Source organism: Dendrobates tinctorius, unplaced genomic scaffold, assembly GCF_039654945.1.
Source record: "Dendrobates tinctorius isolate UK_male_01 unplaced genomic scaffold, ASM3965494v1 ptg000038l, whole genome shotgun sequence".
In the NCBI taxonomy this organism is placed as follows: Eukaryota; Metazoa; Chordata; class Amphibia; order Anura; family Dendrobatidae; genus Dendrobates; species Dendrobates tinctorius.
This window is the reverse complement of record NW_027361706.1, coordinates 133,103-277,281: the sequence shown is the minus strand read 5'-3', so window position 1 is coordinate 277,281 and position 144,179 is coordinate 133,103. Positions and strand designations below refer to the sequence as shown.

At 45.2% G+C, this 144,179-nt stretch overlaps 2 protein-coding genes and 1 pseudogene across 3 annotated transcripts; 2 read left to right on the top strand and 1 right to left on the bottom strand.

Annotated features, from left to right (window-relative positions):
- Positions 1–43,977: 43,977 nt before the first annotated feature.
- Positions 43,978–44,594, bottom strand: LOC141088154 (NADP-dependent alcohol dehydrogenase-like; annotated as a pseudogene).
- Positions 44,595–82,387: 37,793 nt separating this feature from the next.
- On the top strand, positions 82,388–103,243 carry LOC141088197 (peroxisomal acyl-coenzyme A oxidase 2-like). The gene is made up of 14 exons (XM_073574126.1): positions 82,388–82,761; positions 84,078–84,240; positions 85,225–85,376; positions 86,502–86,609; positions 86,708–86,827; positions 89,626–89,741; positions 91,995–92,167; positions 94,864–95,026; positions 96,511–96,701; positions 96,778–96,939; positions 97,725–97,830; positions 98,822–99,039; positions 99,127–99,259; positions 101,964–103,243. The coding sequence occupies exons 1-14, from the start codon at positions 82,617–82,619 to the stop codon at positions 102,024–102,026; spliced, it is 2,013 nt and encodes a 670-aa protein (XP_073430227.1). The 5' UTR covers positions 82,388–82,616; the 3' UTR covers positions 102,027–103,243.
- A 7,209-nt stretch (positions 103,244–110,452) lies between these two features.
- On the top strand, positions 110,453–143,610 carry LOC141088198 (peroxisomal acyl-coenzyme A oxidase 2-like). 2 transcript variants are annotated; one of them, XM_073574127.1, is made up of 14 exons: positions 110,453–110,726; positions 111,901–112,063; positions 114,512–114,663; positions 116,253–116,360; positions 116,459–116,578; positions 121,457–121,572; positions 129,072–129,244; positions 130,180–130,342; positions 138,416–138,606; positions 138,682–138,843; positions 139,486–139,591; positions 139,864–140,081; positions 140,170–140,302; positions 142,378–143,610. In XM_073574127.1, exons 1-14 carry the CDS (start codon positions 110,582–110,584, stop codon positions 142,438–142,440), a joined length of 2,013 nt encoding a protein of 670 aa, XP_073430228.1. In that variant the 5' UTR covers positions 110,453–110,581; the 3' UTR covers positions 142,441–143,610. The 2 variants fall into 2 exon arrangements, with proteins under 2 accessions (XP_073430228.1, XP_073430229.1); XM_073574128.1 differs by having other exon boundaries at positions 110,590–110,726; positions 111,873–112,063.
- The last annotated feature ends 569 nt before the right edge of the window (positions 143,611–144,179 follow it).

The following is a 144,179-nucleotide window of genomic DNA, read 5'->3' as shown; positions in this document are numbered from 1 at the left end:
TGGGGTGCAGCTGTGGGACCCTATTTTCAGAGATGATGTCCTCCACCCAAGTCTCAAAAGCTGAAAGGGTCTTCAGGAAAGGTGGGTAGTCGAGCTAGGCTATCAGACGGTCACCTCTGTAGCTGTAGTGTCATCCTTCCTATGGTTCCATTCAGGGGTGGACATGTTGTTTTTACAACTTGTGCAACTGCACACGGGCGATGAGGTACATATATTAATCCTTATCTATCTATCTAATAGGATGACGACAGCTGTCCAGACCTGCATCCCACCACAACAACCACTCCGGAGTAATCCCTGGCGAATGCTATCCTCCTCAGTAACACAGTGACTGGCTACGTGCCCCCTTCTGCTCTGAGGGTATGTACTCTTCTAAGAGTGATGCTCAAACTGTTGGGGTGCAGCTGTGGGACCCTATTTTCAGAGATGATGTCCTCCACCCAAGTCTCAAAAGTTGAAAGGGTCTTCAGGAGAGGTGGGTAGTCGAGCTAGGCTATCAGACGGTCACCTCTGTAGCTGTAGTGTCATCCTTCCTATGGTTCCATTCAGGGGTGGACAGGGGTGGACATGTTGTTTTTACAACTTGTGCAACTGCACACGGGCGATGAGGTACATATTTTAATCCTTATCTATCTAATAGGATGACGACAGCTGTCCAGACCTGCATCCCACCACAACAACCACTCCGGAGTAATCCCTGGCGAACGCTATCCTCCTCAGTAACACAGTGACTGGCTACGCGCCCCCTTCTGCTCTGAGGGTATGTACTCTTCTAAGAGTGATGCTCAAACTGTTGGGGTGCAGCTGTGGGACCCTATTTTCAGAGATGATGTCCTCCACCCAAGTCTCAAAAGCTGAAAGGGTCTTCAGGAGAGGTGGGTAGTCGAGCTAGGCTATCAGACGGTCACCTCTGTAGCTGTAGTGTCATCCTTCCTATGGTTCCATTCAGGGGTGGACAGGGGCGGACATGTTGTTGGTACAACTTGTGCAACTGCACACGGGCCAAGAGTTAAGGGTACCAATTTCCACTTCCAAAGCTGATGAAGCTGTGCGTTATGATGAGTCATTGGGCTGATCATTAGCATAAAGACAGAATCTAAAATTTATCCACAACAAGACCATTAATATGAGGCATACAGGTAGGACTAGCTTAACATTTCTATTACCTGTATGCTCATATTAATAGGCCATATACGTCTCGCGGGGGGGGGTGACAGATTCTATTTAAAGCATAAACAGACATATATAAATTCTTATCTATCTAATTGGATGACGACAGCTGTCCAGACCTGCATCCCACCACAACAACCACTCCGGAGTAATCCCTGGCGAATGCTATCCTCCTCAGTGAGACAGTAAATGGCTACGCGCCCCCTTCTGCTCTGAGGGTATGTACTCATCTAAGAGTGATGCTCAAACTGTTGGGGTGCAGCTGTGGGACCCTATTTTCAGAGATGATGTCCTCCACCCAAGTCTCAAAAGCTGAAAGGGTCTTCAAGAGAGGTGGGTAGTCGAGCTATGCTATCAGACGGTCACCTCTGTAGCTGTAGTGTCATCCTTTCTATGGTTCCATTCAGGGGTGGACAGGGGCGGACATGTTGTTGGTACAACTTGTGCAACTGCACACGGGCGATGAGGTACATATATTAATCCTTATCTATCTATCTAATAGGATGACGACAGCTGGCCAGACCTGCATCCCACCACAACCACCACTCCGGAGTAATCCCTGGCGAATGCTATCCTCCTCAGTGACACAGTGAGGGGCTACGCTCCCCCTTCTGCTCTGAGGGTATGTACTCATCTAAGAGTGATGCTCAAACTGTTGGGGTGCAGCTGTGGGATCCTATTTTCAGAGATGATGTCCTCCACCCAAGTCTTAAAAGCTGAAAGGGTCTTCAGGAGAGGTGGGTAGTCGAGAGAGGCTATCAGACGGTCACCTCTGTAGCTGTAGTGTCATCCTTCCTATGGTTCCATTCAGGGGTGGACATGTTGTTGGTACAACTTGTGCAACTGCACACTGGCGATGAGGTACATATATTAATCCTTATCTATCTATCTATCTAATAGGATGACGACAGCTGTCCAGACCTGCATCCCACCACAACAACCACTCCGGAGTAATCCCTGGCGATTGCTATCCTCCTCAGTAACACAGTGACTGGCTACGCGCCCCCTTCTGCTCTGAGGGTACGTACTCATCTAAGAGTGATGCTAAAACTGTTGGGGGTGCAGCTGTGGGACCCTATTTTCAGAGATGATGTCCTCCACCCAAGTCTCAAAAGCTGAAAGGGTCTTCAGGAGAGGTGGGTAGTCGAGCTAGGCTATCAGACGGTCACCTCTGTAGCTGTAGTGTCATCCTTCCTATGGTTCCATTCAGGGGTGGACAGGGGCGGACATGTTGTTGGTACAACTTGTGCAACTGCACACGGGCGATGAGGTACATATATTAATTTTTATCTATCTATCTAATAGGATGACGACAGCTGTCCAGACCTGCATCCCACCTCAACCACCACTCCGGAGTAATCCCTGGCGAATGCTATCCTCCTCAGTGACACAGTGACTGGCTACGCGCCCCCTTCTGCTCTGAGGGTATGTACTCATCTAAGAGTGATGCTCAAACTGTTGGGGTGCAGCTGTGGGACCCTATTTTCAGAGATGATGTCCTCCACCCAAGTCTCAAAAGCTGAAATGGTCTTCAGGAGAGGTGGGTAGTCGAGCTAGGCTATCAGACGGTCACCTCTGTAGCTGTAGTGTCATCCTTCCTATGGTTCCATTCAGGGGTGGACAGGGGCGGACATGTTTTGGTACAACTTGTGCAACTGCACACGGGCCAAGAGTTAAGGGTACCAATTTCCACTTCTAAAGCTGATGAAGCTGTGCGTTATGATGAGTCATTGGGCTGATCATTAGCATAAAGACAGAATCTAAAATTTATCCACAACAAGACCATTAATATGAGGCATACAGGTAGGACTAGCTTAACATTTCTATTACCTGTATGATCATATTAATAGGCCATATACGTCTCGCGGGGGGGGGTGACAGATTCTATTTAAAGCATAAACAGACATATATAAATTCTTATCTATCTAATTGGATGACGACAGCTGTCCAGACCTGCATCCCACCACAACAACCACTCCGGAGTAATCCCTGGCGAATGCTATCCTCCTCAGTAACACAGTGACTGACTACGCGCCCCCTTCTGCTCTGAGGGTATGTACTCATCTAAGAGTGATGCTAAAACTGTTGGGGTGCAGCTGTGGGACCCTATTTTCAGAGATGATGTCCTCCACCCAAGTCTCAAAAGCTGAAAGGGTCTTCAGGAGTGGTGGGTAGTCGAGCTAGGCTATCAGACGGTCACCTCTGTAGCTGTAGTGTCATCCTTCCTATGGTTCCATTCAGGGGTGGACAGGGGCGGACATGTTGTTGGTACAACTTGTGCAACTGCACACGGGCGATGAGGTACATATATTAATCCTTATCTATCTAATAGGATGACGACAGCTGTCCAGACCTGCATCCCACCACAACAACCACTCCGGAGTAATCCCTGGCGAATGCTATCCTCCTCAGTGAGACAGTAAATGGCTACGCGCCCCCTTCTGCTCTGAGGGTATGTACTCATCTAAGAGTGATGCTCAAACTGTTGGGGTGCAGCTGTGGGACCCTATTTTCAGAGATGATGTCCTCCACCCAAGTCTCAAAAGCTGAAAGGGTCTTCAGGAGAGGTGGGTAGTCGAGCTAGGCTATCAGACGGTCACCTCTGTAGCTGTAGTGTCATCCTTCCTATGGTTCCATTCAGGGGTGGACAGGGGCGGACATGTTGTTGGTACAACTTGTGCAACTGCACACGGGCGATGAGGTACATATATTAATTCTTATCTATCTAATAGGATGACGACAGCTGTCCAGACCTGCATCCCACCACAACCAACACTCCGGAGTAATCCCTGGCGAATGCTATCCTCCTCAGTGACACAGTGAGGGGCTACGCGCCCCCTTCTGCTCTGAGGGTATAGAATCATAGAATCGTAGAGTTGGAAGGGACCTCCTGGGCCATCTGGTCCAACCCCCTGCTCAAAGCAGGATTCGCTAAATCATCCCAGTATGTACTCATGTAAGAGTGATGCTCAAACTGTTGGTGTGCAGCTGTGGGACCCTATTTTCAGAGATGATGTCCTCCACCCAAGTCTCAAAAGCTGAAAGGGTCTTCAGGAGAGGTGGGTAGTCGAGCTACGCTATCAGACGGTCACCTCTGTAGCTGTAGTGTCATCCTTCCTATGGTTCCATTCAGGGGTGAACAAGGGCAGACATGTTGTTGATGCAACTGCACACGGGCCAAGAGGTAAGAGGACCAATTTCCACCTCCAAAGCAGATGATACTGTGCGTTATGATGAGTCATTGGGGTGATCATTAGCATAAAGACGGAATATAAAATTTATCCACAACAAGACCATTAATATGAGGTATACAGGTAGGACTAGCTTAACATTTCTATTACCTGTATGCCCATATTAATAAGTCACATACGTCTCGGGTGGGGAGGGAAAGATTCAATTTAAAGCATAAAACAGACATATATAAATTCTTATCTATCTAATAGGATGACAACAGCTGTCCAGACCTGCATCCCACCACAACCACCACTCCGGAGTAATCCCTGGCGAATGCTATCCTCCTCAGTGACACAGTGAGAGGCTACGCGCCCCCTTCTGCTCTGAGGGTATGTACTCATCTAAGAGTGATGCTCAAACTGTTGGGGTGCAGCTGTGGGACCCTATTTTCAGAGATGATGTCCTCCACCCAAGTCTCAAAAGTTGAAAGGGTCTTCAGGAGAGGTGGGTAGTCGAGCTAGGCTATCAGACGGTCAGCTCTGTAGCTGTAGTGTCATCCTTCCTATGGTTCCATTCAGGGGTGGACAGGGGTGGGCATGTTGTTTTTACAACTTGTGCAACTGCACACGGGCGATGAGGTACATATATTAATCCTTATCTATCTATCTAATAGGATGACGACAGCTGTCCAGACCTGCATCCCACCACAACAACCACTCCGGAGTAATCCCTGGCGAATGCTATCCTCCTCAGTGACACAGCAAATGGCTACGCGCCCCCTTCTGCTCTGAGGGTATGTACTCATCTAAGAGTGATGCTCAAACTGTTGGAGTGCAGTTGTGGGACCCCATTTTCAGAGATGATGTCCTCCACCCAAGTCTCAAAAGCTGAAAGGGTCTTCAGGAGAGGTGGGTAGTCGAGCTAGGCTATCAGACGGTCACCTCTGTAGCTGTAGTGTCATCCTTCCTATGGTTTCATTCAGGGGTTAACAAGGGCAGACATGTTGTTGATGCAACTGCACACGGGCCAAGAGGTAAGAGGACCAATTTCCACTTCCAAAGCTGATGAAGCTGTGCATTATGATGAGTCATTGGGCTGATCATTAGCATAAAGACAGAATCTAAAATTTATCCACAATAAGACCATTAATATGAGGCATTCAGGTAGGACTAGCTTAACATTTCTATTACCTGTATGCTCATATTAATAGGCCATATACGTCTCGCGGGGGGGGTGACAGATTCTATTTAAAGCATAAACAGACATATATAAATTGTTAGGCCTCTTTCACACATCAGGTTTTCGCCGTCAGGCGCGATCCGGCGCTTTTGACAGAGACCGGATCCGGCGAAATGCAATGCCGGATCCGGTTTCCCCCCAATTGACTTGCATTTGCGCCGGATCGCGCCGGCTGGCCATGCGTTTCATCCGGTTTTCGCCGGATCCGGCAATGTGTCGCGATCCGGCGTCTGGAAAAAACGGCTACTGTAACGTTTTTTGTCTCCGGCGAAAAAGCCGGACACGCCGGATCCGGCGCGTCCGGCTTTTTCACACAATGAAAGCCTATGAGCGCCGCAATGCGCCGGATCCGGCGAAAGCCGGATCCGGCGGCCGGATCCGGTTTTTTGGTCTGAGCATGCTCAGTAGCTCTGCCCACAGGAGATATATAAAAGCAAGACAATGGGACCCTCAGCCACACCCAACATGCCACCCAAGCCAAGAACCAGGAGCAGGAGAAGGCAGCAGACATCTGCAGCAGCAGCACCATCAGCACCACCACAAATGGAGCAGCAAATGGAACATGCTGAGGAGGGGAGTCCAGCAGCAGATGAGAGACGGTAATTATCAAATCCCCCATTCCTCCAAACTAGGGCCATGGAATATCAAGATATTCATTGGCCCTTTGTTTCTCTTTATTCAACAGCCGCCAAAGAGATGCAGCAGCAGCAGCAGCAGCAGAAATGGCATCACTGGCAGCAGCAACAGCAGCAGCAATACCCACAGCCATGGAGTCTGGCCATCAACAGGACATCTTCTTCTGGGAGCCCTCCCTCGCATCGTCAGCGTTTGACGGTAAGTTTTTATTTCCAAAATCCATCATCTCTGTAATATATGTCTATTCATTGCCTTTTATTTCAAAACAGGAATCACAAGATGAAGAGGAGCTCCCAGAAGAAGAAGGAAGGGGTGGACAGACACCTGGAGTGGGCTCACAATTGGTAAGTTTTTTGCATCAAACGCAGAAACACAACATCACACTACACAACACATAGAAAACAATGTTCTGCAGACCACACACAGCAAACAAATGCCTACATCCAAAGACATAACATTTTTTGTTTTTTTCTCTAGTCTTCCCAATCTGGTGCTCGGCCAAGAGGTCCTCGCAGTGCCTCCCAGGGTCGTCGGCGACAGCAACGCGGCGGTCACCAGCGTGTAAGTATAAATATTTTTGCTTTGTTTTTTTTGCACTTTTTATTTCATTTCTTTTGTGGAGGCTAATTATGTTATTTTTGTCTTTTTCTTTAACAGCCTTCACAGCGTGCTCCCGACTCTGACGGTGAGGATGGAGGACTCGATGTGGACCACCTCATCGATCTCGTCAGAGAAAGGGAGCCGCTCTGGAATATGGCTGACCGCCGCCACGCTGACCTGATCGTTACCCGACGACTCTGGGAGGAAATCTGTTCGCTCCTTGTGGGCCGCTGGGAGGACCCCGATGTTCGGGCCCAGATTAAAGAGCGTAAGTATATACAGTACCGGTTGCTTGATGTAAACCAGTGTTTCCCGAACTCCAGTCCTCGTGGTCCCCACGGATCATGTGTTCAGGATGTCTATTTACTATGGAAATCCTGAAAACATGACCCCTGGGGACCATGAGGACTGGAGTTTGTGAAACACTGATGTTGTATACTAACCACTCCTTTCTCGTTTCAGGGAACAGAATTGTGAATCGGTGGCGGTCTGTGAAGCATCGTTTCAAGAAGGAGTTCAATAAAGAGATGCGGGCCCCGAGTGGATCTGGAGGACGCAGGAGCAAGTACAAGTACGCACAAGCCCTGTCGTTCCTCCGGGAAACAATGCTCACCAGAAGGTAAATATTACACACCACATGTTAAAAAAAATGTTAGATGTAACTTTATTTTTTCAGCCAGGGCCATACCATGTCAGTATTTTAATTGTTTTTTTTTCTCTTTATTCCACAGCACGGTGAGCAGCACTCGGGAGCCTGCACGATTGGACCCTTCTGAGGCGATCCATGAGGAGACCGGCACCGAGGGACACTTCGACCGCCCCGGTACATCTGCACCTTCCCAGCCTTCCCACACATTCGACCCATCTGTCCCATCCACCAGCACAGGAGCATCGTGGCCGCCTACATTACATGAAGCTGCTGGTGAGGAGATCGCTTTCCCTTTACCCCACCCTTCTGCCCCTGCCACCTCTAGTACACCTGCGGGTACTGGGCGGCAGCGGCAGAGGGGTCAGGAAAAGAGTTATGCGCAAGAGTTCTTGCATCTGAATGCATCTTTCCAGAACTGTCTAAAAGTCTTGTCAGAGCAAATCTCCGCAGACTTTCAGCAGATCAACTCCAGCATTCTGGAGGTGAAGACACTTCTGCAAACCATGCATTCAGAGGCAAGATCTTCGCCAAACCACACCTTTTTCAGGTCTGTTGTGGAGCGCATGGCAACACTATCTCCTACCCAGCAGATGCATGTAATGCATTCGTGCCACGGTGCTCTACAGCAGGTTACCTCCCAACCTCCACCTCCCACCACTGTAGTTCCTCCACCTGCACCCCCTCCAGCCACTTTCCATCCTCCCCCTCCTATTACATCTGCACCCCCTCCAGCCACTTTCCATCCTCCCCCTCCTATTACATCTGCACCCCCTCCAGCCACTTTCCATCCTCCCCCTCCTATTACATCTGCACCCCCTCCAGCCACTTTCCATCCTCCCCCTCCTATTACATACCAGCAACCTCCCCAGTACCAGCAACCTCCCCAGTACCAGACATCTCTCCACTTCCAGCAACCTGCCCCGTACCAAACTCCTTCCCCGTACCAAACTCCTTCCCCGTACCAAACTCCTTCCCCGTACAACTTTCCATCAACATCATCTGCTCCTACAGTCCCTGCCCAACCCTCCACCGCCCACCACCTCTTCTGCCTCCAACATGTCCACCCATTCTGTAGCTTTTTCCACACCTTCACCTCTAACTGTTCCTTCCCCACCACGTGTCGAAGTGTCCCGCAGCCCCTCCAGCAGTATTTCCACCCCACACTACACAGATTTGTAATTTTTTTTTTTTTTTAATAAAAATGCCCATTGGGTTTAAAACCTTTATTAAAAAAGTTTTTTGCACTTTAAAAACATTTTACAAAAAAAAAAAATTTTAAATAAAAGTTAAATAATCGTTTCACAATGGTTGTCTGTCTTTTCTTTCTGCGGCGAACTATGTTTAAAAAAAAGGTTAAATACAGGGTATTTCAAAGGTAAAAAGGTATTCAAAACCAGGTATAACTGTGGGTAAATTTTAGCTTTTTGCCACAGTTGTGTTCCTGGTTGTGTTTGAAGCAAAGTATTTCACCTAAAAAGTTGTGTTTATTGTTGGTGATTTCCTAACAATGTACACAACTTTTGTTAAAAGGTGAAATACTTTGCATAAAACACAACCAGGTACACACCTGTGGCCTAAAGCTAAAAATAGTAGACCATGACAAGATAGCCAACTTTGGTTGGCAAAGGTATATACTGTTGGTCCAGAAGGTACACAAGTTTGGTTAGGGCACAAATCTTTCACACTCTGTCATCCTGCCAGTGTACTCTGCCTTGAGGGTCAATTTTAAAAACCGGATCCGGCGTAATCCGTCGAAAAACGGATAGAAAAACGGATGAACCGGATGAGACGGATCCGGTTTTGTCTGTCAAGAACAAGACGGATCCGGCAGAAAACCGGATACGGCACATCAGGTTTTACAAAACATTTGCCGGATCCGGCATTCCGGCACGACGCCGGATCGCGCCTGACGCCGAAAACCTGATGTGTGAAAGTAGCCTTATCTATCTAAATGGATGACGACAGCTGTCCAGACCTGCATCCCACCACAACAACCACTCCGGAGTAATCCCTGGCGAATGTTATCCTCCTCAGTGACACAGTGAGGGGCTACGCGCCCCCTTCTGCTCTGAGGGTATGTACTCATCTAAGAGTGATGCTCAAACTGTTGGGGTGCAGCTGTGGGACCCTATTTTCAGAGATGATGTCCTCCACCCAAGTCTCAAAAGCTGAAAGGGTCTTCAGGAGAGGTGGGTAGTCGAGCTAGGCTATCAGACGGTGACCAATGTAGCTGTAGTGTCATCCATCCTATGGTTCCATTCAGGGGTGGACAGGGGCGGACATGTTTTGGTACAACTTGTGCAACTGCACACGGGCCAAGAGTTAAGGGTACCAATTTCCACTTCCAAAGCTGATGAGGCTGTGCGTTATGATGAGTCATTGGGCTGATCATTAGCATAAAGACAGAATCTAAAATTTATCCACAACAAGACCATTAATATGAGGCATACAGGTAGGACTAGCTTAACATTTCTATTACCTGTATGCTCATATTAATAGGCCATATACGTCTCGCGGGGGGGGGGTGACAGATTCTATTTAAAGCATAAACAGACATATATAAATTCTTATCTATCTAATTGGATGACGACAGCTGTCCAGACCTGCATCCCACCACAACAACCACTCCGGAGTAATCCCTGGCGAATGCTATCCTCCTCAGTAACACAGTGACTGGCTACGCGCCCCCTTCTGCTCTGAGGGTATGTACTCATCTAAGAGTGATGCTCAAACTGTTGGGGTGCAGCTGTGGGACCCTATTTTCAGAGATGATGTCCTCCACCCAAGTCTCAAAAGCTGAAAGGGTCTTCAGGAGAGGTGGGTAGTCGAGCTAGGCTATCAGACGGTCACCTCTGTATTTGTAGTGTCATCCTTCCTATGGTTCCATTCAGGGGTGAACAAGGGCAGACATGTTGTTGATGCAACTGCACACGGGCCAAGAGGTAAGAGGACCAATTTCCACCTCCAAAGCAGATGAAGCTGTGCGTTATGATGAGTTATTGGGGTGATCATTAGCATAAAGACAGAATATAAAATTTATCCACAACAAGACCATTCATATGAGGTATGCAGGTAGGACTAGCTTAACATTTCTATTACCTGTATGCCCATATTAATAAGTCATATACGTCTCGGGTGGGGAGGGAAAGATTCAGTTTAAAGCATAAAGCATACATATATAATTTCTTATTTATCTAATAGGATGACAACAGCTGTCCAGACCTGCATCCCACCACAACCACCACTCCGGAGTAATCCCTGGCGAATGCTATCCTCCTCAGTGACAAAGTGAATGGCTACGCGCCCCCTTCTGCTCTGAGGGTATGTACTCTTCTAAGAGTAATGCTCAAACTGTTGGGGTGCAGCTATGGGACCCTATTTTCAGAGATGATGTCCTCCACCCAAGTCTCAAAAGCTGAAAGGGTCTTCAGGAGAGGTGGGTAGTCGAGCTAGGATATCAGACGGTCACCTCTGTAGCTGTAGTGTCATCCTTCCTATGGTTCCATTCAGGGGTGGACAGGGGTGGACATGTTGTTGGTACAACTTGTGCAACTGCACACGGGCCAAGAGGTAAGGGTACCAATTTCCACTTCCAAAGCTGATGAAGCTGTGCGTTATGATGAGTCATTGGGCTGATCATTAGCATAAAGACAGAATCTAAAATTTATCCTCAACAAGACCATTAATATGAGGCATACAGGTAGGAGTATCTTAACATTTATATTACCTGTATGCCCATATTAATAGGCCACAGACGTCTCACGGGGGGATGACAGATTCTATTAAAAGCATAAACAGACATATATAAATTTTTATCTATCTACTAGGATGACGACAGCTGTCCAGACCTGCATCCCACCACAACCACCACTCCGGAGTAATCCCTAGCGAATGCTATCCTCCTCAGTGGCACAGTGAGGGGCGATTCGCCGCCTTCTGCTCTGAGGGTATGTACTCTTCTAAGAGTGATGCTCAAACTGTTGGGGTGCAGCTGTGGGACCCTATTTTCAGAGATCATGTTCTCCACCCATGTCTGAAAAGCTGAAAGGGTCTTCGTGAGAAATGGATTGTCAAGCTAGGCTATCATACGGTCACCTCTGTAGCTGTAGTGTCATCCTTCCTATCTCTCCATTCAGGGGTGGACAGGGGCGGACATGTTGGTGCAACTTGTACAACTGCAGACAGGACAAGAGGTAAGGGGACCAATTTCCACCTAAAAAGCAGATGAAATTGTGCGTTATTATAAGTCTTTGGGGTGATCATTAGTATAAAGACAGAATGTAAAATTTATCCACAACAAGACCATTAATTTGAGGCATACAGGTAGGACTAGCTTAACATTTCTATTACTTTTATTCATTCAGTGACATCACTAGTAGAAGGTAATGGGGGTGAAACCAACAACCAAAACATTTAGTGACATCACAATTAGTGTCTTATGGGGGCAAAGCTAACAACCAAAACATTCCGTGAAATGAAAAATAAGAGCTAATGTGGATGAAGCCAACAACCATAATCTTCCGTGACATCATATGACGCAGCTATTTGGGGTGGATCAACTATCCCATCGCTCTAAGACAGTGTTCCCCAACTCCAGTCCTCAAGAGCCACCAACGGTTCATGTTTTCAGGATTTCATTCGTATTGCCCAGGTGATGGAATTTTTGCCTGTGCAGGTACTGCAATTATCACGTAGGCCATACTAAGGAAAGCCTGAAAACATGAATCCTTTGTGGCTCTTGAGGACTGGAGCTGGGGAACGCTGCTCTAAGACATAACAAGGAACAGCTAATGTGGGCAGAGCCAACAATTACCACATTCCGTGACATCGCAAGTAGCAGCTAGTGGGTGCGGATCCAACAACCTCACTTCCACTGAAGTGCATTGTCCAATATATTAGAGATCAAACTATATGAATCCTACCAATGTGGGGGAATATTTGAATAGTTTTACTACATATGGAGCTAATATGTATATACATCGGTGTTGTACAAGGATTTCCCAATATTGGTTGGATTTATATTTTTGACCTGGACTGTATTTTACTATGTGTCTCTATAACATCCGACAATTACATAATTATCTTCATGTTACATGTGTTCCATTTACAGGATGTAACTTTAATCTCCCAGATTTGGATGATTCTATAACAATACATGGCCTAAAAATCAAGAAGTCGTCATGTTCCAGTTATGGCTGAGGGGATTCTCTTAATTATAACTAATCTATGGACCTGATGAGCAAGAAAGTCAGAAACCAGTAAAATGTGATGGATAATCGGTAAATCATTGTCATTTCTGTACTTGAAGATAAATCCCGTCACATCCTATGTATCTCTTTACTGTTGGAAGAAAGGCTGTAAAATTTGGACATCTCCTAATATGAGGGGTTCACTATTTATTTTGGACCTGCTTGTATTATAGAGAATAAAGACTCCTTAATGAATAAAAAATAAATGAGAAATAGATGATAGAAGAAAATGAAGGACACAACAAGAGATGACATAGCGCCGACTTATCTCTCTCCACCGTCTGCAACTGTCAGATGGAATGTTGGCTCTGCAGCTCTTTACACAATGTTTGTGTGTGATGTCATAATGCAAGGGGGCAGAGCCAGAAACCTCACCATTCTGTGACATCATCAGCAGGAGCAGCAGCTGTTTAAAGAGACCAGAGCAGGCCATACAACCAATTCATTACCATATACATGAAATGGACTCTAATTATCCACCTTGGCTTCTTAAAACTTTTATAAAATGCCACAATGTTACCATACACTGTAATTCCGGAGTAGTTCCTACTGATTTGAACAGTGATAAATCAATAATAATAACTCATATATCCCAGTATTATAGAAGATTAGATTATATGGATGGTTGGATGGGGAGGTGGACATGCTACTGTAGGATAATGTTACTATATACCAGGGTTGGGCTATTACTTATCCCAAGGGGCTACATGATAGACTGTAACATATTAATTACAATTATTATTTTATAGTAATAATAACTTTATAACTTAATATTGAGCAGAATTAAATATGCTGACACCCCATACATACCATATGAGCCCATATACAGCTCTCCTCTATACCTCTTTATACTGTAAGAGCTCACACTTAGCTTCCTACATACAGTATGATTCCTCACATAGCCCCTCTATATACGTTGTCAGAACCCACGTAGCCTCTATATATAGTATGAGCCCCCACATAGCCTCTATATATAGTATGAGCCTCCACATAGCCACTCTGTATATAGTATGAGCCCCCAAATAGCCTCTCTATATTCAATATGAGCCCTCACATAGCCTCTCTATATATAGTATGAGCCCTCACATAGCCCTTTGTATATAGTATGAGACCACACATAGCCACTCTATATATAGTATGAGCCCCCACATAGCCTCTACATATAGTATGAGCCACCACATAGCCACTCTATATATAGTATGAGCCCCCACATAGCCTCTATATATAGTATGAGCCCCCACATAGCCACTCTTTATATAGTATGAGCACCCACATAGCCTCAATATATAGTATGAGCCACCACATAGCCTCTCTATATTCAATATGAGCCCTCACATAGCCTCTCTATATTCAATATGAGCCCTCACATAGCCTCTCTATATATAGTATGAGCCCTCACATAGCCCTTTGTATATAGTATGAGCCACCACATAGCCTCTCTATATATAGTATGAGCCACCACATAGCCACTCTATATATAGTATGAGCCCCCACATAGCCTCTATATAGTATGAGCCCCCACATAGCCACTCTATATATAGTATGAGCCCCCACATAGCCACTCTATATATAGTATGAGCCACCATATAGCCACTCTATATATAGTATGAGCCACCATATAGCCTCTCTATATTCAATATGAGCCCTCACATAGCACTTTGTATATAGTATGAGACCACACATAGCCCCCTATATACAGTATGAGCCAGAGGTGTATCTAGAAGTGATGAGCAAGCCTGCTTGCCACTGCTCAATACTTGATCAAGCATCGCGGTCAGTGGCGTAGCGTGGGGGGGGCAGGGGGGGTGGTCCGCCCCAGGCGGCACGTGTGTGGGGGCGGCGCGGTAGCAGCCGCAGCAATTCCTCTCCTCTGTGGATGAACTCATTTCCGCCCAGTCTCCCTGGCTGTGGATGGTGCAGCAGTGCTGGAGGTCTCCTCCTTCCTCCAGTTATGGGGGTGGCTGGGATTGCTGTAGGCCAGCCCAGTCTGATGTGTATACACTGGATCCAGGGCAGGGTTTGCTCCATGCTCTCACTCATGCTGAATGTGCCCGGGACAGGAGCTGTACAGCCTGGGAAACAAGTCCTCTGCCAGGCTGATGCCCACTCCTGCCCTGCAGGTAAGCTGCCCCCCTGCTGTGCTGGGGGCACTGTGTGGGTGAGGGGCTATAGAGTGCCAGGAAGCTCTGCTGCAGGGATCTGTGCCCCAGGCATGGGGGGAGAGCAGGGCAGCCCTGCTAATCCTATTAGTATGTGCAACTAGTAGAAAACTCATGAAGTTTTTTTTTTTTCTTTTTTTATTATTAATGGAAAAAACTGCTTCACCAGGCTGCATGCCCTCTGTATGTGTGATCCCTGCCAAGAGGTTCTGCAGCAGCTCAGAGCTGATAATAGTGATGTGGTTATGCACAGATATAGCAGAGTTGGGTGTGTCATATAACTGCATGCTGTACAAGCAGTGAAGCAATTGCATTGTAAGCACTTTCCCATTCCACATCTTGTAGCCCAGTTTAGGAGCCTGAATTTTACGTACCCTTACGACTTGACTTTTTTACACCCCTTGTGCATGTCGTACAGCAGGCGGTTGACACAACTGATGAGAACTGAGGGGGAAAAAAGAAAGATTGCCAGGGAATTGCTCACAATGCAATTGCTTGATATATAGTAGGACCCAATGCAAAAACAATTGCCTTATTATGTGACAACTAGCTGGAGAGCTCGGCGCTGCCCGGGCATAGTTACTAACTGTGGTTAGTTATAACAAATTATAATTATCCGCCATCCCATAGTCCCGTGCCCATATACCCATCACACATCCTCCATCCCATAGTTCCGTGCCCATATACCTGTCATACATATTCTCCATCCCATAGTCCAGTGCCCATATACCCATCACACATCCTTCATCTCATAGTCCCGTGCCCATATACCCGTCATACATATCCTCCATCCCATAGTCCAGTGCCCATATACCCATCACACATCCTCCATCCCATAGTTCCGTGCCCATATACTCGTCATACATATCCTCCATCCCATAGTCCAGTGCCCATATACACATCACACATCCTCCATCCCATAGTTCCGTGCCCATATACTCGTCATACATATCCTCCATCCCATAGTCCAGTGCCCATATACCCATCACACATCCTCCATCCCATAGTTCCGTGCCCCTATACCCATCACACATCCTCCATCCCATAGTCCCGTGCCCATTTACCCATCACACATCCTCCATCTCATAGTCCCGTGCCCATATACCCGTCATACATATCCTCCATCCCATAGTCCAGTGCCCATATACCCATCACACATCCTCCATCTCATAGTCCCGTGCCCATATACCCGTCATACATATCCTCCATCCCATAGTCCCGTGCCCATTTACCCATCACACATCCTCCATCTCCTAGTCCCGTGCCCATATACCCGTCATACATATCCTCCATCCCATAGTCCCGTGCCCATATACCCGTCATACATATCCTCCATCCCATAGTCCCGTGCCCATATACCCATTACACATCCTCCATCCCATAGTCCCGTGCCCATATACCCGTCATACATATCCTCCATCCCATAGTCCCGTGCCCCTATACCCATCACACATCCTCCATCTCATAGTCCCGTGCCCATATACCCGTCATACATATCCTCCATCCCATAGTCCCGTGCCCATTTACCCATCATACATATTCGCCATTTCATAGTCCAGTGCCCATATACCCGTCATACATATCCACCATCCCATAGTCCAGTGCCCATATACCCATCACACATCCTCCATCCCATAGTCCCGTGCCCATATACCCATCACTCATCCTCCATCCCATAGTCCCGTGCTCATATACCCGTCATACATATCCTCCATCCCATAGTCCCGTGCCCATATACCCGTCATACATATCCACCATCCCATAGTCCAGTGCCCATATACCCATCACACATCCTCCATCCCATAGTCAACCATTATGACATCATAATGAGTGGAGGCAGGGCTTGCAACCTATGATGACATCAGCGTCGCCATGGCAACCATTGTGACATCATAATGAGGGGCGGGGCTTGATACGCACACACTGCTTCCCCAGGATGCAAATAGGGTAATTATGACATCATAATGAGGGACGGGGCTTGACGCGCACACACTTTTTCCCCAGTATGTAGGCAGGGGCAAAATTGTTTGGTGAATTGGAACGCACAGGGTTAAAATTTCGCCTCACAACATAGCTTAAGACGCTCTCGGGGTCCAGACGTGTGACAGTGCCAAATTTTGTGGCTGTAGCTGCGACGGTGCGGATGCCAATCCCGGACATACACACATACATACATACAGTTGTGGCCAAAAGTATTGACACCCCTGCAATTCTGTCAGATAATACTCAGTTTCTTCCTGAAAATCTTTGCAAACACAAATTCTTTGGTATGATTATCTTCGTTTAATTTATCTTAAATGAAAAAACACAAAAAGAATTGTCCTAAAGCCAAATTGGATATAATTCCACACCAAACATAAAAAAGAGGGTGGACAAAAGTATTGGCACTGTTCGAAAAATCATGTGATGCTTCTCTAATTTGTGTAATTAACAGCACCTGTAACTTACCTGTGGCACCTAACAGGTGTTGGCAATAACTAAATCACACTTGCAGCCAGTTGACATGGATTAAAGTTGACTCAACCTCTGTCCTGTGTCCTTGTGTGTACCACATTGAGCATAGAGAAAAGAAAGAAGACCAAAGAACGGTCTGAGGACTTGAGAAACCAAATTGTGAGGAAGCATGAGCAATCTCAAGGCTACAAGTCCATCTCCAAAGACCTGAATGTTCCTGTGTCTACCGTGCGCAGTGTCATTGTGACGTCCGCCTGCGGGTCTGGGCTGCAGCCAGGCAACACCCCGAGAAACACTGATACCCTTTACCCCTATACAGGGATCTGGATTTATAGCAGAGCCCAGGAGGCGCTGTCTGAATAGGAGCAGTGACCAGAGCAGGACGGTCACCAGAAAGGTGTTCCAATACAGGACACAAACGTGGAGATATGCGAGTCTAAACCAGTCGGGCAGCAATGGTACAAAAACGGTAGACAAAAGCAGAGTCAGATTCAGGCCGAGAGTCATAAACCAGGAGAGTAGCAGAGGTACAGAATCGTTAGGCAGAAGCAGAGTCAGATTCAGGCCGAAAGTCATAAACCAGGATAGTCGCAGAGGTACAGAATCGTTAGGCAGAAGGAGAGTCAGAAGTCCAGGCCAAAGTCAGTCAGTCAGAAAGCAATTCACACAGTAACACACAGGGGAACCAAGAATATATCCGGCGGCTTGCAAGACCAGTCCCAAGGTATTTCAGGGATCAGGTCACCCCTCATAGGTTCCTGGACTGATGATGTCATCAGTACCGCCCCCAGGACCAGGCCAGATGGAGATGCAGTAACCTCTTTATGACTGACAGAGGGGTGGAGCCTGCGTCCACCAGATTCCTGCACAGGTGCCCTTACTCTGTCAGCACCATAACTCCCGGGCGAGCCATGGCGCCTCCTAGTGACCGCGACAGGAGCAGCAGACCCAGAATTTAACGGCGACGTGACAGACCGGCGCCTCCTAGAGGCTAAAGCCGGGACAGTAGGCTCTGAGCCTGACGTGACAGAACCACGGCCCTGTCCAGTGGCCGAGGCAGGAACAGCCATCCCTGAGTCTGACGATAAAGTGGCGGTCCGGCGCCTCCTAGAGGCCGCGACCGGAGCAGCAGGCCCTAAGTCTGGCGGAAACGTGACAGTACCCCCCCCTCCAAGAGGGGCCTCCGGACCCTCAAAACCTGGTTTATCAGGGTGAAGGAGGTGAAACCTTCTAATCAACCCCTTGGCATGAATGTCACTAGCGGGGACCCAGGACCTCTCCTCTGGGCCATAGCCTTTCCAATGAACTAAATATTGCACAGACTTTCTCACTAACCGGGAATCAAGGATGCCCTGGACTTCGTACTCCAAGGCACCCTTGACCAAAACTGGAGGAGGAGGGGACTGGACGGGATGAATTGGGGAGCGGTACACCTTGAGAAGGGATTTGTGGAAAACATTAGGAATTTTAAAAGACTGAGGGAGCCTTAAACAAAAGGCTACCGGGTTAATTACTTCTAATATCTCGTAGGGACCAATAAACCTGGGCCCCAGTTTGGCAGATGGCACCTTAAGCTTAATGTTTCTGGTAGACAGCCAAACTTTGTCCCCAACTCCTAGGTGCGGCCCCGTGGACCTCCGTTTATTTGCGGCCGAAGCCTGCCTGACCTGGGACCCTTTCAAGTTTGTGTTCACCTCCGACCAGATTGTCCTTAAGTGACGTATGGAATTCTCTACTCCCGGAAGCTCCGACATCTTGGCCGAAAATGAACCAAAACGTGGGTGCAAACCATGATTGCAGAAGAACGGGGTGGTTTTGATAGATTCCTGGTACTGGTTATTTAGAGCGAACTCAGCTAATGGGAGATGTTCCGCCCAATCAGACTGATGTTCCGAGACATAGCAGCGAAGATATTGCTCTAGAGCCTGGTTGGTACCCTCCGTTTGACCATTGGTCTCAGGGTGGTAAGCGGAGGAGAAGGATAATTCAATACCAATACGTTTGCAGAATGCTCTCCAGAATTTGGAAACAAACTGGGTACCTCGGTCGGACACGATATTCTCTGGAGCGCCATGCAGCCTTATTACATGAACAATAAACAACTTACTCAGAGTTTCTGAATTAGGTAATCCAGAGAGGGGAACAAAATGACATTGCTTACTGAACCTGTCCACCACCACCCAGATACATGTCTTCCCCTCTGAGGGTGGTAGGTCAGTAATGAAGTCCATGGAGATGTGGGTCCATGGACTCTCTGGAGCGGGCAAGGACTGGAGCCAGCCGGCAGGCCGATTGTGAGGGGACTTGGCGCGAGCACAGATTTCACAAGCTAGTACATAATCCTTGCAGTCCTTAACTACCGTTGGCCACCAAAAACTCCTAGTCACAAGTCTGGCGGTATTATTGACCCCAGGATGGCCTGCCAGGACGGAGTCGTGTGACTCCTTCAGAACTTGTAGGCGAAACGGCGCTGGAACAAACAATTTCTTGGGGGGCGTCGAGTCAGGGGCTGGTTCTGGGGACCTACGGATCTCCTCCAGAAGGTCCAGAGACACAGCCGACACAACAATACCATTGGCCAGTATTGGAACTGGCTCCGAGTCCTCAGCCTGTGAGGGGCAGAAACTTCGAGAGAGAGCATCAGCCCTCACATTTTTGGTACCAGGACGAAAGGTTATTAAGAAATCAAACCTAGAGAAGAACAAGGCCCACCTCGCTTGTCTAGGATTTAATCTTTTTGCTGACTCCAGGTAAGTCAGATTCTTGTGATCTGTAATCACAGTGATCTTATGTTTGGCGCCTTCGAGGAAGTGGCGCCATTCCTCGAAGGCCCATTTGATCGCCAATAACTCCCGATTACCTATATCGTAATTCTTCTCAGTGGCAGAGAATTTGCGGGAGAAAAAAGGCACATGGGCGAAGCTGAGTGAGTGATGCAGTGCCTTGCGACAGCACTGCTCCCACTCCGACCTCAGAGGCGTCCACCTCTACAATAAACGGGCGGTCCAGATCAGGCTGAACCAAAACTGGGTTGGCTACAAAGCACTCTTTTAACGTAGCAAAAGCCTGAATTGCCTCAGGGTTCCAATTGGTCACGTCTGCCCCTTTTCGGGTCAAATCCGTGAGTGGTTTAGCAATTTCGGAGAAACCCCTGATGAATTTTCGGTAATAATTTGCAAACCCTAAAAATCGCTGCAGCGCTTTTAGCGACTTGGGTTGCACCCAAGTTTTAATAGGTTGGATCTTGGCAGGATCCATACGGAAGCCTGTGCTTGAAACCACATATCCTAAAAATTGTACCTCCTCCGCAAAAAAAAACACATTTCTCCAGTTTAGCAAACAGGGAGTGTTCTCGCAGTCTCTGCAGTACAGAGCGAACGTGCTGAGCATGTGTCACAGGGTCAGCAGAATAAATCAAAATGTCATCTAAATACACGACGACATACACCCCACAAATGTCCCTGAAAATGTCATTTACAAAGTGCTGGAACACGGCAGGTGCGTTACTGAGTCCGAACGGCATTACCAGGTACTCAAAGTGGCCAAGAGGGGTATTAAAGGCTGTTTTCCACTCATCCCCGTCTCTTATGCGGACTAGATTGTATGCCCCCCGGAGGTCCAGTTTAGTAAACCAACGGGCTCCCATTAGCTGATTAAAAAGATCAGGGATGAGTGGAAGCGGGTACTGGTTCTTTATAGTGATTGCATTCAATTCCCGGTAGTCAATGCAGGGTCTGAGACCACCATCTTTCTTTTCTACAAAGAAGAAGCCAGCTCCAACTGGTGAGATGGACGGTCTAATAAACCCCTTTTTTAAGCTATCAGCTATGTACTCGTTCATAGCCTGACGCTCTGGACCTGAGAGATTAAATATTCTCCCTTTTGGGAGACGGGCATCTGGAATCAGATCTATAGGGCAATCATACTTTCTGTGAGGGGGTAGCTTTTCAGATTTTGCAATAGAAAAGACATCCTCAAAATCTCTGAAGGCAAACGGTATGTGGAGGGGTTTAACTTTAACTTGGTTTACTGTTAGCGACATGCAGTTTTCCTGACAGTGTGAACTCCAGCGTATAACATTGCCTAGGTGCCAGTCGATGACAGGATTATGCTGGCGTAGCCACGGCATCCCCAAAATGACTGCAGCAGACAAATTATCCATCACAAAAAATGACATAACCTCGGTATGCAATGCTCCCACCGACATAGTGATTTTGTCAGTAGCAAATTTAACCCCCTCCTGGACAATAGATGTGCCATTAATAGCCGTAGTTTTTATAGGGGCATTAAGTCTTAATAGGGGTACACCGAGACTTTTAGCAACCAAAGAATCCATAAAATTCCCTTCAGATCCACAATCCACATATGCGTTCACACACTGAGATTTCTGACCAAAAGAAAGGGCAATAGGCAATAAAACTTTAGCCGCATCTGCGGGCAATACCTGTGCCCCTGGGCAACCATAGCCAGAGTTGCCCAGAGGCCGATGTCTCAGTAGTATGGATCTCTGACGCTCAGCTCTCTCTCTGAAGGCTCCAGACTGCAGCATACTGGTGCAGGAAGATGAAAGTGCTCCTTCAGGCTGTGCACTGAACCAGGTGTTTAGGCCAGAAATCAGCTCAGTCAGAAGAAGGGAGAGAAAAAAAAAGTTCAGGGAGACTGCTTTTGTATATGCTGGATATATACACAACAAGCAGGTTTTTTTTATATGGCCGGATATAATGTGACGTCCGCCTGCGGGTCTGGGCTGCAGCCAGGCAACACCCCGAGAAACACTGATACCCTTTACCCCTATACAGGGATCTGGATTTATAGCAGAGCCCAGGAGGCGCTGTCTGAATAGGAGCAGTGACCAGAGCAGGACGGTCGCCAGAAAGGTGTTCCAATACAGGACACAAACGTGGAGATATGCGGGTCTAAACCAGTCGGGCAGCAATGGTACAAAAACGGTAGACAGAAGCAGAGTCAGATTCAGGCCGAGAGTCATAAACCAGGAGAGTAGCAGAGGTACAGAATCGTTAGACAGAAGCAGAGTCAGATTCAGGCCGAAAGTCATAAACCAGGAGAGTAGCAGAGGTACAGAATCGTTAGGCAGAAGCAGAGTCAGATTCAGGCCGAAAGTCATAAACCAGGAGAGTAGCAGAGGTACAGAATCGTTAGGCAGAAGCAGAGTCAGATTCAGGCCGAAAGTCATAAACCAGGAGAGTCGCAGAGGTACAGAATCGTTAGGCAGAAGGAGAGTCAGAAGTCCAGGCCAAAGTCAGTCAGTCAGAAAGCAATTCACACAGTAACACACAGGGGAACCAAGAATAAATCCAGCGGCTTGCAACACCAGTCCCAAGGTATTTCAGGGATCAGGTCACCCCTCATAGGTTCCTGGACTGATGATGTCATCAGTACCGCCCCCAGGACCAGGCCAGATGGAGATGCAGTAACCTCTTGATGACTGACAGAGGGGTGGAGCCTGCGTCCACCAGATGCCTGCGCAGGTGCCCTTACTCTGTCAGCACCATAACTCCCGGGCGAGCCATGGCGCCTCTTAGTGACCGCGACAGGAGCAGCAGACCCAGAATTTAACGGCGACGTGACAGACCGGCACCTCCTAGAGGCTAAAGCCGGGACAGTAGGCTCTGAGCCTGACGTGACAGAACCACGGCCCTGTCCAGTGGCCGAGGCAGGAACAGCCGTCCCTGAGACTGACGATAAAGTGGCGGTCCGGCGCCTCCTAGAGGCCGTGACCGGAACAGCAGGCCCTAAGTCTGGCGGAAACGTGACAGTCACATCCTATGTATCTCTTTACTGTTGGAAGAAAGGCTGTAAAATTTGGACATCTCCTAATATGAGGGGTTCACTATTTATTTTGGACCTGCTTGTATTATAGAGAATAAAGACTCCTTAATGAATAAAAAATAAATGAGAAATAGATGATAGAAGAGAATGAAGGACACAACAAGAGATGACATAGCGCCGACTTACCTCTCTCCACCGTCTGCAACTGTCAGATGGAATGTTGGCTCTGCAGCTCTTTACACAATGTTTGTGTGTGATGTCATAATGCAAGGGGGCGGGGCCAGAAACCTTAACATTCCGTGACATCATCAGCAGGAGCAGCAGCTGTTTAAAGAGACCAGAGCAGGCCATACAACCAATTCATTACCATATACATGAAATGGATCTAATTATCCACCTTGGCTTCTTAAAACTTTTATAAAATGCCACAATGTTACCATACAATGTAATTCCGGAGTAGTTTCTACTGATTTGAACAGTGATAAATCAATAATAATAACCCATATATCCCAGTATTATAGAAGATTAGATTTTATGGATGGTTGGATGGGGAGGTGGACATGCTACTGTAGGATAATGTTACTATATACCAGGGTTGGGCTATTACTTATCCCAAGGGGCTACATGAGAGACTGTAACATATTATTTACAATTATTATTTTATATTAATAATTTTATAACTTAATATTGAGCAGAATTAAATATGCTGACACCCCATCCATATCATATGAGCCCCTATACAGCTCTTCTCTATACCTCTTTATACCGTAAGAGCTCACACCTAGCTTCCTACATACAGTATGATTCCTCACATAGCCCCTCTATATACGTTGTCAGAACCCAAATAGCCTCTCTATATATAGTATGAGCCCTCACATAGCCTCTATATATAGTATGAGCCCCCACATAGCCACTCTATATATAGTATGAGCCCCCACATAGCCTCTCTATATATAGTATGAGCCCCCACATAGCCTCTACATATAGTATGAGCCCCCACATAGCCTCTCTATATTCAATATGAGCCCTCACATAGCCCTTTGTATATAGTATGAGACCACACATAGCCCCCTATATATAGTATGAGCCAGAGGTGTATCTAGACGTGATGAGCAAGCGTGTTTGCCACTGCTCAATACTCGATCAAGCATCGCGGTGCTTGGTTACACTCGTTACTCGATTGAATATCGCGGGTGCTCAAGTGCCATTCTCAAGTAGTTTTGGATTAGAGGCATACAGGCAGGATTTATTGCCTTACAGGCCTTCCATAGGTATACTGCTGCTGTAAGCTAAAAACAAAAGTCCTTTTCAAGGCAACATATTTTCTTTTCCCTATTAATACCAGAAAATTTGCATGCATATATTATATACGTAATTTAAAAAGCACAAGGCGTGGGGTAAGGGACAGAGAAGTTTATGTGCTGCTGATGGTGCACGGAGAGGCCAAGGCCGATGGCCAAGTGAAACTATGCATGCTTTGGGAACACAACAAACACGATCATCCATGAGACGTAGGTTCCTGTCCCATTTTGCAGGGGGTTGCAGGACACCACTCTAAAAGCAGGAACTGTTGTGAATTCATTTTCCCCTTCACCTTTGATGTCTGATGAACTCCCTCTGCTGGTGAAGGGAGGTAGTGAAATTGATTTGGATGGGAAGAACCTGTCATCTGAACAGGTCGAGTGTGATTGGACATCCGGAATCTCTGAGTGGATATAAGGCAGCCGACGCCCTGCTGGGTTGCTGGTGATCCTTTCTGCTCTGAGCTCTTGCATCCAGTTTAGTTCCTGACTACTGAAAGCTAAGTTTTTTCCCTGCTATTATTCCATGAGATTTTGTCTGGTTTACTTAGTGTTTGTGTTCAGCCAGCCCTTGCTGGGACTGGCTGAATTCCATTTTTGTCTCTGACCAGTTGATCTCTTTGCTCTGTTTTCAGAATATACCTGAGTGCTGATATAGTGATTTTGAAGTCTAGCGACTTCAGGGCCTTTTTTCCTATCAGACTGTTGGGACATTTTTGGTAGGGTTTTTGCGGATTACAGCCAGCATCTTTTCTGTCCTGTCCTATCTAGTTAGTTGGGCCCCATCGTTTGCTCAGCCTGTCTTTCTGTCTGTGTTTGTGTTTTTATCTGTTTTTCACTGACAATACATGTTGGGGGCTGTCTATTGCTTTGGGGTCTGCTCTGGGGCAGTTTAGATTTCCCCCTTTCTTTCTTTAGGCTTATTTAGTTCTCCGCCTGTGACGAGGGGTCTAGGACCACCGTAAGAACCCCCCACGGCTACTGTTATTTGTGGTGAATAGGATCAGGGGTCTGCAATCCGATAGCTACCAACCTCTCCGGTTTTCTGTACTTAGCTTGTATTTTTGTATTCTCCTCCTCCAGTGAATCATTCATAACAGAATCACCAGCCATACCGCAGATTCTAGGGTACTCAATAGCAGGAAGGAATTGTAGAAAAAATAAAAAAGTGTCAGAATTTTTTTTTTTGTGTATATTTTTTCCTCTATTTCTCTGAGGCCGTAGGGGGAATTTTTTCTTAATGGAGATTAAGCAATTGTCTGATCGTGTGGAGCAGCTCACTGCTGAAGTGCGGGGAATTTCCGCCTATCTTGCTCATTCACATGCTGCTGAACCAAAGATCCCTACTCCTGATTTGTTTTTGGGGATCGGTCTAAATTTTTGAATTTTAAGAATAATTGTAAATTATTTCTTGCCTTGAAGCCTAACTCATCGGGGAGCTCTGCGCAGCAGGTTAAAATTGTCATCTCTTTGCTGCGCGGCGATCCCCAGGATTGGGCGTTTTCTTTGAAACCTGATGATCCTATTCTAACTAATGTGAATGCATTTTTTCAAGCCTTGGTGTTGTTGTATGATGAACCTAATGCTATTGATCAGGCTGAAAAGGCCCTGTTGGCATTGAGCCAGGGTCAGGATTCTGCAGAGTTGTACTGTCAAAAATTCCAAAAGTGGGCGGTCCTTACTACCTGGAATGATGGTGCCTTGGCAGCTCTCTTTCGGAAGGGTTTGTCAGAAACCGTAAAAGAGACTATGGTGGGATTTCCTGTTCCCTCTGGTCTTGACGATTCTATGTCATTAGCCATTCAGGTTGATCGGCGTTTGCGTGAACGCAAAACTGCACTAGAGGTGTTGCCACCTGTTGAACAAATGTCTGAACCTATGCAATGTGATAGACTTTTGTCTAGGGCGCAACGTCAGGAGTTCAGAAGGCGTAATAAGCTGTGTTTTTTCTGTGGAGATGCCTTTCATATTATTTCTGTCTGCCCTAAACGAGAGAAACGTTTTGCACACACATTTGCTGTGGGTGGTGTTCAACCTAAGTTTCTTCTGGCAATTACTCTGATCTGCTCCCTGTCCACATTTTCCGCTAAGGCTTTTGTGGATTCGGGAGCGGTTCTGAACCTGATGGACTTGGATTTTGCTAAATGTTGTGGGTTTCCTATGACACCTCTGCGGACGCCTATCCCTTTGAGGGGTATTGATGCTACTCCTTTGGCGAAGAATAAACCTCAGTTTTGGACCCAGGTGGTAATGCGGGTCGCCCCAGACCATCAAGAAAATTGCAGATTTTTGGTGTTGCATAATTTGCATGATACCATTGTTCTGGAGTTTCCCTGGTTGCAAATCCATAATCCAGTTTTGGATTGGAAATCTGTGTCTCTGGTGAGTTGGGGTTGTCGGTGTGCCCTTAGTGACGCTCCTGTTTTCTCCACCTCTCCCCAGTCGCATGATGTTCCTGACTATTTGGCTGATTTTTATGATGTATTTAGTGAGAATGAGTCTGCGTCTTTGCCTCCTCATAGGAGTTATGACTGTGCAATTGAGCTGAGCCCTGGGTGTAAATTTCCCAAGGGTCGTCTTTTCAATTTATCTGTACCCGAGCATGAGGCTATGCGATCCTATATTAAGGAGTCGTTGAAGAAGGGTCATATTAGACCATCCTCTTCACCCTTAGGTGCTGGGTTTTTTTTTGTGGCCAAGAAAGATAGTTCATTAAGGCCTTGTATTGACTATCGTTCCCTCAACAAAATTACGTTAAATATCAGTATCCGTTACCCCTGATTTCTGATCTATTCTCCAGAGTTAAAGGTGCTTGCTGGTTTACCAAGCTTGACCTCAGGGGGGCGTATAATCTTATTCGCATTAAGCATGGGGATGAATGGAAGATGGCGTTTAATACTCCGGAGGGACATTTTGAGTACCTGGTGATGCCTTTTGGGCTCACTAATGCCCCTTCTGTCTTCCAGTGCTTCATGAATGATATTTTCCGGGACTTTGTGGATAAATTTTTGATCTATCTGGATGATATTTTGATCTTTTCCAAGGATTGGGACTCTCATGTGGAACATGTTCGGACTGTGTTCCGGATTTTGAGGGAGAATTCCCTGTATGTCAAGGGATTGAAATGCCTTTTTGGTGTACAGAGGATTTCATTTTTGGGATTTATTTTGTCTCCGTCAACTATTGAAATGGACCCGGCCAAGGTACAGGCCATTTATGATTGGGTTCAGCCCACTTCTTTGAAGGCCCTCCAGAAGTTTTTGGGTTTTGCTAATTTTTATTGTAAATTTATAGCTAATTTTTCTGGTATTGCCAAACCATTGACTGATTTGACTAAGAAGGGTGCTGATGTGCTGAATTGGTCTCCAGAGGCTGTTTCTTCCTTTCAGGAGCTGAAGCGGAGGTTCACTTCTGCTCCGGTTTTGCGGCAACCTGATGTCTCACTCCCGTTTCAGGTAGAGGTGGACGCTTCTGAGATTGGTGCAGGAGCTGTTTTGTCCCAAAAAGATCCTGTAACATCTAAAATGAATCCCTGTGCTTCCTTTTCCGGAAAGTTCTCCCCATCCGAACGTAACTATGATGTGGGGAATCGGGAACTGTTAGCCATGAAATGGGCATTTGAGGAGTGGAGACATTGGTTGGAGGGAGCTAAACATCAAGTCGTGGTCCTTACTGACCACAAGAATTTGATTTACCTTGAGTCGGCCAAACGCTTGAATCCTAGACAGGCTAGGTGGGCCTTGTTTTTCACACGTTTTGATTTTGTAGTCTCTTTTCTTCCGGGCACTAAGAATGTCAAGGCAGACTCCCTCTCTAGGAGTTTCTTTGCTGATTCTCCTGTTGTGACCAAGCCTGCTACCATCTTAGGTGAGGGGGTAGTTCTTTCTGCCATCTCGCCCGATTTGAGATGTGCTCTGGAAGCGTTTCAGGAGGACAAACCTGAGCATTGTCCCATTGGAAAATTGTATGTTCCTGACCAGTGGAGGAAGAGAGTAATGTCTGAAGTTCATTGCTCCGCATTGGCTGGTCATCCAGGTATTTTTGGTACTAGAGATTTGGTGAGTCGGTCTTTTTGGTGGCCCGCCTTGTCTCGTGATGTCAGGAATTTTGTGCAGTCCTGTGGGACTTGCTCCCGGTTTAAACCTTGTTCTCGCTCTAGTGGGTTGTTGATGCCTTTGCCGGTACCCAGGAGGCCATGGACCCATATTTCAATGGATTTTATCTCTGATATGCCTGTCTCTCAGAGAATCAAATATGAACCTAGCTCTCAACTTAAAGGTATTTGTAAGGCAGTTTTATTGTAGTACACGAAAAAAGACGTTTCGGTCAATGTGACCTTCTTCAGTTACGTGTGGTATATAGATTGTGTAGAGCTTATAGGCATCTATCAGAAAGGACGATGGTGCTTTAGGCATTGAGGAGAATGATCTCTCTAAGGTAATGAGCTTGTCAGTATATAGAAGAGGGGCAAACGTGCCTCCAGATGCGGTGTCCATCGTCCTTTCTGATAGATGCCTATAAGCTCTACACAATCTATATGCCACACGTAACTGAAGAAGGTCACATTGACCGAAACGTCTTTTTTCGGGTACTACAATAAAACCGCCTTAAAAATACCTTTAAGTTGAATGCTAGGTTCATATTTGTTGCTTTAACGGTTTGGGAACCTAACCTTAGCACCATCTTGAGTTGTGCTCACGGTGTTCTTTCTATATGTCTCTCAGAGAATGACTGTTATTTGGGTGATTTGTGATAGATTCTCTAAGATGGTCTGTTGAGGTAGGGCTAAATTAACCCTTCACGGTTGAGCCAGTGATTTCCAAATTAATTCACAGGGCGTTGCTAGCAACTGGGAATGACCACACGGAGACAGGGGTCTCTGTACGGGAGGATCGAGGCAGATCACTGAGCCCCTTTACTGAATCTCACATTACATAGCATTCTGCTTAATTATGCAAAGTATACAGCTACCAATAGAATCGTAATACATGTAAGCCAATAGTATTGCAAGAGAATCAGAATATGTCCCTAGCTGCGTGACGTAGAATATAGAACAATAGCACATTCTTTTAGGGTCTCATCTCATATCTTATATCTTGTACAAGCTGGAACAGTCTGGTTTCATAACAGCCGTGAACTTTCATCTAGTTAAGTTACAAAATTTAACTCGTAAACAGCAAAATGGCGTCGCAAGCACAAAAATGGAGTCTGGAGAACAAGATGTCCTGTACATCTGAATACTGTACTTCACAATTCCTCCCTAGATAAATTTTGATAACACATATGCAGCATCAGAGGTGCTATCCCAAGCTAACAGCTTGAGGGGTACTGGTCTTCACATGACTGATGCCGTGTTACCAGTCATGGCTGTCGCGGCGCACCCGTCCCCCCCCTGTATACTGCAGTTCACGAATAACAATTTTTGATGACGGTGGTGGGGATCTTTTGTAGGTAGCCATGCGCTTGGCTTCAACAACTTCATCAAGTAGCCTTTTAAGATCGGTGTAGAGAAGAGCAGGGGCAACGACACCTTTGGTATCATCATTATTTGGCTTAGTGCAGAATTTCCTAATACATACAGAAATACACCAAAGAACAAGTTTTAGTATCACATATACAACAAGGATACAGACAGCAATGTGTAACAAGCTCTGTAAGATCCCAGCTCTCCAGCCCCCAATTCCCTTAACTCAATTGGCTGGATTGAGAAAGGAGAAGGTGTCTGACCACCAACTGTCCTTAGTACGATCATTGTCTTTATCGTATTGATCTCTGAGTCTTTGAATATCTTCTAACTTTAACTTCATAGTACTGTTAGGATCTATATAATGACAGCAAGCGGGTCCAATGACCTGACACATACCACCTTGTGCTGCTGTTAAGTAGTCCAGCACTATAGTTTGTTGATTAGTGACTATAATAAGTTGATTTTGGACAGCAACAGTAGTGTTAAGTATGTCCAATATATCCCAAATTTGATCATCTAGATAGTCTGTGGCCCTAACCAATTTATCCCACATTTGTGTAATCATAGGGTAAATGAAAATAGAACTGACAATTTTATTGGCCACACTCATCTGTACTATATGTGGTCTCCCTGAAGGGCGGGGTGAATTGTCCGCAGCTCTTTTGTATAATGTATGTTTGGGTATAGCCTGTGTACCAACTGTTTGTTCGGAATAACAAAGGTGGCCGGGGTCAAGCGACCCAGAGTACAAGTACCTCTTACCCCTACTGGCAACCATTTATAAGCATTGTCTCCACATACCCAGAACATGTCATCAGGTAAATCCCATAGGGCTGAATGTTGCAGTACCAATCTATAAGTTAAGTCTATGAATGCAGATGCATTCTGAAGCATACACCAAGCTGGAGATTGCCCTAAAGGACTAGAATCACCTACATCGGGATTTCCACAAGTGGGGGTTCCTGGCACATATTCAGAGGACTCATTACAAGATATATTGCCAGGAATACTGGCACAGGTTTTGTTAGAACCCTGGGGAAACAAATTAGAAAATTCCCATGACGTGTTATGTAACCTTCTTTCTAGCAACATTGGTTTGAAGGCATCAGTAGAGTGTGAAGTTACATTGAAACTGACTTGTAGACCATACGTTGGAACTTGCCCTAGATTGGTTAGACTAGTTTTATTCTTAGGGACCCAAGCCCCCCCTTTGTAGGCCAAATATTGAAGTTGTGTATTACTTCCTGAAAGGTTACCTTGCCACCAGGGGTATCCCACCCATCCCACAATGGGTATACCAACAGTTAAATTCCATAATTTAGCATTATCTGTGGCATTATTAGCGAGTGTGTCAGAACAGTCAGTCCAAGCAAATAACTCCTCGGGTGGAACAGGGATAGCCAAAAAGGGGATGCTTTTGGCTGACACTGGTGAATACGTGCAGATCCAACAGTCTGCCAGAGACTGGGAATTGTCCAACAAATCTCTCAGTAATTTTTCATGATGTTGTATAAACTTATTATTCAAGGACGTTGGGGAACTTAGGCTGTCCCATGCGGTTACCAATAATAATATGGAAAATTCGAAAGACCTAAACATTATGCCCCGTTATTTGCTATTGGCTTGTTGGGTGATGAGGAGGACTTCATGGGGACCGTCATACAAAGGTTCTAGTCCGTGCTTCCTGACATGCCTTTTCACGACTACCAAATCACCAGGCTTCAGGTTATAGCAGGTGTCGGTTTCTGCTGAATCTGGAAAAGAAGAGGAAACTAGAACATAGGTGTTAGCAAGATTTTTACTAAGCAGAATAACACATTGAACAGCATGGTCAGGCTCTTCTGATAACTGCTGAAGCTGGAAATTTGCAACTGGGGGCCTAGCACCAAACAATATCTCATATGGGGACAGGCCAGGTTTTGCAATAGGGGTAGTACGGATATGGTAGAGTACAATGGGTAGGAGCTCTGGCCATGGAGCCGTAGTCTCCTGCATCATTTTGGTCAATTGTCCCTTCAGTGTGCCATTCAACCTCTCAACTTTCCCACTGGATGGTGGGTGGTACGGAGTATGGAGGGCTACAGTGGATCCAAGTATTGTCAGAACTTTTTGGTACACATGAGAAGAAAAGGCCGGACCTTGGTCACTTTCAACAACTTCTGGAACCCCATATCTGCATATAACTTCCATCACCAGTTTCTTCGCTGTGGTCTTTGCAGTCATGTTGGTAACAGGGAATGCTTCCGGCCAACTGGAGAACCGGGGCCCAGTAGAATTTTTGCACCAGTGCGAGGGCCTGATTCTTTCCTTGATGTGTAGGCCCATGTCCCCATATGGCAATAGCAGGGTACATCCGCTTAGGGAGACACACGAGTTGGTCCTTTTTCCAGAGACCATTATCCATACGTGCCTCATCAGTCTTCCATTGCTTCACCTCTTCCTTTGGAGACATTCTCTGCATCGTCATTAAGCGGTCTCGCGGGGTCCGACAGAAAACTTCAGTCTGTTGTAGATCCTCAGGTTCTTGTAGGGTCAGTGCTTCTTGTAACTGTTTACGCTAAGAGCGTGTGGTCACCACAGCTGGTATGGTTGGTTCAGCGGGTAAAAGAGCGGCGGCTTTTGCTTGCATATCCGCAAATGCGTTGCCAACAGTCTGTGGACTCTTCCTAGGACCGTACACCTTAACTTTGATAATAGCCACCTGAGTAGGTAATTTGATCGAGTCCATGAGGGTTTTAACAGCTTCAGCATTTTTCACTGGGGTTCCGGCAGTAGTAATAAACCCTCGATTGGCCCATAGAGCCCCAAAATCATGAGCAATACCAAATGCATACTGTGAGTCCATGTATAAATTAGCCCGTCTGTTCTTGGCCAAAGTACATGCAGTAGACGGAGCCTGGAGTTCTGCTTCTTGTGCTGACTGTGTGGGTGGGAGCGCAGCTACGTGCACTACAGTGTCCTTTGTAGTAACAGCATATCCCGTGTGAATCTACCAAGCTCATCAGCATATCTTGAACCATCCGTGTATAACACCAGATCAGGATTTGGGAGTGGATTCTCACTGACATTTGGTGGAGTAGCTGTTTCTTCAGTCAGAAGTTGGGAACAATCATATCGGAGATAATCCTCATCACTGCCATCTTTCCTTATAGTTCATTATACCGTCTTTCAAGGCGTTGTAAAGAGGTTGCATTATGCGGGATGTATCCGGTATCCACTGACGACAGTAAGTGCACAGGAAAACGCTGGAGTTCAGTTTCATCTTTTGGGAAAGGAAGGGAGCTGACAGCTATTTTTCTTTCTTCTGCGAGGTGTCTGACACCCTGAAGGAGACAGTGACCCAAGAAGATCACTTGACCAAGGCAGAACTGAGGTTTCGATCCCGAAACCGACAGTTCAGTACTGCCAGATACTTAAGGAGGCTAACAGTGGCAACAATGGCAAAAGACACCTGCTCATATTTTTTTTGCAAACTGGTTGGGACTGTTTTGGGCCCCTTGTGGCATAACTGTCCATATTAACTGTCGTTCCTGATAAGTGAATGCAAATAGAAACTGGCAGTCTGGGTGTAACGGAATGCTAAAGAAGGCATTGGTAAGATAAATAACTGTAAACCAAGCAGCATCCTGGGGTATTTGGGACAAAAGAGTATGAGGATTAGGCACCAGGTTTGAGAAACACTTTTTTTTGAATCAGATCTTTTTTATTAAACATTCAGGAATCAATACAGAAAGAATATGACATCTTATATAGCTAGTAAAAATTACATTGAGAGCAGATATTATTTAAAGGGTAAAACTCTTCCTGTGTAAGAATAAATAAAAAGAAGAAATCTCAAAACACAGATATTTGCATAAAATTGAGCCTATAAACAACATGGCTCCACAAATAAACAAAAATCAAAATTATACATCAGTGCCTCATTTCAGCGGGAAAACCATCCCCGCCAGCCGCGCCACTCCGCATCATATTTCGCCCCCCCCGCATATCAGGTCCAATCCACCCCAGCCCCCTCCCACCGCGCCACTCAAAATCTACTTCGCCACAAAGGGCACTAGACTTTATTTTCACCCCCCAAGCATCCCCTCATCGCAAGCACAACAGCAACTGGTCCAACATCGCATCCCGTACCAGTGCGCCCGAGGGGAGACCCGGTGACTCCATCCATGGCTGCCAAATTTTGTAAAACTTTCTTAATGCATTTCTTTTTAAATAAGCCCCCCTTTCCAATCTGATGACATTATTTAGTTTATTTTTAAGCTCTGACAATGTTGGTGGCATAGGATCCAACCAATGATATGCAAGTATCTTTCTTGCCTGATACAGGATGCGTGCTATTCCCAGGGCCACTGCAGAGTCCGGGTCAACCCCCTCCTCCCACAAATTCAACAAACATAGACGAGGTGACGGTCGTATTGTGATATGGTATACTTGGGCTATGAGTCCCAGGGTCTGCCTCCAGAAATCCCCAATGTGCCCGCACTCCCACATAACATGCATCAAGTGGGCATCATCCTGCCCACACCTAACACATTGTGTATTGGGCCTAAGTCCCATTTTAAATAATAATCTGGGTGTTTTATATACCCTGTGAATGAGATATATTTGCGAAAGCCGCTGGCACTCAGAAACCGCCATTTTAGGGACCTGTTCTAGAATATCGGACCACTGGTCCTCCGTCAGGGGGCCAACGTCCCGTTCCCACTTATTCTTAGCAGCAGTCAGTGGATATGTCTCCAGATGGGCAGGCAATAATCTTTTATATAATTCAGAGATAAGTCCCCTAGAAGACTCAGATGTAAGTAGCATATGTAGTGTTTGATTATGTGTCACTATCACCGGATTTGTCCTTCTCTGTTTTTCCAATGCATGTCTTAGCTGTAAGTACTGATAAAAGAAGACGTGCGGGAGGTGAAATTCTGTTCTCAATTGTTCAAAACTCTTAAGAGTATTATTTTGCAAAATTTGTGACACCAGATAAATCCCTTTATCTTCCCATCTTCCGAACCCCACCAGCTTTTTGATCTCTTGCAAATCCGGATTTCGCCACAATGGCCACAATTCCGTAGGCCCATTTATCTTCAAAAGAGACTTACCCCTATCCCACACCTTGAAAATCATAGCCAACGTGGGGTACCGTGCCCCATTTATCTGCCGTCTTCCCACCTCCAACCGGCACCCTGGATATTTCCATACCGATCCTTCCCTCACAATATCACCACCATTGTCACACGCCCCGTCTCTACCCCAACCCTTAAGATGTTGCATCTGGGAGGCTATAAAGTATATGAATGGGTTTGGCACCGCCAATCCTCCCTCCTCCTTCCCTCGCTGCAGTATCTCCAAGCGAATCCTAGCCTGTTTTTTCTTCCAAATTAATTCCCGGAATAATGTATTTATTTTTGCAAAAAAGTCCCTACAGATCCACACCGGAGAATTATGTATCAAATATAATAATTGTGGCATCATTACCATTTTGATTAAGTTAGATCTACCAATATTCGACAACGGCAGGCGACACCAAGTATGTACTTTTGCTCTAAATCGCTGCAACAGGGGCTCCAGATTCAGAGCCCGAAAATCCTTCGGGGCAGGACTAACAATTATACCCAGATACTTAAACCTCCGAACTACAGGGACCGGTATCTGCAAATCTGAGAAATCCGCCGGGAGAGGGTCTATCGGCATTAAAGCTGATTTGGACCAATTAATCCGAAGACCAGACCTCAGCCCAAATTTTCGAATGACCTCCATTGCCGGCAAAATCGAGGAATGTACCTTATCTAAATATAGAAGTAAATCATCCGCGTACAATGATATCCTCAACTCCACAGTTCCACATCTGAATCCCATTATTTCTCTGGACTTCCGAATTGCAACTGCCAATGGCTCCACCGTAGTAGCAAATAGCAAGGGCGAGAGCGGGCACCCCTGTCTAGTACCTCTCCCAAGAGGAAAAGACTCAGAGACCCTGCCATTAGCCCCAACCTTCGCCACCGGCGAGCCATATAACAGCCTCACCCAATTTATAAATCTGTGTCCAAAGCCCATTTTCCGAAGTACCGCCCACAAAAAACCCCACTCCAGACTATCGAACGCCTTAGTGGCGTCTAAGGACAAAATTGCTCTTCCCCCCAACTCCCCAGAACTATGTTGAATCCCCAAGTATAGTTTCCTAAGGTTCATAGATGTGGCTCTGCCTGGGATAAATCCCGTCTGATCCTTCTGTATAACAGATGAGATAACTCGGGACATCCTATTGGCGAGTACCTTGGCCAATAATTTAACATCTGTTGATAATAGGGAAATCGGGCGATATGAATCCGGAACCTCTGGATCCTTTCCGGGCTTTAATATTAAAACTATCAAAGCTTCCCTCACAGATGGCGGGAGGACCCTCTGCCTTTCAGCCTCTTCAAATACCTTAAGTAGCTTAGGTAGCAGTAAGGGTGCATAGGTTTTGTAAAACTCGCCAGGCAGGCCATCCATTCCTGGAGCCTTTTCATTTTGCATCTGACCAAGCGCCTCCTCCAACTCCTCCAACAGGATGTCCCGATCCAATGAATCCCTATCGCTATCAGCCAATGCAGGGAGAGAGAGAGCATCCAGGTACTGCTCAATCTCAGTCTCCGTGAGACTGCAATCTGATGTGTATAGTCGCATTTAATACCTCCTTATCTCACTCACTATGTCCGCACTGTCTGTCACAGGACCACCCGAGTCCGTTTTTAGCCTATTGATATATGAAGATCCGTCCTGTGCTCTAATGACCGTGGCCAATAAATGTCCTACTCCCTCCCCCTCTATAAAATATTTTTGTTTGAGGAAATAACGTTTATTTGCTGCCGCCAACATGAGGTTTTCCCTGAGCGACCCCTGTGCCTTCTCCAAAGCTTTTTTAGTTTCCTCTGTCAGGTTGAGTATCACCGCAGCCTCCGCAACAGACACCTCCTGGATCAGGCCCCGGGTGTAGCGTCTCTTTTGGCTTTTCCGTGTGCATATTTCTCTAATATATAAGCCCCTGACATAGGCTTTCATGGAATCCCAGACTATGTGTGATGATGCAGAGTACTCATTAAGTTGAAAATATTCTAGAATGGCATCATGCAAAGATCCCCCTATAAGCTGGATCCAGAAGGGATTAAGCTTCCAGATAGGTCTAGATAGGGTGAGGGAGTGTCCCCATGAAAGTGTGACATGTAGCGGCGAGTGATCAGATACACTTCTAGGCAGGTAGGCCACCCCTCGTACATATGGGGTCATGAGTGTATTCCCAATGGCCAGGTCTATCCGTGACATAGCGTGGTGGGAGCTAGAGTAGCAGGAAAACTGGCTGTGGGGTTTCGGACACGCCAAAGATCTACCATACCCAGCTCCACTAACGTTCTAGCAAATGAGGTTGAGGCTGCATCTTCTGATATGTTTCCCGAATGCAACTTATCCAAATAGGGATGCAAATATGTATTAAAATCTCCTATTAGAAGAGTCGGCGCAGGGGGAAAGGAACCCAAAATAGACAAGATTCTTTTTACTGGTTCGACTGAATAGGGCGGGGGGATGTACATGGCAACCAAAATAAATTGTATACCGTATAACGTGCAAAGCAAACATACAAATCTGCCCCCAGGGTCAACCACTGATTTAGTACATGAGAAGGGGATGGACCTGTGCACCAGCACACTGACACCCCGCGCATGGGTCGAGTACGTGGAATGATATTCATGTGAAACCCATCCCTTTCTTATCCAATGAATATTATCTTTCACCATGTGGGTCTCAGACATACACAGGATAGCCGGGAGAAATTTCTGCATATTAGTAAATATAGCACATCTCTTATTTGCATCCCCGAGCCCCCTAACATTCCACGCTACAATATTAAGTGATATCGCCATAAGAGCAGACTAAAAAATGAGAAATCGGAGCATACTCCACTCCCGAGGGAGAGAGGCAATCTCCACCATCCCTCAGTACAATGAATTGGGTGACACGGCTGACGCACATCACATCCCACAGAACAATTAGGGAATACAACAACAAACGAAAAAAACAAAGGAGGGAGAGGGAGCACTGCACACCAGTGCACAGCGCCCCTACCCCCAAACACAAGTGTAACTTGCACATTTCTCTCAAATAGAGAGAATCAGGGCTAGAAAACTCGCCCAGAGTCCATGCAGGGAGAAGGGTCCACAGCTTGTCACTGTAACGAGTGTCCACAGCAATCCGGTCAGCTCCCGCCCTGAATCCGAAATGGAATGAACAGTAGTAATTATACCAGCATAGCGTCCTAGACAAAAAGGAGTAACAACACCTGGTGGCGAAAAAAGGGAGAACTTCAAGTATTCTTCCTCCTCATGGACCTCTCATTAATATCCAGCCAGGACAGCGCCATTCCCGCCGTATCAAAAAAGTGCGTTTCTCCATTCACATCAATCCACAGTCTAGCAGGGTACATCATGGAATATGTCACCTGTAAGTCACGTAGGCGTTTTTTAATCTCAATAAATTGCGCCCTTTTACGCTGCACCTCCAGGGAAAAATCAGGGAAAATGGAGACTTTCCTCCCATTAATAGCAAGTTCCTTAATGTCTCTGGATCTGCGCAGGATAGCATCTCTATCTTTAAAGTGTAGGAGCTTGAGCAAGATGGGACGCGGGGGTGCTCCAGGCGGGGGGGCACGCGTAGGGACCCTGTGTGCTCTCTCAATAGTAAAGAATGGGGAAAAAACATCTTTACCAAAGGTGTCCATTAGCCATTTTTCAAAAAAGCCCAGTGAGTCAGTCCCCTCCGTCCTCTCCGGAACCCCCACCAGTCGCAGATTACTTCTACGGGAGAGGTTCTCTAAATCATCCACCTTGTTCAGCAGTATTGTAATATTTTGCGTGGCTTTTCCCAGCTCCCGTGTTATTGGTGGCAATTTATCCTCCGTCGCACCAACACGCTCCTCCAGTTCCCCCACCCTGGCAGTCACGCCCCGCAGCTCTTGTTTAATACAGGCCATGTCCTTGGTGACAATCTCCATTTGATTACTTAGAGTGGCCAGTGTGGTATTGCAGGAGTTAATTGCTGCGAGGATTTCTCCCAGCGTGGGCTCAGCAGTCACAGACTCCGGCTGCTCCCCATCCCCCACTCCTTCCTCCTCCAGCACAGGCCCCTGTGTCTGCACGTGTCGGGCTGAAGGGGGGCCCAGTTTACTCACTGTTCCCTCCCTGGAGAGATGATCCTCCAGCTCCATGCTGCAGCCAGCGTCTGCCTCAGTCTGTGCACTGGGCGATCGAGCAGCAGCAGGAGGCACCCTTGCATATCGTTCCAGCCTGCCAGCAGCTCCCATCGCTCCACTACCGGCCGACTTGTTGTTTGCTGGCGCCATCCTGGATGTAGCAGAGGCGCGCCCCGGCGTCTCCTTATCTTTTTTACTGCTGCGGTTCGACATGGCCCAAGGATCCTCCGCTGTCTAGACGCCCAGGGAGATATTGCAGCCCTCCAGGTCAGTGGGACTCGTCAGCAGTGCCGGTAATCAGGATTTATTGTCGGATCCGGGCAGGAGCTCTCTCACTCCACGTCCTCCCTACATGAGGTCCAGGCCACGCCCCCCTTGAGAAACACTTTTACTTGTTCTACAGGCATTTTCCCTATATCATTTGGCCCTTTAGACCAGAGTTTAGATGGTATCTCTGAGAGGTATGGGGTGAGTCATTGATCCTCAGGCAATATTGGGGGTGGATCTGAGCCTATCAGGGCCATCATAACTGTGGGAAGGGCATGCAAAATACAGATTTCCTCACTGTCTTCATCTACATAGGGATTTTATAACATAAGAACCATCTGACCATCATCTTGGAATTGTATTCCGGAGCGGAACTGTGATAATAAATCTGCCCCTAGTAAATTTACTGGACATATGGGAGAGATTACGAACTGAACAGTAACCTTGGGAAAAGGTCCCACAGAAATAGGGTTTATAAAAGTATATTAATTGGGTCTACCATCTACTCCGATTAAAATAGCAGGGGAATGACAATCTCTGAAAATGTTCGAGTCTGGCACAGCGCCATAATTAGCAGGGAGGGGCTGAGGAGCAGGTTTCCCAGTAGCTGAAGTCTGAGGGGGGGGCAGAGTTTGCTGTGTGGGCTGAAGGGCACACTGTGTGCTCGCAGCTGCAGTGGGGGCTGGAGGCTGCTGTTTGCTTTTGTTTTTGTTTTTTTTTCTGTACGCTGAACAGATGGGTTAAATTCTTCTGAAATCTTTTTTTTTTCTTTTTCCTCTGGATCGGGTCAACGGGGATTGAGGCTGGCAGCAAAGGTGGCTCATAAGAGATACTGTGAGCGTTTAACAAAGAAAAGGTGGGGGCTGCGACTCTCGGTCTCCTTGTACAATTGTCATCTAGCAGGGAGACCTCTTCTTTCAAATCATCACTTTTAACTATTCGTCTGCCTGACACATTGTCTGGATCTTAGTTCATTCTTTAATCAATCACATTCTCACACCACAGTCACTTGCTTGAACCACAAACAATCCCGTCTTTGCCATAATAATAGACAATTTTTCCTTCTTCAATATAGCAGTAACAGAAACAATCAGAATTCACTTCCTCTGTTCTTCCTAACACCTTCGTCACACAATTCAAGTGCCAAGCCACAAAATTCTTCTTTTCCTTCCACGGATTCTCTCATTTAGAGCTAAATATCCTTTAGTTGTGCACAATACTGGAGCGGCCGTCTCAGTCTGTTCCACAGGGTCAATAATCCCCCTCTGGGATTGCCCAAAATTCGCGGTACTCAGTGAAAGGAGGAGGGCGTCTCAGACTATCCCTCCGGACACCTCTGGTTATATATATCTTTCTATATATACCTGAGTTACGTATCCTACCCATCTTCGATCACTCACCACGCCTGATAACTAACAATGACCAGGAATTCAGGATATTTAGTCTAAAGAGAGTCACAATCACTGGTCAATCCGGGGTGTCCGTCCCTTATGAGGTACGGTTTGAGCACTGGGCCCCCAGCAGGACTACACCTCTATATGATTCCACCCATGAATCACCCCACCAGGGGACAAACCTCAGATCCTCTTTGCAGCAACAAGCACAGGAAAACCACACCAACGGTCAGTCTGAACAGTATAACTGCCAACTTACCGTGGTTGTCGTGGGGGGGTGATCAGTCCCAATTTTCCAGCACCTGTGTCCGCTCCGAGGGTCCTTTGTCTTGTTGTCCTCCGGGGGGGCAGAGGCGTCCCTACTCGGGGGCCCCACGTTGGGCGCCAAGCTGTTGAGGTAGGGCTAAAGTAACCCTTCACGGTTGAGCCAGTGATTTCCAAATTAATTCACAGGGCGTTGCTAGCAACTGGGAATGACCACACGGAGACAGGGGTCTCTGTACGGGAGGATCGAGGCAGATCACTGAGCCCCTTTACTGAATCTCGCATTACATAGCATTCTGCTTAATTATGCAAAGTATACAGCTACCAATAGAATCGTAATACATGTAAACCAATAGTATTGCAAGAAAATCAGAATATGTGCCTAGCTGCGTGACGTAGAATATAGAACAATAGCACATTCTTTTAGGGTCTCATCTCATATCTTGTACAAGCTGGAACAGTCTGGTTTCATAACAGCCGTGAACTTTCATCTAGTTAAGTTACAAAATTTAACTCGTAAACAGCAAAATGGCGTTGCAAGCACAAAAATGGAGTCTGGAGAACAAGATTTCCTGTACATCTGAATACTGTACTTCACAGGTCCATCTTGTACCACTCCCTAAGTTGCCATCTTCCTCAGAGTTGGTGCCCTTGTTTTTGCAACAGGTGGTTCGCTTGCATGGGATTCCTGAGAACATTGTATCTGACAGATGAGTTCAGTTTGTTTTGGAGGACTTTCTGTTCCAAGCTGGGAATTCAGTTGTCCTTCTCCTCTGCGTTTCACCCTCAGACCAATGGGCAGATGGAGAGAACAAACCAGACTTTGGAGTCTTATTTGAGATGTTTTATTTCTGCTGATCAGGATGATTGGGTTTCATTTTTGCCCTTGGCCGAATTTGCTTTAAATAATAGAGCTAGTTCTGCCACTTTGATGTCACCTTTTTTATGTAACTTTGGGTTTCATCCTCGATTTTCTTCAGGGCAGGTGGAGTCTTCTGCCTGCCCAGGTGTTGACACTATGGTGGAGAGAATGCACCAGATCTGGGACCAAGTGGTGGATAAGTTGTCTCTCTCCCAGGAAAAGGCCCAGCGGTTTTCCAACCGGCATAGGACCATTGGTCCCCGGTTTAAGGTGGGTGATATGGTTTGGTTGTCATCAAAGAATATCTCTATGAAGGTGGCTTCTCCAAAGTTTAAACTTAGATTTATTGGACCTTACAAGATTTTGGAGATTCTTAATCCGGTCTCTTTTCGATTGGCTCTTCCTGTTACATTCAAGATCCATAACGTGTTTCATAAGTCTCTGTTAAAGAAGTTTGTTGAGCCAGTAGTTTAGTTCCTGTGGTGGCACCTCCTGACCCGGTATTGGTTGAAGGTAATGTGGAATATGAGGTTGAGAAGATACTGGATTCTCGTCTGGCTAGACGGAAACTCCAGTATTTGGTTAAGTGGAAGGGTTATGGCCAGGAGGATAATTCTTGGGTCCCTGCATCCGATATTCATGCCGAAAGATTGGTTCGTGCTTTTCATCGGGCCCATCCTGATCGCCCGGGTGGAGGTGGATGAGGGTTCGGTGACCCCTCCTCAAGGGGGAGGTACTGTTGTGGGTTGATTTTCCCCCTCACCTTTGATGTCTGATGAACTCCCTCTGCTGGTGAAGTGAGGTAGTGAAATTGATTTGGATGGGAAGAACCTGTCATCTGAACAGGTGGAGTGTGATTGGACATCCGGAATCTCTGAGTGGATATAAGGCAGCCGACGCCCTGCTGGGTTGCTGGTGAACCTTTCTGCTCTGAGCTCTCTCATCCAGTTTAGTTCCTGTCTACTAAAAGCTAAGTTTTTTCCCTGCTATTATTCCATGAGATTTTGTCTGGTTTACTTACTGTTTGTGTTCAGCCAGCCCTTGCTGGGACTGGCTAAATTCCATTTTTGTCTCTGACCAGTTCATCTCTTTGCTCTGTTTTCAGAATATACCTGAGTGCTGATATAGTGATTTTGAAGTCTAGCGACTTCAGGACCTTTTTTCCTATCAGACTGTTGGGACATTTTTGGTAGGGTTTTTGCAGATTGCAGCCAGCAGCTTTTCTATCCTGTCCTATCTAGTTAGTTTGGCCCCATCGTTTGCTCAGCCTGTCTTTCTGTCTGTGTTTGTGTTTTCATCTGTTTTTCACCGACAATACATGTTGGGGGCTGTCTATTGCTTTGGGGTCTGCTCTGGGGCAGTTTAGATTTCCCCCTTTCTTTCTTTAGGCTTATTTAGTTCTCCGGCTGTGACGAGGGGTCTAGGACCACCGTAGGAACCCCCCACAGCTACTGTTAGTTGTGGTGAATAGGATCAGGGGTCTGCAACCCAATAGATACCAACCTCTCTGGTTTTCTGGACTTAGCTTGTATTTTTGTTTTCTCCTCCTCCGGTGACTCATTCGTAACACAGAACAGTGCAAACAGGTGGTCGGTTAAATGACAGATAATGCTTCCAGTATTTCCCAGCACTACCTGTCTTCCACACGGTCCAGTCTCACTAGCCAGGAGTCTGGACCACAGAATCCTCACCCTGATCCTCTTTCCTCCCACCAAGGCGAGTCCCAGGAGCAGGGCCGGCATTAGGGGCAGGCAGACCAGGCAGCTGCCTAGGTTCCCCGCTAACCCAGGGGCCCCCAGGTAGTGGCACATCACGCAGCCACTATGGGGCCCAGCTGCCGGCAGCGGCGACTCCCCCCACCGCCGCCGCATTGAACTATACCGGTGTCTGCATTAGTATAGAAGTTGAACCAAAGCAAATGCCAAAATTCTTAAGTGGATTCTATCACTGTGAACAAAAAAATCATACACCAATCAGATAGGAGAATGTATGCATATAAGATATGATTAATCAGAAGCTGTAAAGTGCATTTCTACAAGGACAGCTCCATGGTCTACTTCCATATTTTCACTTGCAGTACGATTAGAATATCACAATACTCCGAGCTCCTGCCCCACTGCTAAGCAGTTCAAATGCTTCATTGATTTTTTCCAGGGTTAACTTCTTGATAACCAAATGTTCCAGATTGTTCCTTTTGTTCATATAATCTGTAACCAGTTTTGGGATATCAGAACCCTTGTAGCCTCCAAATATAGAAAAGCAACACCATTTCCACAGTAAGTACACTGGAGAGCAGTCAGCATGGTTTCAGTGCGTCCTGCACATTCAACGGCAAAATCCACTCCTCCATTAATTAGCTCCGTAATGACCTCATGGATGGGTTTATCGTAAACCTTTGGGTTTAGGCACTCAGTGGCTCCCAGTTGTAAGGCTTTTGGATACTTATCCTTATGTGAACCTACTCCAATGATTCGTGTAGCGCTTGCATCCTTGCATCCTACAATTGCTGAACAACCAACTCCTCGCAAGCCAAAAACAGCACAACTAGAGCGCTTGGTCACCTTAGCAGTGTTGACAGCTGCACCATATCCAGTAGCAAATCCACAGCCTATAAGACAAACTTCAACAAGGGCACGGGCATCCACTTTGGCAACGCAAATGTCAGACACCACAGTGTATTCAGTAAATGTACTTGTGCATGCGTAATGTTAAATCTGTCATGATCTCAGTGCGGGTTTGACTCGCACACGTGGGGTTAATGTTTGGAACCATTGCTGATGACTGGCATTTCTGGGGTTAATGGTTGTGATCCCGGTGCAGGCTTACCTGCACAACTGGGGCTATGATTGTGGCCTCTCCCTGGTTCTGGGAGAGACTTCTTATAGCCTCAGGACGCTCCCATCCCCGTCAGTTATACTTTCGCCCTTGGTATTGTGTGGTGACCCCTGAGTGTGTTTGTGCTGTGCTCTGGTTGCTTGATTATTTGTGTATGACTCGATCTGTTCTCTGGATATTGCTTTGGATTCTCCTTGGTACCTTCTATGTCTGTTTGCTTTTTGACTTCTGCTTGGCTCTGACTATCTGCTCTGTCTCATCCTTGGTACGTTACGGCTATCTCTGTGTATGGACCCCATTTTGCCTGACTCTGAGTAATTCTGTATAGTGTCTTTCCATCTCACTAAGCAGAACGCTAAGCCCCGCCCCCTTGCAGTCACATGACCGTAGGTCCCGTGTCTGCTTGCTAAACTTCAGCATCCAACAGGTCCTGTGCATCGGTACATTCTGGCTGTACCTGACCCCGGTACCCCTACATTGCGGGTGAGTCCCTGCTCAGCGGAGGCTGACAGGATCCTGACACTCAGGACATGCGCACTGGCTCAGTGAGAAAGTACAGTGCGGTGCTCCTGACATTATAACTGACCGTTAAGTTTTGTTTTTTTGTTTTTTTTTCTCTCTGCTGAGAAATATGGATCCCATACAATCTCTTGCTGAGCAAATGAAATATCTGAGTCAGATGTTTCAGGGTTTATCTCTGGAGCAGCAAGCTCTGGCTCGTTCTCAGCAGCAGGTTTCTGAGACAGTGTGGGGGGCTTTAGCTGCTGGGTCTCCGGGGGCTGGGGCAAGTGATGTTGTTTTGGTGTCCCCAGAACCAGCTGTTAAACTGCCTGATTTATTTTCTGGGAACAAAAAGAAGTTCATGGTCTTCATGGAGGGGTGCAAACTCTTCTTTAGTTTGAGGCCACGTTCCTTTGGGGACGAAAGTCAGAAGGTTGGGGTCATTATGTCTCTGTTAAGAGGGTCCCCACAAGCTTGGGCTTTCTCCCTTCCTCCCACTGCCCCTGAGAGAGTGTCTGTGAATGCGTTTTTTGAGGCCCTCGGGCACATATATGATGAGCCTGACCGAGTGCGATTGGCAGAGGACATGGTGATGAGCGTCTGTCAGGGGAAACACTCGGCTGAGTGGTTTTGTACAGAATTCCGCCACTGGGCCGCAGAGGTCTCTTGGGACGACGACGCACTCTGAGGACTCTTTTGCGGAGGCTTGTCCGAGCGGTTACAGGATGCCTTGGCATTACATCCCCCACCTAACTCACTCGAGGATGCCATGACCCAGGCCGTCCGGATGGACTGCAGGCTGCGGGCCAGGGAGGTGATGCAGGCGGAGACTCCATTGTTCCCTAGTGGAAAAGAGACTGTTTCTGTACCCATGGACGTAGGGACTCTCTCCCTGAAGGAAAAAGAGAGGCAACGCCGGAGAGAAAAGCAGTTATGCTTCTACTGTGGTAAAACGGGACAATGGACAAGGGAGTGTCCTCATTGTCCATCCTCAACCCGGTCGACGGGAAACGACTAGGTCTGGGTAGTCAGCGGGGAGACAACTCAGACCCTGAGGTACCCTTTTCCTCGTTTTCTAAGGTGTTGCTTCATGTGGAACTGTTAGTGGACGATTGTTGTTTTCCCTCTACAGCTTTTGTGGACAGCGGATCATCCATCAATCTCATTGACTCCTATTTGGTCACACGCTGTAAGATAGGGACAGTTAGACTTAAGTTTCCGATCAAAGTGGTGGCCATTGACTCCTCCCCCTTCACTAAAGAGGGAATTCTCTTTACGTCTGACTTGTTTTCACTCAAAATGGGCGCTACCCATGTGGAAAAATTAAGTTGTTTTGTTCTGGACAATCTACCAGCAGGATTGGTGTTGGGCATGCCCTGGTTACAACGCCATAACCCAGTCATTAACTGGAAAACGGGGGAGATTGTTCAGTGGGGGTTTAATGATTCGATGTTATGTGATAAGTCTGCACTATTGGTTGAACCTGTTAAATCTGTATCTGTGTCATCTGTCGAGCTGGAAAGTATTCCGGAGTACCTGAAAGAATTCGAAGATGTGTTCTCTGAAAGCGAGGCCGAGACGTTGCTGCCACATAGACCCTTTGACTGCTCTATCGAGTTAGTCCCGGGAGCTAAATTGCCTAAAGCCTGTCTGTTTACTTTATCGGGCCTTGAGCGCTTGGCTATGAAAGATTACATTGCTGAGAGTCTTCACAAAGGACACATACGCCCCTCAGTCTCACCTGTGGCGGCAGGGTTTTTTTTTTGTTAAGGAAAAAGATGGTGGTTTACGTCCCTGCCTCGATTTTCGTGAGCTGAACAAGATCACTGTACGAAATACGTACCCCCTTCCGTTGATTCCCGATTTGTGTAACCAACTTTCAGGGGCAAAATGGTTCTCCAAACTGGATCTTCGGGGGGCATATAATTTGATAAGGGTCCGGGATGGGGATGAATGGAAAACCGCGTTCCTCACGACCGAGGGACTGTTTGAAAATTTAGTCATGCCGTTTGGTGTTACCAATGCCCCAGCCATATTTCAGAATTTCATCAACGTGGTATTCTCGGATCTCATTTGTCATTTTGTTGTCATTTACTTAGACGATATTCTGATATACTCACACAACAGTCAATCTCATCTGAATCATGTACGAACCGTTCTCCAAAGACTGAGGGAAAATCATCTGTATGCCAAATTGGAGAAATGTGTGTTTTTTGTTCAAGAATTGTCTTTTTTGGGATTAATTGTGTCCTGTGAGGGTTTTCGCATGGACCCCAAGAAGGTGCAGGCCATTGCGGATTGGGTGCAACCCCGAGACCTTAAGGGTCTTCAGCGCTTCTTGGGGTTCGCCAATTATTACCGCATATTTATTCGGGGGTTTTCACAGGTGGTCAAACCACTCACAGATCTTACTTGTAAAGGTGCGGATGTGAGAATCTGGTCCTCGCTCGCAAAAGAGGCCTTTGCGACCCTGAAAAGAAGCTTTGTCTGCTCCTGTGTTAGTACAGCCAGATCCGTCCAAACCATTCGTCGTGGGGGTGAGGGCGGTGTTGTCCCAAGGGCCTGCCACTCTAACCAACCTCAGGCCATGTGCTTTCTTTTCCAATAAGTTCTCTGCTGCGGAAAGAAATTGCGACGTAGGCAATAGAGAGCATCTTGCGGTCAAATTGGCGTTTGAAGAATGGAGGCACTTTTTGGAGGGGGCCAGTCACCTGGTCACGGAGATCACGGATCACAAAAATTTGTCGTACATTGAGTCTGCTAAAAGACTAACGCCCAGACAGGCCCGTTGGTCACTTTTTTTTTCCCGTTTTCAGTTTACGATTACATTTCGTCCAGGGTCTAAGAATGTCAAGGCTGACGCCTTATCACGCAGTTTTCAGCCGGTGTCGCCCCCTGAGCCACCGTCCTCCATTCTTCACCCTGGGGTTGTGATAGCAGAGGTCTCATCGCAGGCCCCAACGGCCAAGCCGGAGAGGAAGTTGTTTGTCCCAGAGCAACTTCGCCTGAAACTCTTGCAGGAGTTCCATGAATCCAAGCTGAGTGCTCACCCTGGTATTTCAGCCCACGTCTGGCGGTGACTAGGATGTTTTGGTGGCCTACCCTTGGTTCGGACATAAAAAAATCTCATAGCCGGCCGGCAGGGGAGCTGATACCCTTGGCAGTGCCCGAAAGACCATGGACTCACTTATCCATGGATTTTGTTACCAATCTTCCTCCATCTAAGGGTAATACAGTGGTATGGGTAGTGGTGGACAGGTTTTCTAAGCAGGCTCATTTCGTACCCCTGTCCGCACTACCGTCAGCTGAGACGTTGTCCAGGTTGTTTGTGCAGCATGTGATCCAGTTGCATGGGGTACCCCTGAATGTGGTGTCTGATCGTGGTGTGCAGTTTGTGGCTAAGTTTTGGCGTGCTTTCTGTCCTTTTCGTCTGCATACCATCCTGAGAGCAATGGTCAGACGGAGCGCACTAACCAGTCCCTGGAACAGATCCTCAGGTGTCTAACCTCTGCTAGACAGAATGACTGGTGCGATGCACTACCATTGGCTGAATTTGCCTTCAATAGTCGGGTGAGTCAATCCACGGGTATGACTCCTTTTTTGATCAATTATGGGTTCTGTCCTCATTTTGGTGAGTTTTCTCGTCTGGACTCGGGCTTTCCCGGGGCTGAGGGCTCTGTTCAGCGATTACAGAATACGTGGGCAGAAGTTCAGCGGAGTATAGCTAGGTCTCAGGGCAGGTATAAGTTTTTTGCGGACAGGAAACGAACACCAGGGTCTACGTTTCAAGTTGGAGACAAGGTTTGGCTCTCCACGTGAAACATTAAGTTGAAGGTTCCTTCAGCCAAGTTGGGGCCCAAATTCATTGACCCATACAAGATTGTGGAAAAAATCAATCCAGTGGCGTATAGGCTGTGCCTTCCACCCTCTTTCAAGATCCCTAACGTCTTCCACAAATCTCTACTGAAACCTTTTGAAGCAGTCCGGGGAGACTCCGAGTCTGCTGCTCCTCCTGTTTTGGTCGAGGGGCAGGTGGAGTACGAGGTTGGTCATATCGTAGATTCCAGGTTGGTACGGCGGTCGGTACAGTACCTGGTTCATTGGAAGGAGTATGGATCGGAAGACAGGTCCTGGGTACCGGCCCGGTTGATGCATGCTGATCGCCTGGTGCGGGCTTTCCATGCTAAGTACCCGGGCAAGCCTGGGGGTCCAAAGGCCCCCCGTTGAGAGGGGGGTACTGTCATGATCTCAGTGTTGGTTTGACTCACACACGTGGGGTTAATGTCTGGAATCAGTGCTGATGACTGGCATTTCTGGGGTTAAAGGTTGTGATCCCGGTGCAGGCTTACCTGCACGCCTGGGGCTATGATTGTGGCCTCTCCCTGGTTCTGGGAGAGGCTTCATATAGCCTCAGGACGCTCCCATCCCTGTCAGTTATACTCTTGCCCTTGGTATTGTGTGGTGACCCCTGAGTGTGTTTTTGCTGTGTTCTGGTTGCTTGATTATCTGTGTATGACTCGGTCTGTTCTCTGGATATTGCTTTGGATTCTCCTTGGTACCTTCTATGTCTGTTTGGTTTTGACTTCTGCTTGGCTCTGACTATCCGCTCGGTCTCATCCTTGGTACGTTACAGCTATCTCTGTGTATGGACCCCGTTTTGCCTGACTCTGAGTAATTCTGTATAGTGTCTTTCCATCTCACTAAGCAGGATGCTAAGCCCCGCCCCCTTGCAGTCACATGACCGTAGGTCCCGTGTCTGCTTGCTAAACTTCAGCATCCACAGGTCCTGTGCATCGGTACTTTCTGGCTGTACCTGACCCCGGTACCCCTACATTGCGGGTGAGTCCCTGCTCAGCGGAGGCTGAACGCCGGCGCTTACAGGATCCTGACACTCAGGACACGCGCACTTGCCTTTACAGGTAAATCTGCTTGTACCATCATCCATCAGTCCTGATTGAGCTCCAAATGCAAACTCTAATTTTTTGCAGATGTTACTGTGTGGGCCATCACAAGCTCTGCACGATTTATTCTGACTTCATGAGCCTTTGGAGGAGCTACTTCAATATCTTCAATGCTGAGGGGCTTGCATGGTTCCCAGGCAATAGCGGCCTTGCATTTAATGGCCTTTCCTGCGATGCTCATGGTGGTTCCGGTTCAACGCAATGATGGAGGAGAGAGCGTCAGCTGATGCCTCCTCTCCCATCATTTCCCTCTGCCTCTGACACTGCGGGCGTGTGATAACGTCATCGCGCACTCACTGTGTGCCAGGCAGTGCAGCCGTTGAGACAGGAGCCCCCTGAGGAAGCGACGAAATATCAAGCGAAACGTGCGTTGGGGAACGTGGTCACAGCACGGGCAGTCATTATGGGTAATTAACCTCTTCATTCTTTACTTAGTCATGTAGCGGTCTTTGCATGCGTATACATATATATTTATTGTTGATGAAAACAAACAAAAGCCAGCTCACCAAATGTAGACCGCAGACCTCGGAGCTCCGTCTGGACTGACGTGTGATCAATAGGAAAAAGCAATTAGTTCCAGCTGCGTGTAAAAAAATTTCTTCTTTATTTCAACATTAAAATTATGTCATCTTCATAGTATGCCATACACACGGACACGGCAACGCGTTTCGATCTGTAAGATCTTTGGCTCTGACAAAGATCTTACAGATCGAAACGCGTTGCCGTGTCCGTGTGTATGGCATACTATGAAGATGACATAATTTTAATGTTGAAATAAAGAAGAAATTTTTTTACACGCAGCTGGAACTAATTGCTTTTTCCTATTTATTGTTGATACCATGGTGATGTTTATGATTTAGGGGCACTTGTTCAGCATACCATTGCACTGCATGGTTGGCTATATGAGCCTCCTGATACTGAGTGAAACAGCTGCCTGATGTTTACATTAACTCTTTCTATCACCATTGGTTTGACATAGGTTATTTTTTGCTCTGTCCTGCTATTATGTTCTGCTCATAGTCTGTGGCCATCAGTCTTGTGGATCATGTGTATTCATACATACTAATTGACATATGATATATTTTATTGTACATTTTACTATTTATGTAATTGATGAACTTCTGTATTAATAAATACTTATTTTTCATTGTATATGGTAAACTCATTTTTTTCTCTGTATTTTCTGATATGTATCTGAGTTTATACACATGAAATTTTCTTGACTTTGTGCTGGTACTTTTTATGTTTATGTAGGAGCCAGACCGGAGCAGCGCATGGCACGAGGAGAGGTGAAAATTGTGGAGTTTTTTAATATATCAGTGAGTTCTGGACTGTGGGGCCATTCTCGGGGGGGGGGGGATGTGGACTGTGTTATATATTATGTGGGCTGTGTTATATTCTATGTGGCTTTGTTATATACTATGTGGGCTGTGTTATATATTATGTGGCTGTGTTACAGTATATACTATGTGGACTGTGTTATATACTATGTGGCTGTGTTATATACTATGTGGACTGTGTTATATACTATGTGGCTGTGGTACATACTTTATAGGCTATGTTATATATTATGTGGGGTGTGTTATATACTATGTGGGCTGTGTTATATACTATGTGGGCTGTGTCATATATTATGTGCCTGTTATATACTATGTGGACTGTGTTATATACTATGTGGCTGTGTTATATACTATGTGGACTGTGTTATATACTATGTGGCTGTGGTACATACTTTATAGGCTATGTTATATATTATGTGGGCTGTGTTATATACTATGTGGCTGTGTTATATACTATGTGAGCTGTGTTATAGACTATGTGGCTGTGTTATATACTATGTGGCTGTGGTACATACTTTATAGGCTACCTTATATATTATGTGGACTGTGTTATATACTATGTGGCTGTGTTATATTCTATGTGGACTGTGTTATATACTATGTGGCTGTGTTATATTCTATGTGGGCTGTGTTATATACTATGTGGCTGTGTTGTATTCTATGTGGGCTGTGTTATATACTATGTGGGCTTTGTTATATACTATGTGGGCTGTGTTATATACTATGTGGGCTGTGTTATATACTATGTGGGCTGAGTTATATACAGTACTATGTGGCTGTGTTATATACTATGTGGCTGTGTTATATACTATGTGGACTGTGTTATATACTATGTGGCTGTGTTACATACTTTATAGGCTATGTTATATATTATGTGGCCTATTGTTGTGAGTTCATTTTCCCCTTCACCATTGAGGTCTGATGAACTCCCTCTTCTGGTGAAGGAAGGTAGTGAGGCTGATTACCAAGCATCTGGGCAGGATGATGATGACTGGGTGACGGGAATTGCTGACTGGATATAAGGCAGCCGACGCCCTTCTGCCTTGCTGGTGAGCTCTCTGAGGGATTCTAGGACACCAGTCTGATTCCTGCTCCTCAAAAGCTAAGTTTTCTGCTCTGTTTTTTGCATTTGTGTTTTGGTTTTGTTTTTCCTTGTTTTTCTGGATTTCTGTCATTCCCTGCTGGGGTTTGCTGAATTCCTTTTTGCTGTCTTCAGAAAATACCTGAGTACTGATATAGTCTTTTTGAAGCCTAGCGTCTTCAGGGCTTTTTCCCGCTGTTGGCTCTTGTTTTGATAGGGTTTTGGCGGATTACAGATAGCAGCTTTTCTATCCTGTCCTATGTAGTTAGCTTGGGCCCCATCGTTTGCTCAGCCTATCTTTCTATCTGTGTGAGTGTTTTTTCATCTTGCTTCACCGTCATTATATGTTGGGGGCTGCCTATTGCTTTGGGGTCGGCTCTGGGGCAGTTTAGATTTCCCTTTCTGTCTTTAGGCTATGTAGTTCTCCGGCTGTGATCGAGGGGTCTAGGGCACCGTAGGAACCCCCCACGGCTACTGCTAGTTGTTGTTGATAGGTTCAGGGGTCTGTAATCCGATAGCTGCCAAGTTCTCTGGTTTTCTGGACTTAGCTAGTATTTCTGTTTTTGCCTCCTACGGTGACTAATTCATAACAGCCTATGTTATATACTATGTGGCTGTGTTATATACTATGTGGACTGTGCTATATACTATGTGGCTGTGTTATATACTATGTGGGCTGTGTTATATATTATATGGGCTGTATTATATTCTATGTGGCTGTGTTATATACTATCTGGCTGTGTTGTATACTATGTGGCTGCGTTATATACTATGTGGCTGTGTTATATACTATGTGGCTGTGTTATATTCTATGTGGGCTGTGTTATATACTATGTGGGCTGTGTTATATACTATGTGGCTGTGTTATATTCTATGTGGGCTGTGTTATATACTATGTGGCTGTGTTATATTCTATGTGGGCTGTGTTATATACTATGTGGCTGTGTTGTATTCTATGTGGGCTGTGTTATATACTATGTGGACTGTGTTATATACTATGTGGGCTGTTGTTATGATTGAGTCACCGCAGGAGGCAAAAACAGAAATGCTAGCTAAGTCCTGAAAACCAGAGAAGTTGGCAACTATCAGATTGCAGACCCCTGAACCTATCAACACAACTAGCAGTAGCCGTGGGGGGTTCCTACGATGACCTAGACCCCTCGATCACAGCCGGAGAGATACATAGGCCTAAAGAAGGAAAGGGGAAATCTAACTGCCCCAGAGCAGACCCCAAAGCAATAGACAGCCCCCCACACATAATGACGGAGAAGCAAGATGAAAACACTTACACAGACAGAAAGACAGGCTGAGCAAAGACGGGGCCCAAAAACTACCTAGATAGGAACGGATAGGAAGGCTGCTGTCTGCAATCTGCCAAAACCCTATCAGAGACAAAAAGCCAACAAGCTGATATAAAAATGGCCCTGAAGCAACTAAGCTTCAAAAACTAAATCAGCACTCAGGTACTTTCAGAAGACAGAGCTCAAGGAACACTGCACACTCCAGCAGGGAGTGGCAGAATCCAAAAAGCAAGAAAAACAAAAACAAATCTTAGATGCAAAAGGCAAAACAGAAAACTTAGCTTTAGGAGAGCAGGAATCAGACTGGAGTCCAAGAGTCCACAGAGAAATCACCCGCAGGGCAGAAAGGGCGTAGGCTGCCTTAAATCCAGTCAGTGACTCCACTCAGCCAATCGTCTTCATTAGTCCCAGGTGCCTGATAATCAGGCTCACTACCTTCCTTCACTAGAATAGGGAGTTCACCAGGCCTCAGTGACGGAGGGGAAAATGAACTCACAACAGTACCCCCCCTTGAGGAGGGGTCACCGAACCCTCAACAACGCTACCAGGGCGATCAGGGTGAGCCCGATGAAAGGCACGCACCAATCTTTTGGCATGAATATCAGAGGCAGAGACCCAGGAATTATCCTCCTGACCATAACCCTTCCACTTAACCAAATACTGGAGTCTCCGTCTAGCCAGACGGGAATCCAGAATTTTCTCTACCTCATATTCCAAGTTACCTTCAACCAATACAGGGTCCGGAGGTGCCACCTCAGGCACAACTGGCTCAACAAACCTCTTCAACAAGGACTTATGGAACACATTATGGATCTTAAATGTGACAGGAAGAGCCAAACGAAAAGAGACCGGATTAATAATCTCCAAAATCTTGTAAGGTCCAATAAATCTAGGCTTAAACTTAGGAGAAGCCACCTTCATAGCAATATTTTTTGATGATAACCACACCATATCACCAATCTTAAACTGGGGACCAATGGTCCTATGTCGATTGGAAAACCGCTGGGCCTTTTCCTGGGAGAGAGATAACTTATCCACCACTTGGTCCCAGAACTGGTGCATTCTCTCCACCACAGTGTCAACACCTGGGCAGGCAGAAGGCTCCACCTGCCCTGAAGAAAATCGAGGGTGAAAACCAAAGTTACAAAAAAAAGGTGACATCAAAGTGGCAGAACTAGCTCTATTATTTAAAGCAAATTCGGCCAAGGGCAAAAATGAAACCCAATCATCCTTATCAGCGAAAATAAAACATCTCAAATACGACTCCAAGGTCTGGTTTGTTCTCTCTGTCTGCCCATTGGTCTGAGGGTGAAAAGCAGAGGAGAAGGACAACTGAATTCCCAACTTGGAACAGAACGTCCTCCAAAATTTAGACACAAATTGAACTCCTCTGTCAGGTACAATGTTCTCAGGAATCCCGTGCAAGCGAACCACCTGTTGCAAAAACAGAGGCACCAACTCAGAGGAAGATGGCAACTTAGGGAGTGGTACAAGATGAACCATCTTAGAGAACCTATCACAAATCACCCAAATAACAGTCATTCTTTGAGAGACCGGCATATCAGAAATGAAATCCATTGAAATATGGGTCCATGGCCTCCTGGGGACTGGCAAAGGCATCAACAACCCACTAGAGCGAGAACAAGATTTAGACCGGGAGCAAGTCCCACAGGACTGCACAAAATTCCTGACATCATGAGACAAGGTGGGCCACCAAAAAGAGCGACTCACCAGATCTCTAGTACCAAAAATACCTGGATGACCAGCCAATGCCGAGCAATGAACTTCAGACATCACTCTCTTCTTCCACTGGTCAGGAACATACAACTTTCCACTGGGGCAACGCTCAGGTTTGTCCTCCTGGAACTCTTGCAGAGCAAGTCTCAAATCGGGCGAGATGGCAGAAAGAACTACCCCTTCGCCTAAGATGGTGGCAGGCTTGGTCACCACAGGAGAATCAGCAAAGAAACTCCTAGAGAGGGCATCTGCCTTGACATTCTTAGTTCCAGGAAGGAAAGAGACCACAAAATCAAAACGTGTAAAAAACAAGGCCCACCTAGCCTGTCTAGGGTTCAAGCGTTTAGCCGACTCTAGGTAAATCAAATTTTTGTGGTCAGTGAGGACCACAACTTGATGTTTGGCTCCCTCCAACCAATGTCTCCACTCCTCAAATGCCCATTTCATGGCCAACAGTTCCCGATTCCCCACATCATAGTTACGTTCAGATGAAGAGAACTTACGGGAAAAGAAAGCACAGGGATTCATTTTAGATGTTACCGGATCCTTTTGGGACAACACCGCTCCTGCACCAATCTCAGAAGCATCCACCTCTACCTGGAACGGGAGTGAGACATCAGGTTGCCGCAGAACCGGGGCGGAGGTAAATCTACGCTTCAGCTCCTGAAAGGAAGCAACCGCCTCCGGAGACCAATTCAACACATCAGCACCCTTCCTGGTCAGGTCAGTCAATGGTTTGGCAATACTAGAAAATTTTGCTATAAATTTCCAATAAAAATTAGCAAAACCCAAAAACTTCTGGAGGGCCTTCAAAGAAGTGGGCTGAACCCAATCATAAATGGCCTGTACCTTGGCCGGGTCCATTTCAATAGTTGACGGAGACAAAATAAATCCCAAAAAAGAAATTCTCTGTACTCCAAAAAGGCATTTTGATCCTTTGACATACAGAGAATTCTTTCTCAAGATCCGGAACACAGTCCGAATATGTTCCACATGAGAATCCCAATCCTTGGAGAAGATCAAAATATCATCCAGATAGATAATCAAAAATTTATCGACAAAGTCTCGGAAAATATCGTTCATGAAGCACTGGAAGACAGAAGGGGCATTAGTGAGCCCAAAAGGCATCACCAGGTACTCAAAATGTCCCTCCGGAGTATTAAACGCCGTCTTCCATTCATCCCCCTGCTTAATGCGGATAAGATTATACGCCCCCCCTGAGGTCAAGCTTGGTAAACCAGCAAGCACCTCTGACTCTAGAAAATAGATCCGAAATCAGGGGTAACGTATACTGATATTTAATAGTAATTTTATTGAGGGCACGATAATCAATACAAGGCCTTAAAGAACCATCCTTCTTGGCCACAAAAAAAAAAACGGCACCCAAGGGTGAAGAGGATGGTCTAATATGACCCCTCTCCAACGCCTCCTTAATATAGGACCGCATAGCCTCGTGCTCGGGTACAGATAAATTGAAGAGCCGACCCTTAGGAAATTTACACCCCGGGTTTAGTTCAATTGCACAGTCATAACTCCTATGAGGAGGCAAGGACGCAGACTCATTCTCACTAAATACATCATAGTAGTCCGCTAAATAGTCAGGAACCTCATGCGACTGAGGAGAGGTGGAAAAAACCGGAGCCTCACTAAAGGTACACCGGCAACCCCAACTCACCACAGACACAGACTTCCAATCCAAAACTGGATTATGAATCTGCAACCAGGGAAACCCCAGAAAAACGGCATCATGCAGACCATGCAACACCAAAAATGTTGGTCTGGGGTGACCCGCATGACCAACTGGGTCCAAAACTGAGGTTTATTTTTAGCCAGAGGGGTAGCATCAATCCCCCTCAAAGGGATAGGCGTCTGCAGAGGTGTCAACGGAAATCCACAACGTTTAGCAAAATCCAAGTCCATTAGGTTTAGCGCTGCTCCCGAATCCACAAAAGCCTTGGTGGAAAATGTGGACAGGGAACAGATCAGAGTAATCGCCAAAAGAAACTTAGGCTGAACCCCACCAACAGAAAACGTGTGTGCAAAGCGTTTCTCACGTTTAGGACAAACAGAAATAACATGTGAGGCATCTCCACAGAAAAAACACAGCTTATTACGCCTTCTGAATTCCTGACGTTGCGCCTTAGACAAAACTCTATCACATTGCATAGGTTCAGACGTCTGTTCAACCGGTGGCAACACCTCTCGTGTAATCCTGCGTTCACGTAAACGCCGATCAACCTGAATGGCTAAAGACATAGAATCGTCCAGACCAGAGGGAACAGGAAATCCCACCATAGTATCTTTTACGGCTTCTGACAAACCCTTCCGAAAGAGAGCAGCCAAAGCATTATCATTCCAAGTAGAAAGGACCGCCCACTTTCGGAACTTTTGACAGTACAACTCTGCAGATTCTCGACACTGGTTCAATGCTAACAGGGTCTTTTCAGCCTGATCAATAGCATTAGGTTCGTCGTACAGCAACCCCAAGGCTTGAAAAAATGCGTTCACATTAGTCAGAATAGGGTCATCTGGTTTCAAAGAAAACGCCCAATCCTGGGGATCGCCGCGCAGCAAAGAGATAGCAATTTTAACCTGCTGCGCGGGGCTCCCTGACGAGTTAGGCTTCAAAACAAAAAGTAATTTACAATTATTTTTGAAACTCAAAAATTTAGATCGATCCCCAAAAAATACATCAGGTGTGGGGATCTTTGGTTCAACAGCATGTGAACGAGCAAGATAGGCGGAAATTCCTCGCACTTCCGCAGCGAGCTGCTCCACACGATCAGACACTTGCTTTATCTCCATTGAGAGAAAAAAAAATTCCCCCTACGGCCTCAGAGATATAGAGGAAAGAATATACACACTTTTTTTTTTTAAACACAATTCTTTCCTGCTATTGAGTACCCCAGGATCTGCGGTTTGGCAGGTGATTCTGTTATGATTGAGTCACCGCAGGAGGCAAAAACAGAAATGCTAGCTAAGTCCTGAAAACCAGAGAAGTTGGCAACTATCAGATTGCAGACCCCTGAACCTATCAACACAACTAGCAGTAGCCGTGGGGGGTTCCTACGATGACCTAGACCCCTCGATCACAGCCGGAGAGATACATAGGCCTAAAGAAGGAAAGGGGAAATCTAACTGCCCCAGAGCAGACCCCAAAGCAATAGGCAGCCCCCCACATATAATGACGGTGAAGCAAGATGAAAACACTTACACAGACAGAAAGACAGGCTGAGCAAAGATTGGGCCCAAAAACTACCTAGATAGGAACGGATAGGAAGGCTGCTGTCTGCAATCTGCCAAAACCCTATCAGAGACAAAAAGCCAACAAGCTGATATAAAAATGGCCCTGAAGCAACTAAGCTTCAAAAACTAAATCAGCACTCAGGTACTTTCAGAAGACAGAGCTCAAGGAACACTGCACACTCCAGCAGGGAGTGGCAGAATCCAAAAAGCAAGAAAAACAAAAACAAATCTTAGATGCAAAAGGCAAAACAGAAAACTTAGCTTTAGGAGAGCAGGAATCAGACTGGAGTCCAAGAGTCCACAGAGAAATCACCCGCAGGGCAGAAAGGGCGTAGGCTGCCTTAAATCCAGTCAGTGACTCCACTCAGCCAATCGTCTTCATTAGTCCCAGGTGCCTGATAATCAGGCTCACTACCTTCCTTCACTAGAATAGGGAGTTCACCAGGCCTCAGTGACGGAGGGAAAAATGAACTCACAACAGGCTGTGTTATATACTATGTGGGCTGTGTTATATACTGTACTATGTGGCTGTGTTATATACTATGTGGCTGTGCTATATACTATGTGCCTGTGTTATATACTATGTGGACTGTGTTATATACTATGTGGACTGTGTTATATACTATGTGGGCTGTGTTATATACTATGTGGCCTGTGTTATATACTATGTGGGCTGTGTTATATACTGTACTATGTGGGCTGTGTTTTATACTATGTGGCTGTGTTATATACTATGTGGGCTGTGTTATATACTATGTGGCTGTGTTATATTCTATGTGGACTGTGTTATATACTATGTGGGCTGTGTTATATACTATGTGGGCTGTGCTATGTACAGTACTATGTGGCTGTGTTATATACTATGTGGCTGTGTTTTATTCTATGAGGGCTGTGTTATATACTATGTGGCTGTGTTATATACTATGTGGCTGTGTTATATACTATGTGGGCTGTGTTATATGAGATTTGGATGTTTCGCCCCCAGCAGTTCACCCCCCGCAGTTCACCCCCAGAAGTTCACCCCCGCACATTTCGCCCCCAGCATTTGGCCCCCAGGATGTTTCGACACCCGCACATTTCGCCCCATACCCAAGGAGCTGCAGCTGTGACAGTTTTTTGTGTTCTAGGGTGATAATACTCATTTAAGGCCAGCCAGAAGAGACACTGGGTGAGCTGCTGAAAAGGCAGCCACAGAAATCCCCAGTAATTGGGGTCCTGTATATTTTGCCCTCAGGTATGTTCAGCCCTAGATGTTTTGTTCCCTGCATGTTGACCCCAAAAGCTGAGGGTGAAACATCAGGGGTCAACATGCTAGGGGCGAAACACCAGATGGCGACACATCCAGGGACAAAATGCTGTAGGTGAAACATCCAGGGGCGAAACGCTGGGGGCGAAATGTACGGGGACGAAACATCCTGGGGGCCAAATGCTGGGGGCCAAATGTACCCAGGGCGAACTGCTGGGAGTGAACTGCTGGGGGCAAATTGCTGGGGGCGAACTGCTGGGGGCGAAACTTCCTATAACCGCTCTTAATAGGGTGCATTTCCTGGGATTGGACAATGTATTATTCTGCACATTGCTTCCTTCTATAATTCCTGCCCATGATAAGGAGATTAAAGATTTTCTCTGTTTCCTATTTTTAGTAACAAAAAAAAGGTTCAGGAAGAAGATGAGCTGATAGAAATAATAAGTGATGACCCAGGTAAGTACAATAATGTGGGTCTATAAAAAAAAAAAGCAAATGAACTGCATATTTTTTTTTCTGCTTAAAGGGTAGGAGAACTTATTTTTTGGATAGAGGAAAAAACGATGATGGATGTTTTTCACCAACAGAGCATCCCTTCAATATCAGAAAAGAGGAAATAGTGGACTGGGTAAAGTCAGTGGAAGGCTGAAAGAGACGAAGAAAGAATACAATCAAGATTTATAGACAACATTATTATTATTATTATTATTATTATTATTATTATTATACAATTTTATAGCGCCATTTATCCATGGCGCTTTACATGTGAAAAGGGGCAAATATAGACAAGTACAATAAACATGAGCAGTACAAGACGCATAAGTACAAAAGGAGAGAGGACCCTGCCCGCAAGGGCTCACAGTCTACAGGGTTGGGTGAGGATACACTAGGAGATGGTAGAGCTGGTTGTGCGGCGGATCAGTAGACTGTGGGTCACTGCAGGGTATAGGTTTGTCGGAAGAGGTGGGTCTTCAGGTTCTTTTTGAAGGTTTCCATGGTAGGCTAAAGGGTTGATTGTGACTTGTAGGATCGCTACTACCAATAGGTGGCGCTGTAGAGTAAAAGTCCTCTTTCTTTCTGAAGAGGCAATTTGCATGGTAGGCTAGAGTCTGATGTGTAGGGGGAGGGAATTCCAGAGTATGGGGGAAGTGCAGGAGAAGTCTTGTATGCAGATGTGGGAAGAAGAGATAAGAGGAGAGTAGAGAAGGAGATCTTGAGAGGATCGTAGGTTGCATGCTGGTAGGTTCCGGGAGACCATGTCACAGATGTATGGAGGAGACAGGCTGTGGATCGCTTTGTATATCATAGTTAGGGTTTTGAACTGGAGCCTCTGGACAATAGGAAGCCAATGAAGGGCTTGGCATAGGGGAGAGGCTGGGGAATAACGGGGAGACAGGTGGATTAGTCGTGCAGCAGAATGAAGGATGGATTGGAGTGGTGCCAGAGTGCTAGAGGGGAGGCCAGAGAGTAGGAGGTTGCAGTAGTCAAGGCAGGAGATGATAAGTGCATGCACTAGTGTTTTTGTGGTGTCATGGTCAAGGAATGCACGGATCCGGGAAATATTTTTGAGATTGAGATGGCAGTAGGCTAGGGTTTGGATAAGTGGCTTGAAAGTGAGGGCAGAGTCGAGGATCACCCCGAGGCACCGAGCATGCGGGATTGGGGAAAGAGAGCAACAATTGACATTGGCGGATAAGTCTAGTGGAGGGGTAGAGTGAGATGGGGGGAAAGATTAAGAATTCTGTTTTGTCCATGTTCAGTTTTATAAAGCGAGCAGAGAAGAAAGCTGAAATAGCGGACAGACATTGTGGGATTTTGGTCAGTAAGGAGGTGAGGTCAGGTCCAGATAGGTAGATCTGCGTGTCATCGGCATAGAGATGATACTGCAAACCGTGGGATTCTATGAGCTGTCCCAGGCCAAAGGTGTAGATGGAGAAGAGTAGGGGTCCTAGAACTGAGCCTTGAGGAACACTGACAGAAAAGGAGCAAGGTGAGGAGGTGGTGTGGGAGAGGGAGACACAGAATGATCAGTCTGTTAGATATGATGAGATCCAGGATAGGGCCAAGCCTGTGATGCCCAGAGATGAGAGAATCTGGAGCAGGAGGGGATGGTCCACAGTGTCGAAGGCAGAAGACAGGTCCAGGAGAAGAAGGACAGAGTATTGTCGCTTGCTCTTGGCAGTTAGTAGGTCGTTGGTGACTTTAGATAGGGCAGTTTCAGTTGAGTGATGCAGTCGGAAGCCTGATTGTAAGCGGTCAAAGAGGGAGCAGGAGGAGAGGTGGGAGGACAGTTCAAGATGGACAACATCAACAATATCATCATTACCACCAGTGAGCTCATCACTACCGTCATCATCATTACCACCAGTGAGATCATCACTACCATCATCATCATCACCACCAGTGAGATCATCACTACCATCATCATGAATACCACCAGTGAACGGTTTTGTCAGCAGATCGTCAGTATTCTCACAAATAAATCTAAAGAGAATAGAACATCAGAAAGTTTCCTGAATGCAAAAAACGTTCTTAAAAATAAAAGCAGAAAATGTGATAGTTTCACATTTATACCTGTACGTACTGTGACAAATATTGTCTGTGTAATCATATTATAATATTTATTGCCCCCAATGTTTTTTTTAACATATACCTTTCACTTTTATACTGTTGGGATATGGGTATTTTTTCCCTCAAAATTCATGTATTTGGGGCTAAAAATCATTTTTTCAACTAGGTTTTATTAATGAACTTTACACCAAATGAGATGTCCCTTTTCAGAGATTCCTTGACGAGGTGGGTTGGGTTGATCTTTGAGGGATGCATCCGCCATGCAGGGCCGGTTTTAGACAAAGTGGGGCCCTTGGAAAAAGCTTAAAGTGGGTCTGCAAATGCTCACATATCGCTCCATCACTCAGAAACATTTCTGTTGTATTTACTTGCGCTGAGTTCAGGTTGCTAAACGAGCCCGATCGACAATATTGAAGTCATTCAATGCTTGTTTCCTGGAATTTTTAGGGTATCTGCACACTTTCAGTAATTGGCAGCGATTTGTATGCAGCGCATGTCCGCTACGTCCAAAGTGTTGCCACCTATTGAACGCAGGTGATTCTGAATGTGTTCATTGAACTGTGCAGAATCACAGCGTCCAATACATTCTACGGGTGAGATTTATCTTGTGGAGGCTTGTGCCTCCGCAAGATAAATAGACATGCTGCGGTCTGGAGAGACACGCCACATGTCCATCTCTGGGTGATCCGCGGGCATCGGTGCACGCACAGTAGGCATGGGATTTCTTGAAATCCCTTCCACTATGCTGTAACATCTGGATGCTGCACAGGTATGCAGCGTCCAACCCGCATCATTTACTGACAGTGTGCACCTACCCTTACTCTGGCTGAGGGAGAATGATTGGTGCAGATAGTCCTTGATACTGTATAATGCAGGTCCCATATAGTACATATAGTAAAATGCGCTCCCATGGTCCTTGATAGAGTGTAATGCAGCCCCCTCAAGAGTATAATGCAGCCCCCCACAAAGTATAATTCAGCACCCCCACAAACACACACACACACAGTGCAACCCTCACACACAGTATAATGCAGAACCCCCACAAACAGTATTATGCAGCCCCTTCAGATTATAATACAGCCCCCCAACACACCCAGTATAATGTAGCCCCCTCAGAGTATAATGTAGCCCAAAACACACAGTATAATTCAGCCCCCCACAAACACACACAAAGTATAGTGCAGCGCCCCCCCAACACAGTATAATGCAGCCCCCACTCACAGTTTAGTGCAGCCCCCACACACAGTAAAATGCAACCCCCACACTTACACAGTATAGTGCAGTCCCCCCACACATACAGTATAGTGCAGACACACAAAAAATGTATAGTGCAGTCTCCCCACACACAGTATAGTACAGCAGACACACACCACAGTATAGTGCAGTCCCCCACACACAGTATAGTGCAGACAACACAGTATAGTGCAGTCTCCCCACACACAGTATAGTACAGCAGCAACTTTGTCCCTGACACTTCCATCTGCATATCAGCATCTAGTTCTCCTCATCAAAAGTCACACAGATAATTGCCTTGATAAAGGCCATATTGGCCGAAATGTCGGCGACATTGTGTGACTGATATATGTTTTGAATAAACACCTATCTGCAATACATATTTTTGCCTCAGGTTTTACATGATTGTTAGTACAGCAGACACACACATGGAGCGCCCTTACATGCCAGGGCTGTGGGGTACTCGGTACCGGGCTGGTTGATCTTCTCAACTGGAGTTGTCACGGCAGCAGTGACCCGGTCCGTGGCCCTGGGGCTCCATTGCAGAAGGGGTCGTTTCAGTGTGCTTATGGAGGTGAAAGTTTATAAGTGATTTGTTACGCCACCTGTGGTGTTCGGCAAGGAAGATGTTAAGCCGACGCTGCAAACAGCTCCTCTGGGACAGATGGTGTAGTGCAGCAATGATGTTATAGCCCTCCACAGGCAGGTCTGTAGTCCCAGGGCAGAGTAGGTGAAGTGACACTTAGATGGTGTAGTGTTGGGCGCAGGAGGGATGTAGCAGTGCCGGGCAGGTTGACGCAGGAATAAGTGGAGGACACCAGGGTATGTAGTTCCAAAGCTTTACTCACAGTCTGTTGTGGTACAGGTGCCCGCATCCGTGCCGTGTCCTCCGGGTCAGGAGCTCAGCCAACTTCCAGGCAAGATGAAGTACTCCTTTCCAACACTCCGCCAACATATGTGCCTTTTCTGAACGTCTCCCTCTTAGCGCCTTTTAGTGAAGTACTCACAGTACTGAGTTACACTGGAGTTCCTCCTGTCAGATGTTCCTAAGAATTCTACTTGTATGGCAGACCGCTGGTAGCCTGCTTCGGGGACTCCTTCTACCTAGTCCCGGCTCACACACGTTGCTGTTGTGCCCCCAAGTCTGGTGTGGGAATAAAGTGGTCACTACTTCTATTCCTCCGGTGTCTGCTGCAGAACCATTAGTATCCATACAACCTCGGGAACCGGACCCCGGCCTTGCGCTTAGAACTTGGGAAGGGTTCTCCTCTAATCCTGGTCCTTGGTTCTCTTCTTCTCCTCACGTTCCATACTAATTCTTCCCTTCTTATGGAGAGTCAGGCTTTCTATCAATGTTCCTCTCTTGTGCCAGCGGACCCAGATCATTGAGGTTGTCTGCAGCACTTCCTTCATCCATCCCACTCAGGGGATCTCCTTTCACAGACTGACCTCGTCAGACTCCTGTGACTAACTAACTAAATCCTATCTTCCCGCTCTTTTAGTGCAGACTAAACTCCACCCGCCTCCCAGCACGCTTCGTTTTCCAAGCAGGGAGCCACCAAAGGGTGCTTTGCTACACTACTATGTTGTGTGGGATGCAGGTGTTGGAGTGTGGTCAGGTGTCTCCACCTTACCTGGATAGTGGGGCACCACACCTCAGGAGGAGGTGCAGTACCTCTGTGGCGACTGAACCCTCAGGTGCGCCACATACCCCCCTGTTAAACACAGCACGTCTGCGAGCTGCAAGAAAACAAAGGTTGACAAATATAGTAACATGCAAAATTTTATAATGCTAATAAACAGTTCTTATCTAAACGTCCCAATGTGGGAGGCACTCATTATTGAACGTTACAAACAACTTAACTAATATCTATACTTTACTATAGTACCTAATTCAAAAGTGCTTTTGGCAATAACTCACTACCACTTCAAGTATCGTCATTAACACCTTCTTCTTCACTTTCTCTTTTCCTTCACATTTACTACTTTCTAAAAGCCTAAGTGACAACCGTGGCTACCTGGTTCGTCACCTAAAATCTTAAATCTTTATTCAGACTTCAATATATAATCTCTTTTTCTTAAACATTATAAAACATTCTCTGTAAAATCTGTAAACACTATCACTATTTACTTATTTATTACAAAAATACTAAGCATCATCATTTTTTTTTCTTTAAGTGCAATTCTATAAAGAGTAGACACTGGTCCAGCCAACACGTTTTGAAATGTCCCTATTCAACAAGGAAATAAGGTAGTACTTATTCCAGGAAAGTCCTATGTAAAACCAAGAGAGGGCACCTAAAGAGGTGCAAACTATTTACATGACAGTTCTGGATCACTCAGTGTCCATGATCTCCATAGTTCAAGTGTAAAGGCTGCCAACTAGACTGGGCAACAAAAACTGGAAACAGTTAAACAGGAAAAAACATGATGAACCAAAAAAGAAAAACAGAAAAATAGGCACATGGTGCTAATACCCTCCTGGGTAACAAAAGTTAGTTATTTGGGAAATGTTCTTTGGTAGTGGTCTCCTCCTGGGGTGGTGGAAGCTGGTCTCTTTTGCTGCTTCCAGGGGAGAACTTCAGGGCATCCGCTTCCTGCCGGCTGGTTCACATAGGACGAGGTGGTGGCAGCTGGTGCAATTGCTGCCTGGGGTACAGCGGAAATTGCAATTTGTACCAATGGATGTGGTTCCTCAATTTCAGGCGGCACTGCAGTTAACGGCACCACTGCCTTGATGTTTGGCCTGACATCTGGTGGTAACGGTGTCTGTGGGCGCTTGTAGGGGTTGAGGCGGGGGTCTTGAATTTGTGGCCAAGGAAACCCATGATGTATGGTGACACCCCTCAGCTGCTCAGCCGCTTCTGCTGAGATCAGAAGATGTCGAACGGGGCGCGCCTGCTCCAGTCTCACTCTTTCCAGCAGGGATTTCTTCCACTTCCCCATCGCAGTAAGCTTAGTGCTTCTGAATTGAGAGCATAGCTCATCTAACTGTCCCATGTGGAGTTTGAGCATGCCGGCCTCACTCTATGAAAACTCAAGGGGCAACCTGTTGGGAGGGGTGGCAGTCATACCTGGAGCCTCCCGGCGACGTACAATGTTCACCGGCACCGCCGGACTCAAGGTCGGAGACGATGGTAGGGCGGCTGGCGGCTCCGAGTCCGCGGGGGTTTCCGGCGGGATCTGTGCAGCCGCGTCAGGTCCAGGCGGGAGCTCTACTTCTTCCTCCACTTTGGCTCCTAGACCCTCGGATAAATCCTCCTGGCAGGCCTCTCCCAGCGACGGTGACAGCGGGGCGGTTGTGATAGATGCTACCGGTGGTATGGCAGCGGCCGCAAGCTTCACAGGGTTTGCCTGGAGGACGATCCGGTGCAGCAGTGGCGGGTACCGGTTACTGGGGTACTGCTGATGGTGGCCCCTCCAGGGCGTGCTGCGATTTCTAGATCCAGAGCACCTCCTGCTTCAGCCGCAGTTCGTGGGTTATCTCATCCTCCAGCTGTTGACGGTCCAGATGGGAAGCCAGATCGGAGCCTTCAGCCATTGCAGCGGGGAGGTTCAGCTTAACCTCCCTTCGCTCTTCAGGCCTCCTCTCTCCTTCCATCATGGCATTCTTTCCTTTCTCTTCCGGTCTCAACTCTTTTCCCGCCACCGGCTCCCGCACCTCCTTCTGGGGGCGGCATATTTTTCCTACACCTCCATACCATGCCAGTATATGAACCCCTCAGGGGGTGGGCCATGTTGCATAGAAGTTCAGACAGGGGAGGCCCAGGACAGTTCGCTGTCTTTTCTTAGGACCACCCATGTTGTCACGCCCTTCTTCTCCGCGCCGGCGGCCATTTTTAGCATTCATTTTACAGTTTATCAGATTGGTTATTCTGCACATTTTCACAAGCTGTTAAGTCCAATAAATCGTAGGCACACAGAACCCTGTGGCACCGGGTCTCGTCATCCTGTTCGTGACGCCAAGTTGGAGCGCCCTCACACGCCAGGTCTGTGGGGTACTCTGTACCGGACCGGTTGATCTTCTCAACGGGAGTTGTCACGGCAGTAGTGACCTGGTCCATGGCCCTGGGGCTCCATTGCAAAAGGGGTCGTTTCAGTGTGCTTATGGTGGTGAAAGTTTATAAGTGATTCGTGACGCCACCTGTGGTGTTCGGCAAGGAAGATGTTAAGCCGACGCTGCAAACAGCTCCTCTAGGACAGATGGTGTGGTGCAGCAATGATGTTATAGCCCTCCACAGGCAGGGCTGTAGTCCCAGGGCAGAGTAGGTGAAGTGACATTTAGATGGTGTAGTGTCGGGCGCAGGAGGGATGTAGCAGTGCCGGGCAGGTTGACGCAGAAATAAGTGGAGGACACCAGGGAATGTAGTTCCAAAGCTTTACTCACAGTCTATTGTGGTACAGGTGCCCGCATCCGTGCTGTCTCCTCCGGGTCAGGAGCTCAGCCAACTTCCAGGCAAGATGAAGTACTCCTTTCCAACACTCCGCCAACATATGTGCCTTTTCTGAACGTCTCCCTCTTAGCGCCTTTTAGTGAAGTACTCACAGTATTAAGTTACATTGGAGTTCCTCTTGTCAGATGTTCCCAAGAATTCTACTTCTACGGCAGACAGCTGTAGCCTGCTTCGGGGACTCCTACTCAGTCCCGGCTCACACACGTTGCTGTTGTGCCTCCAAGTCTGGTGTGGGAATAAAGTGGTCACTACTTCTATTCCTCCGGTGTCTGCTGCAAGACCATTAGTATCCATACAACCCCGGGGACTGGACCTCGGCCTTGCGCTTAGAACTTGGGAAGGGTTCTCCTCTAACCCTGATCCTTGGTTCTCTTCTCCTCACGTTCTGTACTAATTCTTCCCTTCTTATGGAGAGTCAGGCTTTCTATCAATGTTCCTTTCTTGTGCCAGCAGACCCAGATCACTGAGGTCGGCTGCAGCACTTCCTTCATCCATCCCACTCGGGATCTCCTTTCACAGACTGACCTCGTCAGACTCCTGTGACAAACTAACTAAATCCTATCCTCTTCCCGCTCTTTTAGTGCAAACTAAACTCCACCCGCCTCCCAGCACGCTTCGTGTTCCAAACAGGGAGCCACCAAAGGGTGCTTTGCTACACTACTATGTTGTGTGGGATGCAGGTGTTGGAGTGTGGTCAAGTGTCTCCACCTTACCTGGATAGTGGGGGACCACACCTCAGGAGGAGGTGCAGTACCCCTGTGGCGACTGAACCCTCAGGGGCGCCACACACACGCCAAAGTATAGTGCAGTCCACCGATACACAGTATAGGGCAGCAGACATACACAACACAGTATTGTGTGTTAGCGTGGGTAGTCTGGAGCCGGAAACTCTAGGAGTGGACCCTCTGGACCGTGGCACCGAGGGGCCCTGGGCAAGCTGCCAGGTGGAACCAACCCTTATATAGGGACCGTTAGGAGCAGGCCCAGGTGTTCGATTGAGTACCACGGTAGCCGGTACCTAGAGGGGCGGCTCAGGGTGGACCGGAGTAGGACTGTGGGACAGAAGTATAGATGACAGAACAGAAACACTGGAGGCAGGACTGGAGCAGGATGGAACAGGAACACTGGAGGCAGGACTGCGGAAGAGAGCAAGGAACCCGGGTAGCAGGACTGAGAGGCTGCTGCAGAGAGCAGGCAAGAACGGAACTGCAGGAGCCAAGAGCACACAATGCAGTGAGGCCAATGTGCTAGGAAACACAACAATCAGGCACCTCCCACAGGGGGAAGCGGCCTGATATGCTCCTGTCTGGTCTGCCATTGGTCAGGGAGGTGCTTCCGGGTCAGGGCATAGCCGGAGCACAAGAAGCAGGAGGGAGGCGCAGCCGCGGCCTATGGCGCATGCGCATTGCATGCAGGGACGCCACCGGCGGGAGGCTGCGGCGTGGGAGCGATGGCCCGGTGAGTACATAGGGACGGCGTAACAGTACCCCCTCCCCTAAGCCGCCCTCCCCGGAGATTAGCAAGAAATGTCTTGAGGATAAGGGGAGCATTGATATTCTCCCGAGGCTCCCAGGATCTCTTCTCAGGACCAAAGCCCTTCCAGTCAACAAGGAAAAATGTCCTACCTCTAACCCTCTTCATGGCGATAATGTCATTCACTTCAAAGACATCATCGGCACCCACCGGCTGAGGACCGGAATCAGGCAAGGAATGGAAGCGATTCAGCACCACAGGTTTCAGGAGAGAGACATGGAAGTTGTTCGGGACCAGGAGCGAAGCAGGCAACCTCAATTTGTAGGCGACTTCATTGATACGTCCAAGAATTTCAAACGGACCGATGTAGCGTGGCCCCGGCTTGTAAGAAGGCAGTTTCAACCGGATGAATTTGTGAATTTGGATGAGAGCCAGACCTTGTCCCCAACACGATAGGGTGGAGGATCCAATCCCTTCTTGTCGGCAAAATTCTTCATCCGATCAGCGGATTTCTTGAGTGACGTGTTGGTCTTGGCCCAGATCTTGGAAAACTCGGAGGACAAAGCGTTGGCCGCGGGTACCTCGGAGGCAGGAGTTATCAGAAGAGGAACACCAGGATGTCTGCCGAACACAATGAAAAACGGAGACTTGGCCGAGGACTCACCAGCATGGTTGTTGTAAGCAAACTCTGCCCAGGGAAGTAAGTCAACCCAATCGTTCTGGTGGGCGTTGGACAAATGACGTAGGTACCAAGTCAACGTCTGGTTGGTGTGCTCCACCTGCCCTTTGGACTGTGGATGGTAGGCTGAGGAGAAGTCAAGGGAAATGTTCATGAGCTTACAAAGCGATCGCCAGAACTTGGAGGTAAACTGAACCCCTCGGTCCGACACAATGCGTTGAGGTAGTCCATGGAGTCTGAAGATTTGGTGGATGAAGACTTTGGCCAGCTCCGGAGCTGAGGGGAGACCGGGCAGAGGGACGAAGTGGGCCATCTTGGAAAAATGATCCACCACCACCAAGATGACTGTGCAGCCAGAAGAACAGGGCAGGTCGGTGATGAAATCCATGGCAATGTTTTCCCAAGGGACCGCAGGAACGGGCAATGGCAGCAACAAGCCGGACGGAGGTCTTCGTGGCACTTTGTTTTTTGCACAGGATGACAAGAGGCCACAAAATCGAGTACATCTTGGCGAAGCGTGGGACACCAATAGTGATGCGAGACAAGATCCAGGGTCTTCTTGATCCCGGCATGGCCAGCCAGTTTGGAGGAGTGCCCCCATAGGAGGACTTTTTGCTTGAGGTTCTCAGGCACAAGTGTTTTGCCAGGAGGAGGAGCAAGCCAGTTCACTGGGGCCACTGTGATGATCCTAGTGGGGTCAATGATATGCGAGGGTTCCTCCGTGGTTTCGTGTGGCTGAAAGACCCTGGACAGAGCGTCGGCTTTGGTATTTTTGTTGCCAGGACGGAAACGGAGCTCGAAGTCAAATCGGGCGAAAAACAAGGACCATCTGGCCTGACGAGGGTTAAGTCTCTGGGCAGACTGGAGATAGGCCAGATTCTTGTGATCCGAGAAGATGACAAAGGGATGGACAGCTCCTTCCAGGAGGTGACGCCACTCCTCCAAGGCCAACTTGATGGCCAGGAGTTCCCAGTCGCCGATCGAGTAGTTACACTCGGATGGAGAACAGGCCTTCGAGAAAAAGCCACAAGGGTGCAGACGACCGGAGGTGGATCTCTGGGACAATACTGCCCTGCTACCTGTCGAGGAAGCGTCCACCTCAAGTACAAAAGGTTGGTTGCTCTCGGGGCGATGCAGAACCGGAGCTGTGGAGAAGGCCCGTTTTAGGGTCAGAAAGGCCTCTTCACAATAGACAATCAGTAGATGGCACAAGAAGGCTGATAAATCTAATAAAACTAATCAATTCAAGCAAAATTAAAACCACAATAATCTCATTAGATGCAGAAAAAGCTTTCGACCGCCTAAACTGGGACTACCTAACCGGCACCCTCAAAAAATTCGGCTTCCAACAAGAATTCATTACCAGTATTAAAGCTCTCTACGCCAATCCCTCAGCCAAAGTCTATGTAAATAATCACCTCTCAAATCCCTTCCAAATTACAAACGGCACAAGACAGGGATGTCCATTATCCCCTCTATTATTCGTCCTAGCCATGGAACCCCTAGCCCAGTTAATCAGAGAAGACCCTGACATACAGGGTATAAAAGCTGGACCTAAAGACTACAAAATAAGCTTATTTGCTGATGACATAATCCTTACCATGTCAAACCCGGCCAAATCCATTGAAAAAGTGCAAGACTTGTTGTTGAAGTTTGCCAAAGTGTCCTACTTTAAAATAAACGAGCTAAAATCAAAAATACTCCCTCTAAACCTAGAAGATACTCAGATTGAAACAATCAAACGCCTATGCCCCTGGAGCTGGGCATCTGAGCATATCACATATCTGGGACTAAAATTTTCAAACAATATTTCCTCCCTAATCCCACTTAATATGAAATCTCTAAATGAAACCATCTCGAAAGATATGCTCACTTACGGCGAAAAAAACCTTTCATGGTGGGGTAAAATCACCACTTTTAAAGCATACATTCTCCCCAAAATACTATATCTTTTCAGGTCGCTACCCTTGCCCATCTCTACCTCTTTCCTAACGAATTTACAAACCAAAATCAACAACTTCATATGGGGAGGTAGGAAGGCAAGGGTCGCCACAAACATTCTCTACAATAACAGGAGATTCGGTGGAGCTGGCTTGCCAAATATATCAGCATATTATTTCTCTTTTCTAATTAAGCAAAGCCTTCCTTGGTGGCAACTTCCCGACCCTCCAGCGTGGTATAATCTCGAATGCGTACTAAACAACAACAATTCGCCTTCTCGCCTTATACTAGAATCAATTCTCCTCAAAAAAGACCATTCACCTTCACATCCCATCTTTCGTGCTACACTAGACGCATGGAAAGTACTCGCCAAAACAAAAAGAGGCACCAATAACCCACTAAGATCCCTCTCACTTCACATCATCACCTCCCTTTTCGACCAAGAATTAGCTCCTATTTGGGCCGATCATGGCATCAAGAAACTCAAAGACCTCCATGGAGAACATTCTAACATCCCTTTCAGTGCCATAAAAGATAGATTCAAGGTCCCCTCTTCCTCGTTCTACGATTACATTATTTTAAAAAACCTCATAGCAAAATTCATGAAAAAAAATCCGAAACCCTCAGAACCCGTCATTAACCTTTTTAATAATAAAAACCACAAAATTTTCTGGAGTGTTTCATACATCTATACGTGGATTAACAAAAGCTACAAGTTTGTTAAAACAAGCAACATAATAAAATGGGAGCAGGAACTCAACCTGAACCTTGATATGTCGGATTGGGAACATGCCTGCTCAATCTCCTTGTCCGCTACCATGTCGATGTCCCTCCAGGAAACACACCACAAGATTCTCTCCCGCTGGTATCATACCCCAGCAAAACTATCAAAAATTAATCCAGAATACTCCTCACTATGTTGGAGAGGATGCGGACATCACGGAAACCTACTGCATATGCTCTGGTATTGTCCACTAATTAAACCTCTATGGAGAGACGTGTCCCTCCTCATTAATTCTCTTCTTCCCAAGCCTATTACCCTCTCCCCACAGCTAGCCTTATTGTCCCTCAACTCTCAAGACATAAACCACTCACTCATCCCCTTAATCATCCACATCCTTCTAATCACTAAATGTTCCATTGCCTTCCATTGGAAGAGACCTGATATCCCCAAAATCCAAGAAATAAAGGAAGGCATATCACTCCACAAGTCCTTTGAATTGAAAATAGCCACTGTCAACAATAACTTCGACAAATATACAAGTAAATGGTTCAGATGGATCACTTTATATCCTTTAAGTTAAAGACATATTGTATCTGTGTTTTTTTTTTGTTTTTTTTTTCAAGACAGCTGATTTAAGCTGTTGATTACTGCTCTGTGGAGATACTGGATTCACTTATATGACTGCATAACTTACTGTTTTGATTCACAAAATGTTATATGATCAGGAGTTTAACAGGATCACTTGCTCCTTCCCTTTACAACCCTCTCTCCATCCCCTCCCCTCCCCACCCCTTCCTTATTCTCCCTCCCTATTATTGTTGAAAATCCTTCAATAAAAATTATTTGGATAAGAAAGGCCTCTTCAGCCTCCGGAGGCCAATCCTTGGGAGTAGCCCCTTTACGGGTGAGAGCAGAAATAGGTCTTGTGATGGCGGAAAAGTGAGAGATGAATTGCCGGTAATAATTGGCGAATCCGAGAAATCGTTGAATCGCCCTTACTCCAACGGGGCGAGGCCACTTGAGAATGGCAGACAGCTTCTCGGGATCCATCCTTAGTCCAGCGTCGGAGATAATGTATCCCAGAAATGGCAGGGAGGTCTGTTCGAAGAGACATTTCTCAATCTTCGCATACAGGCGGTTCTCCCGAAGACGCTGTAACACCAAGAGGACACTCTTTCTGTGGGACGAGATATCCGGCGAGAAAACGAGGATGTCGTCCAAGTATACGACCACACAGGAGTACAAGAGGTCCCGAAAGATCTCGTTGATGAACTCTTGAAACACCGCAGGGGCATTGCAGAGGCCAAAGGGCATGACCAGGTACTCATAATGGCCGTCTCGAGTGTTGAAGGCCGTCTTCCACTCGTCTCCAGCCCGGATGCAGACCAGATTATAGGCTCCTCTAAGGTCCAGCTTGGAGAAGACCCGGGCTCCTCTAAGCCGATCAAACAGCTCCGGAATGAGTGGAAGAGGGTACCTGTTCTTAATGGTAATTTTATTCAGACCCCTATATTCAATGCACGGCCGTAGAGCTCCGTCCTTCTTTTTGACGAAGAAAAACCCGGCTCCCGCGGGTGACGAGGATTTCCGTATAAAACCTTTGGCGAGGTTCTCTCGAACGTATTCGGACATAGCTGCGGTCTCAGCGGGAGACCGGGGGTAGATTCTGCCCCTTGGGGGAGTTGAACCAGGAACAAGTTCAATTGGGCAGTCAAAAGGCCAGTGTGGAGGAAGGACCTCCGCTTCCTTCTTATCAAAGACATCGGCGTAGGAACTGTAGGCTGGAGGAAGACCCGGAAGGTCTGGGAGCGGCTGAGGAGTGACCACCAGGCGGACAGGAATCAGACAGCAAGCTTGGCATGGGTGCCCCCAGCGGAGTATCTCCCCAGAAGACCAATCGAGGACAGGCTGATGAGTCCTTAACCATGGGAGACCGAGTAGAATGGCGTGGGAGAGCTTAGGCAAAACGTAAAAGGCTATCTTCTCTCGATGTAAGGCACCAACTTGCAACTCCACTTCCTCAGTGACCAAGGTGACGGTCACCTGTAGCGGTTTGCCATCCACCGCGGCAATCTGGAGAGGGTTAGATAGGGCAGCCACGGAAATTTGGTATTTGTCCACCTCTTCTGGCCGAATGAAGTTACCTGCCGAACCCGAATCCACGTAGGCCACCTCGGACCCACGTCTCTCCCCTGAAACCAGAAGCACAGAAATAGTAAGAGGTTGAGAGGAATCATCGTCGCCTAGGGAGGCCTCTCTTACTTGACCTAGGCGAAGGAGTTTCCCTGTCTCTTAGGACAGGTGCGGATATAGTGCGATGAAGCTCCGCAATAGAGGCACAGACCTTGTGCCCGCCTCTCTTGCTGACGTAACTCAGTCAAATTGAGACGGTCAATCTGCATGGGCTCGTCTGACCGAGGACTGGCAGAACGGATGACAAAGGAGGCTGGCTTGGTGGATCTCCTCTCTCTCGCTGACTCCCAAGCGCGCTCCTGGAAGCGTAGGTCAATGCGGGTAGCCAGCGAAATAAGATCCTCTAAGGAATTCGGGGTCTCTCGACCTGCGAGTTCATCTTTTAATCTGCCTGAAAGATCGCGCCATAACGCCCCTACCAAAGCCGTGTTATTCCAGCCGAGCTCGGAGGAGATAGTGCGATAGTGAATAGCGTACTGACCGACCGTGAGAGAACCCTGATGTAGATTAAAGAGTGATTCAGTGAGGACAGCTAACCAAAATACTTACCTCTCCTCCTCATTACCCCTGCTGCTCTGGCTTCTGCAGACTGCAGAGCTTCTCAGCTTCTCATCAACTCACCTGCTGGCACGGCGGTGCATTCCCTCCTGGACCCGGGCATAGAGCGCCATCTAGAGATGAGCGACTTTGCCTTTTTTAGGGTAGAGTCGGGTTTCATGAAACCCGACTTTCTCAAAAGTCGAGTCGAACGAAATCGGCCGACTATAGGGAAAAGTCGTGAAAAGTTGTGAAACATGAAACCCAATGCAAGTGAATGGGGAGAAAAGTCGGCAGTGAGTGGAGGACTGTAAGCACACCTGGCATGAATTTTAACCCTAGAGGCGGCGAAATCTCTCTCTCTTCTCTCTCTCCCACTCCCTCTCCCTCTTTCTCTCTTTCCCACTCCCACTCCAGCTACGCTACGCTCCGCTTCTCTCATTGGCTGAAAAAAGTCACGTGCAAGCATTCTGTGGAACCCGACTTTGGCGCTTGGGTCGCCGACCGCATGGCCGACTTCACACTGTGGTCGGGTTTCGTTTCATGAAACCCAACTTTGGCGAAAGTCGGCGACTTTTGAATCTGACCGACCTGTTTCGCTCAACTCTAGCGCCATCCCTTTGCAATTATATTGTGTTCCACACAAGCGCTTATTCACTGATTGTTGCCCCATGAGGTCCAGCCGGCTCTATTCCACAATACTCTCAATTGTCAGTGCCTGACTACCGGTTTGGGCCACCTCCAGCCAGACACTTTGCTAGCCAGACACCAAATTCTCACACATCCAGTTATCATCTAAAGAAATGGTGCTCTGATGAAGGTCCAGTGTAGGACCGAAAACGTTCAAGCAATTTATTGTCTGGATGCATAAAATAAAAGGAACTGTTTAAATTCTTCATGAACTGAATGCTAAGTTGATTTAATTTACTTAATGATAGGTTGGATACCTGACTTGGGCACCTGCTTCTCGTTTTTCCTGAGTGCTGTGTTTTTCCTAACTACATGCAAATATTGCATTACTCTTTATCACAAACCTTTTTTGCATTAGGCTAGGTAGATGGTTAAATGATTGATAAGATGCTGCCCTTGTCTGTACATAGTGAATCATTTTTTGTGTGCCAACTATTGCTCATATAGAGTGCTGCGGAGCCCACTCTTGCACAGGGGCCTACCGGGGAATTCACCTGTTGTCCCGTGGGGCAGTTCGAGTCTGCTTGTACCTATGATACTCTGTTGGGCTGTGCACATGTCTGATTCTTTCCTTGGAAAAAATCCGAGATATGTCCGATTTTGATTTCGAGTGTTGGACCTAGATCTTCAATGCAAGTCTATTACATCAGGGCCCGATCCGATGTTCACGGACTGAAAGAATGGAGAAGGTGCAAAAAAATGTTTTTCTCTCCACATCTGAGAAAAACTGATGCTACTCAAAGTCTGATCAGAATAAGGCTGGAGTCACACTAAAAATATGAAAAATTGTTCAGATTCTCATTGCTGAGAGCGTAATGCAAGTGTCATGCATTTTTTTATGTCTGTATAATCCGATTTCTCGCACCTAGAATCCGATTTACATCCGATTGCAATGTGATTTTAACATGAGCTTTTACATAGAGCATATTTTTCCAAGGAAATATTCTCCAAAACACATATAGATATACAGTACAGTAGATAGATAGATAGATAGATAGATAGATAGATAGATAGATAGATAGATAGATAGATAGACAGACTCACGTATAAGCCGAGATTTTCAGCCCATTTTTGGGGGCTGAAAGTCCCCCTCTCGGCTTATACGCGAGTCATATACGCCAGGGGGGCGGCGGAGGAGGGGGAGCGGGGGTGTCAGATCATACTGACCCCCCTGGCACGGCCTCTGCAGCCCCCTGCTTGTCCCATGGTCTCCCTTCCTTCAGCGGTCACGAGGTACCGCTCATTAAAGTCATAAATATGTGCATATTCATGCCTTTAATGAGCGGTACCACGTGACCGCTGAAGGAAGGAAGGGAGACCTTGGGAGAAGCGGGGCTGCAGAGATACGCCGGTGGGGTAAGTATATGCAGTATTCACCTGTCCCCATTCCATCGCTGCTCGATGCTGTCTGCCGTTTCCTCAGTCAGTGACATTTAGCCAGCAGAGGGCGCGATGAAGTATTTAGTGCGCGCCGCACCCTCTGCCTGAACATCACTGACAGAGGACGCGGCAGTCATTGGCGAGCAGCGATGGACCGGGGACAGGTGAATATCTCAGGTGTCGGGTCCTGAGCCAGCGGTGACACCTGCATCTTTCCCCCATAGCGCGCCGGTGTCCCCGCCTGCTCAGGACCCGACATCTAGCCCCCAGCGACAGAGAAGGGAGTATGTCATTTTTTTTATTTGCAGCAACAGCATATGGGGGGTATAATCTATGGAGCATCTTATGGGGGCAGCATATGGGGGCATAATCTATGGAGCATCTTATGGGGCAGCATATGGGGGCATAATATATGGAGCAACTTATGGGGGCAGCATATGGGGGCATAATCTATGAAGCATCTTATGGGGCAGCATATGGGGGCATAATCTATGGAGCATCTTATGGGGGCATAATCTATGGAGCATCTTATAGGGGCAGCATATGGGGGCATAATCTATGGAGCATCTTATGGCGGCAGCATATGGGTGCATAATCTATGGAGCATCTTATGGGGGCATAATCTATGGAGCATCTTATGGTGGCAGCATATGGGGGCATAATATATGGAGCATTTCTGGGGGGGCAGCATATGGGGGCATAATCTATGGAGCATCTTGTGGGGCAGCATATGGGGCATAATCTATGGAGCATCTTATGGGGGCATAATTTATGGAGCATTTTATGGGGCCTATTCTATGGAGCATCTTATGGGGCAGCAAATGGGGCATAATCTATGGAGCATCTTATGGAGCCATAACCTTTATGGAGCAGCATATGGGGAATATTCTATGGAGCATCTTATGGGACCATAACATTTATGGCGCAGCATATGGGGCATATTATTCTATGGAGCATTTTATGGTGACATTATTAACCTTTGTGCAGCATTATATGGGGATTATTTTGTATGGAGCATCTTATGGGGCCCATCATGAACTGTATGGAGCATTATGTGGGGCTCCTGTTTCAATATGGATAGCCAAAAACATTTAACCTACATATGTCTCAATTAATTTTACTTTTATTGGTATCTATTTTTATTTTTGAAATTTACCAGTAGCTGCTGCATTTTCCACCCTAGGCTTATACGCGAGTCAATACGTTTTTCCTGTTTTTTTGTGGCAAAATTAGAGGGGTCGACTTATACTCGGGTCGGCTTATACACGGTAGATGAAAAGTCGGCAATTCAGCAGCCGCGTACAGTAAAATTTAGCAGGACCCGACAGGATAGAATAGATGAATTACATACAGTATATACACATAGAATACATAGATATATAAATGTCAGTGACACATACAATTAGTGCAGTGTGTGTTCAGCTAACTGTACATGTATTTAATTAATAAAAGATTATTTATCTGAAAAAAAGGCGTGAGCTCCTGTGTAATTTTCTTAACCAGCAGAGGGAAAGCTGATGGCTGGGGGCTGATGTTTATAGCTTGGGAAGGGGGTAATACCCATGGAGCTTCCCAGGCTTTTAATATCAGTGTCATGATCCATGTCGGCGTTTGCTTTCTGCTTCCCGGCCTGCTCAGGCAGGGGTTAACCTTCTCTCTCTGACACTGCGTTCCGGCTGTTGCTGACTTGGCTTGTACGATCTCTCTACTGCCCCCTAGTGGTGTTTGCTCAGCTCTACAGGTCTTCGTTTGAGGTGAGCTCCTGTTGCCTCCCTTCCTCACCCTCTGGTGGTTGTCCCTGTATTGCACGACATTATCATTGACCCATATTTAACCTAGTGGAGGTCTGGTTTTTTTTTCTGTGGTATGGATCCGCTCCGCACTTTGACGGATCAAGTAGCCAGTCTTACACAAATGGTGCAGAATTTGTCTGTAAAGCGTAGGTCCTTGGCTACGTCCCACCAGCAAGTACAGAGAGAGCTGGCTGAGACAGTTAAGATGCTGCCTCAGCATCTGTCAGTAAAGATGGTGATATTACTGACATTTCTTTGCTTTCCCCTGAACCTTCTGTTAAACTCCCTGACACCTTCTCCGGTGAGAAGGGAAAGTTTTGTGTGTTCAGGAAAAGTAGTAAGTTGTTGTTTTCCCTTAGACCCCAATCTTTGAGGGATGAGAGTCAGCGGGTGGGAATTATCATATCTTTACTCAGGGAAGGTCCGCAGTCTTGGGCCTTTTCTTTACCCCCGACCACCCCAGAGAGAGTGTCTGTGGATAGGTTTTTTTATGCCCTAGGACTAATTTATGATGAACCTGACCGGGTCAGATTGGCAGAGGACACCATCATGGGTCTCTCTAAGGGAAAGCTCTCTGCTGAGTGGTACTGCTCAGAATTTAGGCAATGGTCCCCCCGAGGTGTCCTGGAACGACTCAGCGCTCTCGTGCCAATTTTGAAGGGGACTATCTGATCATCTAAAGGATGCTCTGGCCCTTCTTCCACCGTCCAGTTCCCTGGAGGAGGCAATGACGCAGTCTGTCCGTATGGATCGGAGACTACGAGAGAGAAGAGTCATGCGACGGGAGGCCCCGTTGCATCTGGTCAAGCCAGAGTTGGTGCCTCAAGCTGAACCCATGGAGGTGGGTGCCAACACCTTCATGGAGAGGGAGAGGAGACGGCGACGGGAAGGCAAGCTCTGCTTTTTACCGTGGTGCTCTGGGAAATTGGAAGAAGGATTGTCCCTCCTGTCCTTCGATCTCCAAGGTGTCAGGAAACACCTAAGTCTGGGTAACTATCGAGGAGGTTACCCAGACTTTCAGGCACATTTTTCCTCATTTCTTAAAGTACTGCTTAAAGTGGAACTTGATATTAGGAACTGTTTTACGCCCAATGGTGGCCAATTGCAAGTTAGGGACAGTTAGGTTGGAAACCCCCAGTGAGGGGTGTAGAATCAATGGCCTTATTTATAAGGGGATCATATTTCTTTTTTTTGGTGGTTCCCCCATTTTAATAGCTAATAAAGGCTAAGTATACATCTGTGAGCTGATATTAATAGCCTGGGAAGCTGTACTCATTGTATATGTCACTAACATCTATATATCTATCTGTTCTATGTGTATATACTGTATGTAATCCATCTCTTCTACCCCGTCGGGTCAGGCTGTGATTTTACTGTAGGTGGCTGTTGAATTGCCAGCTTTTCAAAGGATATCTGTGTGTAAAATTGCATGGTCCGAGTGCTGTGCGATATTTTTATCGCACCCATAGGCTTGAATTGGCAGGTCTTGGACGATATACGCATACAATCGCAGCCTGCTGCAATTTTATACCTACGGCGAATACGCCTGAGAAAAAAAACCGCTGATCTGAGCTGCCCCATAGAGTAACACTGGGTCGAGTGTTATGCGATGTTGTCTGGCATAGTACTCGGCCATATTCTACGGTAGTGTGACTCCGGCCTTAGTGTGAAAGCCATTATAAGCCTGATAAGATCACATAAGTCATCAAGCGAAGAATTGTGTATAGACTTATGGTAAATCAATTATGCAGGTCTAGATCACCGTTTGTCATTTATCGACGTCAGAAGACGCTATGAGGGTATGTGCACACGTTGAGTCAAATTTCTGCATCTCTTGGCAGGAAAAACGCAGCTGCAAAAACGCGCATTTCTGGTGCTTTTTTTTCCCTTGCGTTTTTGACTGATTTGAGTGAAGTCAACGGTGAAAAACGCACAGAGAATTAACATGCTGCGGATGATCTTCTGCGCCAAATCAAAAGTCAAAAAATACTCAACACTTCAGGTTTCTCATTCACTTTGCTGGCATCAGGTTTTGCCACAAATCTGCGCAGAAAAAAACGAGACAGAAACACACACAATCTGCAACCTGTGCATGCACCCCTACTCCACCCAATATGAAGCAGCTGTGAGCCTAAACAAATATGATCAAAATTACGTAGATCGTTGGGGGGGACTCGAAGGCAAAGGTTTTCCGCCAAGTGTGGAGAAGTCAAAAAGCAGATGCGATGAGTGAGCCATGTATAAAAGTTACTTTATATGCTTTTAAAAAAAACTTTCTGTATGTGGTTTTAAATGTTTTTATATTTTTTGTCTTGATTGTATCTTATGTTTACAATAAAGGGCATTTTTACTTAATAATTCCCAGGGTGTGCACGATCTACATGTATGTTCCTGCCTCTTTTTCTCTTGTATACTCTTGTATTTCCATACATGACGTAGCACCCTTGGATATTAGATTTACATACTGCCAAGATTTGTTCGACGCACCCTTTTTTGTTTATGAAACTTTGAACTTGAACTTGAATCTGAACGTCTGGTTAGAAAAGAGTTAAGAAGATCTTCCGCTCAACATTCTGGAGAATGTTTTCTGCCTGTATGCCAACGCCTCCTGCCCTCCCACTGACACACAGGACAATCCCTTTTAGCAATTTGTGATCCCTTTTAGCTGTGTGTGGTCTCTGTCCTTCTTCCCCAGCTGATCTGCTCCTGCTCCTCCTCACTCCTGCCCTGTGCTAAAAGTCCTACCTCTACAAAGTCAGGACAGTCCCAGAGCAACCAGTGCAAAGGCGCAACTCCCAGTACACAATGGCCTGGTGGAAAGTGAGTTCTGCAGCAAGAGACGTCAACCCCGACCTTGCCAGCGAGAGGGAATGCCCTTCCTTCAATGTGGAGACCCTCACTAACATTTTGGATGAAGGAGCTGAAGAAACCCGCCTCAGAAGAGCTGTAGGTAAGAGCTTTTTCAGGACGTCGGTCTCTGTGTAGGACTTCACACTTATTCGGCTCGGTTCACACGTTGCTGATTTTGCGCACATTAAAGCCGCAGCATTTTACAGTATTGGCAAAGCAAATGAGATTTAACTTACTCTTATCCACAAGCTGAGGGTTCTTAGTTTTTTTATTTTCTTCTTTTGTGCAAAATTGACTCGGAAATGCAAATTTTACACCTACATTTCAATGGAGACCCGAAATCTAAAGGTTACGCTGCTTTTCTGGCATTGTTTTATTGCCCTTTTTAATAACGAAAGCAGCAACCGCAACAACAACAACAGCAGCAGCAACAACAGCAGCAGCGCCAACAACACACAAACCTGGCTGCAATTTGTTTGAAGGGGGAAAAAAGCAAACAGTGTTTTACTCACCGTGCCCAGGTCCAGCACCGAGTCTTTGCTGCTACCCTTAGTGTCTGTCTATCACTGAGCTCAGCAGCTTTGCCCATGTTGACAGAACATGCTGCTCGGAACCGCTGACTCGTACTAAATGCTGGACCTGGGGAGGGTGACTAAAGCGGTTTATGCTGCAAATTTTAAGTGGCGTAATTTTTTTTTCTCCGACTGTATGTAAATGTAATATAGCTGATTGTCATTAGATAAAATGCATGAGGGTGCATCTTCTATGCTTTTATATACAGTGGGCTGACGGTTTAACCTGCAGCGATGCCTCCAGACGTGTAATATTGTACAAGCAATCAGTCACCTGAAAGCAAAATTATCAGGTGTTTCTAAACTACAGGCCATAAATGTGTTGTGAAGCCGAAGCTCGAGAGTCACAACAGGCCCGACTCCGTGCTGAAGTCCATCGGTCTGAAGTAACCTGCACCGATAATGACCACATGCATCACTGCTCCAAAGACAAAGTATCCTGAGCTCCACCGCTTTTAGCCTAAGAGTCGAATATTCCTTAAATTGAGTCAAACACCTTCTCAATCATTTTGTTCAGCTTAGAAAGTTCTAAAACTTTTCAAATAACTTTATTAGGGGGCTTTGTCTTCATTCTTGTAAAAAATAAATAAATAAAAGAATAAAACATGCAAGTGGCTTCTAACCCATGCTTTTTTATTATTTCCCTGCCTTTAGCTATACAGATATCAGAACATACTCATTTGGAGTACAGATGATGGCAGTGATGAGTCAGCTGACCCATCACTGCCATCATCTGTGCTCCAAATGAGTATGTTTTGATATCTGTGTAAGCGAATAGACTGGGGAGGAAACTCCTACATTATTTTGCATTCTAACATGCACTTATCTACTCTAATTTCCTTAGTGAGCGCCATTAACAAGGACCCTGTCTTCAGCCGAGAATTCCTGTACTTCAAGACCCGCGCGGAGAGATATGAAGGAGCCATCAGGAACAGTATCCACATAAAGCGAAAGATGAAGGAAATGGGATGGGACGAAGGTGGACGAGAGATTGCCCATATAGTCAGGTTATTTATCTAGATCCTTATATATGACTGATAAAGTTGAGGCATAATGGGCTTCCACCAATGTACCCCGGAGCGGAGCTCTCCAGGCACTGCCCTAATGCGTTCAGGCCAATGTCGTTTTGGTGCTACACTAGGGAAAGGTCGGGTCTTTGGATGGCTGACGTGGCCCCTAAGGAACAAACAAAGGCAATTATTCATCAAATCTGTCCAGGCTACATTGTGCTCAATGAGCTCTTTGTATTGTGCTCTTTGATCAAATGATCTCTGCCACCCCACGTTGGCGCTGCCAGTGATAACAGGTTATTTAGTGGAAACCACATAAACAAGAAAGAAAAAAAAATTGCAAAATTTGCTGCAATACCTGAGGTCAAACAAAATAATGCATTTCCACTGTACAGGGGCTTATATTCCAGCCCAAGTTACAGGGGAAATTAGATAAATATTTTTTTTTAAGTGTTGAAATGCATCCCAAAGGTCTTTTAGGAACTTATGGGTGCACAATGTGTAAAATTAAAAATAATGAAATAAAAAGCCAGTCTAAATTGCGGTTACTAACCTCAGTTCCATTGAGGGGGTAAAAAAAGTGATATTATGTAAAAAATAATTATTATAGAAAGGGGAACACATTTTAACATATTTTTGTGGTCATAAAAAAAAAGTGAAAAGGAGACTTTTTTTCGTTTATTTTCCCCCGATAACATATTAAAGAGACAGTATGATAGTAACCTAAAAATGTAGCCCTGTGTATGGCTAAAGAAAAACATTTACGGTATTTTAAAATCTGAACGAGAAAGAATTGTCACCTTTTAAACTGCATGTACTGTTCAGGAAGAGGGATAAAAGGCTTTATTAACCAGTTCAGGACCGAGTCAATCTATACAAGAAAGTGCAACTTTCCAATAGTGACACCACTGTGGGTCACTGTTAGTGCGAGTTGACTCTTGATATTCCAGCCTTGTTAATTTTTTTTTTCTACTATTATAGTGCGCTGGGAGGAGAAATTGGTTTTAATATACACCATGTTTTCATGAAAACTATCAGTGCCCTGGGCACAGATGAGCAAATTTCCAAGTGGTTGCCCCTTGCAAATAGTTATAAAATCTTTGGAACCTATGCACAGACTGAACTGGGACATGGTAAGTTCGTCCATGTCTGTATCTTTAAAATGTATCTGTTCATACATTTATTATATTGACTACTTGCACCTGAGGAGGCTGGTGACCTTATTATGAAAATACATGTCAGAATGGCTGTATAATCCTCATTTTAAGACTCATGAATTCTGCTGAAGATTGAGGGCGTTCAGGAGTCCAAATGTATCAAGTCTCTTCCCAGCTGCAGTTTGTACTGAGCAGGGTGAGATCTCAGCGGCCGCAGGGAGATTGAGTTTAAGCTTTGAATAAGCCTTTCTGACTTGGATTTACAATGTAAATTTATTTTATTTATTTCTGTTTGTAATGTAAAACCTGGTGACAGAGCTGTTTTTAAAGTGACGCATAATGCACACATTAAAAATAGAAATCACTGGGCACTAATCCTATTCACTGCTTAAATTTATGTAAATTTAGACGAAAAAGTTTTAAAATGTGACAAATTTATCACGGCTTATGCTGGACAATGAATTTGGGATATCTTTGGAAACTCTACACCACCTCTTGATGGGTTGTACTTTTTTTCTCCATAAATCAGTAGTAAACGTGAAAATAACGAACTTTTGTAATATATCATATCAGAGAAATCTGCTTCTTTCTCCTCCTGATCACTCATTTTCAAAATACTCAATTCACAGACAAAATTTGTCTTCAGTGAATACAGACTATCCCTTAACAGAGGGAGATGACAGTTAGTGCTTATAAGGTTCTATGGAACTTTCAGTAGAATGTCCTTGGCTCCTCCCCCTCTCTGTAGAATTTTACAAGCACCAACTGTCATCTCCTTTCTCAGCAATCTGTGAAAATGTTGTCTTTCCTAAATACAGATTTTACCTATGAATTTCAATCCAGGAGGAGAAAGAAGCCGATTTCTCTGATAATCTTATCAAAAGTTAATAATTGATCCAGGGAATAACAGAAAAGTTAATAACAGATACAGGATTCTTGCCAGTGAAGGCAATCGCTGGAGGCAAGAGGCCAGGATCCGGTGCAATGTCATGGGTTACCAACTGTGTCGCCCTATTTGTTTTATGTCTCTAGAATTAATTTTTACCATGCTGACATATCGGCTCAAAGCAAATTTTAACCACTTCTGTTCCGTATTTGCAGGGACATATCTGCGGGGATTAGAAACCACAGCCACTTTTGACCCTAGCACCCAGGAATTTATAATAGACACCCCACAGATAACAGCGACTAAATGGTGGCCCGGGGATTGTACGTAATATCTTTAATTAGTAACTTCTCAAATTTTGGTCTTTTAATTTTTCAGAAAAAAAAAATTCTGTACATTTTTTATTTTTTCATATGTACAGTAGGAAAAACCTGCACTCATGCTGTGGTCCTCGCCCAGCTTTACAGCAACGGGAAGAAGTACGGCATGCATCCGTTCATAGTCCAAGTTAGAAGCCTTAAGGACCACTCTCCACTCCCAGGTAATATCCCGAGTTTAATAGACCATTTCAGCGCGTAATCTGAGAGAAGCATAATGTAGGGGCTGAGACCCTGATTCCAGTGATGTGACACTTAGTGGACTGATTGGTGCTGTTCTGCTAGAATCCTTTCTGTAGATGTAGCCATACTGAGATTACAAAATGGTGTATAACTCCGCCCACACTCCTGATTGACAGCTTGCTGCCAATCAGAAGTGGGGGCGTGGTTAGACAGGTTGGCTGGTTTGCCCTGTAACATCTTGTTTTGCAGATAAAGCACGGATTGTATTAAAACTACAGTCAGCACACAGCCTAATAAGTGACACATCCCTGTAATCAGGTTCTCTTGCCTTACATTATGCAACCCCCAGCTTACATGGCAAAAACCTGCTGACAGATTCCCTTTTATTATGTGGACTCCTAGTGTCACCTTCTAGGACATTGTGGGGAAGAACAGAGCCGCCACCAGATATTTCAGGAGACCCATATTGGCAAAATTTTGGGGCACCCTTGAAACTCCATCCTTATAATCCACCCCCCCTTTCCACATCTGAACCTTCCACAGTCACACCGCCCACTCTTAGAAAGACTCCACTTCTGCACCACATCCTCACCAGTCAAACATTAACAGTTCCCGTCTAACACCAAATCACATATATAGTCATCAGATTTTTTTTTTAAAGCCACCACCATGATAAGGTGGACTCTATTGGCAGGACCCTACTGTATTGTAACCTATTACACATTTCTTAAAAAAATAATTTGTCTTTTTAGGTTTATCTTTATTTATTGTTCTTTAAGGGAATTTGTCACATACATTTTTTAAATGACTAGTAATATCACATACAAGGGAAAATGTCACACCATGACCAGACCACACATTACCACCACATAGTGACCAAATAATACCGCATACAAGGCACAAATACCATGACCAGACCACATTCTACCACCACATAGTGACCGAATAATACCATATATAAGGCACAAATACCATCACACCATGACCAGACTAGATAGTACCACCACATAGTAACTGAATAATACCGCATACAAGGCACAAATACATCACACCATGACCAGACCAGATATTACCACCACATAGTGACCAAATAATGCCGCATACAATGCACAACTACCATCACACCATGACCAGACCACATACTACCACCACATAGTGACGGAATAATACCACATACAAGGCACAAATGCCACCACACCATGACCAAACCGCATATTACCACCACATAGTGATCGAATAATACCACATACAAGGCACAAATACCACAACACCATTGTCAGACCACATATTACAACCACACAGTGACTGAATACTACAATACTGATCATTAATAAACAAAAAAAACACAATACTAAAATTACCATAAGTGACATTAAACACAGGAACTCTGTACATACTACATAGTGTAAGTGTACAGGTAATTCAGTGACATCTTTTGCTGAAGTCAAAGATGAAGATCTTTGCTTGTCTTTATCCAGAACAGCCGCCATCACTTCTTGCATCCAGGACTCGTCTCTGCAGAAAATAACAGTTATCTATAGCACCGATTCCAGAGTACATTCCCCAAATTTATGCACTGAAGAAAATGAGACATTGTCGCCCTGCACAGTAATCGCCCGCTGAAAAAAGTATCCTCAAAATTAAAATACATCACAGCAGCCCACACAGTGATAATGATCCACGACTTGGCCTCTTCCTGAAATAACATGTCTCATTCCTGGCCCCCATGTGTCTCTATCCTGCCCCCACATGTTCTTCCATCCTGGCTCCATACCAAAAAAAATTCTCCTTACCAGGCCACGGTCCAGTGGCTTCTTCTTCCTCATCCATTTGAGACAGCTGCGCATGGCAGTGACGTCATCCGACATGCACACCGACGTTAGTTGCTGGCCTCTGACTGACTGGCGTCTGTTAACTAATGCAGTGCAGGAAGGTGATGGTTGAAGCAGATGACGCACATTCAGTTACTGAATTGGCTGAATCTTGCCCCTGTGGCCCCATGAGCAGAAGCAAAGAGAGGGGCGGGGTTTGACCGAGACCCCACCCTCATTACTTCTGCTCTCCGGGCCCCATATGCCAATATGTCCTGATGGCGGCCCTGGGGAAGGAATCCTAGCAGGAAGTTTTCATTTTCCCTACTGCACCACCACGAGTGAAATTAGGTATTACACAGTGTCTATTCAAATCAATGGGTTGTGTGTGGCCTTGGCCAAGAGCAAAAATTGGCCACTTTTGAGCTTTCAAACCATCTTTAAAATAAAATACAAACCCTTTCAGGGTTAATTAATTTTTTTAATTCTTACTCACAAATGCTTGTTATTTTTATATATCAGTTAGCCTTTTATCGTCTCTGGCTGCAGAGTGAGGTAACTTAGTCTCAATCAGGGAGTTCTTTCTGACCTCTCTCTTTCTGAACTCCCTTCATCTGATTTATGACTTGCCCCCCAAGGTTCAGCTTGACCTTCATATGGTGGAAAATCAGCTGAGAGGAGCTAAGACAGAAGAGTTCTAACTTTCCTGTCAGAACTAGCTCTCTAGCAGATTCTCGGTTAACTCATTTTGCAGCCAATAATAGACCTAATTCAAATTTTTTTTAGCTAAAAATACACGCATTTAAGTAAAAAAAAACATATATGTGTTTGTGTGCGTGTGTCAGAAATCCTTTAAATGTTTTTGTTGAAGGGAATAATACCGTATTTGTAGACGAACAATTGATCCAGAGCTATACAGGTTCTTGTGCATTAATCACCAGGACAGATCATGTTTCCTTTTGTTCCAGGAATATCTGTTGGGGATATTGGGCCTAAGATGTCTTTTGAGAATATTGACAATGGTTATCTCATAATGAGGAATATTCGAGTCCCAAGGGAAAACATGCTGAGCAGATACTCGCAGGTAAAGAGGCTATTCCATCCTGGGTCCCTTTCTGGTATGTAGGCCCCTTCATCCTGGGCCTCTTCCTTGTACATAAGTCTCTACATCCTGGGTCCCTTCCTGGTATGTAGGCCCCTCCATCCTGGGCCTCATTCTGGTACGTATTCTCCTCCATCCTGGGGCCCTTCAAGGTACGTAGGCCCCTTCATCCTGGGCCCCTTTCTGTTATGTAGGCCTCTCGGTTCTGGGCCCCTTCCTGGTATGTATGCCCCACCGTCCTGGGCCTCTTCCTGGTATGAATTCTCCTCAATCCTGGGCCCCTTCCTCGTACGTAGGCCCCTTCATCCTGGGCCCCTTCCTTGTACGTAAGCCTCTATATCCTGGGCCCCTTTCTGTTATGTAGGCCCCTCCATCCTGGGCCTCTTCCTGGTACATAAGCCTCTAAATCCTGAACCCTTTCCTGGTACGTATGCCCCTCTGCCCTGGGTCCCTTCATGCTACGTATGCCCCTCCATCCTGTGCCCCTTCCTGGTATGTATGCCCCTCCGTGTTGGGCCCCTCCCTGGTATGTAGGCCCCTCCGTCCTGGGCCCCTTCCTGGTACGTATGCCCCTCTGCCCTGGGCCCCTCCCTGGTATGTAGGCCCCTCCGTCCTGGGCCCCTTCCTGGTATGTAGGCCCCTCCGTGTTGGGCCCCTTCCTGGTATATAGGCCCCTCTGTCCTGGGCCCCTTCCTACTTTGAATTAATATTGTTTAAAATAAAATGTTTGCACATCGTTTAGATTCACAGAACCGTCTGCATGAATCATTGTTCTGTTGTTGGTTTCCTTGTGACACCAGAGGAGACAGCCAGTAAGGTTCCTCTCCTTGCTGATGGTTTCTACTAATTTAGCACATTTGTTTTAGGCTGCGTGTCACATTTTGAGAACTGCTAGAGATCACATGTACAGGTGCTTCTCACAAAATTGGAATATCATCAAAAAGTTAATTTGTTTATTCAATACAAAAAGTAAAACTCATTATCTAGAGTCATTACAAACAGAGTGATCTATTTAAAGTATTAATTTCTGTTAATGTTGATGATTATGGCTTAAAGCCAATGAAAATCAGAGTCATTATCTCAGTAAATTAGAATAATTAACAAAAGACACCTGCAAAGGCTTCCCAAGCATTTAAAAAGGTCCCTTAGTCTTTTTCAGTTGCTCCACAATCATGGGGAAGACTGCTGACTTGACAAATGTCCCGAAGGCTGTCACTGACACACTCCACAAGGAAAGTAAATTTTGCATTTCATTTGGAAATCACAGTCCCAGAGTCTGGAGGAAGAGTGGAGAGGCCACAATCCAAGCTGCTGGAGGTCTAGTGTGAAGTAAGTCTCCACAATCAGTGATGGTTTGGGGAGCCATGTCATCTGCTGGTGTAGGTCCACTGTGTTTTATCAAAACCAAAGTCAGCACAGCCGTCTACCAGGAAATTTTAGAGCACTTCATGCTTCCCTCTGCTGACAAGCTTTTTGGACATGGAAATTTCATTCTCTAGCAGGACTTGGCCCCTGTCCACACTGCCAAAAGTACCAATACCTGGTTTACACACAACAGTATCACTGTGCTTGATTGGCAGCAAACTCGCCTGACCTTAACCCCATAGAGAACCTATGGAGTATTGTCAAGAGGAAGATGAGAGACACCAGACCCAACAATGCAGACGAGCTGAAGGCTGCTATAAAAGCAACCTGGGCTTCCATAACCCCTCAGCTGTGCCACAGGCTGATCGCCTCCTGCCACGCCGCATTGATGCAGTAATTGATGCAAAAGGAGCCCCGACCAAGTACTGAGTACATTTACTGAACATACATTTCAGTAGGACAACATTTCCGATTTTAAAATCATTTTTCAAGCTGGTGTTATAAAGTATTCTAATTTACTGAGATAATGACTTTTGGGTTTTCATTGGCTGTAAGCCATAATCATCAACATTAACAGAAATAAACACTTGGAATAGATCACTCTGTGTGTAATGACTCTATAGAATATAGGAGTTTCACTTTTTGTATTGAAGAACTGAAATAAATTAACTTTTTGATGATATTCTAATTTTGTGAAAAGCACCTGTATGTCTTGTGCTTACAGAAAAGATACCGCACTCCTCTACGTATGTGGGGACAGAAAATCCCTCCTCTCTAAAAGACCTCAGGGCACATGTCGTCAGGGCGGCTGCCGGTATATTCACATTGTATCGTATAGACATCTCATTTGGTTTTCCTCCTTGGCACCAGGTTCTGCCCGATGGCTCCTATGTCAAACGTGGATCTGACAAGATAAATTATTTCACTATGATTGCGGTGAGGGTCGGCATGCTGCGGGAGGAGGTGCTGGAGGCTCTGACGAAGGCCTGTACCATCTCCGTCCGATACTCGGCTGTCAGACGCCAATCGGAGTTAAAGCCAGGGTATGTCTGCCATGTATATGTCTCCAGGACTCTATGTATACTTTTTGAGTCAACTTTTTTAAACTTCTATTCAGACAATTAAAAGAGATATTTCATCTCTAAGATCCTATCCCAGTATGTAGTAGGTGTAATGATAATATTAGCAAATACCACCATTTAGAAATGTAGTATAGTTCTTCTGATTCGCTATGTTGCTTACCCCATGTGTAGGGCATTGGAGTAGCTTCGGGATCCATGGTTATGACCACTGTCACTATATGAGAGGTATCCATGGTTACGACTAAAGTTACTTCAATGCCCTGCACATGGGGTAAGCGACATAGTGAATCAGAAGAACTATACTACGTTTCTATTGGAGGTATTTGGCAAATATTATTACAACTACTACATATTGGGATAGGATATTGGAGATAACAATACCCCATTAAATAGGCAATCACATTTTTTTGGAGGGATAACAAATAGCCACCATAACTGTCACCCAACTTTTTTAATATTGGAATTAAAAACTTCATCTAGTTAATAAACTACATATTCCTGTGTAATGTAGACAGTCGTATCAGTGACTTTGCATCAACTTCTAGTGACATCACAGGTTCACTTGGTGACATCACTCGTTCTTATTTTATGCTCTATAGTAACAGCCTTTGCTTAAAGGGGTTGTCCACTTTCTGTTGTTGACCTGCTGTAATGTAAGTGTGAAGTGTACAATCTCCCTGCGGCGCCTCCGCAGGAGAAGTAATTACATGGTTCTAATGGAAATGAATGGGATATCTGTCTAATTCATAGGACCTGAGAGGAAGAGTTTTATTAAATAACTAGCTGAAGAGCCCGGCGCTGCCCGGGCATAGTAACTAACTACGGTTAGTTCTAACAAATTATAATGATATATAGATAGATAGATAGATATAAAGCTGAGTGTAGAGCCCCGCCCACTCCGCATAGCCACATTCACTATAATATCCCACATCATCCCGTCAGCCAGAGCCACCGGACTACTACCACGAATATCCCACATCATCCCGTCAGCCAGAGCCACCAGACTACTATCACTAATATCCCACATCATCCCATCAGCCAGAGCTACCGGACTACTACCACGAATATCCCACATCATCCCATCAGAGCCACCGGCCTGCTACCCTTAATATCCCACATCATCCCATCAGCCAAAGCCACCGGACTACTACCCCTAATACCCCACATCATCCTGTCAGCCTGGGGTCAGAACCAGAGCGCTGAGTGGAACGGTCCTAACTTCCATACCGGTGATCTCTTTAAGAGAGGCCTGGGGTCAGAACCAGAGCGCTGAGTGGATTTGTCCTGACTTCCATACCAATGTTCCCTTTAATAGAAGCCTGGGGTGAGAATCAGAGCGCTGAGGGATTTACCTCACTTCCATACCGGGGATCCCTTTAAGAGAGACTGGGATCAGAACCAGAGCACTGAGTGGATTTGCCCTGACTTCCATACCAATGATCCCTTTAATAGAACCCTGGGGTCAGAATCAGAGCACTGAGGGATTTCCCCTAACTTCCATACAGGAGATCTGGGGTCAGAATCAAAGCGCTCGATGGATTTGCCCTGACTTCCATACCGGAGTTCCCTTTAAGAATGGCCTGGGGTCAGTTCCAAAGCGCAGAGTGGATTTGCCCTAACTTCCATACCAATGATCCCTTTAAGAGACCCTGGGGTCAGAACCACAGAGCTGAGTGGAACGGTCCTAACTTCCATACCAGGGATCCCTTTAAGAGAGGCCTGGGGTCAAAACCAAAGCCCTGGATGGATTTGCTCTGACTTCCATACCAATAATCCCTTTAAGAGGGAAGATGTGCCTACGCCGGGATGGAGGATGTGTGATGGGAATATGGGCAGGGAGGGGGGGGATTCATTTCTGTCATGTGTTCTCTGCTCCTTTCAGGGGGCAGACAATGGTTGGGAGCTTATGTTCCCGGGGATGCTATATTTCTCCCACCATGTCAGTGTCTGCTGAGGTGTTGTCAAGGGTAAAACTTGCTCATAGCAACCAATCACAGCTCAGCTACTTTTAACCAGCTCTGGTGAAATGAGAGATGCTTAGTGATTGGTTGCAAGGAAAACTGTTGCTCATAGCAACCAATCACAGCTCAACTTCTTTTGAACAGCTCTGGTAAAATGAAAGATGCTTTGTGATTGGTTGGTGATACACACACACACACACACACACACATTCACTTTTATATATAGAGATTACTCTCTGAAATGGTAGATGAAAACTGGTTTTGTAAACTCGACAACCCATTGTAGTTTAAGGGGAATGTGTGAGCAGAAAATTATCTATTGTTTAAGTGTACCTAATTTAAATTTAAATTTTTCATATCACAATTTGTATTACAATTTGAAATGTTAAAACTTTCACACTGACCACTATGGCTTTTTTTTAAGACTATAACTTCCTCTCTGGGGAAATTCACAGGTACGTTAGCAACACAAAAACCTGTTGTGTGCGGGGTGTTTATTATTTATTTATTTATTTTTATTTTTTTTACAATGGGTCTTTTGGTGCTGACACATGCCCTTTAAATGGAAACGAAAGTTTTTCCTGTTATAGAATAGTATAAAAACATCAGACACTTCAATTTTGGTCACATTTTTGTGTTCATTATTTTTTTCATTTTTTTTCCTAATTTTTCTAATCTTTGCTACTTTTCCCCTAGGGACCCAGAACCAAAAATCCTTGACTACCAAACTCAGCAGCAAAAACTTTTACCCCTGGTGGCAACTTGTTATTCCGTCCATTTCACAGCCAAATATGTGGCAAAATTTTACGAAGACGTGTACGGCGAGATCCGGAAGGAGAACTTCAACTTGCTTCCCGAGGTACCATGATGGTTTTTGTTAAAATCTTTATTACGGTAATAAAGATCTAATATATACATATGCACCACAAACCAAAAATTGCATGACTTTAGATAAAAATTTTAAAAAACTGCATGAAAAACAGGGTCCACCGTGAATGACACCTTTAGATTATTTTTGGTCCCTTGTGGGCTGCAGAAGGGGATGATTTCTCTTCCAATGCAGAAATAAAGAACACAACTAATCTATTCATATAAGATGAGCTTAATGAACAATCTGTGATAAGTGAGGATTCAAGTACTGGTGGCACCCGCACTTATCCCCAGAACAGGGGTCTTAAATTGCAATGGGAATATAAATGCACCATAAATATAAATAATAAAGCATTACCTATGTGTATATTCATTATATGAATACTAGAAATCCTATCAATAAGATGAATAACCACAAATAAAAAAAAAACATATTTTATTGATATATAGTGTTTTTTTAAGAATTAGTGAAAGGGGGCCATGCAGAATGAAAATTCACAATAGAACACATAGAGTGGGTGTAATATAAATCGAAACGTTATGTTCAAAGAGTTAAATTTATAGGTAAATGTGGTACAGGTTAATTAAAAATACAAGTTAATGTTAAATTTGAGGGTCTCTTATACTTACAATTTACTGTCACCACATATCAAAAAGGCAAACATGCCAAGTGAATAACATAAGAAAAAGAAAACCCCAGGATTCCAAACATATGGAAAATGATAGATATATTCCCAGAATTAATTTTTATAGGTCTAGAACTCCTTGAGAAAGCCATCTGGTGAAACGTACGTCGGAGGCCTGAGGTTTCTCTTCTCGTATTATTCCCCATTACATACTATGTCTGTCTTGATATGTACTGAGGATATTCTATACTTGCCATTCTGGCCATTTGGCAAGTATTTATAAGTAAAGAAAATACTCAGTACATTTCAAGACAGACATGCCATGTAATAGGGAATAACACAGGAAAGAAAAACCTCAGGACTCCGACGTATGTTTCGCCAGATGGCTTTCTCAAGGAGTACTAGAACTATAAAATTTAATTATAGGAATATAACTATCTTTTTCCATACATTTGGAGTCCTGGGGTTTTCTTTTTCTGTATTATTCCTATGTGTGTTTGCCTTTTTGGTATGTATTGAGGGTCACTTATACTTGCTGTTTAGTTGTATTTTTAATGGCACTGTTACCATATTTAAACACAGACCTATGAATTTAACACTCTAAATTGGTCCGCTCTAGATTTGAATGAAGCGACATGTGATGGGGGTCTGTGAACTAGGACTTGAGGAATAAAATAAGAACAGCGCCTCTGTTTTAAACTTTGGGCGTTGCATCTGAGCTCCTTTTGCTGGTGCCACCATATGATTGTGCATTATTAGTCACCTGTCAGGTCCTGGTCCCCCTGACATGAGTATGAATCGGTCTTCTAGACTCTATAACACACTTTTGTCCTTTCCATACTTTTAGCTCCATGCTCTCACAGCCGGAATGAAGGCTTTTGCAACAGAAATGTGTTCCAATGGCGTAGAAATTTGCCGCAAAGCATGTGGTGGCCACGGCTACTCCCTCTACAGCGGTATACCCAGCCTCTACACCAGAGTTTGCGCCTCATGTACTTACGAAGGGGAGAATACCGTCCTGCACATGCAGGTGGCGAGGTAACACCGCGGAACCTGATTTCAGGGAGTTATTTTTATGTTTTTCATTTTTCACTTTTTTACTTTTTCTTTCTAGATTTTTGCTTAAATGTTTTGCTGGCGCCCAGTCAGGGACACCAATACCAACCAGCACCGCCTATCTCTCCTCTCCACCTGCCGGCGGCTGCCATGCGAGGACGCCTGCTGACTTCCTGAATCCAGAGGTGTACTTGAAGGTGTACGAGTACAGGGCGTACAGGTAAATGAAAGATGTCACAGGAGTTTACTAACTTTTAAGAATGTTTTTACTCCCAGGATTTTTTTATATATTTTTTTCCCCTCCAAAAAAAAAAAAACATTACAAGACTGTCTCAATGTGACTATACAAACTACCCTTGCACAGGAATTTTGCTTACCAGTTATGATTTTGGAGGTTAAAAGATGGGGAGGAACCCGAAATATTCAGAATAATCAGGAGGTAATGGTGGTGAGTGGGGACTGGCAGACAGAACAAACACTCTCTCCAAACATAGGGAATTGGAGTAATGCCTACTTATAGGAGTTACCCCCCAAAAATACATAAGATACGGGTGATCAGTGTATGATCAGTGGGGGTCTGACTGCTGGTATTCCCACCAATCCCAAAAATGGGGTCCCAATAGTCGCCCGTCTGAATGGAGCACATGCTACTAGTGCTCCATTTACTGTCCATACAAGGGTTGCACATGCTCCGTTTTTTTTCTTATTGTATACACATAGTGAACTTTGCCCCTTCCCCTTTCATTTTTGAGGCTCAGCAAGGGGCTCCGCAGCCAGAACTATAAACTTATCATTCATCCCGTAAATAGGTGATTAATGTTCTTTATGGGACAACTATTTTGAAAGCGACCCAATCATCCAAAACGGAACTTGTACTCGCCGGGACAGGATGCAAAATCATTATCTGGTCCCGACTACCATCACTGCCCACTAACATTTTTGTGCCGCGCTCTTATTTGGCGGAGGGGCTGTTGGGAAACCGTATTTATAATTTATATTTTTCAGTCTCGTTGCATCTGCAGCAAACAAAATGCAGAACCTGGTGCAGTCGGGGTCTGAGCAATATGTGGCATGGAACAGCACCTCCGTGGAGCTTGTGAAAACCTCAATAGTAAGTATGTGATCACATTTACTAATCGACGTCGGTAGGCAGGAAAAGAATCCCTAAAAAACTGGAGTCTGAACTGAGAAAGTAAGTTAATGTGTATGCACAATGACCATTAACCAGAGAAAACAAAAAGCAAAAAACACAAATATCCTAAAATAAAAAAGTAAAAAATAAATAATAAACTGCAAATAATGCATAAAGGTAATAATAATAATAAGGGTATTTAGTAAACATAATTTTGATCAAAATAGTGTACAAGCTTTTACTAGTGGTTCAGTCCCTCGATCCTTGTTCACATTCACGTCACTTGGCAAGTGAAAAGGTTTCAAATACTAGAGTTAGGACTGTCCCACAAGGGTTGCCTTGACGTGGCGGGATGGCTTGTACACTATTTTGATCAAAATTATGTTTACCAAATACCCTTATTATTATTATTACCTTTATGCATTGTTTGCAGTTTATTTTTTACTTTTTTATTTTATGATATTTGTGTTTTTTGCTTTTTGTTTTCTCAGGAAAAGAATCCCTGCAGGGGCGCTGTTGTGCATTCACGTAAAAAAAATTTTTTTTGTTAATATCCCTTTGAGGATGAAGTGGCCTTACGTATGGGTAGACTACTGCTCCATTCATTGTCTGACTGCTGAGCACTTTTTCTCAGAAGTGGTGGTTGAGCATCTGACCTGGTGGTGGAGCGTCTGACCTGGTGGTGGAGCGTCTGACCTGGGGGGTGGAGCGTCTGACCCGGTGGTTGAGTGTCTGACCCGGTGGTCGAGCTTTTGACCCGGTAGTCGAGCTTCTGTCTCGGTGGTCGAGCGTCTGACCCAGTGGTCAAGCGTCTGACCCGGTGATCTAGCTTCTGACCTGCTGCTCCACCCTGGGCTAAAATTTCCCCCTTATGTCAACCCGTGAAAGTCCCAGCGGTTGGACCTACACCAGTCAAAAAAGTAATCCCCTAGGGAATGCAAGAACTCTGACCCTTTTGTCTGTCTTTTAGGCTCATTCACATCTATTGACCGTGAAGATTTTCATCTCGGCTCTGAATTTGGCCTCCGATCATCCTGAGATTAAGGTCGTCCTGAAGCGGCTGTGTGACCTGTATGCATTACATGGGATATTCACAAGTGCTGGGGACTTCCTCCATCATGGCTACCTATCAGGGAAACAGCTGGACATGGCCACAACAGCTTACCTGGGGCTACTGGCTGAGCTGCGGTGAGCGCAATATTTGGTGCATAGAGTTGTACTGGGATTTTGAATCAAAATTTCAATGTAAATTTTTTTTCCCCTTTTTATCTGCAGGAAAGATGCCGTTCTACTTGTCGATGCGTTTGATTACACAGATGACCAGTTGTTATCGGCTATCGGGACCTATGACGGGAACGTATACCATAACCTGCTGGAGTGGGCGCAGAAAAACCCTGAGAACAAAAAGGTGAGGTCTAAGTGTGATGTCTACTGACGTTCCTTGCCTGTGTCTGGAATGGTGACCGACGCTACCTTCTTCAAGATCTGTAGTCATCCTGCCAAAGGTCAGATTAAATGTTTGTAGCACACCCCTTTAAAGAGGACTTGTCAGGTGCTATAAATATGTAATTTTATTATTGATGTAAATGCCGCTGTTCTCCTGAATCCAGTGATATTTTTCTTTTGTTCCTGCACCTCTCCGTTCCTGAGATATGAGGAAAAAATAATAACTTGGTTGATTCCCTTTGCCAACTGGGAGTGGTCATAAGGAACATGCCCACAAAGGATCTAAAAGCCACGTGGACTTGGCTAAGAAAAATAGATTTACAGTTGTGGCCAAAAGTATTGACACCCCTGCAATTCTGTCAGATAATACTCAGTTTCTTCCTGAAAATGATTGCAAACACAAATTCTTTGGTATTATTATCTTCATTTAATTTGTCTTAAATGAAAAAACACAAAAAGAATTGTCCTAAAGCCAAATTGGATATAATTCCACACCAAACATAAAAAAGAGGGTGGACAAAAGTATTGGCACTGTTGGAAAAATCATGTGATGCTTCTCTAATTTGTGTAATTAACAGCACCTGTAACTTACCTGTGGCACCTAACAGGTGTTGGCAATAACTAAATCACACTTGCAGCCAGTTGACATGGATTAAAGTTGACTCAACCTCTGTCCTGTGTCCTTGTGTGTACCACATTGAGCATAGAGAAAAGAAAGAAGACCAAAGAACTGTCTGAGGACTTGAGAAACCAAATTGTGAGGAAGCATGATCAATGATCAATCTCAAGGCTACAAGTCCATCTCCAAAGACCTGAATGTTCCTGTGTCTACCGTGCGCAGTGTCATCAAGAAGTTTAAATCCCATGGCACTGTGGCTAATCTCCCTAGATGTGGACGGAAAAGAAAAATTGACAAGAGATTTCAATGCAAGATTGTGAGAATGTTGGATAAAGAACCTCGACTAACATCCAATAAGTTCAAGCTGCCCTGCAGTCCAAGGGTTCAACAGTGTCAACCCGTACTATCCGTCGGCGTCTGAATGAAAAGGGACTGTATTGTAGAAGACCCAGGAAGACCCCACTTCTTACCCCGAGACATAAAAAAGCCAGGCTGGAGTTTGCCAAAACTTACCTGAAAAAGCCTAAAACGTTTTGGAAGAGTGTTCTCTGGTCAGATGAGACAAAAGTAGAGCTTTTTGGGCAAAGGCATCAACATAGAGTTTATAGGAGAAAAAAAGAGGCATTCAAAGAAAAGAACACGGTCCCTACAGTCAAACATGGCGGAGGTTCCCTGATGTTTTGGGGTTGCTTTGCTGCCTCTGGCACTGGACTGCTTGACCGTGTGCATGGCATTATGAAGTCAGAAGACTACCAACAAATTTTGCATCATAATGTAGGGCCCAGTGTGAGAAAGCTGGGTCTCCCTCAGAGGTCATGGGTCTTCCAGCAGGACAATGACCCAAAACACACTTCAAAAAGCACTAGAAAATGGTTTGAGAGAAAGCACTGGAGACTTCTAAGGTGGCCAGCAATGAGTCCAGACCTGAATCCCATAGAACACCTGTGGAGAGATCTAAAAATGGCAGTTTGGAGAAGGCACCCTTCAAATATCAGGGACCTGGAGCAGTTTGCCAAAGAAGAATGGTCTAAAATTCCAGCAGAGCATTGTAAGAAACTTATTGATGGTTACCGGAAGCGGTTGGTCGCAGTTATTTTGGCTAAAGGTTGTGCAACCAAGTATTAGGCTGAGGGTGCCAATACTTTTGTCTGGCCCATTTTTGGAGTTTTGTGTGAAATGATCAATGTTTTGCTTTTTGCTTCATTCTCTTTCGTGTTTTTTCATTTAAGACAAAATAAATGAAGATAATAATACCAAAGAATTTGTGCTTGCAATCATTTTCAGGAAGAAACCGAGTATTATCTGACAGAATTGCAGGGGTGTCAATACTTTTGGCCACAACTGTATATGCAGAAAAGAAAGGGCCATATCTTGGGAATAGAGAATCACAGAAACAGAAGAAAAACAGCGCCGGAATCAGGAGAACAGCGGCATTTACACGACGTAATAAAATTATATATTTAACAAGTGACCGGTCCACTAAAAGCCTCCATCCTGCCCCCACTGCAAGGATCGGTAGTGGTGAGCACTGGCCTGCAACACTAACTGTAATACAAGTCATAACAAAATAGGATCCCTTTAAGGATGTTGAGGTCACAGTGTGCCTTTTTTTCTTCTTTGTGGCACAATTTGCTACAGTGTTTGAAACAAAAAAAGACAGTGTGAGCATAGTCTTACAGACCAGACAATGCTTCCTGATGGGGAAAGTATGTGATTCGGTAAGAAGAAAGTAGTCTGTTTGTGCCACAAGCATCTAGAACTCAGTGTCTGACCCTTTTAATGAGTCTCTACACATGACTTATGCCACAAGATATTTAAAAAAATTAAAAAAACAGCTGCAGATTTATCAGATGGAGACGCTCTTTAGTGAGCAGAACTGCAGAGGTTGCATGTTCTCTCTGCAGGAGACACCAGCAGCCCGAATACAACATGGGCAGACTTTGCTGTGACATTGCAGCTGATTCTAGTGCAGATTTGCAGCTACATCCACTGATTCTTTTCTGCTATGTGTGAACCTGGCCTCTAATGTTTTTTTTTTTCCTCGCAGGTGAATCCAGTGTTTGAGACCTACCTGAAGCCATACATGCAAGGCAACCCATCCAAATTATGAAGAGGACACTCCCACAAGACCCCTAGATGCTGCAGGAAGTTTTTTTCGTTTTGCCTGCAGTTCTTACCATCCGCTGGTAATGGCAGCTTAGATACATCTCAGGGATACCTTTTTTCTATATAGTAATACATGAGGGTGGCGGGAAAGGATGCAAGACCTCGTTTCTGCTGGCGTTGGCCAACGTCAGGGAGCAGAAAATGAATTCATCTGAACTTGGATCTTGTGAACCCCCAAAACTGCCCTCTTTGTGCCAAATGTCACAATTCTCTTGCAGCGTCGTGTGCAGAAGGAAAATATAATGTGAAAACTAAACTAAATCTATAATGTCGACTGCAATCACATGTACAACTGTATAAAAGAAAAAAAATATTGTATATTGCCAATAATAAGATTACAGGTTTATTCCTGTCTTCAGAGATGGATATGGTCGGCTAGTGCCGCTCTTGCTAGACTTTGTTGACTTGTCCTGCAGTGATGACCACTGCAGCCAATCACTGTTCTCAGCGGTCTTGTGCCTTGCACATTTAACATCACTGCTAAAGTCAGTTATTGGCTGCAGAAGTCACGGCACATCACAGCAGCTACAGGACAAGTCAACAAAGACTGGGGGGACCAAAGAAAGGTACTGAAGTAGTGGGGGATTTACTAGGTTATTTCTTTACCGTCCCCACTTTTTAAAGTGGTTCTAATAAATCCTGGACCGCTCTTAAAGGGATGTGGACTGTCATGAGATCACCAGCGCAGGCATCCTCTTCTGTTCTGTCCATGGATCTAGTACAGGTCGTTCTGACAGTTAGCGCTGGCTTCCGAAAAAAATTATTGAACCATCTGGATGTCACGGGACTTCTGAAACCTACAATTGGCTGCAGTGGTCAAGTGAGTGAAACAGCGTATCATCAGACATGCTGTGCCAGTCACCCCAGCACTGCAGCCAATCACCAGTTTCAGCGGTCCTGTGACACTTGCAAGGTTCATTGTTTCTAAATCTAGTGCCAACCACCGGAGCGGCCTGTGCAGGGTCTACGGTCCCCCCAGAATAGGCATCTATTAATCAGACGATCTGAACAGGCGTCTTTTAATAGAATATCTTACGCAGGCAATACATTATTTCATAATTAACCAGATTTGCAAATTATTAATTTCACTATTTCTGTCTGAAGTCTATCTAGAAAAACAAAATGGTCTAATCTGAGAATAAAGTGGGGTTTGGACACTTGTATCTGCATAGATTCTGCTATGAGACCTGTACAATAATACTGACGTATGTGCGGACAGCACCCGATAGAAAACCTTCCCCGACCTTCAGGTTAAGTATTGGTGATTACCGCCGGGGAGGTGAACGTGACCATTTTGTTCCATGTCTCTTCCCAATTTAATGTACTAAATATTGAAATAACAGCGATCAACTGATGGGTAAAAGGGGCACCACGTGATATCTGCTGGCGGAGTTTAAATGGAGCGGAGGTCGGACATGCACCCAACAGATCCACTATGGCACTAGACAACACGGACGAGCGCTGCACTTGCATTTTCCATCAGCACCAAAGCCTATGAGATTTCAGCATTTTGTGCTTTGCATGGTTTTTTGGACATAGAGCATGTCACTTCTTTCAGCATTTTTCACCCATTGACTTGAATGGGTGGTGAAAAAAATGCACCAAAAACGCAGGTATCAAGTACTGGATGTACCTCAAGTAAGCGCTAGAGAGGAGACTACACAACCTATCTGCATAGAGAGATTCCTAAGTTGCTTCCAGACTAATCATCTCCTGTGCCATCTGTAATCTGGACCCTGGACTGCACTTACAAAAGGTAAAGAAGCTACGTTCCGCTGTGTCCTTGCCTTCTTTCTGCAACTTCTCCAGCACTGCTACATCTGTGTGCCAGACGGAAAATACTAAAACCCTATGTTTCATTTTTGTCTATACCTATGCCTCACCCAGACACTGCACCCTCTTCCCCAATACCGATCTGCACTGCCCTGGGACTACAGCCCTGCCTGTGGAGGGCTACACCATCATTGCTGCACCACACCATCTGTCCCAGAGGATCCGTCTGCAGCGTCGGCTTAACACCTTCATTGCCGAATACCACAGGTGGCGTCACGAATCACTCAAACTTTATTCCACCACTCTACCCATTTTACATGGGCGCCCACGGCCACGGACCGGGTCACCGCTGCTGTGACACCTCCCTCTGAGAGACCGGCCCGGTACCGAGTACCCCCCAGTCCTGGGAGGGCGACCCATTTTGGCGTAACGAACAGGATTTATGGAGCCCAGTGTCCCCGGGTCCTGTGTGCCAGAGACTGTGTTGTGTGCATTAGACTGTTTGCATCATTGCCGCCATTATCCCGCTTCTTGGCGCGCGTGGGAACCCAAAGAGGCGGACCGTCATTGGCGGAGCCAGCCAAAGAGCGCGAAGAAGTGAAGTGCCGCGCGGGAAGAGGCCAGCGCTCGAGAGGTGAGAGGAGCAGAGGCCTGGAGCTCCGATCATCCAGCCTGCAACGCTGCAGCCGTTAAGCCTGCTCAACCCCGGGTCCTGGCTAACGTTAACTAGGGGGGGAAGAGAATGTCGGAGGCACGCGCCGATGCAGCGGCAGACGCCCCCGCCAACTCCTCAGCGCCGCAAGATGTAGGGCCCAAAGCGGCTGCGGCTCCAATAGCACCCACCGCAGCGGTCCCCATAATGCTGCTGTCTATGCCTTACATACCGGGAGCAGCATGGCTTCCGCAGTATTCAGCGGAGTCACATACCCTGAGTGACTTCAAAGAGAGACTGTGCAGTTTGTTTGAGGTGTATCCTTTGTCTGAAAGCCAGAAAGTGAACATCCTTACTGGGCAGCTAACAGGTGCAGCACAGAGAGAAGTAAAAGCCTGGCAGGACACTGACAAAGAGACTGTTAAAAAGATCCTGGCTAAGCTAAGAAGCACCTTTGACACCCGCCCCGCAGCTGAAATCAAGATGAGATTCTTTGGGTGTAAGCAGAAAGAGCTGGACAGTATATGGGACTATGCTCTTAACCTGCAGGAGGCGCTGCGAGCCATCAAGCAGATTGACCCAGACAGTGTGAAAGATGGAGACGGACTGCTAAAGGAGCAATTCCTTGAGGGACTCTTATCCAGCACCCACAGAGCACAGCTGCGCATCATAGCCCTACAGAACCCTGATCTGGACTTCGCAGACTTCAAAGACAGGGCTATCCGGGTGCTGCATGAACCAAATGTCAGCCGTCCAGCGCCCCCTAGGTGCCCAGCGATTACATACCACCAGGAAGCAACATCTTTCCCTTCTATCCCTGTGGAGGCTGATGCACAGACTCTGGACAAAGATCCATCTGCAGAACTGCATCTTCAGATCCAGGAGTTGACCAAGGGCATGGCTGCACTTGCTAAAACCGTGCAGTCCCTGCAGGTATCCTTCAAGGAGAAGATCCAGCTCGCCTCCAGCCCAGAGCATGTCCCGTGGCTAAAGAAGAAGAGGATCCCGCCCCTCCGAGGGAGGAACAACGATCACTATGACCAGGATGGACGCCCCATCTGTCGTCACTGCCACAAGGCAGGCCACATCGCAAGGTTCTGTTATTTAAACGAGCAACCCCTGGGGCAGAGGGCCAACCCCCAGGAGTAGGACCACAAGGCCCAAAGAATTGGCGAGCCAAGTATGTTGGAGGGAGACCAGTCCTCCCAGTGGTGATTGATGGAATCCCCATGAACGCTTTGCTGGACACTAGCTCTCAAGTGACAACTATGCCCTATATCCTTTACAAGCGGTGTTGGGCTGATTCTGAACTTACTCGTGGCCCAAGTGATGAACTGACAGTAGTTGCCAGTAATGGTCAGTCTTTACCGCAAGTGGGATGTAAAGAAATTACTGTTGAAATGGGTCGAGTAGAGTTAAAATCTCAAGGTCTGATAGTTGTGGATATTGATCGACGAGAATGTAACCCAATGATGACTCTAGGTACAAATGTGATTGAAAATTGTCTTTCCGAGGTTATTGTCTTGTTGCAACAGGTGGCTGAGACTGCTGGTTCCAGTGAACAGCGAGTCCTGCAGAAGGAGATCAGAGCCCTGATGCAAAGACAGCAGGTAGAACTCTCTGGCGGAGAAATTGGCAGCATCAGAGTGAGTGATTCTTTCCCAATTGCAATACCCCCCAGATGTGAAATGTTGATTTGGTGTCAGGCAGCTATAGGTCTCAGAGGAAAGGATTACCAGGGATTGGTAGAACCAGTATACTCCGATAGCAGGCCCACTGTCCTGACAGCCAGAGGGGCGGTTGATGTCCGCAAAGGGAGAGTACCTGTACGCCTCTTGAATTGTGGGGAGGAGGAGGCCACAAAACCTCGGTATGCCACAGTTGCTAAGCTGCTTACTGTTAATAACAATTCATTGCAGGCAGCAGAGCCCTTGGTCTCATCCGATCAGGTGGAGGACAATGGCTCTGTAAAGCAGCTGGAGGAGTGGTGTCAGCAACTGTAGGTGGGAACTGACTCTACCCCTTCATACCAAAAGAATGGGGTTTACAGAGTGACTCAGGAATATGAGCGGGTATTCAGTAAACACCCCCTAGACTTTGGGAAGGCAAAAGGGGTTCAACACCATATCCCCACTGGAGATGATCCACCCATTAAAGAAAGGTACCGGCCTATACCCCCAGCACAATATCAATGTGCCAAAAGTATGTTGCGGGAAATGAAGGAGGCTGGGGTGATCAGAGACAGTTGTAGCCCCTGGGCAGCTCATAGTCCAGGAGTATTGAATTGCACTAGGGGGGAATGTGGACCCCCAGGAGTATGGTCGCCACAGTGGCATTGCCTTCCTTCAGGGAGGGTGATGTCAGGCTTGGAAGCAATGAGGGGTCTCTCTAGCAGTTAACCATAACATGCAACACAGTTCCCACTCCGGGCCAGCAGAGGGAGCTCTGAACCACAATTGGGGGAGGAGTGCTCTCTGAGGGCCAGGAAGGGAAATTAGTCAGTGTGAGGAGGTCGAAGTGTGTAGACGTGGAGAGAGAAGCTGGGGGGCTGAGCAGAGTTGAGAGCTCGTTCCCAGCTGGAGCGCATGATCTGGAGCCTGGTCTCCACAGTTGTATGGATACTAATGGTCCTGCAACAGAAACCAGAGGAATAGGAAGCTGTAAATGCTCTATTCCCTTCTAAGACTCGGAGGCACAACAGCGACGTGTGAGCCAAAGGAGATAGAAGGCTACAGCTGTCTGCCATACGAGGTAGATTCAAGAGGAATCAAGAAGGAGGAACTTCAGTGTAACACAGTACTGCATGTAACTCAAGTAAGCGATAGAGAGGAGACTACACAACCTATCTGCATTGAGAGATTCCTGAGTTGCTTCCAGGCTATTCAGCTCCTGTGCCATCTGTAATCTGGACCCTGGACTGCACTTACAAAATAAAGGTAAAGAAACTACATTCCGCTGTGTCCTTGCCTTCTTTCTGCAACTTCTCCAGCACTGCTACATCTCCGTGCCAGACACTGCACCCTCTTCCCCAACACCGATCTACACTGCCCTGGGACTACAGCCCTGCCTGTGGAGGGCTACACCATCATTGCTGCACCACACCATCTGTCCCAAAGGATCTGCCTGCAGCGTCGGCTTAACATCTTCATTGCTGAATACCACAGGTGGCGTCACGAATCACTCATAAACTTAATTCCACCACTCTACCCTTTTATATGGGCGCCCAGGGCCACGGACCAGGTCACCGCTGCTGTGACACCTCCCTCTGAGAGACCGGCCCGGTACCGAGTACCCCACAGCCCTGGGAGGGCGACCCACATGCAAAAGAGACAAATCTAGCAAGCCAAAACCGCCGCAAAAAACGCACAGAAATCGACTGAAAAACTGCAAGAAAAACCAAGGAAAACAGGAAAACATGTTTTTTTTTCTGCAGCTTATTTTTGTCAAGAGATCAGGTGTTGCTGCAAAAAAAAAAAGCTAAAAAACTGCCTAGTGTGAACTTACCCTTAGTGCTAAAACTATTATAAGTTAAGATCACATAAGTCATCAAGTGAAGAATTGTGTATAGGCTTATAGTAAATCAATTCATTTATTGATGTTAGATGTTAGAAGAGGCTATAAGGGTATGTGCACACGTTGAGTCAAATTTCGGCATCTCTTGTCTGGAAAAACGCAGCTGCAAAAACACGCAACTTTGGTGCTTTTTTTCCCTGCGTATTTCAGTGAAGTCAATGTTGAAAAAAGCTGAGTAAAAACACACAGAGAATTGACAGGCTGCAGATGATCTTCTGTGCCAAATCAAAAGTAAAAAAAAAAATACTCAACGTGTGCGCGACGCTTCGGGTTTCTCATTCACTTTCCTGGCATCAGGATTGCTTCAGGTTTTGTCACAAATCCGCACAGAAAAAAACGCACCCTATCTGCAACGTGTGCACACAGCCTTATTCTACCCAATATGAACCAGTCAAAACAAATACAATCAAAACTAGATAGGTGGGGGGGCTCGAAGGCGAAGGGGTTCCACCAAGTGTGAAGAAGTCAAAGGGCAGATGCAACAAAAGAGCCGTGTTATTACGGGTGCATCTCACATAATTAGAATATCAGTCATCAAAAAGTTAATTTATTCAGTTCTTCAATACAAAAAGTGAATCTCATATATTATATAGAGTCATTACACACAGAGTGATTTATTTCACGTGTTTATTTCTGTTAATGTTGAGGATTATGGCTTACAGTCAATGAAAACCCAAAAGTCATTATCTCAGTAAATTATAATAATTAACAAAAACACCTGCAAAGGCTTCCTAAGGGTTTAACAAAGTCACTTAGTTTCAGTAGCTCCACAATCATGGGGAAGACTGCTGACTTGACAGATGTCCAGAAGGCAGTCACTGATACACTCCACAAGGAAAGTAAATTTTGCATTTCATTTGGAAATCAAGGTCCCAGAGTCTGGAGGAAGAGCGGAGAGGCCACAATCCAAGCTGCTGGAGGTCTAGTGTGAAGTTTCCACAGTCAGTGATGGTTTGGAGAGCCATGACATATGCTGGTGTCGGTCCACTGTGTTTTATCAAGACCAAAGTCAGCGCAGCCGTCTACCAGGAAATTTTAGAGCACTTCATGCTTCCCTCTGCTGACAAGCTTTTTGGAGATGGAAATTTCATTCTCCAGCAGGACTTGGCACTAGAGTAGAGCGACTTTGGTCGGATGGGGTTTCATGAAACAAAATTTATTTCAGATGAAACTGGTTCAACTATGGCAAAAAAAGTCAGAATTTCGTCCGAAACCCGACCCCAATGCAAGTCAATGGGGATTAAAAGTCGGCATTGAGTGGATGAATGTCATCCGCTCAATGCCAACTTTTATTTCCCATTGACTTGCATTGGGGTCGGGTTTCGGACGAAACTCCGACTTTTTTTGCCCTAGTCGGACCAGTTTCATCCATCTGAAACAAATTTTGTTTCATGAAACCCGATCCGACCAAAGTCGCTCAACTCTACTTGGCCCCTGTCCACACTGAGCAAAGTACAAATACATGGTTTACATACAACAGTATCACTGTGCTTTATTGGCAGCAAACTCGCCTGACCTTAACCCCATAGAGAATCTATGGAGTATTGTCAAGAGGAAGATGAGAGACACCAGACCCAACAATGCAGACGAGCTGAAGGCTGCTATCAAAGCAACCTGGGCTTCCATAACCCCTCAGCAGTGCCACAGGCTGATCGCCTCCTGCCACGCCGCATTGATGCAGTAATTGATGCAAAAGAGACCCGACCAAGTATTGAGTGCATTTACTGATCATACATTTCAGATTTTAAAATCATTTTTCAAGCTGGTGTTATAAAGTATTCTAATTTAGTGAGATAATGACTTTTGGGTTTTCATTGGCTGTAAGCCATAATCATCAACATTAACAGAAATAACCATGTGAAATAGATCACTCTGTGTGTAATGACTCTATAGAATATACGAGTTTCACTTTTTGTATTGAAGAACTGAAATAAATTAACTTTTTGATGATATTATAATTTTGTGAGAAGCACCGGTACTTCTAAAACCTACTTTCTGTATGTGGTTTGAAATGTTTTTATATTTTATGTCTTGATGATATTTTATGTTTACAATAAAGCACATTTAAATTTAATAATTCCCAGGGTGTGCACGATCTGTATTTATGTTCCTATCTTTTTTTCTCTCGTATACGCTTGTGTTTCCATACATACCGTAGCACCCTTTGATCTTAGATTTTGCATACTGCTCAGATTATGGTTCGCCGCATCTTTTCTTGTTTATGAAACTTTGAACTTGAAAGTCTGGTTAGAAAAGAGTTAAGAAGATTTTCTGCTCAACATTCTGGAGAATTTTGCTGCCTGTATGGGAACACCTCCTTTTAGTCCCTTTTATCTATTTGTGATCCCTTTTAGCTGTGTGTGGTCTCTGCCCTTCTTCCCCAGCTGATCTGCTCCTGCTCCTCCTCACTCCTGCCCTGTGCTAAGAGTCCTGCCTCTACAAAGTCACGATCCAGGACAGTCCCAGAGCAACCAGTGCAAAGGCGCAGCTCCCAATACACAATGGCCTGGTGGAAAGTGAGTTCTGCAGGAAGAGACGTCAACCCCGACCTCGGCAGCGAGAGGGAATGCCCTTCCTTCAATGTGGAGACCCTCACTAACATTTTGGATGAAGGAGCTGAGGAAACCCGCCTCAGAAGAGCAATAGGTAAGAGCTTCTTCAGGACGCCGGTCTCTGTGTAGGACTTCTCACCTATTCGGCTCAGTTCACACATGGCTGATTTTGCGCACATAAAATCCGCAGCATTTTACGGTATTGGCAAAACTAATTAGCTTTAACTTGAAAAACAGCAGCAGCAGCAACAACAGCACCGCAACAACAACAGCAGCAGCAACAACAACACACAAACCTGGCTGCAATTTGTTTGAAGGAGGAAAAAGACAAACACATTTTTACTCACTGTGCCCAGCACTGAGTCTTTGCAGCTGCGCCTGTTGTCTGTCGCTCACTGAGCTCAGCAGCTTCGCCCACGTTGACAGCACTTGCTGCTTAGAATCGCAGACTCGTACTAAATGCTAGACCTGGGGAGGGTGACTAAAGTATTTTTTTTGTTTATTAATGGGTTTATGTAGCAAATTTTAAGTGGCATAAAAATAAAATTCTGTATGTAAATGTAGTATAGCTGATTGCCGTTAGATAAAATGCATGGGGATGCGTCGTCTATGATTTTACATACAGCAGGCTAACTGTTTATCCTGCAGCGATGCCTCCAGACGTGTAATAATGTACAAGCAATCAGTCACCTGAAAGCAAAATGGTTTTCAGCTGTTTCTAAACTACAGGCCATAAATATGTTGTCAAGCTGAAGCTCGAGAGTCACAACAGGCTCAACTCCGTGCTGAAGTGCATTGATCTGAAGTAACCTGCACCGACAGTGACGACATGCATCACTGCTCCAAACACAATGCTTTGTCTTCATTCTTGTAAAAAAATTAATAAATAAAACATGAAAGTGGCTTCTAACCACTGCTTTTTTTATTATTTCCCTGCCTTTAGCTGTACAGATATCACAGATATCAAAACATGCTCATTTGGAGTACAGATGATGGCAGTGATGGGTCAGCTGATCCATCACTGCTATCATCTGTTCTCCAAATAAGTATGTTTTGATATTTGTGCATGTGAATAGACTGAGGGGAAAAAGCAGAGGTTAGAAGCCAACTTTATGTAATTTTTTTTTTCAGGAATGAAGACAAATCTCCCTAATAAAATTGTTTGCAAAAGTTTCATTACTCTCCATGCTGGACAAAAGAGGTGGTGGAATAACTCCTACATTATTTTGCATTCTAACAGATGCACATATCAACTCTAATTTCCTTAGTGAGCGCCATTATCAAGGACCCTGTCTTCAGCCGAGAATTCTTGTACTTCAAGACCCGCGCGGAGAGATATGAAGGAGCCGTCAGGAACAGTATCCACATAAAGAAAAAGTTGAAGGAAATGGGATGGGAAGAAAACGGACGAGAGTTTGCCTATATAGTCAGGTTAGTTATCAAGATCCTTATATATGACTGATAAAGGTGAGGCATAATGGGCATCCACCAATGTACCCCGGACCGGAGCTCTCCAGGCACTGCCCTAATGCTTTCAGGCCAATGTCTTTTTGGTGTTACTCTAGGGAAAGGTCGGGTCTTTGGCTGCCTGCCGTGGCCCCTAAGGAACAGAAAAAAGCAATTATTCATCAATTCTGTCCTCTCCTTTCCAGGCTACATTCTGCTCAATAAGCTCTTTGTATTGTGCTCAAGGATCAAATGATCTCTGTCACCCCACGTTAGTGCTGCCAGTGATAACAGGTTATTTAGTGGAAAACACGTAAACGGGAAAGAAAAAAAAAAGAAAAATTGCAAAATTTGCTGCAATACCCGAGAGTAAACAAAATAATGCATTTCTACTGTACACGGGCCAATATCCCAGCCCAAGTTACAGGGGAAATTAGATAAAAAAAAATTTTCAACTGTTGAAATGCAACCAAAGGGTCTTTTATGAATTTATGGGGGGCACAATGTGTGAAATTAAAAATAGTTAAATAAAAAGCCAGTCTAAATTGCTGTTACTAACCTCAGTTGTTCCATTGAGGGGGGGTGAAAAAAAAAGTCTATTATATAAAATAACACTGGTCATGGTCAACACAAAAAAATCATCAGCGAAGTAACAATGGTAATATGTTTGTTTTATGGAGTTTGATGTGCTGTTTCCAAAAATATGCTTAGCTTTGCTGAGATAGAAGTATTTTTTTTATTACTTAATTGTGAACTTTCTTACAGGGACAACATCAGTAAAGGTTTTAGTGAGTTTTATGGGAAGGAGTATTGACCGTGCAGTCAGTCAATGACTGATTCTCGGAAAGTCACATGTTATGGGGAGGAGCTAACTGTTATGAGGCGGTAAGATTTGAATCAGTCAGAAAAGGATGGTGATGGCAGCAAGGACTGGTATGTGGGACTGTGACAGGAGACAGGAGTCTACAGGGATCTGAGCCCTGCCACAGGGAGATAGAAGGGAAGGCAGAGGACAGCCGCTATTGTGAGAGGATTTTGCATTTCTGGGAGGGTAAGTCACCTCAGAGGGAAGAAAACAGCTCAGCCACTGAGGTGTAACTGAGTGAGGGTCTCCACAGAGAGAGAACCTGAATACAGCCAATATCACACTGAGAAACTGCCTGTCTGCAAATGTTCATCTGTAAGGAATAGGCTGACCCGTTTACCCCACAACTGTATACAATATAGTTACAGTGCCATGAGAAAGTTTTCAGCCCCCTGGGGCTGAAATTTACATTTGGTATCTTTATGTTTGAAGCATGATATGTGGGAAAAGGTTGAAAAGTTCTTTCAACCTTTTCCCACATATCATGTTTCAAACATAAAGATACCAAATGTAAATTTTTGGTGAAGAATCAACAACAAGTGGGACACAATTGTGAAGTTGATCAAAATTTATTGGTTATTTTAATTTTTTTGGGAAATTCAAAAACTGAAAAGTGGGGCGTGCAATATTATTCGGCCCCTTTACTTTCAGTGCAGCAAACTCACTCCAGAAGTTCATTGTGGATCTCTGAATGATCCAGTGTTGTCCTAAATGACTAATGATGATAAATATAATCCACCTGTGTGTAATCAAGTCTCCGTATAAATGCACCTGCTCTGTGATAGTCTCAGGGTTCTGTTTGAAGCACAGAGAGCATCATGAAGACCAAGGAACACAACAGGCAGGTCCGTGATACTGTTGTGGAGAAGTTTAAAGCCGGATTTGGATACAAAATAACTTCCAAAACTTTAAACATCTCAAGGAGCACTGTGCAAGCGATCATATTGAAATGGAAGGGAAAGAAAAAATAGGATGGCACTCACCGTTCATGTGAATCAAATCACTTTATTTCACATACGCAAGGCATCAGCATAGGCACTGGAGCAATGTGCTGAAAGACGGACAACAGCCGTTTTGCGCTCAATACGCTTCAACAGGTCCTGTGGAGATTTGAAATTGATTGGTCTGCTAATGGGAATGCAAGGAGGTTTCACAAAATAATGTTGCTTCTTTTGTTTATGGGACAGTAGAAATACAGTAGAGCATTATGTTGGTCGTGATTGGGGACAGAGAAACATCTGCGCTCCATGTAGAGACAATGTTCAGCATGATCCTTTAGCTGCTCCAACAAAAATCTTTCTTCCTCCACTACATATAAAGTTGGGATTGATTAAAAACTTTGTGAAAGCCATTTTAAAGACAAACTCACAGGGGTTCCAGTACATTTCACAGAAATTCTCCAGCATTTCACCAGCAAAACTGAAGGAAGGTCCTCAGATCAGAGCGCTTATGAGAGATGATGTGTTTGAAGGAACTCTACATGATAAGGAATTGAGATCTTGGAAAATTGTTAGTGCGAGTTGACTCTTGACATTACAGCCTTATGATTTTTTTTTTTATTATTATAGAGCGGTGGGAGGAGAAATTGGTTTTAATATACACAAACTATTCTTGACAACTATCAGTGCCCTGGGCACAGATGAGCAAATTTCCAAGTGGCTGCCACTTGGAAATAGTTATAAAATCTTTGGAACCTATGCACAAACTGAACTGGGACATGGTAAGTTCATGCTTGGCTAGATCTTTAAAATGTATTTGTTCAAACATTATTATATTGATTACTTGGACCTGAGGAGGCTGGTGATCTTATTATGAAAATCCTTGTCTGAATGGCTGAATAATCCTCATTTTAAGATTTATGAATTCTGCTGAAGACTTAGGGCGTATGTATGATCAAAAGGGCTGACAAAGTTTGTTTTGATATTTTTTCAGAAATAAGTAGTACATGTGATAATAAGAAACTTTTGTAATATATTTTATCAGAGAAATCCGCTTCTTTCTCCTTCTGACCATTCATTTTCAATTCATGGGTAAAACTGTCTTCAGTGACTACAGACTATACCATAACTGAGATGATAGTTGGTGCTTATAAAGTTCTATGGAACGTTCAGTATCATGTCCTTAGCTCCTCCCCCTTCTCTGTAGAATTTTACAACCTCCAACTGTCATCTCCTTTCAGTAGACCGTTCTTAGCTCCTCCCCCTCTCTATAGCATTTTACAACAACCAACTGTCATCTCCTTTCAGTAGAATTTCCTTAGCTCCTCCTCCTCTCCATAGAATTTTACAAGCACCAACTGTCATCTCCTTTTTCAGTCATGTGTGAAAATTTATCTTCCCTGAATAAAGATTTTCAGTCCAGCAGGAGATAGAAACCGACTTCTCTGATAATCTTATCACAAGTTTCGTATTTTCATGAGGACTATTGATCTCTGAAATAAAAAACAAAGCAGCGATTACTTTTTAAAAGTTAATAATTGATCCAGGGAATAACAGAAAAGTTAATGACAGATTGAATACAAAAGCATGGGCCATGCACACACAGTGAAGACGTCGGTAGGACAGTGCTTTACACCACTAAGAGACTGAAACAGAGAAACACAGCACAACAAACGTGAAAAAATACTCTGCTGTAAAAAAAATATCTAACAAGAAACAGCAAGTGCTAGTAAAAAGATGATAACAAAGCAGGGTATTTAGTTGATACGTTTTTTACAAAAAATGTATACTAAGCCGCTCTACCAAACGCCAAGGTAACCCCATCAGAGCAGTCCTAACCAATTAATTTAAAGCCTGACCATGTGAACAGTACCTATATGAGCAGGATTCAGAAAGGGAATGTCCAATGTGGACACACTGTGTAAGACGGCTTTATATGTGCATGGCCCACAAGAGAGGGGTGGAGGCCTCCCAAAAACTTGCAAAAGCAAGAAACCAATTGAATACAAACGCATGGGCCATGCACACACAGTGAACAAAAAAAGTATCAACTAAATACCCTGTTTTGTTATCATCTTTTTACTAGCACTTGCTGTTTATTGAGCACTTGCTGTTTATTGTTAGATATTTTTTTACAGCAGGGTATTTTTTCACTTTTGTTGTACTGTGTTTCTCTGTGTTTAAGTTAACAACTGATACAGGATTCTTGCCAGTGAAGGCAATCGCTGTAGGCAAGAGGCCAGGATCCGCTGCCATGTCACGGGTTACCAGCTGTGTCGCCATGTTTGTTTTATGTCTCTAGAATTCATTTCTGCGTCGCTGACACATCGGCTCAAAGCAAATTTTAACCATTTCTGTTCTGTATTTGCAGGGACAAACCTGCGGGGATTAGAAACCACAGCCACTTTTGACCCTAGCACCCAGGAATTTATAATAGACACCCCACAGATAACAGCGACTAAATGGTGGCCCGGGGATTGTACGTAATATCTTTCATTAGTAACTTCTCGAATTTTAGTCTTTTAATTTTTCAGAAAAAAAAAATTCTGTACATTTTTTATTTTTTCATATGTACAGTAGGAAAAACCTGCACTCATGCTGTGGTCCTCGCCCAGCTTTACAGCAACGGGAAGAAGTACGGCATGCATCCGTTCATAGTCCAGGTTAGAAGTCTTAAGGACCACTCTCCACTCCCAGGTAATATCCCGAGTTTAATACACCATTTCAGCTCGTAATCTGAGAGAAGCATAATGTCGGGGCTGAGACCCTGATTCCAGTGATGTGACACTTAGTGGACTGCTTGGTGCTGTTTTGCTAGAATCCTTTCTGTAGATGTAGCCTCATATTGCAAAATGGTGTATAACTCCGCCCACACTCCCGATTGACAGCTTGCTGTTAATCAGAAGTGAGGGCGTGGTTAGACAAGTTGGCTGGTTTGGCCTGTGACATCTTGTTTTGCAGATAAAGCATGGATTGCATTAAAACTACAGTCAGCACACAGCCTAATAAGTGACACATCCCTGTAATCAGGTTCTCTTACACTACTTTATGCTGCTACCAGCTTACATGGCAAAAACCTGCTGACAGATTCCCTTTTATTATGTGCACTACTAGTGTCACCTTCTAGGACATTGTGGGGAAGGACAGGGCTGCACAAGAAATTTCAGGGGCCCGATACTGGCAAAATTATGGGGCACCCTTGACACTCTAATCAGGCTCCACCCCAACTCATAGCCCACCCCCCTCCTCATCTGAACCTTTCACAGTCCCACTGACGACTCTTAGAAAAACTCCACTTCGGCACCTCGTCCTCACCAATTACACATTAGTTGCCATCAAACACCAGATCACGTACTTAGCCATCAGCTATTTTTTTTTAGCCACCACCACAACAAGGTGGACTCTTGTGGCAAAGCCCTACTGTACTGTAACCTATTAAACATTTCTTAAATATCCAATACTCTTTTTAGGTCTATTTTTATTTATTGTTCATTAGGGAATGTGTCACATACAATTTTTTAAATGACCAATAATATCACATACAAGGGACAGATACATCACACCATAACCAGACCACATATTACCACCACAGTGACCTAATAATACCGCATATAAGGCACAAGTCCCATGACCAGACTACATACTACCACCACATAGTGACTAAATAACACAGCATGCAAGACACAAATACCACCACACCATGACCAGACCACATACTACCCCCACATAGTGACTAATACAGCATGCAAGGCACAAATACCATCACACCGTGACCAGACCACATACTACCACCAAATAGTGACCGAATAATACCGCATACAAGACAAATACCATCATACCATGACCAGACCACATATTACCAGCACACAGTGACTGAATACTACAATACTGATCATTAATAAACATAAAAAACCCACAATAGTAAAATTACCATAAATGACATTATACACAGGAGCTCTGTACATAGTATACAGTGTATAGTATAAGTGTACAGGTAATTCAGTGATGTCTCTAGCTGAAGTCCTTTATCTTTGCTTTTCTTCATCCAGCACAGATCGCCATTACTTCTTCCAGCCAGGACTCGTCTCTGCAGAAAATAACAAAGTTATCTGGAGCACTGTTTCCAGAGCACATTTCCCAACTTATGCACTGAAGAAAATAAGAGACATCGTGTCGCCCTGCACAGTAATCACCCCCATGAAAACAGTATCCTCAAAAATAAAATACATCACAGCAGTGCTATTATCGTTTAAATAGTCCCTACAGTGATAATGTCCCATGACTTGGCCCCTTCCTGTAATAACGTGTCTCATTCCTGGCCTCAATGTGTCTCCATCCTATCTCCATATGATTTTCCATCCGTCCGTGCTCACCGACCGTCTGTGGCACTGACGTTAGCTACTGGCCTCTGATTGGCTGGCGTCTCTTAACTAATGCAGTGCAGGAAGATGATGGTCAAAGCAGAGGACGCACATTCAGTTATTGAATTGGTTGAATCTTGCCCCTGTGGCCCGATGAGCAGAAGCAAAAGAGGGGGAGTTTGGGCCGGGACCCCATCCCCCTTGCTTCTGCTCACCGGGCCCCATACGCCAATATGTCCTGATCGCGGCCCTGGGGAAGGAAACCTAGCAGGAAGTTTTAATTTTCCTTACTGCGCCACCATAGGTGAAATGAGGTATTACACAGTGTCTATTCAAATCAATAGGTTGTGTGTGGCCTTGATCAAGAGAAAAAATTGGTAACTTTTAAGCTGGCGAACCTTCTTTAAAATAAAATACAGACCCCTTTAGGGGCAATTAATTTTTTCAATTTTTCCTCTCAGATGCATATAATTTTTATATATCAGTTCACCTTTTATCCTCTCTGGCTGCAGAGTGAGATAAGTGAGTCTCAATCAGGGAGTTCTTTCTGACCTCTCTCTTTCTGAGCTCCTTCAGCTGATTTATGACTTGCCCCCCAAGGTTCAGCTCGACTTTCTTATGGTGTTAAATCAGCTGAGAGGAGCTAAGACAGAAGAGTTCTTACTTCCCTGTTAGAACTAGCTCTCTAGCAAATTCTCAGTTAACTCATTCTGCAGCCAATAATAGACCTAATTGACAAAAAGGGTTTAGCTAATATTTATACACATACATATATATATATACACATATATATATATATATATATACACACACACATATATATATATATATATATATATATATATGTATATATATATATATGTACTAGCTGAAGAGCCTGGCGCTGCCCTGGCATAGTAACTAACTACGGTTAGTTGTAGCAAATTATAATAATTATATCTATATATATATAAAGCTGAGTGTAGAGCCCTGCCCACTCCGCATTGTCACATTTACTATAATATCCCACATCATTCCGTCAGCCAGAGCTACCGGACTACTACCCCTAATATCCCACATCATCCCGTCAGCCAGAGCCACCAGACTACTATCACTAATATCCCACATCATCCCGTCAGCCTGGGGTCAGCACCAGAGTGCTGAGTGGAACGGTCCTAACTTCCATACCGGGGATCCCTTTAAGAGAGGCCTGGCGTCAGAACCAGAGCACTTAGTAGATTTGCCCTGACTTCCATACCAATGATCCCTTTTATAGAAGCCTGGGGTGAGAATCAGAGCGCTGAGGGATTTACCCTAACTTCCATACCGGAGATCCCTTTAAAAAGCCTGGGATCAGAACCAGAGCACTGAGTGGATTTGCCCTGACTTGCATACCAATAATCCCTTTAATAGAACGCTGGGGTCAGAATCAGAGCACTGAGGGATTTGCCCTAACGTCCATACAGGAGATCCCTTTAAGAGAGCCTGGGGTCAGTACCAGAGCATTTGAAGGCAATTACCCTGACTTCCATACCGGGGATCCCTTTAAGAGAGGCATGGGGTCAGAACCAAAGCACTGGATGGATTTGCCCTGCCTTCCATACAGGAGATCCCTTTAAGAAAGGCCTGGGGTCAGTACCAAAACGCTGAGTGGGTTTGCCCTAACTTGCATACCATTGATCCCTTTAAGAGACCCTGGGGTCAGAACCACAGAGCTGAGTGGAACGGTCCTAACTTTCATACCGGTGATCCCTTTAAGAGAGGCCTGCGGTCAAAACCAAAGCGCTGGATGGATTTGCCCTGACTTCCATACCGGAGATCCCTTTAAGAGGGAAAATGTGCCTATGGGATGGAGGATGTGTGATGTGTATATGGGCACGGGAGGGGGGATTCATTTCTGTCATGTGCTCTGTGCTCCTTTCGGGGGGGGGCAGACAATGGCTGGGAGCTCATGTTCCCAGGGATGCTAGATTTCTGCCACCATGTCAGTGTCTGCTGAGGTGTTGTCAAGTGGGAAAACTTGCTCATAGCAACCAATCACAGCTCAGCTTCTTTTAACCAGCTTTGGTGGAATGAGAGATGTTTCTCATCCCACATCATGCCGTCAGAGCCACCGGACTACTACCCCTAATATCCCACATCATCCCGTCAGAGCCACCGGACTACTACCCCTAATATCCAACATCATCCCGTCAAAGCCACCGGACTACTACCCCTAATATCCCACATCATCCCATCAGCCAGAGCCACCGGACTACTCCCCCTAATATTCCACATCATCCCGTCAGCCAGAGCCACCGGACTACTACCCCTAATATCCCACATCATCCCGTCAAAGCCACCGGACTACTACCCCTAATATCCCACATCATCCCTTCAGCCAGAGCCACCGGACAACTACCACTAATATCCCACATCATTCCGTCACAGCCACCGGACTACTACCCCTAATGTCCCACATCATCCCGTCAGAGCCACCGGACTACTACCCCTAATATTCCACATCATCCCGTCAGAGCCACTGGACTACTACCCCTAATATCCCACAGCATCCCGTCAGCCAGAGCCATCAGACTACTACCCCTAATATCCCGCATCATCCTCTCAGCCAGAGCCACTGGACTACTACCCCTAATATCCTAACTTCCATACCGGAGATCCCTTTAAGAGGGAGGATGTGCCTACGGGATGGAGGATGTGTGATGGGGATACGGGCAGGGAGGGGGTGATTCATTTCTGTCATGTGCTCTGCTCCTATCTGGGGGGAAGACAATGGCTGGGAGCTTATGTTCCTGGGGATGCTAGATTTCTCCCACCTGGTCAGTGTCTGCTGAGGTGTTGTTGTGGAGTGAGAAAACTATTGCTCATAGCAACCAATCACAGCTCAGCTTCTTTGCTTAGTGATTGGTTGCAAGGAAAACTGTTGCTCATAGCAACCAATCACAGCTCAGCTTCTTTCAAACAGCTCTGGTGAAATGAAAGATGCTTTGTGATTGGTTGGTAATACACACACACACACACACACACACACACACACACACACACACACACACACACATACATTCACTTTTATATATAGAGATAATATTATATATATATTATATATTACATGCCACAAAACCTTTAAATGTCTTTGTTGAAGGGAATAATATTAGTAGATGAACAATTGATCCAGAGCTATACCAGGTTCTTGTGCATTAATCACCAGGACAGATCATGTTTCCTTTTGTTCCAGGAATATCTGTTGGGGACATCGGGCCTAAGATGTCTTTTGAGAATATTGACAATGGTTATCTCATAATGAGGAATATTCGAGTCCCAAGGGAAAACATGCTGAGCAGATACTCGCAGGTACAGAGACTATTCTGTGTATTCAGCCACCACAGAGGCCACATAATATTAAATAGCAGCTACAGTCAAGTACTAGCTTTGGGTGGGGATGAACTGGGTAATTGCCCAGGGCTTACATCACCAAAAAGGACCCTAGCCATAACGACTCAGAAACCGTACTAATAAAGCCAGTTCTGCATTATAGGGTTTTTTCAAGGTTAAAAGAATTTTTGACGATTATTGTGGTCATGTGACCAAAGGTCCTTCACCGGTGGCGTAATTAGAGTCCAATGAAAACATGATAACTTCCCGTGTCCCCTTCCCTCAACCCCCATATGTTGGTCAGATGTGTGGGTCTTTTGTAGCTTTTTGAAACCTACGAGTTGCCCCTCCCATTTATGTCATAATGTCTCCCTACTGGGCCCTTTCTAGGTAAATATGTGCCTCATCCGTGGCCCCTTCCTGGTATATATGCCCAGGAGGAGCCCAGGATGAAGCACATATATATCAGGAAGGGGGGACATAAACCCCACCCACTTCCTAAAATCCTTCCTGATATATATATGTGCTACATCCGAGCCCCTTCCTGGTATACAGTATATACATTGGGGGGAAATAATTATTTGCTTCCCTTGCTGATTTTGTAAGTTTGCCCACTGACAAAGACATGAACAATCTATAATTTTAAGGACAAAGTGGAAAAAAGGTCTCGTTTCACAAAAAGTCCAATTTATTGTATAAAATATAGTCCAGAAACAGTAAAATTTACATGAATAACAAATAGGCTACACGTTTCGAACAAAAACCTTGCCTATTTGTTACTCATGTAAATTTTACTGTTTCTGGACTATATTTTATACAATAAATTGGACTTTTTGTGAAGCGGAACCGTTTTTCCACTTTGTTCTGACTACTACATGATGACTGCACGTGGTCCGTGCTTCCCACAACACATGCCGACAGGTGAGCTGGCTATCTTTTTCCTTTTATATAATTTTAAGGGTAGGTTAATTTTAACATTGAGATAGAATATCAAAAATAAAATCCAGAAAATCACATTGTATAAATTATATAAATTTATTTGCATTTTGCAGTGAGAAATACGTATTTGATCCCCTACCAACCATTAAGAGTTCTGGCTCCTACAGGCCAGTTAGACGCTCCTAATCAACTCGTTACCAGCATTAAAGACAGCTGTCTTACCTAGTCACCTTTATAAAAGACTCCTGTCCACAGACTCAATCAGTCAGACTCTAACCTCTACAAAAGGGGCAAGACCAAAGAGCTTTCTAAGGATGTCAGGGGCAAGATCATAGACCTACACAAAGCTGGAATGGGCTACAAAACCGTACGTAAGGCGCAGGGTGAGAAGGAGACAACTGTTGGTGCAATAGTAAGAAAATGGAGGAAATACAAAATGACTGTCAATCGACATCGATCTGGGGCACCATGCAAAATCTCCCCTCGTGGGGTATCCTTAATCATGAGAAAGGTGAGAAATGAGCCTAAAACTACATGGGGGAACTTGTTAATTATCTCAATGCAGTTGGGACCACAGATGCCAAGATTGGTAACACATTACGCTGTAAAGGTTTAAAATCCTGCAGTGTCCACAAGGTCCCCCTGCTCAAGAAGACACATGTGCAGGCCCGTCTGACGTTTGCCAATGAACACCTGGATGATTCAGTGAGTGATTGTGAAAGGTGCTGTGGTCAGATGAGACAAAAATTGAGCTCTTTGGCATTAACTCAACTTGCCGTGTTTGGAGGAAGAGAAATGCTGCCTATGACCCAAAGAACACGTCCCCACTGTCAAGCATGGAGGAGGAAACATTATGTTTTGGGGGTGTTTCTCTGCTAAGGGCACCGGACTACTTCACCGCATCAGTGGGAGAATGGATGGAGCCATATACCGTAAAATCCTGAGTGACAACTTCCTTCCCTCTGCCAGGACATTAAAAATGGGTCGTGGCTGGGTCTTCCAGCAAGACAATGGCCAAAAACATACAGCCAAGGCATCAAAGGAGTTGCTCAAAAGGAAGCACAGTAAGGTCAAGGAGTGGCCTTAGCCAGTCTCCAGACCTAAATCCCATACAAAACTTATGGATAGAGATGAAGCTCCAAGTTGCCAAGCGACAGCCTCAAAATCTTAATGATTTAGAGATGATCTGCAAAGAGGAGTGGACCAAAATTCCTCCCTGACATGTGCGCAAAACTCATCATCAACTACAAAAAACGCCTGACTGCTGTACTTGCAACAAGGGTTTTGCCACCAAGTATTGTCTTGTTTGCCAGAGGAGCCAAATACGTATTTCTCACTGCAAAATGCAAATAAATTTATACAATGTGATTTTCTGGATTTTATTTTTGATATCCTATCTCTCAATGTTAAAATTAAACTACCCTTAAAATTTTAGACACAATCAGTAAGGGATCAAATTCTTACCGTACTTCCCCCACAGTATGCCCCCCCCTTCCTGATGTATATGTGATTCATCCTGGGCCCCTTCCTGGTATATATGCACCTCTATCCTGGTCCCATTCCTGGTAGGTATGCCCTTCCATCCTGGGCCCTTTCCTGGTATATATGCGACTCTATCCTGGGCACCTTCCTGGTATTTGTGCCCCTCTATACTGGGCCGCTTTCTGGTACGTATGCCCCTCCATCCTGAGCCCCTTCTTCATGGTAGTATGCCTCTCCATCCTGGGACCCTTCCTGGTACATATGCCCCTCCGTCCTGAGCCCTTTTTTCCTGTTACATATGGCCCTCCATCATGGCCCCCCTCCTATCCTGGGACCCTTCCTGGAATGTAGGACCCTCCATCCTGGGACGCTTCCTGGTATGTAGAGAAATGAATATTAAGTAGCGGCACACATAACCGCCGGCAGCAGCTGTAAGCCGGTGGCTAACACTGCGCGCTACTGAAGAGCAATGAATACTCACAGCTCTTTGCGTGCACAGTCCCTGTGAGTATTCTGGCAGCTGTCCTCTGCTTGTGAGCAGTGCATGACGTCCCTGTCATGCGCTGATTACAAACATAAAGCGCAGGGGCGGACATACCGCATGTGCAGCCAGTGTGGCTGCATCGGGGTCCGGAGGTGGAGGGGGGCCTCTGCAGGACAGCTAATAATGAGTGCAATCTGGCCTGTTTATCTGGCCCTGAGGCTCCAGGTGGCCCCTGGCCAGATTGCCCTCATGTACGGCGGGCAGGGAGAGATCCCTGCAGTTCCGCTGCCTGCAAGAGACAATGGCAGCGTAGCAAAGCTGCAGCGATCCATCCTGCTTCCTGCCCTCACTTCCTGTCTCTTACACAATCAGTGGCACCGCTGGATGACATCATCATTCAGCGCCTCGGCTGTGCCACAGAGACGAAGTTGCCGGCGACGGTGATGCTGCCGGAGAACGTGCGGAGAATTGAGGTGTGTGTGTCGCTGTGGGGGAACATGCAGAGAAGTAAATGGTGCTGTGTGTGTGTAGGTGGAGGAGAGGGAAATGATGGGGGTGATGGAGAGGCCAATGATAGGGGTGTTGGGAGAGAAAGCAATGATGGTGGCAGTTGAAAGGACAATGATGGGGGTGGTGGAATGGGCAATGATGGGGTTGGTGGGGGAAAAGGCAATGATGGAAGAAGTAGAAAGGACAATGATGGGGTGGTGGAGGAGAAGGCAATGATGGAGGTGATGGGGAGAAGGCAATGCTGAGGTGATGGAGAGGGCAATGATGAGGGTGGAGGGGGAGAAAGCAATGATGGAGATGATGGAAAGGACAAGGATGGGGTGGTGGGGAAAAGGCAATGATGGTGGTGGTGGAAAGGACAATGATGGTCGTGGTGGAAAGGGCAATAATGGGGGTGGTGGAGGAGGAGGAAATGATGGAGGTGGTGCAATGGGCAATGATGAGGGTGGTGGGGAAAAGACAATGATGGTGGCGGAAAGGACAATGGTGGTCATGGTGGAAAGGGCAATAATGGGGGTGGTGGGGGAAGAGGAAATGATGGATGTGGTGGAATGGGCAATGATGAGGGTGGTGGGGGAGAAAGCAACGATGGAGGTTTTCAAAAGGGCAATGATTGGGGTGGGGGAGAGGACAATAATGGGAGGCGGGGGAGGAGGAAAATGAGGGGTGTGGGGGATTGGGATGGGAGGAAGGAGGATTTATAATGGATTTAGGAACAGGGGGAGATAGAGGAAGACGTTATTATCAGACAGTCCCTTAGTATATAGTGTACTCACTTATTGTACATAGCAGGAGCCCCTTAGTATATAGTATACTCACTTATGTATAGCACAGTCCCTTAGTAAATAGTGTACTCGCTTATTATTATAGCGCCATCCCTCAGTATATAGTGTAGTCACTTTTTATGATGCTGTCTCTTATTATATAGCTTCCTCTGCTGTTATGTACAGTGCTGTCTCTTACATAGTGTATTCTTATTTTTGTTATTCACAGCGCCCTTTTTTATTACATAGTCCCCTCTCTTGTTAGATATAAAATGACTGCTGATGGAGGAGTCGGTGACCAGACTACCAGTCCATTAGCTCCTCCATTAAAAAAGAAGCTTTCCCATGCTCCATCAGTCATTGCATTATACTGCTAACAAGACAGGATGGTATGTAATAAAAAACAGGGCTCTATATAATCCAATATGTAAGGAACGGTGCTGTACATAATAAGAGAGGGCACTGTATAAGGGATGGCAACATACATAATAAAGGAGACTATGTAATATATATACGTGTGTGTGGCTATATATATAATATATATATGTAGCTTTGTCGCCATAGAAAGAGAGGGGCCCAGACACATTTCTTGCACAGGGACCCCAAGCTTTCAGTGCCCGTCCCTGATAAAGCGGTTGCTGGCACCGGAGCAGGACACTGCGAGGGAGCGCTGGGTAGGTAAGTGTAATGATTTGGGTTTTTTTAATGTTTTCTGATGGGGCTATGCATACCAGGATGGGGATGGGGGCCAATTATAAGAATGGGGCCATGCATACCAGGACGAGATGGGGCCCCTGCATGCCAGGATAGGGATGGGACCATGCATACTAGGATGAGATGGGGGGACCTGCATACCAGTGTGAGGGAGGGCCAGGGCCGTAGTCATGACCGAGGCCAGCTGTTTAGTTGTGCCCTGACCTCTCATCACATGAAAACAGTGTCTATTACTCAGCATACCTGTGGATTCACTTTCTGCTCCATCAGGGTCTCCTCGGCATTTCTGAAGGCTCCCTCTAGACAGGTCAGCACAAATTGAGACACAGTCCATTTCAACTTTCAAATGAACAACTTTACTGGTTTCTTTATGCAGCACATCCATGTTCAACACAGCATTAACAACAGGTTCCATCATGCACATTTCTTTCTCTTTCCCTGTACTCCTTTCCTTGTCATACAGCACGTACCCGGGTCGGACCGTATCATACGGTTCCTCAGCATCCTCCCTGTCCAGCTTTGCTACAGTTAGGCGTTCCCATCAGCCCACGAAGTCAGCTGCCACATGGTGAATGACTTGCCCTTCTACACTGTCTCATGTGGTGACGCAAGGTCCTCCCTGTCCAAACTCACTGCTCTCGGGGGTTCCATCAGCCGTTTCACCCCAGTTCTGAGGGCATCAGTCAGCCCATGCAATAAGTTGCCACATTATGGAGCCACCTACGTCCCCGTTCTGTCCTGGCTTTGTCCTTAGCTCTGTTACAACACTGCTGTAGCCCGCTGCTGTTCTGGCCTGCTGTCCTTCTAGCCTGTTGATGTTCTGGCCTGCTGCCCTGGAAGGTTGGGCTTCTCTCTTAAACATTACGTGGTCACAATGGTGCCCGGGCTATAGAGCCCACCTGAGCCAATGGACGCCATGGTCCCAACTGACTGTAATCAGGAAGTCCTCCTGTCTTAACCACAGTGACCGCTCCTAAGTTAACTATTTACAGTACTATTTCTCAAAGTATAATGTACCCTGTTATGAATGGGTCACCGAGGAGGATAGCAGGCCCAGGCTAAGCCACAGAAAACCAGAGAGGTTGGTAACTAAGCAGATGCAGACCCCTGATCCTGTCCACACAACTAGCAGTAGCTGTGGAGTGTACCTACGATGATCCTAGACGCCTCAGCACAGCCGGAGAGCTAACTAAGCCTAAAGCAAGAAAGGGGAAACTGCCCCGGAGCAGCCCCAAAGGAATAGATAGCCCCCAAACATATATTGTCAGTGAGACAAGATGAAAACACAAACGCAGGCAGAAAAATAGACTGAGCAAATGATGGGGCCCACACTGGCTAGACAGGACAGGAAAGGAAAGACACTGTCTGCAATCACGCAAAAAAACCCTGCAAAAAGTCCAACACATCTGATGCACAAAACACTGAAGTCGCATGACTTCACCCCCACTAATCAGCACTCTGGTATATTCTGAAAGCAAAGCAAAAAGAGACCAATATAAAAGGGCACAAAACGAAACTGGCACATGCAGTAACATATGGGCGGTGATTCAGCGCAGCCCCAGCCAGAGCTAGCTGACCTGCACAAAGCAGAGATAAGCAAAACCAGATCAAATGTAAACAGAATAGCAAATGAACCACTTAGCTGAACATGCAGGGAAAGAGCAGGAGATATCAGACCTTAGGAGGCACAAGAAGAAAATCACCAGCAGGGATAGAGGGAGTCAGCTGTCTTAAATCCCAATCAGAAACCCCAGATCTCCAATCGTCTTCCTCATTATCAGGTGGCAAGCCTCTGTCAATCAGATCAGCTCCACTACCTCCAGTAACCACCAGAGGGAGCTCAGACAGAGAACTCTCAATCTGACCAGCTCCACTATCTTCAGTAATCACCAGAGGGAAGCCAGAGAGAGAATTCACAACAGTACCCCATCTTGTGGCTAAACTTGGGTACTACACTTTCCCTATGACAAACAATGAGCATCTTCTTATACACAGCAGACAGGGCATTAAATATTCACAGTAGCAATCACATGTAAAACATTACAGATAAATATACATATGTTACATATAGCAGCATACAGGAAAGTCAAGTTAAGAATATCACATTTACAGATCTGCAAAATAACTACTTACCCGGGAGGTATAAAGGGAATATACATAACCGTTCATACAACCCCTTACACCAGGATGGGGCCTTGCATACTAGTATAGGGATTAGGGTGATCATTCCTGCTAGGATAGGGATGAGGGATCCATGCATACCAGGATAGGGATGTGAGGACCATATATACCAGGATAGGGGTAATGTACAGAATTGACCACATTTTTTGCTTCAATTTGTTTTCCTATGTTACTAATTTCCTCCTCTAAAACCTAGGTGCATCTTATGGTCTGGTGCATCTTATAGTCCGGAAAATACGGTATGTCCTGTGCTTTCAGAAAAGATACCGCACTCCTCCATGTATGGGGGGACAGAAAATCCCTCCTCTCTAAAAGACCTCAGGGCACATGTCGTCGGGGCGGCTGCCGGTATATTCACATTGTATCGTATAGACATCTCATTTGGTTTTCCTCCTTGGCACCAGGTTCTGCCCGATGGCTCCTATGTCAAACGTGGATCTGACAAGATAAACTATTTCACTATGATTGCGGTGAGGGTCGGCATGCTGCGGGAGGAGGTGCTGGAGGCGCTGACGAAGGCCTGTACCATCTCCGTCCGATACTCGGCTGTCAGACGCCAATCGGAGTTAAAGCCGGGGTACGTCTGCCATGTATATGTCTCCAGGACTCTATGTATACATTTTGAGTGAACTTTTTAAAATTTCTATTCAGCCATTAAAAGGGATATCCCATCTCTAAGATCCTATCCCAATATGTAGTAGGTGTAATCATAATATTAGCAAATACCTCCAATTAGACATGTAGTATAGTTCTTCTGATTCGCTATGTTGCTTACCCCATGTGGAGGCCATTGCAGTAGCTTCGGTATCCATGGTTATGACCACTAACTGTCACTATATGAGAGGTATCCATGGTTACGACTAAAGTTAGTACAATGCCCTGCATATGGGGTAAGCAACATAGTGAATCGGAAGAACTATACATTTCAAATAGAAGGTATTTGGCTAATATCATTATTACAACTGCTACATATTGGGATAGGATATTGGAGATAAGAATACCCCATTAAATAAGCAATCACTTTTTTTTGGAGGGATAACAAATAGCCACCATAACTGTCACCCAACTTTTTTTTAATAACGGAATTATAAACTTCATCTAATTAATAAACTACATATTCCCGTGTAATATAGACAGTCGTATCATTGACTTTGCATCATCTTCTAGTGACATCACAGGCTCACTTGGTGACATCACTCGTTCTTGTTTAAGCTTCATAATGCCAGCCTTTGCTTAAAGGGGTTGTCTACTTTCTGTTATTGATCTGCTGTAATGTAAGTGTGAAGTGTACAATCTCCCTGCAGCGCCTCCGCAGGGGAAAAAAATAATAACATGGTTCTAACTGAAATGCTGACACATGCCCTTTAAATGGAAACTAAAGCTTTTCCTGTAATAGAACAATGATTTCTACAGTATGAAAACATCAGGCACTTTAATTTTGGTCACTTTTTTGTGTTCATAATTTTTTTTTCTTTTCCCTCATTTTTCTGACCTTTATTATTTTTCCCCTAGGGACCGAGAACCAAAAATCCTTGACTACCAAACTCAGCAGCAAAAACTTTTACCCCTGGTGGCAACTTGTTATTCCATCCATTTCACAGGCAAATACGTAGCAAAATTTTTCAACGACGTGTCCGGCAAAATCCGGAAGGAAAACTTCAGCTTGCTTCCCGAGGTACAATGATGGTTTTTGTTAAAATCTTGTATTTTGGCAAGAGAATGGGAATAAAGATCTGATATATACATGTGCACCTCAAACCGGAAATTACATGACTTTAGATAATTTTAAAAAGCTGCATGAAAAACAGGGTCCACCATGAATGACACCTATACCTTATTGTTGGTCCCTTGTGGGCTGCAGAAGGGAATGATTTCTCTGCCAATGCAGAATTAAAGGACACAACTAATCTATTCATATAAGTTGAGTTTAAAGGGGATTACACCATGAACAACCTATGATAAGTGGGGATACAACTGATGGCACCCGCACTTATCTCCAGAACAGGGATCTTAAATTGCAGTGGGAATATAAATGCACCATAAATATAAATAATAAAGCATTACCTATGTGTGTATTCACTATATGAATACTAGAAATACCATCAAAAGAGTGATTAACCACAAATAATATATATATATATATATACACTGTATATATATATACACTCACTGGCCACTTTATTAGGTACACCTGTCCAACTGTGTGTTAAGACTTAATTTCTAATCAGCCAATCACATGGCGGCAACTCAGTGCATTTAGGCATGTAGACATGGTCAAGACAATCTCCTGCAGTTCAAACCGAGCATCAGTATGGGGAAGAAAGGTGATTTGAGTGCCTTTGAACGTGGCATGATTGTTGGTGCCAGAAGGGCTGGTCTGAGAATTTCAGAAACTGCTGATCTACTGGGATTTTCACGCACAACCATCTCTAGGGTTTACAGAGAATGGTCCGAAAAAGAAAAAAAATCCAGTGAGCGGCAGTTCTGTGGCCGGAAATGCCATGTTGATGCCAGAGGTCAGAGGAGAATGGGCAGACTGGTTCGAGCTGATAGAAAGGCAACAGTGACTCAAATTGCCACCCGTTACAACCAAGGTAGGCAGAAGAGCATCTCTGAACGCACAGTGCGTCGAACTTTGAGGCAGATGGGCTACAGCAGCAGAAGACCACACTGGGTACCACTCCTCTCAGCTAAGAACAGGAAACTGAGGCTACAATTTGCACAAGCTCATCGAAATTGGACAGTAGAAGATTGGAAAAACGTTGCCTGGTCTGATGAGTCTCGATTTCTGCTGCGACATTCGGATGGTAGGGTCAGAATTTGGCGTAAACAACATGAAAGCATGGATCCATCCTGCCTTGTATCAACGGTTCAGGCTGGTGGTGGTGGTGTCATGGTGTGGGGAATTTTTTCTGGGCACTCTTTGGGCCCCTTGGTACCAATTGAGCATCGTTGCAACGCCACAGCCTACCTGAGTATTGTTGCTGACCATGTCCATCCCTTTATGACCACAATGTACCCAACATCTGATGGCTACTTTCAGCAGGATAATGCGCCATGTCATAAAGCTCGAATCATCTCAGATTGGTTTCTTGAACATGACAATGAGTTTACTGTACTCAAATGGCCTCCTCAGTCACCAGATCTCAATCCAATAGAGCATCTTTGGGATGTGGTGGAACGGGAGATTCGCATCAGGGATGTGCAGCCGACAAATCTGCGCCAACTGTGTGATGCCATCATGTCAATATGGTCCAAAATCTCTGAGGAATGCTTCCAGCACCTTGTTGAATCTCTGCCACGAAGAATTGAGGCAGTTCTGAAGGCAAAAGGGGGTCCAACCCCTTACTAGCATGGTGTACCTAATAAAGTGGCCAGTGAGTGTATATATATATATATATATATGTATAAGCGAAGGGGGCCATACAGAATGAAAATTCACGATAAAACTTATTTAGTGGGTATAATATAAATGGAAATATTATGTTCAAAGAGTTAAAATTATGGGTCTGTGTGTAAATATGGTACAGGTTCATTAAAAAAAAAGTTAATGTTAAATTGAGGGTCTCTTATACTTACCATTTACCTATCAACACATATAAAAAAGGCAAACATGCCATGTGAATAACAGAAGAAAAAGAAAACCCCGGGACACAAAACGTATGGAAACTGATAGTTATATTCCCAGAATTAAATTTTATAGGTCTAGCATTCCTTGAGAAAGCCACCTGGCGAAACGTACGTCCAAGTCCTGAGGTTTTTCTTTTCCTGCGTTATTCCCTATTACATGTCTGTCTTGATATGTACTGAGGATTTTCTATGCTTTTCAAATAAATGTCAAATGGACAGAATGGCAAGTATAGAAAATCCTCAGTATATATCAAGACAGACTTGTGATGTAATAGGGAATAATATAGGGAAAGAGACCCCAGGACTCCGACGTACGTTTCACCAAATAGCTTTCTCAAGGATATACCCGCAACAACAAAAATGATCAAAAGGCACTTTTATCAATATATAGAAAAAGATTTTTATTGTTAGAAAAACATTTAAAATCATTACATATCACCAATTGAAGGGACAAGGGGAAATAGACATACACATATGTATAGTGTGATTACACACAAGAAAATGAAGCACACATCCTGCACATAGAGGATAGTACACACTGTGTGTCCATTAATTACATAACCATCCCAAACATGGTCGCTAATAATCCAAAATAGGCAATCCTCAGGTGGCAAAAAATAATAGTCATATTGCCATATCATATAAATAATTGTACCAAAATTTACCCCTGAGGTTGTACATTATAACAACACATAATATAGTGAGACCATATTCTAGATGTCTATTTTTACTTAGCATCTACCACTGCAATTCCCATAATGGGCGCTATAAACAAAAAACACTGCCCGATATATAGTACTGAGTACTAGTGGGTGATGCATAAGCAAGACCACACATCCGGACTATCCACCTATTAAACCACCTTTAGATCTGCCATAATGGCCGCTGTACAAATAAGGAACAAAGCCCATTATATAATAGTTACCGGTGGAGATGGTCAGGAGGTGCTCCAGTGCCTGGATAGTGCGTCCGCCCCGACGCGCGTTTCGGACCCACCTTCTTCAAGGGGCCTGGCCAGTATGTGAACCAGCATCATTTTATAGTGTACCTGGGTGCCACGTCATGACCGGCGTTAACGGAAGTTGTGCTCCCGGCCAGGAAGTGACGTGCTATATAGACGTGTATCTCTTGAGGAGTATTTGGCCCTGTTAAATGCCTTTTTGATCATTCGGTTACTGAAACCACGTTCCAGTAATCTTTCTTTCAAATCTTCTGCCTGCATAAAGAAATCCTCGTCAGTCGAACACAACCTGCGTAGTCGCAAGAATTGTCCGGTGGGAACAGACTGGATCATATGACCCGGATGGGAGGATGATGCATGAAGCAACATATTAGTGGCAGTTGGCTTACGGAAAATGTCCGTTTGTATCTCCCCCTTATATGTGCATGTGGGTGAAAGTCAGCGCCTCCGGCTCAGTACGCGCCTGTCTCCCTGTCACCGCTGCCCCTGCCTGTGCTTGGCGTCTTTACATGGTGATGGAGGCCCGCCACGGTCACTCCCACTGTGTGACGCCAACGCAGACCGGCGTTGCGGTTGCCTCGGCGACGGAGCGCGTCACTTCCAGGCAGGGAGTGCGACTTTCGGTAACGCTGGTCATGACGCGGCGCCTGGGCACGCTATAAAATGATGCCGGTTCACATACAAGACAGGCCCCTTGAAGCAGGCGGGTCCATAAGGCGCGTCGGGGGGGGACGCGCTATCCAGGCACTGGAGCACCTCCTGACCATCTCCACCGGTAACTATTATATAATGGGCTTTGTTCCTTATTTGTACAGCGGCCATTATGGCAGCTCTAAAGGTGGTTTAATAGGTGGATAGTCCGGATGTGTGGTCTTGCTTATGCATCACCCACTAGTACTCAGTACTATATATCGGACAGTGTTTTTTGTTTATAGCAGCCATTATGGCAATTGCAGTGGTAGATGCTAAGTAAAAATAGACATCTAGAATATGGTCTCACTATATTATGTGTTGTTATAATGTACAACCTCAGGGGTAAATTTTGGTACAATTATTTATATGATATGGCAATATGACTATTATTTTTTGCCACCTGAGGATTGCCTATTTTGCATAATTAGTGACCATGTTTTGGATGGTTATGTAATTAATGGACACACAGTGTGTACTATCCTCTATGTGCAGGATGTGTGCTTCATTTTCTTGTGTGTAATCACACTATACATATGTGTATGTCTATTTCCCCTTGTCCCTTCAATTGGTGATATGTAGTGATTTTAAATGTTTTCTAACAATAAAAATCTTTTTCTATATATTGATAAAAGTGCCTTTTGATCATCTTTGTTGTTGCGGGTATGTTATGTAGTTGATGATAGGCATCATAAATCCGTGTGGATACATGGCGGCGAGTATAATTACCGGTAATAATTGATACCATGTGTCCCAGTCATCGAGAGAAAAAAAAAAGGGTCTTACCAGCTCACTTGAAAACAGCCTGTGGTGTGGGAGCAAGGAATCACGTCGTCCAGCGTGTAGTTACTCCAGAAAAAAGAAAAAAAAATTCCAGCTACTATAAGATCCATTTATTAAATGAAAAGTAAGACAGAGTTCACAGTCTAGAAGACATCTTTATAGAGTCCTGTCAGGGGACCAGGACTCGACAGGTTACTATTAATGCACAATCGTATGGTGGCCCCGGCCAAAGGAGCTCAGACGCAGCGCCCAAAGTTTAAAACAGTGGCGCTCTTCCTATTTTATTCTTCAATTTCCAGCTCACAGACCACCATCGCATTTCGCATCGTTCAAAACTAGAGCGGACCAATTTACAGAGTTAAATTTATAGGTCTGTGTATAAAATATGGTAGCAGGGTCATTAAAAATAAGAATAACAAATAGAAAGAAAACAGCAGGACGCTAAACATATGGGAAATGATAGTTATATTCCTAGAATTAAATTTTATAGGTCTCGTACTCATTGAGAAAGCTCAAACAAATCCACCAAGTATGACTGGGACAGAAAAAAGAAAAAAATTCCAGCTACTATAAGATCCATTTATTGAGTGAAAAGTAAGACAGAGTTCACACGATTGTCTCTATTACGCATTTCGAACACCCACACTGTGTTCTTTATCAAAAAAGCTGACGACAATGCTGGCAAATGCCTTTTTATACACAGCTATAGCCAATAGAAAATGATGATACGCATGTGTCACATAGAATTAATTAACATTACCCCATATGGGTAAGAATTACTAAGACATGTAGAAAAGCATTTAGAAGTTAACCACCATTAATAACAAGAAAAAAACAAAACAAAAAAAAACAAAACACCACCATAATTGTTTGCATAATTTAACAATTCAGTGTCCGCACATTAACATAGTAACATAGTAATTAAGGTTGAAGGGAGACTTTAAGTCCATCTAGTTCAACCCATATCCTATCCTAACTTGCCCTAACCCATGTGGCAAACAGTAAGCTTCACACTGGGGAAAAAAATTCCTTCCCGAAATAATGAAATAATGATATAAGATCTCCTTTCGTGCATTTAGACCGCTCGGTGTGCACGTTCCCAAACAGAAGATCCAATAAGCTTCTCTCGTCAATAAGCGTTTCCTGACATTCCCTCCTCGCGGTTGCTTCGTGATTCTTTCAATGCCGGTTACTCTGAGAGGTGAAATGTTTCTCTGATGGTGAGAAATAAAATGTTTAGAAGCTGAAGGAACATTGCGGTTGAAGCTCCCTACCGAAATAATATCCGTAATATGTTCGGGAATGCGGGTTTTCAGATGTCTGGTAGTACACCCAACGTAACTAAGATTACATATCATGCAGTTAATCAAGTACACAACATTCCTGGAGTTACAATTGAGAAATCCTGTATTGTTTGGAATTGTCACAGTTAGAAAACTCATGAGTCTCCACAGAGTGAGCGCATGTTCTACAACGCATAGAACCGCACTTGAAAAAACCAGAGTAATTAAGTCATGGTTTTTGAATTTTGTCTGGAAAAAATAAACTAGGTGAAATGATGTTACCAATGGTAATTGCCTTTTTGGCTACTATATGACAACCAGGTGACAAAATGGATGATCAAATTTCATCTTCATATAAAATGGGAAGATGCTGTTGAATAATCGATTTAATTGAATTAAATTGTGGACTGTATTGCACAGATAACACCATTTCTTTATGTAAATAATTCATTGCTGTTCAGATAATTGACAAATTCCGGTATGGCAGATATTATCAATTATCTGAACAGCAATGAATTCAATCTGAGGTTTACCTGTGAATCGGACAGTTTTTCAATCTCTTTTTTAGATCTCACATTGCGGGGTCATGTTGGTATGTGCATTTCTACTACTACTTACTCTAAACCTATGTCTGGGAATAGTATTCTACATGCCCGCAGTAGCCATCCACATCATACAACCAGATCCATCCCTGTGGGAGAATTAATTAGAGTATCCAGAAATTGCATTGATTCTTTAGAAACTAAGAAACCGATGGAATTGTGTTGCAATAAATTAAGAAAGAGAGGATATCCCGAATGGTCTTTAAATAGAGCTACTAATATTGTGCGGAAGAAAAACAGGTGCGACTTTTTTGCTCCCAAGTATAATAAACCAAGTGATTATTTACATAAAAAAATGGTGTTATCTGTACAATATAGTCCACAATTTAATTCAATTAAATCGATTATTCAACAGCATCTTCCCATTTTATATGAAGATGAAATTTTATCATCCATTTTGTCACCTGGTTGTCATATAGTAGCCAAAAAGGCATTTACCATTGGTAACATCATTTCACCTAGTTTGTTTTTTCCAGACAAAATTCAAAAACCATGGCTTAATTACTCTGGTTTTTTCAAGTGCGGTTCTATGCGTTGTAGAACATGCGCTCACTCTGTGGTGACTCAGGAGTTTTCTAACTGTGACAATTCCAAACAATACAGGATTTCTCAATATCTCAATTGTAACTCCAGGAATGTTGTGTACTTGATTAACTGCATGATATGTAATCTTAGTTACGTTGGGTGTACTACCAGACATCTGAAAACCCACATTCCCGAACATATTACGGATATTATTTCGGTAGGGAGCTTCAACCGCAATGTTCCTTCAGCTTCTAAACATTTTATTTCTCACCATCAGAGAAACATTTCACCTCTCAGAGTAACCGGCATTGAAAGAATCACGAAGCAACCGCGAGGAGGGAATGTCAGGAAACGCTTATTGACGAGAGAAGCTTATTGGATCTTCTGTTTGGGAACGTGCACACCGAGCGGTCTAAATGCACGAAAGGAGATCTTATATCATTATTAATGTGCGGACATTGAATTGTTAAATTATGCAAACAATTATGGTGGTGTTTTTTTGTTTTTTGTTTACTTTTTTCTTTTTATTAAGGGTGGTTAACTGCTAAATGCTTTTCTATATGTTTTAGTAATTGATATATGCTTTTCTACATGTCTTAGTAATTCTTACCCATCTGGGGTAATTTTAATTAATTCTGTGTGACACATGCGTATCATCATTTTCTATTGGCTATAGCTGTGTATAAAAAGGCATTTGCCAGCATTGTCGTCAGCTTTTTTGATAAAGAACACAGTGTGGGTGTTCGAAACGCGTAATAGAGACAATCGTGTGAACTCTGTCTTACTTTTCACTCAATAAATGGATCTTATAGTAGCTGGAATTTTTTTCTTTTTTCTGTCCCAGTCATACTTGGTGGATTTGTTTGAGCTTTCTCAATGAGTACGAGACCTATAAAATTTAATTCTAGGAATATAACTATCATTTCCCATACGTTTAGCGTCCTGCTGTTTTTCTTTTTATTTGTTATTCCTATTTTTAATGACCCTGTTACCATATTTTATACACAGACCTATAAATTTAACTCTGTAAATTGGTCCGCTCTAGTTTTGAACGATGCGAAATGCGATGGTGGTCTGTGAGCTGGAAATTGAAGAATAAAATTGGAAGAGTGCCTCTGTTTTAAACTTTTGGCGTTGCATCTGAGCTCCTTTGGCCGGGGCCACCATACGATTGTGCATTGTTAGTCACCTGTCGAGTCCTGATTCCCTGACAGGACTCTATAAAGATGTCTTCTAGACTGTATAACACACTTATATCCGCTCTATACTTTTAGCTCCATGCTCTCACAGCCGGAATGAAGGCTTTTGCAACCGAGATGTGTTCCAATGGCGTAGAAATTTGCCGTAAAGCATGTGGTGGCCACGGCTACTCCCTCTACAGCGGTATACCCAGCCTCTACACCGGAGTTACTGCCTCCTGTACTTATGAAGGGGAGAATACCGTCCTGCACTTGCAGGTGGCGAGGTAATGCTACGTAATGAGAAATGATATTAGTGAGCTATTTTAAAGTTTTTAATTTTTCACTTATTTTTTTTCTAGATTTTTGCTTAAATGTTTTGCTGGCGCCCAGTCAGGGACACCAATACCAACCAGCACCGCCTATCTCTCCTCTCCACCTGCCAGCGGCTGCCATGCGAGAACACCTGCTGACTTCCTGAATCCAGAGGTGTACTTGAAGGCGTACGAGTACAGGGCGTACAGGTAAATGAAAGATGTCACAGGAGTTTACTAACTTTTAAGAATGTTTTAATTCCCAGGATTGTTAATATATATTTTTTTCCCCTCCAAAAAAAAAAAAATAATAATATGGACTATACAAACGACCCTTGCACAGGAATTTTGCTTTCCAGTTATGATTTTGGAAATTAAAAGATGGGGAGGAACCCAAAATATTCAGGATAATCTGGAGGTAAAGGTGGTGAGTGGGGACTGGCGGACAGAACAAATACTCCCTCAAAACGTAGGGAATTGGAGTAATGCCTACTTAAAGGAGTCATCCCAAAAATTACATAGGATACAGGTGATCAGTGTATGATAAGTGGGGGTCTGACTGCTGGTATTCCCACCAATCCCAAAAATGGGGTCCCTATAGTCCCTGTCTGAATGGAGCACAGAACTGTAAACTTATCATTCTTCCCGTAAATAGGTGATTATTGTCCTTTATGGGACAATTATTTTGAAAGGGAACCGATCATCCAAAAACGGAACATGTACTCACCGAGACCGGATGCGAAATCATTAACTGATCCCGACAACCATCACTCTCCACTTACATTTTTGTGCCGCGCTCTTATGTGGCGGAGCGGCTGTTGTGAAATCGTATATATAATTTATATTTTTCAGTCTCGTCACATCTGCAGCAAACAAAATGCAGAACCTGGTGCAATCGGGGTCTGAGCAATATGCGGCGTGGAACGGCACCTCTGTGGAGCTTGTGAAAACCTCAATAGTAAGGATGTGCTCACTGCTGAACACTTTTTTTCAGAAGTGGTGGTGGAGCATCTGACCTGGTGGTGGAGCGTCTTGACTTGATCGTCGAGCTTCTGACCCAGTGGTCGAGCGTCTGACTCGATGGTCGAACATCTGACCTGCTGCTCCACCCTGGGCTAAAATTTCTCCCTTATGTCAACTGGTGCAAGTCCCAGCGGTTGGACCTACACCAGTCAAAAAGTGATCCCTCTAGGGAATGCAAGAACTCCAACTCTGTCATCTTTCTTTTAGGCGCACGCACATTTGTTGACCGTGAAGATTTTCATCTCGGCTCTGAATTTGGCCTCCGATCATCCTGAGATTAAGGTCGTCCTGAAGAGGCTGTGTGACCTGTATGCATTGCATGGGATATTCACAAGTGCTGGGGACTTCCTCCATCATGGCTACCTATCAGGGAAACAGCTGGACATGGCCACAACAGCTTACCTGGGGCTACTTGCTGAGCTGCGGTGAGCACAATATTTGGTGCATAGAGGTGTACTGGGATTTTGAAGCAAAATTTCAATGTAAACTTTTTTTCCCCCTTTTTACCTGCAGAAAAGATGCCGTTCTACTTGTCGATGCGTTTGATTACACAGATGATGAGTTGTTATCGGCTATCGGGACCTATGACGGGAACGTATACCATAACCTGCTGGAGTGGGCGCAGAAAAACCCTGAAAACAAAAAGGTGAGGTCTAAGTGTGATGGCGGCATAGTTCTGGAATTGTGACATATACTATCTTCTTCACGATCTGTAGTCATCCTGTCAAAGGTCAGATTAAATGTTTCTAGCACACCCCTTTAAAGAGGACTTGTCAGGTGCTATAAATATGTAATTTTATTACCTGATGTAAATGCCGCTGTTCTCCTGAATCCAGTGATACTTTTCTTTTGTTCCTGCACCTCTCCGTTCCTGAGATATGAGGAAAAAATAATAATTTGGTTGTTTCCTTTTGCCAACTGGGAGTGATCATGAGTAACACGCCCACAAAGGATCTAAAAGCAATGCCTACTTGGCTAACAAAACCAGATTTATATGCACAAAAGAAAGGGCCATATCTTGGGAACAGAGAGGCGCAGAAACATAAGAAAAACACCGCCGGATTCAGAAGAACAGCAGCATTTACACAACGTAATACAATTATATATTTGACAAGTGACTTATCTACTAAAAGCTTCCATCCTGCCCCCACTGCAAGGATCGGTAGTGGTGAGCACTGGACTGCAACACTAACTGTAATACAAGTCATAGCAAAATAGGATCCCTTTAAGAAAAATCAGTATCAGAAATTTCTCCTCCCCCAAAATAATTTTACATATCCATTAAGAAAGTTGATCCCTTTTTCTCTCCCGTCTGCATGTGCATTGGGGCGTGACTATGCACTTCTAGCTCCTCGTCCTCTCGCTATATTCCCTGCTTAGCGCCCCTCTCCTCTGGTTGATTGACAGGTTGTTTGCCCACTACACACGGCAGGGAATACAGCGTGAGACTGAGGCGCTGTAAGCGGATCATCACGCCCCGATGTTCCTCCAGACATACAGAACTTCAAAATGTAATTTCTCACTGTTAGACTCATCACTTTAAGATCAACTTCTTTATTGTCCTTGGTTGGAGAGAGCATGGTACTGGTTAGCAGGGTGGCAATACCCCTTTAAATCCCCCATATCAAATTCTGTCTCTGCTTGTGTAGATTTCCAATTGACAAATTAAATCTTAGGCTGCGTTCACATGTGGAGGTTGCAGTGCGTCTTTTTCTTTTCTTCTTCCTGGCACAATTTGCTACAGTTTTCAAAACAAAAAAGACAGCGTGAGCAAAGTCTTACAGACCAGACAATGCTTCTGTTATGACACAGCTGTCGGGTGACCCGGGACTCCTTCCCTGTCCCTAACACTAGGGGGCACCCTACCTCACCCTGCTTCCCGGGATACTTCTGTAGGTGAAGATGCCGTGGCCTCCGCCATTTCCTTATCTCCTGAGTTAACCCTCCGTCTGTTCTCTTCCCACACCCAGGGAAGAGGGTGCGCTTCTGTGCACCGTAGTACACCAACCCGACAAACAAGGCAAAACAAACAAGGGTTAACGGAAATCTCCAGACACACAAAATATTCACTCACATATAACAGAGGAATGCACTGAGGTGTGAAGGTAGGGGAATAAACCAAAATAGAGAAGGACATAAAATTACAATACATACAAACCAAGCAATAGTCACATATAACTCCTCCATCTCTCCTTCTCATATGTACTCCTCTCCCACCGTTAGCCATGCAGCAAATGCTAGCTCTGACAAGGATTAGTAACAGAGCCCAGATTAGAAAGGGGAAGGGAGTGGCTAACCGAGCTCAGCTGTGAAGACAGGGTTTTAAATATGGCCAATTAACCCCTGTTCTGCCAGAAGTAAACACATTTAAAATGAAGAAGTGCTTCTTCTCTGTGCCGAAGTAGGAGCAATCAGACGCAGCAGTCTTCTGGCTCCACACTGTTGTGGTAACCCCGTGACAGCTTCCTGATGGGGGAAAGTATGAAGGAAGAAAGTAGCCTCTTTGCGCCACATGCATCTAGAAGTCAGAGTCTGACCTTTTAAATGAGTTTCTACACATGACTTATGCCAATAAAGCAACCAGGTGCATATTTCAGATGGAGATGCCCTTTAGTGAGCAGAACTGCAGGGGTTGCATGTTCCCTCTGCAGGAGACAGCAGCAGCCCAGATACAGTACTGATTCTCCTCTATGTGTGAACACTTTTTTTTTTTTCTTGCAGGTGAATCCAGTGTTTGAGACCTACCTGAAGCCATGCATACAAAGCAACCCATCCAAATTATGAAGAGGACACTCCTACAAGATCCTAGATGCTGCAGGAAGTTTTTCATTTTGCCTGCAGTTCTTGCCAGCCGCTGGTACTGGCAGCTTAGATACATCTCAGGGATACTTTTTTTTCTTCATATATATAGTAATACATAAGGGTGGCAGGAAATGACCCGAGACCTTGTCTCTGCTGGCGTTGGTCAACGTCAGGTAGCAGAACATGAATTAATCTGTACTTGGGTCTTGTGAACTTCCAAAACTGCCCTCTTTGTGCCAAATGTCACAATTCTCTCGCAGCGTCGTGTGCAGAAGGAAAATATAATGTGAAAACTTAATTAAACCCATAATGTCGACTGCAATCACATGTACAACTGTATAAAAAGAAAAAAAATATTGCATAATGCCAATAATAAGATTACAGATTTATTCCCGTCTTCAGAGATGGATATGGTCAGCTAGCGCCGCTCTTGCTATACTTTGTTGACTTGTCCTGCAATGATGATTGCTGCAGCCAATCACTGTTCTCAGCGGTTATGTGCCGTACACATTTACATCAGTGCTAAAGACAGTGATTGGCTGCAGAAGTCACGGCACATCACAGCAGCTGCAGGACAAGTCAACAAAGACTGGGGGGACCAAAGAAAGGTACTGAAGTAGTGGGGGATTTACTAGGTTATTTCTTTACCGTCCCCACGTTTTAAAGTGGTTCTAATAAATTCTGGACCGCTCTTAAAGGGGTGTGGAGGCATTCTCTTCTGTTCTGTCCATGGATCTAGCACAGACCGTTCTGACAGTTAGCGCTGGCTCCCGAAAAAAATGACTAAACCATCCGGATGTCACGGGACCACAGAAACCTACGATTGGATGCTGTGGTAAAAGTGACTGAACAAGCGTGTCATCAGACATGCTGTGCCAGTCACCCCAGCACGGCAGCCAATCACCAGTTTCAGCGGTCCTGTGACACCTGCACGGTTCATTGTTTCTAAATCTATTGCTAACCACCGGAACGGCCTGTGTGGGGTCTACGGTCCCCCCAGAATAGGCATCTATTAATCAGATCTTACGCAGGCAATACATTATTTCATAATTAACCAAATTTGCAAATTATTAATTTCACAATTTCTGTCTGAAGTCTATCTAGAAAAACAAAAAGCTCTAATCTGAGAATAAAGTGGGGTTTGGACACTTGTATCTGCATAGATTCTGCTATGAGACCTGTACAATAATACTGACGTATGTGCGGACAGCGCTCAATAGAAAACCTTCGCCGACCTTCAGGTTAAGTATTGGTGATTACCGCCTGGGAGGTGAACGTGACCATTTTGTTCCATGTCTCTACCCAATTTTATGTACTAAATACTGAAATAACAGAGGTCCACTGATGGGTAAAAGGGGCACCACGTGATATCTGCTGGCGGAGTTTGAATGGAGCAGAGGTCGAACATGCGCCCAACAGATCCACTATGGCACTAACCGATACGGACGAGCGCTGCACTTGCATTTTTCCATCAGCACCAAAGCCTATGAGATTTCAGGATTTTCATGCACACACATTGGTTTTTTGTCATCGGCATTTTGTACTTTGCATGTTTTTTTTTTACATAGAGCATGTCACTTCTTTCAGCGTTTTTCACCCATTGACTTGAATGGGTGGTGAAAAAACGCTGAAAAATTGCACCGAAAAACGTAGGTATAAAGTTTTGCTGCATTTTTTGTGCGAAAACATGATTCTATGGATCAGGACTTTTTTCCCAACAA

Coding starts and splice junctions, on each gene's coding strand:
- LOC141088198 (XM_073574127.1), top strand. CDS start 110,582: ATGGCCTGGTGGAAAGTGAGTTCTGCAGGAAGAGACGTCAACCCCGAC. Junction 139,592..139,863: donor AGCTTGTGAAAACCTCAATA/GTAAGGATGTGC, acceptor TCTTTCTTTTAG/GCGCACGCACATTTGTTGAC. Junction 140,082..140,169: donor GGGCTACTTGCTGAGCTGCG/GTGAGCACAATA, acceptor TTTTACCTGCAG/AAAAGATGCCGTTCTACTTG.
- LOC141088197 (XM_073574126.1), top strand. CDS start 82,617: ATGGCCTGGTGGAAAGTGAGTTCTGCAGCAAGAGACGTCAACCCCGAC. Junction 84,241..85,224: donor GAGATTGCCCATATAGTCAG/GTTATTTATCTA, acceptor CTACTATTATAG/TGCGCTGGGAGGAGAAATTG. Junction 97,831..98,821: donor AGCTTGTGAAAACCTCAATA/GTAAGTATGTGA, acceptor TCTGTCTTTTAG/GCTCATTCACATCTATTGAC.